Below are 144,179 nucleotides of genomic sequence, written 5' to 3'. Positions count from 1 at the left end.
AGCAAATAGGTGAAATGATCTCCTCTACTCTAAACAGTACCTCCATGAATTTGTTTAAAATGCAGGTGGCCTTGTCAAATTCCAAATCTCAGCTAAATATGGAAAATATTTCATCCCAATCAAAGGACAACAAAATCAAGTCTTTGGAACACTTAGTAGTGATAATTGGATATGATCCTTCATATGTAAAAGTAACAGAAGGAATAATTAATAAAAAAAGAGATGGATATAGCAACTTTGAATAAGCAACTCAAAATACCTACAACACATGATCCCTTGACCAAAGAGATAGAGGAAACAAAAAGTCAGAAGGATGAACTGATGAAATTAATAATGGAGCAGTCACTCCAAATAAAACAAATGGAAGAAGAGATGGAGAAGATGGTACAAGAGAAGGAAAAGGCAGCAATGTAGGCCAGCACTACTATGGAGGCTCTTCCTCTTGCAATTATTCCTATAGCCACTCGAGCAACAACTTCTATAAGGATAGGAAGTAGTATATAACATCTAGCCAGGTCCATGGAAATGATGAATCTTTAGACTGAGGAGATCAAGAGACTAGAAACCCAAGTCAGTGTTTTGCGAGACCAAATCAAAAGATCTGAAAGTACGCACTCAGTGGAGATGTAGATGGCACGGACCTTAATTGAAAAGTTGTAGAAATATGAAAAGGAATCATCCATTGATAGCACTCTAGGAAGGGTGAAAGAGATCATCTAGCACAACATCATCAATGGCATGAATGAAATATAGCCCAACATCCAAATTATATTTGAATAGAAGGAGTTAGTGGAAAAAGATAAAGAAGCTATTTCATCTACTAATCTAGAGCTGGGAGACATGCTAGCAACAACCAACAAAATTATTAAATTTTCCAATTCAAGGAATAGGTATGAGCTAGAAGAGCTGGGAGTAGCAGACAGGATAGAAACTATTCTACAGGTGAAAAATGTATTGACTAAGAAGAACCTAAATGTATAGCTTCAGGAAAAATACCAAATTTTGGAGCTTACAATGAATAGGTTTTTCAACAGAATTGAGCCTTTAACACTTAAAGGTCTCCTTTCTCTGTTTGTCATTAATGACAAACTCATGGCCATGGAATATTATGTCAAGAGGCTCCAAGGCATAGCTCGAGATGTTTTGAATCTCTCCAACATTAAAGGCAACATTACAAGAGAAACATTGTTGGAAGCTATCAGCAATCTAATCTATATCGAGCATGAACTAAAGCACGTTTTTACAATCAAACCCACTTTTGCACGGTACACTGAAGCTGGTGAAATATATCGTAGGTTAATTAAGGTCAAGATTCCAGATGAAGAAGCATCGAGTGACTTGTGCGATTACCAAGAGGAACATGACAAAGACGATTGAAGGAACAGCACAGAGATGAGTCTCCACCCAGCCAATCTAGCAAAGCCACTACAACAAAATTAATTACTCAACAACATCCCGAAAAGTGGTGACCAGATGTTCAAGTTATCTCATCATGGCCACTTCGTGCTTACACTGGTCAAAATTTCTTTCGTTGTAATTAATAACAAATTTCCAAGTGTACAAGGCAATAATTATAAGTTTTTGTTAAATACTTCATGCATTGGAAGTATTAGGGATTTGACTCGTGTTATTTGAACGATATTTCTTTTGGAGCACTGCAATTTTTGAGTTGGAGCATCAATAATAAAAGACCATTTGAAAGATACTTGAGTTGTTTTTAACCTGGTGATGTCTTCCTTCTGTGTCAAATATATTCTTGTTTTATTCATTATGCATCATTAAATCTTATTGTAAAATAGAAATTCTAGATTAACATATGTTGTTGGAGCACCTTACTTTTATCTGTGTTTACAATCTAAATGTTTTCCTCTGATGTATGGTTAAGAAATACTTAATTGTTTTTTAATCATTACGGATTTCATTGTTTTTCCATCTCATTCATTCTTCTTTTAGATCCAGTAAAGATATTTAGCTTGCCTTGCAAATGCTCTGGAAAAATTGATGTTACTACTGAGCCTTTGACTCCATAGGCCAATGGAAAAGATTGAAATCTGACCTGCCCCAACCAAACAAACAAACAACCAAGCAATCAAGTGATAAAACCATTTCATGATTATAGCTAGCCTAACACTTTGAAACACTATAACTAAAGTTAAAATCTTAAATATACAGAGAGAGCCCTCTTTGAGTCTAGGAGGGCTAGATCCTAGACTCCTAAGTTGTTTGATGTATCCTTTATGAGTTTTTCTTTCCAATCTTCAAAATCATAGAGCGATAACACAACTACTTGTAATCAATGCATAATATGAGAGTACCAAATTTCTTGTTAACAAACAATAACAATGTTCCCCATGGCGATACACTTGACCTAATGTATCCCTTTTCCAACATTTCCTTCAACTGTAACTTCAACTCAACCAACTCAGGTGTGCTCATCCTGTAAGGTGATTTTGATGATTGAGCTTCCCTTGGCACTAACTCAATAGGAATGTATACCTCCCTATGAGGTGTAAAATTTGTAATGTCCTCAGGAAATACATCCTTGAACTGCTATAAAACTGGGTACCTTCTCAAAACATTTGCATCCCCAATTTCCTTACCCTTGTCACTAGAAATGTGCACTACAAATAACAAACACCCTTTTTTGTGACTACATTTTTCTTGCATAGTTGTCACCATCCTAACTAATGTGGGTTTATTATTAACCTGTAAGACTCTTGGTTCCCCATTGTCATCCAAGAAATTAATAGCTTTGTCATAACAATCTACCTTTGTTCTATGAAGATAAAACCAATCCATGCCCAACAGCATATTGTATGATCCCAACATGTTGGGTGTGGAGCCTGATTATCTTCTTTATTCATATATCTTTCCTTCATCGAGATTTATACCCTAGGAAGACTATAGACCCCTCCACGTAGGGGGGACTTGTCCCTGCCACAAGGTTCGAGGAGCCAGTGAGCCCCTGACGGGGATTCGGGGGAAGCGCACTGCAAGCTAAAAAATAGATGTAAAATTTCCTTGTAAAATGTTGTAATTTTGTCATCAGTATGAGCTTTCATTAGGCGGCTGATCTGACAATAGAATTTATGTTTAATTTATGGTTTTTTTCCTAGAAGGCAAACCCTCACTATATATGAGGCAATTGTATTGCGGCTGAGTATATGTGTATTCTGAGTGACAAAGAGAGAGGATATTGTGTGAGAGTGAACAAGAAATTACAACGGATTTGTTGTAGGTTGTATCTCTTGATTTTGTTGGATAATATAAAAGGAAGGACTGGTTGTTTCTCTGTGGCCATAGCCCAAATTGAGTGAACCATGTATATTTGTGCCTCTCTTGTTTTATGCATTTGCTATGTTTGTGTTTCTGTAATATTTTATGTGTTCCATTGCTTTGTAATATATAATGTTCTAACACAATGGTAATACATTCAAATGTGTTGCGGTACGCATACCATTCAAATCAAATGCACAGGCTCTTACCCAACGATGAACTCGCTTCTTTGTACCTATAGCCAATTGCACTAACCAAGATTATGCATGCAATTCCTTACTCAAACCACACTTATCCACCAAGTCAAGACTAGCATAGCTATACATAGATCCAAGGTCCATCAAAATAAAAATAACTTGATCACAAAGCTTACCATCCATCTTAATTATAGATGTATGATGGTCTTCCTTTTTGTTATCCAATGTTGCATATATATGAGGAACACTCTGACCAACATCCCCAATATTTTTTGCATCATGCGCACTATATATCTAAGGCCTACCACCACGATTCTGGGGAAAATCTCTCTTGCTATGATCTTTTTCACAAGTACAACACTCTATAAGATTCCATCCTACATCCTTATTATGCTCCTCGTATTGATTTCCCTATCCTTTGTATGATGCATTGAACTTCTTAGATGGTGTTGCATTCTCTTTATTACATGTAACCTAAGGTCTTGCTCACTTTCTGTCCCATTTCCCTTTTTTCTTTGCATTACCTTTCTAGTCTAGCTTAGTCTCATTTATGTGCTTTGATTGTTTATAGCAATGCCTTAACTTTTGGATGGCCTCCTCCAATGATCTACGCTCATCGAATTCAATCACATCTTTGAATGCAACTGGTAATGCAGTAATGAACCTCTGAATCTTGGCCTTATCCTCCGTGAGGTAAGGGATATACCTTAGTAGCTCCAAGAACCTCCTAGTGTACTCATTTGTCATCAACCCCATCTTTAACTCATAAAATTATTTTTCTTTGTCTTCAAAGTATCTATCTATAGATACTTCTTCTTGAATAACAACTCAAACTCACTCCATGTCAAGTCTTCCTCATGAATACATATGGCATTCTTCACATCTTCCTACCAAATTTATGCTTTACTTTTGAGACTGAATTTCGTTATTCTAGCTTTCATGTTCTTTGAATAGTCATGCAACCTAAAGAACTTCCTCATGTAAAGAAACCATGCCTCTACATCCTATGGTTTCTTGATCTCTTCATCAAAATTAGGTGGTTTTTCTTTCTTAAACTCGTCTAGAAAGTATTTTCTATCATTCCTCCTGTAAGTATGACAATGATGATGATCATAGTGCCTATTTGAATCAGAACTAGAATAATACTTGTGTCTATCCCTTCTCTTACCCAGAGTGTCCAACAATTTGCCATCTCTAATTGTGCCATCTCTATCTGACCTGTGACCACAATGCGACCTACTTCCATATGCACCATTAGTTTTTTCCTCATGCTCATAACTAATCCAACGTGGTCCATGTCACTGCAAGTATGACAAACTCTGAAGTATCATTGCTTTTACTTTTCCTTGTTTCTCCTGTTCCTGGATGATTCTGTCATTATCTGCCTTACAAATCCTTATTTCTTCCTTTAATCTTCAAAATGTATCTACCAAATTGGAGGAATTTCCAGCACCATATTTCTCATTTGATTCAGAGGGGGAGTCTTTGTAGTCTACCAACTTGCTAGCCATTTGATATTTATTCCTACAAGGTATATCATGCCAACTAAACCAAATCACAATAAACCAACGTACCTTAGTATAGCTCGGGGAGGATACCTTTTCTGCAAGATCAACAATTCAATGTGATACATGTATAACATAATCATGACAACATATAGAAACATAACATATAATCATATAACCATGCACCCATAATTCTAGATAGGGTCCAGTCATCCATGCATGACGTTAATAACAATGCATACCACGACCTCATGCATGCCAACCATCATTACATCACTATACACTTGACCACATGCAAACATGAGAATGCATAATCAATGCATAACCAACCACACACATTCATAAACACATATGATCAAGCATAAACGAACAACACTTGTAACTGAACCTACAAGAATGATACATGAAACCAAGCATACAAGAATACAACGAAACATAAAAGGATGTAACCAAGCATATAATAATGATACATGTAAGTGACATAATTGGCATGTAACTAGTCATACACTCATGACAATGTATTTCAAAATAACAACATCAAGTTCCAAATGATGACATCAAGACAACCATGATCAACATCATGAAAATGGAAAAAGCACATGGAATGCAAGTGTAATAGACACACCTGCAACTGAAATGCATTCATGACCAAAACACAACCCATCCAGTCCGACAAGTGAACCATGCTTTGATACCACAACTCTGTAAGACCCTCCTCCCACACCTACCAAAGAAACGAACCAGCCTGGGTAGACATGCGACGAGAGGCCACTATGATATGATTTCAACTTCTAGGTCACATTAAGGAAGTAGAACCGATGGGAAGACACCATACAAACATTCAACATCAGCATTAGGACCTTTAAGAACCAATTGAACCTTTCAGCAAACCAGCCCCTCGGTCCCACTGAGCTTTCGGACCACTTGACATCTTGACCCTCTCATGATATGGGCATGCCAGTGCCCAAGGACCTCTGGATGCTCTCATAGGCCTACAAGCTAGTGTCCAGGGATGTTTTTGCACAATGTTGTGCCAACGTCCCTAAGATTTGAGCCACTTTTTCAACCTAAAACCCAATTCACTGCCCAGAATTGAATCAAATCTTTAGAACAGTAAAATAACAAGGAAATGGCAGTATAAATGTAATCACTTGAATGAGACCTTGACTGGACCACTACTAGCCATAATAGGAATTTCGTCAAACATATCACAAATATGTAATCAATAGGTGTAAATAACATATCTGAGCATAGGGGTCTCATACTTAGCTGAAAATGATAAAAAACATTTATGCCTCAACACATCCACTGCCATTTCATCCATTAGATCATAGATACATTTTTCATTCATTTACCATTAAAAACATGATGAGATGCATACATACCTATTGTCATAAAACATATATATAATCAACATAATAGCAACAAAAATACAAATGAAATCACAACCATATGATCCACATATGAACTACTATAATAATCATATGACTACAAGGAGAAATAACCTCATATTGATGATGAAAATTCCAAACCCGGGATGGGACTACCATGGTCCACATGATCGTAGAACGGGTGAGCCAAATCTCTCTTCAACCATTAACTCTCGTGCCATATTCCAAGCATGATTGTGGGATATAATAGAACACATCAATATAAAACCATCCAGGGCTTCCAAAGGCCATCCACCTCAACCCATAAAATGGTGATTCCACCCCATGGTTGGACATCATAAAACCATCTTAAGCTTGGTCTCCATCCAAGCCTTCAAGGGCTTCTAAAGCGTTTGTTCCAATCAAGGCTTCCAAGAATAATAATTCAACTCATGACTGTTGTTGGGCTTTGAGAGCGTTTGTCCAACCGAGGCTTCCAGGACCAATAACTCAATCCACAAAGGGCTTACAGAGCGTTTTTCCAACCAAGGCTTCGAGGACTATTAACTCAACCCAAGTTGTTACAGGGCTTCTAGAGCATTTATCCAACCAGGGCTTCAAGGAACTAATAACTCAACTCAATCTAAGGAAATATGAGAACCAACCAAAATAGAACAAGGAAATAAATACACAATCTCCATGGCTATCGAGGAAATGGAAAGGCTAGGAAATCCACTATCAATCTAGGCAATTCTCCATGCCAATGATAGATCATGACCAATAGACCACATGCATATACCATGCATGCCAAAACTAGAGAGGAAAATGTATATACAACTTGGTATTTGCAAGAAAATCCAGTTGTAGTTGTTGATCTTGATGTCCTCTTACACTTTCCTGCTCTTCCTTTTCCTTCTTGCTCCAAAATTGAAGTATGCCACACCTACCAAGAGTGCTTTGAGAAAGAATCTGAGTATCTAAGAGTATAAGAGAGAGAGAGAGTATAATGAGAGAGCTCCAACCCTGAACTAACAAAAGGTTACCAAATGATCCTCATTAGCCTTTTTATGGACGGGGTCTCTATATTCTTCATTTTCCTCCTCACATGAAACGTGTGACCTTTCGCCTCCCTTTCCTCCTAATTTCCATTATTTTCATAAACAAATCTGCCAAAAATGTCATTTTTCCTTTCCAAAGCCTTAGCTGCTTCCTTTGCCAATTTCCTTCACCATTAATAACCAAACGGACACCCACACTATGATGGCTTTCCCAACATTCATATTGGAATAAGTGTCCCATCAACCGTGGTTATTATTTTTCCTTTATTAAACTTTATTACATGGAATTTTCACCAAGGCTGTTACAATAAGACGTTCTCTAATTTTTTTTTTAATTTAAAGAACCTACTGTGAAAGACACTGGCAGGAAATTAAAGGCTCTCAGGAGCAATAACGGTGGAGAATATGTGTCTAATGAATTCAAGAAATTATGTGCATGAGATGACATTTAATAGGAATTATTAGAACCCCATAATCCACAACATAATGGGGTGGCTAAAAGGAAGAACATAAGTATTTTGGGGGCTTCAAGGGAAATGTTACATGATCAGGGCCTACCATTGTAATTGTGGGTTGAAGCATGCAACAAAGATGTATATGTGTAGAACAAGAGTCCTCATCGGATTTGCGGGATGAGTAGACCAGAAAAATATTTTTTAGGTAAGAAACCAACTATGGCATACTTCAGGATCTTTGGTTCAACAATTTACTGTCATGTTACCAAGGATGCAAGGAAAAATCTAGAGCCAACGACTAGGTTGGGAATATTTGTGGGGTAGACTGATACATCTCACAACTATCAAGTGTACCTTCCATCTCACAGGACGACAGTGATTCATAGATATGTGAAGTTCGATCAATAGAAGGCCATGAGATATTCCCTTGAGAGGGAACTTTAGTTACATGCAGATGAAGAGTTTTTAACTGCAAAGGAAGAACCTCGGGATGATGTGGAGAAACCACATGCATAAGAGAAGAAAGTGGAAGTTCCCACTGATGCAGAGACTTCCAGAGATGGAAGGAGCTGCACCAAAGAGGCTGACAGATTGACACATGATACTTAAGAGAATGTGGGAGCAAGTACATCATAGCATAGGAAGAGGAGGTCAGCAAATCGATAGAATGGCTACATGGCTCTGATGAGCGAGAGTGTAGATATTGAGCCATCGTCATTCGAGGAATCAGTGAACAATTAGTAAGGGTTGACACCATGGTATAGGAGTATGACTCCATTATCATAAATAGTGTCTGGGAAGTGGTCCCATGACTACCAGCCAAGTTAGTGGTGAGTTCCAAATGGATTTACAAGGTAAAGAAAGTGGTAGATAGGAGTGTCGAGAAACATAAGGCCATATTTGTGGTAAAAGGGTTCTCTTAGGTGGATGGAATTGATTACAAGGAGACCTTTTCTCCAGTAGCAAGGTACTCTTCAATTAGATCTATTCTATCACTTTTAGCGCAGATGGGAAGGAAGATACATAAGATGGTTGTGAAGACATCCTTCCTCAATGGAGTGATTGAGGAAGAGGTGTACATTAATAATCTAGAAGGATTTGAGACCTTCAACAGAGATTCACATGTGTGCAGACTCAATCGAGTATTGTATGGATTGAAACAAGCACCTCATGCTTGGTACACTAGGATTGACAGTTATTTTACTAGATGGGCTTCACCAAAAGTGAAGAAGATGAAAACATTTACCATATTGTTGTTGAAGGTAAATTGTTTATTATAGTATTATATGTTGATATTTAATTCTAACCAGTGATGAGAAGTTGGCAAAATATTGCAAAGAGGATCCTGCAAGAGAATTCGAGATGAAAGACCTAGGCCTCATGCATTGTTTCCTTGGTATAGAAGTATGGAAAGGAGATGAGGAACTATTTGCCTCTCAAGGCAAGTATTCTAATGAGATACCAAAGAAGTTCCACATGCAAATAAGTAAACCAATGGAGACTCCTCTAACAGGGAATTAGAGGAATGAAGATGCTACTTTAGGTGAAGTAATGGAGGCTACTATTTATAGGCAGCTTGTGGGTTCACTTATGTGTTTGGTGAACACACAATCGGGCATATGCTTTTTGGTTAGCCAACTTAGTTAAGAAATGGTTAAGCAAACCAAAATCTATTGGAAGGCAACTAAACATGTGTTGAGATACCTTAGGGGCACCACTCAGTTTGGTATTTGGTACAAACAGACATAAGGAGCGAAGTTGCAAGGCTTCACTTATGCAGATTCGGCAGGGAGTCCATCTAAAATGAAGATCACATCAGAGGGAATCTTTAGTATTCGGTCACCATCAATTTCTTCATACATCAGGAAGCAGATATTAGTTTCACTCAGTTCAGTAGAAGCAGAGTACATGGATGTTATTGAAGAATCTTGTGAGGCTATCTAGATCAGGAAGATCCTTGTTGGGTTACTTTTTCATCACATGGATCTAACAATGATTTACTATGACAATAATAGTGGTATCAAATTCTTAGAGAATCCAGTTTTTCATGATCGGTCCAAGCATATCAACATATGGTATCACAATCTATGAGATTGTGTGCAGAGGAGAATCATGTTGGTGGAGTACACTCCTACAGAAGATAAGGATGCAGATATCTTGACTAAGCCACCGTTAAGAGGTAAATTCGAGTTCCATAGAGGCAGGATTGGGGTATCTCATAATACCTTTCTTGTTGATATGGAGTGTTGAAAATGAAACAAGAAAATCCTAATTTAATTTTGTCCTTGAATTAAATTAGGAATAAAATTGTAACTCCACATCAGAAGACAACTTGTACAAGTTAACTAACTTAAATTGACTTAGTTGGCTTAGTTAATTTGAGTTGAGGGTCTAACTAGAGTCATGTAGAGTGTCTCCTACCTTATAGGAGGCCTGGTTGATTTTATTTTTAGTTGTAATTAATTAATTTAGTTTAACTGAGTTAAATTCAGTTAAACTAGTTCCTACTAATGGAGGAACTAGTAGGAGGTTACATAGTGGGGTATTGCCTCAAGTGTTCAACCAATTAACTGATGATTCACTCATAATAACTCATACATGTCACATATGAGAGTTACCTAGTTGAGATTGGAGTTCAGGGATAGTGTACTATGAATTGTATAATCATCTGAATTGTATAGGTGGTGCATGCAATCAGAGGAAGGCCTGTGAGGATTTCGCAGTTCCTATTAAGGACTTTCCCTAATTAATAGGGGATAATTCCCAAGGAAACAACGCAAGGAAATAGGATCTTGGGCAAGCCAAAATTTGATTAAGTATTGGCCTAGGCTTGTCTAGGAAGGAGTGACATAGATAGAAGTAGTGCAGAGGTTGTTCGAGCTTGAGAAAAACATTGTAATCTTCTCATATTCTCTTACTAAAGCAATATACAGATAGCAAGGGTTTTTAGTTGTGGCTTTCCCTAGGAAATCATTATGTAATGTGTTGTTTGAATTATTTCTCTTGCATTCTTTGTGATTTAGCAATCATTTAATTGTTTCCACTAATGAGTAGAGTAGATTCAAGTCTATTGCTTTAGTAAATTATTGTTAGCAGTTTGAATCTACAAGGAATATTTACAAAGGTATTAATAAAGTTAAGGAATTAATAATATTATAAACCAAAGGTATTTATATAATAAATCTAAGGGATTAACAAATACAAGGGATTAATATTATCAACCCAAGTGATTAATGAACTGAACACATTATTAATATTATAAACCCAATCGATTAATAACATAAATGCAATAGATTAATAAATCCAACATATTAATATTATAAATACAAGGAATTAATAAATCCAAGGGATTAATACTATAAACCCAAGAGATTAATAAACCTTAATTTTGTAATGTTGAGAGGCAACATTGAATAAATTGCAATGAAATATAACATTGTGACAATGAGTATTAGATCAATTCTCATCTTGGGACAATGTTTCTCACAATACAACGTTGGATTGATTTTTTCACCATGCAAATGTAACAATATAAATACCTATTGCAGTGTCACAATTTGACATTGAAAACATGCAATGCAATGTAAGGTTCCAACAATGATTGTCATATTAGTTGTCACATTGTGAGAATGTTTGTCACAGTGCGACATTGGATAGATTTCTACACGATTTAAGCTTCACAACTTTAAATCCAAATATCACACTAGATATTATAAACCCTAGCAATAGAAAATCAATATTATAAACCCTAAAATTAAACCCAATATTAAACCCATAATATTAAAACCAATATTATAAACCCTAATATTTAATCCAACATTTTAAACCCTAATATAATAAAATCTTTTGAATTGTATATTTCTCTAATGTTAATGTTAAAATAGATTTAAAACTTTAAATCTATTGAATCTATTGAATTTGTTAAAACAAATGAAACCATATATATTTGAGTTTTAAAGGTATTAATTCCCTATTGCGTTTACAAATGAAAATTTATAAATAGAAAAGAGAAAAATAATTTATAAATAAAAAATATAAGTCATCATTGACATTGATTATCATGATTCCTTTTTTTCCACAGGAAAAAAGCGGTAACCTTCTATTAAAAAATGAAAAGTTACACAAAGCATATGCATTGAAGCATTTCCATAAGATGCCCATTGGGCTTGAGTGCTTCCGCACACAATGCAACGTAGCGAAGATACCGTGCATTTAGAAAGAATGAAAGAAAAGAAAAGAGAAAGGAGCAAAGGACAGAAAAACTGGTTCCCGGTAGTGAGTATGAGGACTCACACCTCAAGTTTTCCTCCCCTTCTTCTTTTCGACCTTGCGCCACTCTCCTTGAGTGGGCTCGATTGAAGCTAGGACTATCTGTGTTTCTGCTTTCTGTGGAGCTGTGTCCTTGTCTGAATCTGAGGTATCTGAGGGGTGATGCCATTTGATCCCTCCCATACTCAGATCCTCGCTTGTCTTCTCTGCCTGATTTGAATGGAGCTGTGAAACCTTATTGGCTGCTATGTTTTCCTTTTGGGTCTCCTTTCCTTGGGGAGGCTCAGAATTCTCTGTGGGGATAACTTCCTCCTCTGGTTCTAATTCGTCGTCCTCTAATTCAGGAGGGGGAAATTGCCATCATTTCCTCCGCTTCTTCTTGCTGTTTGCTTTCTTGGCTTCCAGGCATGTACTTTGCAAGTGGCCTGTCAGCCTACAGATCCTGCATCTGAAAGCAGTGTTTTCGTAATCTAGTCCTTGCAGCCAGTTTTGTTGTTTGTATACCAGCCTTATGCTTTCCGGCAGTCCTTTACTTAGATCTACTTCCACAAAAATCCGTGCGAAGGTGAAGATCCTCTCATCAGTCCTTTCCAGATCTGTTTTGATATATTTCCCTATGCTGTTCCCAATTCCTTCCAGGACTCATTCACTCCAAAAGTGAAGGGGAAGGTTATATAGGTAGACCCAGACCGGCATTTTGGAGACAGTCATTTTGTTTGGATCAAAATCTGGGAACCATGGGGTCATAAATAGACCCGATGTTCCCCAAAACCAAGGCCCAACTCTGATGATTTTATCTCTGACTTCCATGGATGCGAATCTAACAATGAAAAACCCCTTGGAGCGTAAATGTATATCGCATTCCATGGTCCAATTGGCGAAGATCCAGTGAAATAGATCCATTGCCTTTGGCCAAAAACTGTTGAATCGGCAGATTAAGGCTTGTGTTTCATATGACTGAACAAAATCTTCAAGTCCTGTAGAATCAAATTTGAGGGCTGGGGTTTGCCCTAGCTGATCTACTATGTATGGCCTGGGTGTATATCCACCTTGATCTGGAGGGGACCCTGGATCTCAGTTACCCTGTAAAATGTTTTTGTAAGAGGAGCCTCCCTTGGATTGATGCTGAGATTCTGTCTTTTTCCCCTTCTCACCTCCTGAGGAGCTTGGATTTCCCTGGGGCAGAGCCCCTCCTCTCAACCTAAGGTTTAAAGCAATGGTTGTTTCTGAGCTAATATCATAGCTTTTCAGGGTTCTGTTATCCTGAAGGGACCACCTACCACTAACCAAATGTTGGATCTGAACAGGGTATCCCATCAAAGCCCATATTTGTTGTTTCAACTGCATTATGGTGCTTTCTGCATGTACCCACACTAGACTGGTTTTCCCCACACGGGTTTTAATCAAAATCTAAAAACGAGTTGATGTTACCTGTTGCCTGGGTTCTGGCTGTGGCCAATAGCGCAGATCTTTTCTTCTTGTAAGCCCTCTCTTCGCAGGAACGATGCCTTGAAGTCTGCGTGCTCTGGCCTCGTCAGTGGTCAAGTTTCCCCCCTGCCACACGACCGCTGCAGAGATCTGGAAACTCAGATCTGGGCTGATCTCCTTAACGGCTGCCGTCCGGTTCATGCAGCTGACAGAATCGGTTTGGCGGGGGTCGATAGGGAAGGCTGAATCAGCTAAGCCACTACCAACCGATCTACCAATCCCTTTTCCGTCACGGCTTCCAGCTATCATAAGACCATATCCATTGCTAGGTCGCTTGGCCGCAGAGGCAAGGGCCGCAACTGCGGATCTGTTCCTGTAGGTTTCGTGGCCTACGAAATCGAAAAACGAAGAAACGTCGGCCCACGCAGTCTGATCGCCAGCCAGAAATGAGGTTAAGCAGCTGGCTTCTTGCTCGGCCATGGCTTTACCGGTCGCTAAGTGCAGGTTCTCCAGAGCCTCCAAAATCCAATTCCACGATGTTGTCCTGCTCTTCGAGCTGACTTGACACTTCTGATTATCATGATTTCTATCTACAATTTAAAAATTATTATATAAAACCAATTTAGAAATTATTATATAAAACTTATATAAATTAAAAATTATTATATAAAACTTATATAAAATTGGTTTTAATTAATTTAATTCATTTAAAACAAAATCTTACTTTTGAATCTATTAAATCTACAAATTAAAAAATCAAAACCAATTACAATGAGAGATAAAAACAATTAAATCAAATAAGATCAATTAAATTTATAAATCCATTAAGTTGAAAACCTACAAAGAAAAATGAATGAATGAGACCGTTTATAAATGAAAAAAAGTTTGTCAAATTGAAATGTATAAAATCCATTAATTTATTAAATCGATAGAATTGAATAAAATCAATTGAATCTATTAAACCAATTAAATAATATCAATCTAATCTACTTAATCTACTTAATAAAATCTATTGAATCTATAAAATTCAATCTTTAATAGATTCATTTGATTTACATAGATTCAATATATTTAATACATCAAATAGAGTTTATTTAATTTAATAAAATCAATAGAATCAATCTATTTAATTTAATGAAATCAATAGAATCAATTAAATTGAATAAAATCTATTGAATCAATTTAATTTATTAAATCTATTCAATTTATTAAAATCTATTCAATGTTGAATAAATTGTGTTTAATTTATTTTATTTTATTGAATAAATATATTTTATTTTATTGAATCTACTAAATTTATTATTAAATTAAATAAAATGATTCAATAAATTGCATTTAATTATTCTATTTTATTATTCTATTTTGTTCTATAAATTGTATTTTATTGATTTAAATCATTTTAATACATTAAATAGATTTAATTTACATATAAATTAAATAAAATCCAATAAATTTATTTCAATTGAATAAAAAAGATTTAATTCAAATGAATAAAAACAATAGAATAATTTAAATTAAATCAAATCCAATTAATTAATTTAATATATTATTCTATTCAATTTATTGAATAAATTTATTATTTTATTATTGAAACTATTCTATCTTTTGTTTAGAAATTTTTTTGGCGAAATCACATAATTGATCATTTGTCGACGCGTTTCGAACCAACTAGTGTGGTTCAACTTGTCCTGACGATGAACCACACTAGTTGGTTCGAAACGCGTCGACAAATGATCAATTATGTGATTTCGCCAAAGATTTTTCTAAACAAACGTTATGGATCACAGAAGTCTAAATTCCTTGACTATTCTATCTATTTATCGAATCTATTCTATTATTCTAATATTTAATTTATTTAATCTATTTTATTATATTCAATAAATTTATTATGTTATTTTGTTATTCTATTTTATTCTATTAATCGATTTTATTCTGTTTTATTTTATTTAATTTATTTAATCTATTTTATTATATTCAATAAATTTATTATGTTATTTTCTTATTCTATTTTATTTTATTTTATTAATCAATTTTATTCTATTTTATTTTATTGATTTTAATAGATTACATTAAATAAATTAATTAGATTTAATTCAATTTAATAAAATCAATAAAATCAATTAAATTAAATTAAATTTATTAAATTTATTATTCTATTATTAAATCTATTTAATGTATTTTATCTATCTAATTAATCTATTCTATTATTCTGTCCCCTAGGTAGCTCAATAGCCCTGGGTGACAAAATAATAGAATAGGAGAGAAGGCCGTAGACTCAAAGGCTAGTGAAGTGTCAAGTTAGGTTCTATTATTCTGTCCCCTAGGTAGCTCAATAGCCCTGGGTGACAAAATAATAGAATAGGAGAGAAGGCCGTAGACTCAAAGGCTAGTGAAGTGTCAAGTTAGGTTCCTAGGGGATAGGAAAAAAAATATTCATTTTATTATTCCGTTATTTAATATATTCTATTCTATTCTATTTAATTAACTATTTTTTATTTATTTAAATAGATTTAATACATCAAATATATTTAATTCATTTTAATCAAATCAATTTGATCAATTAATTTGAATAAAATCTATTGAATTTATTATTCAATTTAAGATATTGAATAAATCTATATTTCATTATTGAATTATTTTATTATTAAATTTATTTAATTTTGTTCATTCTATCTATCTAATATTTCTTTTATTCTATCCCTCTATTATTCTAGTTTATATATTGTTCATGCTATTTTTTATTCTAATCTATCTATTAATCTATTTATCTATATAACATATTTTGTTAGTTAATCTATTTAATATGGAATACATAGTATAATATTGTAACAAACCTCTTCAGCTTACCTTTAAAAAATTAGCCCGTAGGCACCCTAGTTCTAACATTTCTTCATTTTCAGATAAGTTTTAGGGGTTTTCCTTGTCTATTAAACCAATTATTACTTGCACGGTGATCAACCCAGCTACTATATTCAAAATCTTAACTTAAAGTCATCATGAAGGAAATGAACCCTTTACACAAACTCATTGGATCAATCCTCATGCTTAACCCACAACTTCTTCATGGCCTAAATGTACTTGTTATCTTGTATCCATTCCTACTAGCCTTGTCATGCTACCAACAGGCTATAAGCACAGTCCAAAAGATATTAATTACATAATCCTTATGTAACATGTTGAGATGGCTAAGCTAGCCTCATTAGTTACACTTCTTAAGATGCATTCACATGAGTATATACCCGGAATCACAACTACATAACTAGAAGCACTATATCCTAATTGTTACACATGCACCAGGGTTACCACCAGATGTTAGTTTCAATAACTATCTCAGCATTATTAAATTTCCAATTTCAAATAATGACTTTACGGAAATCCTTAACACTAACACCCTGTAGTTATCATTTTCCAATTCCTTTAGTATAGTCGAAGGAATACCGACATGCAATCATTCCATAATGTAAATACATAGCATATATATATTCTGAACCTTAGGCTATAAAGTGTCAAGCATTAGAACATAATTATTTATCTATACTTCCTCATGCATAGTGATTCATTATCAAAATAGCACATAAGTGGCAACATATACATTAATGCATCCATTCACATTTTACGTTCCTCTACTAATTTATCTCAGACTACCATAAAGATCCATACTATTACCTGTGTTCATATAAGAGATATCATAAAATCCAATAACACAAACAATTTTTCTCATGTATATCAGTCACATGTAAATCTACAATCATTCTCATAGCTAAGAAATTCATGCAATTTATTTTATAAGCTAAATGAATTTGGAACAGAGAGGGAATAAAACATCGTACAACACATTCCACGTATATGCAACCAACTAATTCATCACTTTGAGAGCAGAGCGCCGCCACCCAACAATGAATCACCTATAATTCCCCCTAAGCTGAGGTTCTTTCCATGGATCAACTACCTCCAATTCATCTATGAAATGAGTATTTAATACCCTCTTTAATGATTTAGTTTCCTTTAGAGGCATCCTGCTTTTATGGATTTTTCCATTTGGCTAGGTCTTTTTCTGGAAAAGTTCACTTTTGTCTCCCACAAGGATTTTCCTCATAAAAGCTTGCCTTTATCTCCCGCAAAGCTTTTATGTTATTTCCTTTATGGATGTTTATCTCCAATCCATCTAATGGATATTTATCTCCAATCCATCCAAGCTTATCTAGAATCACATCTAGAAGCTTTATCATGAAAGATTTATCTCTATCCCATTCCTCAATGGGATTTGGCAAGAATCTCATCTCTTGGTGTCTCACTTTTCCAAGTGATTTATTTATTAATTTATTTAATAACATATTTGTTTTCCAATATTACATATCACACCTAGCTTTTCTCAACTTAGGTTTACATAATCTAACACACAAGGGAGGGGTGTTACATACTCCCCCCCTTAAACTTTACATCGTCCTCGGTGTATCACTGCATCATGTCCTCATTCATAGGTAGTTGGTTTCTGAATCCACAGCTCTCATGGCCTTGCCATCTGATGCAAGTCTTTCGATGTATATTGGTTACAAGGAGTGCTCCCAGCATATCTCCAATCATGGCTACCTGTAACATTGTTTTCAAACAATTGAGAGAAATTATAGATGCAGAAATTTAACTATGATCAATATCATGATTTGTTACTCAATACTACTAAAGAATCTATTGCTCATTATTCATTTTATCTGAAGAATTCATGTTCTCTCCCTGTATTCTTCCAAGCCTTTGTGCTCTTGTCGAACACTTTCTTTCTACAACTCCTCTTCATACAACAAATCAACTGGCATATTTGCATAACATATCATAATCATGTTAGTTTATATATAATCATAACCACATATACTCATCATAATCATATGTATGTCATACTAGAATTAACCCATTGTTCCTTATCCTGGAACTACTTCTTAAATTCCTTCCTTTTTGCAACCTCCAAATCAGTTTCCCTACCATACACCTACCCGATGTCTTCATGCATATCTGCAAACAAGTTGTATTATACACACCGCTATACATATCATGTTTTAATCATGTAACACATATAGTCATACGGGTATCGTATGTACTGCTTGTACATAGTACCATCTGTGCTACAGCCCATCATACCATCCTCATGGAATCACCTGCATGAAATAAGCTTTCCACATGGTTTTCCACTATGTTAGTATCATTGCAAAAATTTCTTTATCTATTTCTGGTAAATAGAAGAACTATGCTTAGTTTATAAGAAATTTTCATGAGCATCGTTCATTTTTGTAACCAAAGAAAATTTTATGTCAAGTGCAATTCATTTTCTGATTTCATGTGGTTCTATCACAATATCAATAACATAGTATTGTTTTCATGCATATTTTCATCTTAATAATACCTTCTTCTAATGTACTAAAGAAGATTATTAACTCATAGATTTTTGAAGTTTAGTAATCATCAGATCAATACTTCATTATTAAATAATTCATTTCGTGTGATTTACTATTACCCTTTTTATGCCTCAGCAACTTGTTAGCCATGCATAATTTAGTGTAGATATAATCTTATTTCCCCTACATGATTTATACATGAAAGTTTTACTACTTTCAATCATACACCCTTTTTGTTGTAGGTACTTATGACCTCGGGGTACTTATGACCTCGGGGTACTTACATGTAACCAATACCATTTGTAACCAATTTTATGAACTCCTGCATGGGTTGTGTAACATCTCTGATGTTGTATTATTCAACCTAGATACATTATCAATGCAATCTAACAACAGAGCCTCCCAAAATTTCTTGGTACAAAATATGCATTTCAATTAGTATGATATCAGCCTATACCATTTAATTGATCCATTGGTTCATAACACACAATTTGTGCTTCTTATTAATTACCATGGTTTTTATATTGTTGTACTCAAGGATACTTATAGGTCCCACTATGCATATCCAATGAAAGATGCATATGTCATGGTATTTAATAATCTGTTAAAGTTAGGTTCCCCTTAATCACACTTTCTTCCAACAGAAGAACAAATCACATTCCATGTGCATTGTATATCGATGCATTAATCAAAGGATTAAATTGAAAGACAATTTGTACAATTACATAGTCTTATACTATAACATGTTCTCACAATCTTAACACTATTTCATGGAAACCTTTACCATGGTATAATACTTAGGGTGGAACCCACTTATTTAACCCCCAACCTCTCATGAGGTATATAATTTCCCTTTGGATTTTTACTTATGAACTAGTTACCTTACTAAGGTTTAACATTTCCTTCTTTATATAATCATCCCCTCAAGTATTAGGTGGGATTTTTATTTAGCCATGTCCTTTCATAGAAATTATACCATTTATAATTTGTTTTTATAACATGATGACCATAGTTTAATCTTTGACACAAATCAATTACCACATATTCTCTAATAAGCATGGTAAATTTCCTTTCTGGTTTTATCATAGTCTAGTTTTATGACAATTGTGATTCTTTCACTCATCAAAGCAACATATGTAAGTGTGTCACTCAAGTAATCGTCATTTTTAAGTCACTTATTCATTATGGTGCATTGCTTGCAATAACAACTTGTTATAAGATTTTTCTCATGACAGTAAGGATTAATATCCTTCAGTTTCCTTATCCAGCCCAACTCTTAATTCTAACACATAACCATAAGTTGTTCATGCATACTTTTCCTGCTTATCATTGGCACATAACAGCCCATGCATATATGCTAAAAATATAATCCCAATTATAGTTCAAGCAACTCAAATCCCATACATGGATGAAAAGGTCAATCTTTACATGATATCCATATTTGTAAGCATCACCACTCAAAACTTAATTTTTTCATAGCAATTTGTGCAAGGAAGGTTATTAATACAAGTCCCAATTTTAATTTTACACATTTTTAGTGGATTCAGAGATACCATATTAGTCTCAGATTGCAATTCACGCATGCTAAGGACTTACATTGATTTCCTATCAGGAATATCACTCGAATGAGGGGAAATATGATACCCATTTATCCCATGTCAGTCCACATCACTACTATCAGTCATAAGCAAAACAATGTGATACATTGTACTATCTAGTGAGTCAACCCGAGTTTCATGACTTAATATTTGAGCATTATTCTTACTGTGAGAAGAAAGGGACATTAAACATATACAATTAGTTTTAATGTCTCATAATGGTGGTACAAACCTCTCTCCTCCCATATATTTCTTACCTGTTGATGCAGGAGCATTCAGCTCAAGAAAAATCATTGTATTTTAGTAGACATAGGGAGTCTTGTGTTTCAATGAAGTTGGTTTCCTAAGTATTGAATTAATGTAATTATTAGGAGTTTTGAGTGATTTTAATGAGAGAAGCAAGAATAGGATTTAATTGAATATAGTGAGGAATATTTGTAAATATTCTCGAATGTAGGAGAATATGAGAGATTTAGGATAGTTGAGAGAACTGAGGGATTTTAGAATTGATTTTAAAATCCAAATTAGGAATTAGTTCATGATTTTGTGGATTTGAGAGAATCCTTAAGGATGAGAATGAGATTTTAGGATTTCGTTGAGAAGCTTATGGATCTAAACCAGGAATTGGTTTTAGAATCCCTTTTGTATAAATGTAAGCCAAAAAGGCATAGATAGGTGTGGGAGAGAGAGTTAGAGAGTTAGATAATTAGATAGATTGGTGTGTTTGTAAGCCTACGGGCAGATGATGATCAGAGGCCATTAATTAGAAGATCAAGCTGAGGAGAGACAGAGAGTCTCATTATGTAACTGTTTGTTGATATATATATGCACAGAGATTCAATTTCCATTTGTATAAGTGTGTTGTTAAGCATCAATGGCGAATGATGAGTGAGTTAGTGTATTCTGCATATCATAGTTGCAGGCGAAGTGCGGCGATTACCCCGAGAGGAAGCATGATGAGGAGGATCATAATGGATCGTTGAATCCACTAGAAGGATCAAAGTCAAGCTCAGGAGGGAGTGCACAGTGAACCAGCCGAAGGACCAAAACCTGAAGAAAACCCAAGTCCATAGAAATGCTGAAGAAATAGCATAAAACATAAGCAAAGATAAGAGGAAGGAGGTGGGGTTAATGCACAACAACTGTTGGATCTAGAAGATCAACGATTAGGATTAAATCGCAAGGGTGAAACAATCGGGATCGCATCACAATACATCAAAGGGAGGAATTAGTATTGAATGAAGTGCGATTGCGATAGGCGATATGTAGTTGGACCCGAAACTTATCAAATGTAACCTATAACCCCATCAAGTCCATAAGTCACGTCGGATCGAAACTTTCAAGAGGAAGAGGTCAGGTGCGAAGGATGGTGTGATAGTCAATAGCAATAAGTGCTGGTCGGAGATCGGAGGAGGCATAGTGCAGCGAGAAAGGTTTGGAGTCAACGAACCCGACGATATTTATATATGTAGGTCTATAATATTTGAAGTCCGATTATGTGTTTCGGGGTGTGTATTTCCCGTGTATTTCCTGTATTATGTTAAAGTGTTGTGCCTGAGCTTTAAGGCCTAAGTGAAAAGTAAAACGCTTCTGATAGTCGCATATCGGATGCAGATGGGTGATATGTGGTGTGACCAAGGCAGACTGTGATGAGTGATTGCGATAAAGGCATTCATTGAGAAATGTGCAAAGGCTGAGGAAAAGCGGAAAAAGGTATGTTTTACGTGTATTTCTATTATAAAGGATTTATAATAGAAATACCTGCCGATAAATGGAATTGTGGTTTAAGTCCAATTATGAACCAAAATTAAAGAATGGGGGTTGATAGGCGTGCGATTTAAGGTTAATAAATCATTGATCAAAGGTTTTGTAATTAAGTTCCAATGGAAGGTTTTAATGAAGGTTTAGGCTATATGGTCGGCTTAATAAATGTTTCCACATGAGTTCTAATTAAGGGGACCTTAAACCATTATTCATTAAGTAATGAACATTTTGATCGGAAGGTCATATTAATTCCTCGGGGAAAATGGTTTATTGCATAGGTTTATGCATATTGTGGGTAAAGCAGCGGTAACCCTGCATCAGAGTGGTATCAGAGCTGGTTATATCAGGGCATCAGGTTAATTAACCCCACCTTCACAGAAGGTGATATTGGAGTTAAGTTATACCAAAATTATGTTGTGTCATGAAGCACGTTGTATCATGATGCAAGTGGTATCATATCAGAATGCTTGATTGAAAAAGCAATCTATATGCTTGTTTCACTTGAAAGGCGTTCAAATAGTAGCAAGGATTTTGTTGTTTGATTGTTTGTAAACTAACTATTGTTTGATTTTGCAGAGGTGAAGGGAAAGCTACTTATAGCAAATTCCAGGAGAGGAAAAGAAGGAAGAAGAGTTGAAGGCATTCTCCTTATCCCGAAGGACCTCAAGAAAATCATTGAAGCACAAGAGGTTTATTGCAAAATGATGTTTGTCTTTTGATTTATTGCATTTCTTTGCTAATGAGATGCAAGTTGCAAGATGGAAAAGTTGAGTAGGCAGACTCACTTTATTGTTGCAAACATTATGTTCATTTGAACTTCAAAAGTACAATGCACTTAAGCAAAAGTTGAAGGATGAAAAATTATATTTCATTTCAGCTTCGAAAGTACAGCATACTTAAGCGAAAGTTGAAGGATGAAATGCATGGATGAGAATGATGTGCATGAACACAGGGATGTTGATGATTTCCTTGTATTTGAACATGTATGTGTGATTAACTTGAAGGGTTGATTGCTTTGTTTTTAAACATGCATGTAATATCGGGCTTGTTATCTAGTCCATCATTTGTATGCAGATGTAAAGACATGGAGGTGTTCATAAGATGTGAAATATGTTTCTTTTGTTGAAGCCGAATTTTAGGCCATCCAGTTGTTGTCTGTAATTTTGTTGTTGTTAATAGTTGTTGTTGACAATATGTCAAACAGCTACAAATGTAAATTTTTGTGAAGAAGATGTAAATTCACATTTGTTTGAGCCACCGTGGATCAATGACCAAGGAAGACAAGTTCAAACTACTTTTTGTAACCTTCTCAGTAGGAGTTCTGCATGAAGACAAGGAGAAAGATAGTTCTTAACCGAGGACAAGCACATCTAGGAAGGAAAGTGTTTAAAGGCTTTGGTTCAGAGGCATTAGCTATGCAAGGCAAGTGCATGAAGGCTGAAAGAAGAGGGTGATGATACTCTCATCTACTGTGCAGATCAGTATATCAGTCTTTTGGGGTCCAAAAGATTCCCAGTGGGGAGGCGTGATCAGAAAATGATCCTCAAGGACTTTCTAAATTCTCAAAAATTAAAGTCAAAGGATGCTCTTGAAATTAGTCTCATTGCATAGATCTCTTCATTCTGAATCTAACGCAATTTGAATGGGTGAAAGGGGACTTTGAATGTAGTAGATATTGTAAAAAGAAATTTTCCCATTATCCTTTGAAAAGGAGGCAATTTCTTATTAAATGGGACTTAAGGGAAAATATGTGTGTTCCTTTAAGAAATAACATCACAACCTTTCATCGCATTGCAAGCATCCAAATGGAGGACTTAAGCCAATGGCATGAAGGTTTAGCGATAAGCGATGAATACTTTATCGCATCTCACATAACCAAAGGTGATGGACCATGGTTCGTGGCATTGTGAAGGACCAATGAGCAATATGCGATAAGTGTCGATCGACGATCGGGCGATTGGAGGAACAGAGCACCCAAACCCCTGTGCCAATGCACATGCAATGGAGCCGATAGCGATACACTGATGCGATTGGCGATCGAAGATTGGATCGCAACAAAGCAAGAGCAGAGTACCCTGACCCATGCGACATGCGATATGTGATGGGCCGATCGGCGATCAAAGATCAGGAATCCCAAATACAAATGGACCATGACCTTTGGGCAGTGCAATATGCAATATACGATAAGAGCACGGACCCGATAAGGTTTTGGAACAATTCACATTCCATGTGCCAATGAAAAATATCCTACAAGTACATCCACCCTCATGCAATAGCTATATCGTTCTCAATATAGTAATATGATGATTCCATGGACCATAGAACAGATTTAGTTTCACCATCACTTCGAAATCCAAATCCAGCATCTGGTTTTCTTTAAGTAAGTGAGCTACTAAAGACACACCCCCCACAACATGTGCTCAAGTTCTTCTCCTCTCCAACATCCTAGATTGGGTTTGTGCTAAAATTGCGAGAATAAGTGAAACGGTCCTCTTTCTCCAGCCACACTATCATATATATGGGAAATATACTCCTAACTATATTAACAGTCCCATAGAAAATATACTGGTATATATACCTTACCAGTAATCATATACATGATTCAAACATAGTATATATTTCTTTAGTAGTATATACTATAATGGTACTTCGAGTATAAAAGAGTATATGAGTCTATACTACATATTATCCTTCTTACCTTAATTATTTAGAGATTTGTCCAATTTCGCCACCCAAATTGGAGATTTGGACAACAGTCAAACCACCGATAACTTCATTGTGCCTCCACCATGGACAAGGCCGAGCTCAACGCACCACATGAGAGTCTTTCTCTGGTGCTTTCCACTAGTTATAATAACATGAATCGTCGTTCTCCACAAAATTTTGTTGAATATCGCAGCTATTCAAATGTATTTTTCTGCCTCGTTGACGATGATTCAATGAACATCCTCCTTCTTCTTACATGAGAGAGAAATGAGTGGGCAGATGGGTAATGAAGTCATGACTCGTAGGATTCACGATCGGCATGCCCCGCGCGGAGCTAGGATAATTGCATGGTTGTCAATGTGAAGCAATCAAGCAAATATGGAGATCTCAATTTCCATGGTCAAGCGCTAATATAGTAACCAACCACATCATATACCCAGGTTCGAATCACAGGTAGTGCAATTGTCATGATGGAAAAATGTAATAATTTAACGTTGCAGAGAATAAGATCCCAATTCAACAATTTTGCAAATAAACTATAAAAATGCAACCTAGAAGATTGCTAACAATATAGATAAGGCATGAACAGGAGGATTGAATCCTTCACCAACAGAGCCCATATGATTTCCCTCCAGTATGTCCAATATATTTTTCCTCATGTTGTTGATTCTAATTTTGTAAATTGAAAGTTCAACAGCAAATTACCAGGATTTCTTTTACCGCAATGGCTCTTCAAGAGTTTGGAATACGGATGGACCTCTCACATAAGGTCCCATGCAACATTTGTATGAAATGGATTACTCTAGTTGATTCTTTTTTTGAAAAAACCCACAGTGCTCGGGGTTCTTAGTAAGCTTAAAGTTCTATGGCATTTCACACTACAATTTTCCTTTCAATAAATAAAATTAGATTTTTATTGGGAGCGCACCAAACATAATACAAGTGACAAGTGGAGGCGAAGAGAGACTTATGAGTCCCATATTCTCACCATACTGTTGGATTCAATCTGCACTCTACCTTCTGGGATCCCTTTTGAGTCAACTCTTCCAACGGGAAACATATTTGTATATATGAACTCAGGAGTGCAAAATTAGGGAGTACAGAATTATGGAGGCAACACTGACACATCTACTCCTCTTCATGCATACACAGATAATGATACACCGATCATGGGTTCTCAACGAGAGTGGTTTTGTGGAAGGGAACCACCGTTGAATTTTCAGAAACAACCATCTAGATCTTTTTAAGAGTGGTAATGTCTTTAAAGAAACCCGAAATATTGAGATACTTCTAAACACTAAAAAGTGAGCTTTTACACCAGCGTTTTCCTTAATTCAATTAGTTTCCATGACCAGGAAGCATGCGGCTTGCTTTGCTTTTTTCCGAAAATACAATTGAAAGTCGTCGCTCCAAATTGGCAAGGCTTATCCTTTTAGATAGTGCATATCCTTAATACGTTTGATTTCTCCGATTATATTTGCTTTTCCCAATGTGTTAGTGGATAAATCCATATATCCATAACCTAGCAAACGCCTCCGTATTCATTTGATGAGGTCGAACTCTCCTAGATGTTTCCCAAATCGCGAATATGATTGAACCTATCCCGATTCCATATGGAAAATAAACATCTTCCATCCTCGCTTTTTTTGGGAGCTAACAGATACCCATTATCCATTAATAGCCTTACAAAAATCTTACGGATTACCATTTTCAACCTCAGCAGCGATATGTCTGGATGTTGGGTGCAAGCTTTTGCTGTCTTCGTATGCCTGACACAATTATTGTACACCCAGTGTTTAACGTCAATCATATGTGTTGTGAACAATTGATATAGGGATAAGAACAATATCTCTTTTGTGGATTCATGGATCTATCCTGAGCCACGGAGGATGGTTCGAAATGGTGATTCTAATAATTTGTATGCGATGACTCCGGAAAGCAAAACTACACATAATACACATCACAGAAGCCTCAAATCAATAGTTATTAACATTTTAAATTTTTTAAGGCTGTAGGTATTTGTTTTCCATTTGACTAGCGCACAACCAATAACTTCATCTCTAGATGGGAAGTGGAAACGCATCCTTGGCTGATATTAGAATTTTTTAAATATTTAAGAATTTCAAAGACTGTGCTACCTATTGTGTACACAGTAGCATTACATTATGAACATATTCGTTCCATCCTATTTTTAAGGTACTATAATTATGTACTATTTATAACATACAAGTTTGCACTTCTTTGAGAAAATCAAATGATCTTTAACATAAATTAAATGTGTTTAGGTTCTAGCACAGGTATCCTTATTTAAATATGGCTATGGAACCAGAAGGTGAGGGAGCTTCGGCCTATACAACTCAATAGAATAAAGGTTTGGTCCAAAAGAGCGAACTTATTTATCTCTTGATGTAATAAATTAAAACATTTATGAAAACAAAACCCTCCTTGAATACACAGGTTATAGATATATATTGATCCTTCAACAACCATAATTATGCTTGGATTCTCCTTTGAAGAATCTTAATTTCCCTTGATGGAGAGAAATTATTATGAATTTCATATGCTTAAATTTCCAAATAAATTGTGTAGGGGCTCTGATACCATTTGTAACGAACCTCTTCAACCTACCTTTATAATATTAGCCCATAGGCACCCTAATTTTAATATTTCTTCATTTATGGATAAGTTTCAAGGGTTTTCCCAGTCTATTAAACCAAATATTCGTTGCACGCTAATCATCCTGGCTACTATACTCACAGTCTTAACTTAAAGTACATAATGAAGGCAATGAACCCTTTACACAAACTCATTAGATTAGTCCTCAGGCTTAACCCACAACTTCTTCATGGTCTAAATGCACTTGTTATCTTGAATCCATTCTTGCTAGCGTGGTCACACTATCGGCAGCTATAGGCATAGTCCAAAAGATATTACTAACATAATTCTTGTGTAACATGCTTATATGGCTAAGCTAGCCTCATTAGTTACATTTCTTAAGATGCATTCACATGAGTATATACCCGGAATCATAACTACATAACTAGAAGCACTGTATCCTAATTGTTACACATGCACCAGGGTTACCACCAAATGTTAGTTTCAATTACTATCCCATCATTATTAAATGTCCAATTTAGAATAATGAATTTACAGAAATCCTTAACACTAACACCCTAACACCCTGTAGCTATCATTCTCCAATTCCTTTAGTATAGTCAAAGGAATATAGACATGCAATCCTTCCATAATGTAATTACATAGCATATATATATTCTAAACCTTAGGCTATAAAGCGTCAAGCATTAGAACATAATTATTCATCTATACTTCCTCATTCATAGTGATTCATTATCAAAATAGCGCACATAAGTGGTAGCATATACATTAATGCATCCATTCACGTTTTCCGTTCCTCTACTAATTTATCTTGAACTACCGTAAAGAGATATACTATCACCTCCGTTCATATAAAAGATATCATAAAATCCAATAACACAGAAAATTATGCTCATGTTTATTAGTCACATGTAAATATACAAGCATTCTCATAGCTAAGAAATTCATGCAATTTATTTTATAAGCTAAATGAGGAACATAGAGGGAAGAAAACATTGTACAACACATTCTACGCATATGCAACCAACTAAAACATCACTTGGAGAGCGGAGCACCACCACCCAACCATGAATCATCTCTAGTTCCCCCGAGCCGAGGTTCTTGCCATGGATCAACTACCTCCAATTGATCTATGCAATGGGTATTTAATACCCTCTTTCATGATTTAGTTTCTGTTACTGGCATGCTGCTTTTATGGATTTTTCCATTTGCCTAGGTCTTTTTCTGAAAAAGCTCGCCTTTATCTCCCACGAGGCTTTTCCTCATAAAATCTTGCCTTTATTTCCTACAAAGATTTTATGTTTTTTCCTTTATGGATGTTTATCTCCAATCCATCTGATGGATATTTATCTCCAATCCATCCAAGCTTATTTAGAATCACTTCTAGAAGCTTTATCATGAAAGATTTATCTCTATCCCATTCCTCAATGGGATTTGGCAAGAATCTCATCTCTTGGTGTCTCACTTTTCCAAGTGATTTATTTATAAATTTATTTAATAACATACTTATTTTCCATTAGATATCACACCTAGCTTTTCTCAGCTTAGGTTTACATAATCTAACACACAAGGGAGGGGTTTTACAAATATAGTATTTTTTAATTAATTCCACCGATTTTTACACCGATAAGTGTTCCTCTGCGAGCTTGGCCTAGGCAGATCCAGCCAATCAAAGACTTTGATTTTTGTCCTCCTCCTACCAATGTGAATGTGAATTTGACACATGTCGCTCCTCTAATTTTTACATCATTTTTGTTAACTCCTGTTACTTTGTTTTTGTTAACCCCGGTTCTAGTTTTAACATTGTTTTCATTAATCATGTCCGTATGTTTTTTGTTAAGCCAATTCCAGAAATGGCATTTAACCTCTTCCAATTATATTTTTTACGTTGTTTCTGTTAACCCTAGTTCCAGAAATATAATTTATCCTCTTCTGAATCTAATTTTCACGTTGTTTCTATTAATCCTATTCGTACGTGTTTTTTTTTAACACAGTTCCATAAATGGTATTTATTTTTTGGAGCTCTGCATGCAAAGTGTTTATGTGCATGTGAAATAGTATTTAGTGGAAGTTCTTGGAAATTTCCTCGTCAATGCATTTCTGAATAAGCCACAATATTATTGCCTACATGTTTTTGAATTTGGGAAGTTTCATCAACTTCCAACATGTTATAAAGTGTTCTAGATCGACATATACCCAAATGTCCTCAAACAAAATCCTTCCCCTTGGCATGAAGCTCATCAGCATCCAAACCTTGAGCAAAGGATCTGGGCTGCTGTTTTATAAGCTCCTTAATGCATTTATGAATAGTTGTATTCTATTGGTTACCTGTTTATGGAATTTTGGCAATTTCCTAATCAATGCATTTATGAATAGTCGCTACCAAATGTTACTGGGAAAGACAACACTTTGAGTGGAACAAATCTAGACCTTTCATGGAAGTTGGAAGTGCATAATTTTTGTTTCATTATGATGGCCAAAAAAGCATTTCTATGATAGGCAACATGACTTCTGAATACTGTTGAAATCAACAAATTTAATGTTGAGGTGTGAAAGAGTGGTGAGAATATGGGATTGATATATAAGCGACATCATATAATGACCGCAACATAAGCTAGGCAAGCATAGGCTGTGAAATATTCTTCTAGTTGTGTAAGTAGTGAAAATGTCTTTGGTGGTGCTATTATTAGCCAAGGGGTTGAGGAGCTGAGCCCTTGGGGCTGAAAGAAGTTTGCATATCATCCTATTTATGGATTAATTTACTTTAGCCTTTTGATAATTTGAACATGTTAGGACCGATGAATTTCCTTCTCAAATTGAAAATCAAATGAATTCTTGGTTGATCTCCGTTTTTAATTCAAGGATTCCCTTGATTACTATTTCAAGTGCTTATGCGCAAGTTTCCTTTTTACAATCCATTAACCATGATATAATTCATACCTTCCATCCTCTCAAACTATAAAGAATGTATGCGGGTTATTACATTTCTCTTGCACTCTTATTTTGAACAGGAAATGATGCACCAAGGTGCTAGAAATAGATGAGAAAATGAGTCTCATCAAATTTATAATCTGAGAACTTTCTTTTTCGTTGTAGATAAGACCTTGCAACCATGCTGAGATCTCTTTTTTCCCCTGAGAAAATTTCTTTAAATTAAAATAACATCAAAGCTACCATATGCCAATAGTTCTTTTATCTCATAGACAATGAAATTGTTTCCTTGTGATTTCTCATGGGGAAAGCTAAGACAAGTTGTTTTTCAATGAAATATCCCTTACTTGGTTTTGGCTTCCTATGGAGATTTTCTATTTACAGTTCTTGTATCAAGAGTTTCTCAATAATAGGCTTACCAGAGCTCTTTAGTTGCTCTCAAATTCCATTATCATCGCTCCCAAATGTTATTGGGAAAGACAATATTGCTACGAGACTCATCAAATTTAAAATCTAAAAGCTTTCTTAATTACCATTGTAGATAAGACCTTGCAACTATGCTAGGAGCTATGCTTTTCCCAAGCCAAGACAAGTTGTTTTTCAATGAAATATCCCTTAGTTGCTTTTGGCTTCCTATAGAGATTTTCAGTGCAAAGTTATTGTATGAAACTTTTCTCAATAATAGGCTTACCAGAGATCTTCAATTGTTCTCAAATGTAATTTCTCTAAACGAAACCCAAGAAACAAATATTACAAACTATACATTTTAATATTTTATCCATTCATGGACTGCATTGTCTGGAACTTGGATGGTTTGAGTGGTCCCATTTCATATTCATTTTGCATGAACATCACTTGCAATCTGAGATAATTGATCTCTCCTCCCAATTGTATGAACAAAATGATCCTATCTTGAGAACATTTTCTCTGAAATAAAACTCGGTCATGTGGAGGAAAAAGACAGATCTGAAATGTGGCAAGGGTTTGTTTTTATTTTTCATTTGGTTTTTTAGTGGCTGTTGGGACTTGTTCTCCTCAACACGAAAAGTAAAGGATATCTAGGGCACTTACGTCTGAATAACACACAAAATAAAGATCACTTGCAATCTGAGATATTTTTGGCCTATGAAGCAAAGCTACATCTTGAGGAGATCCGAATTTTTTAAGATCACTTGCAATCTGAGATATTTTTGGCCTATGGAGCGAAGCAACATCTTGAGGAGATGCGAATTTTTCTAGCATCTGATCTAAGCTCTCTAAGAACTTTTGGTTAAGGGTTTCATTGCTGCGAAATAAGGATTTTCGTCATTTTTTGAAAGGATTGTTCAGAAGGAAACTTCAGTCAGATCAAAAGGACTTCGTTCCATACATCTTGACGTTTGTTCTTACAGGGCTTGATCTGGACTACGTCATGAAGTTTTTGTTCTGGAGTAACCAAACTTTTGAGGCATGGTATTGGTATAACCAGTAGCATCGTTCTGGAATCAAATCCATAAAGAACTCGGTCTTCATCAAGCTAAGAATAATTTTAATGGCTTGTTTTAATATCTTTGCGGTCCTGTAGCAACATGTGGATCATCTCTTAAAAGGATGAGTTGCTTAGGGAACAGACTCTGTGCATGAAGATTTACTACCAGAAAAAGGAGTTACCATTGTTTGTTTTAGGCCCGTATCATATGATTATGTGGTCCAACATTGGCTTTTCCTTCAACGCTATATTGTCTAACCTGTTTATGTCCCTCAGTTCCAATTTCTCCAACATTGGAAAATCCCCACAAGCAGGCTCACTGCCAATTTCAAAGGTTGAAAACTCATCTAGTTCCTTCCAACTCTTCAAGTGAAAGGTCTTAAAATTTTGAAGCTGACAAATACAATTTGGTAGACTTACCCCTGGCTAATGGAATAATTCAAGACTCTACAACGTTTTCCTACTTTGTAGGTGTTGGGGTAGAATAGTAAGTGCCGCCTCAACCTCAATTGGTGCCTCACTTCTTCGTTGATGCCTAATTTTAGGCACCTTGGATTATGACCTTTGCTAAAGTTGGAAACTAAATTGATTCTTTAAAAAAATATATCTCATACACGCTACATGTGGGAGGAAACAAAGTAGCAGTTGTGACAAGACACTGTTATTGACTAAATGTTTCAACTTAAATCAACTGTTGTTTATTTTTCCGATTGTAAACCTATTTACTATATTTGAAATAGGATTGAAGCAGTGCGTGTGACATTTCAATCATTCTTATTTTGGTTTGTTTACTGACCAAACTCTTCTGGTAAGTAGGGACATTTATTTTGTCTAATTTTTGCGTTATTAAAATATCTTGCAGTGTGGGCAACATCTATTTCTCTCTCGATCTCTCTCTTTATTTGGATTTATTTAAATAAGTATTCTTCATTATCCATGCTTAGTCTTCATTTGTATCTTTCTAAGTCTCAAAAAACCTCTTCCTTGTTGCAATGGTTAGTTCTAATTTCCTATGTAACAATTTGTTTCTTTTGCAAAAGATAATTTGCAAAGATTAGGTTTTAATGTTTCTTTGCCGACTGTCTCTGTTGTGATTACCTTCACTGATTCCGTTTTGACTTCTTAAAAAAAATTCACCTGATTGAAGCGTGCTATACAAGAAAAGTACTTTTGTGGAAACAATCAAGAGCGGAGAACCATAAACTTAATAACTCATCTTTGACCAGGTACTCATTGAACGTTCTTTAATGTTTGGCTTTACTCAAACTGTAATGAATGTATGCAAGTTATTACATTTCTCATTTACTCTTCTTTTTAAAAGTAAACGATGCTCCAAGGTGTTAGAAATAGATGAGAAAACCAATCTCATCAAATTTAAAATCTGAGAACTTTCTTTTCCATGGTAGATAAGACCTTGCAACTATGCTTAGAGCTATGTTTTTCCAAAAAAAATCTAGAAATTAAAATAACATCAAAGCTACCATAAGCCAAAAATCCTCTATGTCATAGATAATGAAATTCTTTCCTAGGTCAAAATTGTGATTGCTCATGGGAAAAGCTAAGACAAGTTGTTTTTCAATGAAATATCCCTTAGTTGGTTTTAGCCTCTATTGAAAATAACAACAAGAAATGTTTAAAATAACATTAAGAAAAAATCCTTATTTAATTTGTCCTTGAATTAATTGAGAATAAAATTGTAGCTCCACATCTCATGACAAATTATAATAGTTAACCAAGTTAGTTTGACTAAGTTGGCCCATTTAATTCTAGTTGAGGGTCTAACTAGAGTCATGTAGAGTGTCTTTTACAATTAGGAGCACTAGTTGAGTTTATTCTCAGTTGTAATTATTAAGTTTAATTTAACTAAGTTAAAACCAGTTAAACTAGTTCCAACTGATGGAGGAATTAGTGGGAGATCCAGTAGTGGGGTGTAACCTGTAGTAGTGGGGTTCTTCCTAGAGTAGTGCGATGCTCCCTATTGAACAATGGGGTGTTGTTTACAATGATTAACTAGTAAGATGAAAATTCAGTCATAATTAACTCATGCATGTCAGATCAGAGAAAGACCCAATTGAGATTGGAGTTCATGGGAAATGTACTATTAGTTGTAAGATAATCTAAATCAAACTGATGGTGCATGCAATAAGAAGAATTCCTAAAATAAATCATTCCTTAATTAGAAAACACACTGATTTTAACCATTCGAATTGCCTTTAAAAGGAGGAATGAAGGTACAAGTTTAATCATTAGTTTGGTGAACATGATTTGATGGTACCAAGAAATAGGAAGCACAAGTTTGTGTGTGGAGCTTGTGAGGGCAAGGAATTAGAAGCTTGGAGGCTTGGAAATTTGGCTAATTATTGGCCAAAAGTAGTCAATCAAACAAAGGATAGGAAATACTTATGCAAGTTGAGCTCAAGCGTTAGCAGAGAATATTGCATTCATCCATATTCTTTGACTAATGCAATATACATATAGCAGGGGTTTTTAGCTGTGGATTTCCCTAGAAAATCATTGTGTTATGTGTGATTGAATCTTTTTCCCTTATATGCTTCATGATTTTGTCGATTGTTTAATTGTTTCTATTGATGAGTAGAGTAGATTCAAGTCTATTGTTTTATCATATTACAATTTAATTGTTTCTATTGATGAGTAGAGTAGATTCAAGTTTATTGTTTTATCATATTACAATTTAAAGTTTGAATCTACAAGGGATTTCTACATGGTATGAGAGCTAGATTTGTAGAAATTTCTGCATGGTATGAGATATAGATTTGTATAAATTTCTATTTGGTATCGAAGCTATATTTGTAGAAATATCTACATGGTGGCAGATCTAGATTTGTAGAAATTTCTACATAGTATCGGAGCTATATTTGTAGAAATATCTACATCATATCAGAGCTAGATTTATAGAAATTTCTACATGGTATCAGAGCTAGATTTATGGAAATCTCTATATGGTATCACATTTGAAATCACTATAGAAGAGAAAAAAATTGAATTGCAGATTGATTGAGCTCTAGTTCAAAGAAGATCTAGAAGACCCTATGTACAGACTTCTTAATGCATCTAGAAGGCTACTAGTGGGATATCAATGAGCGAATATTTAGTGACACAAAAAGAGGTGTGGTCATTAACATTAGTAAATGGAGGAGAAGAGAGATTTCCCAAAGGGAGATCGAGACCTAGAGGGAGTCTAGTTTCAGAGGGAGCAACCCTATGGAAGCTAATACTTCAGGATATGGGGAGATCAGACTCATTATTGCAGTGATTGCAGAAGCAATGCGAAAAGAATAACAGAGTAGTAGCAACAACAATATGAGTAGATCATATTTATCTCATGCATTCAAAGCCTTCAGTAGCAAGGAAGATATTGGAGACTTGGTGGTTGAGAGGGAGCATGAATTACCTCTCAACATACAACGTCAGAATCAACCTCAAAAAGTTCTGGAGAAGCCACAATCAGAGAAGCAGAGAGGAGACAAGGTCCAACCAACCACTCAAGAAAAGACCTCAAGTAGGGTGGAAGTTTAAGCCAAGTGGGCAGAGGGAGCATGTGTAGCCATACCTCTAGGTGATAGGTGGGGAAATGTGAAGCAATTGTCCCAAGAGTTCGGATATTTGGGCAAGATCCATTGAAGTTTTGTTCATCTAATGGGTCATTACCTTGCTATGGGGTGGCTACGGGGGGGCCACAAAATTCAGTAGCAGGAGGATCAGTGTTAGTCAAAGACTAAGGAGTGCAGAGAAGAGTTGGCAATAGAGAGAGACTTAGTAGTAGAGTCAGTAGCAACACAGTTTTTCCCAGTAGACAGTTGAGACACAATTGATTCAATTTATTTTGTTTGGATGTTCTTTTTGGGTTGCAAATGTTGCAGTAGCAGCAACAAGAATGACAAGTTTTGCATGCATATCATTCCAAAGCTAATAGATTGGGGTATATTTGAACTCCTTTCTTGTTGAGAAGGAATGTTGAAAATAACAAGAAGAAATGTTAAAAATAACATTAAGAAAAATCCTAATTTAATTTGTCCTTGAATTAAATTGAAAATAAAATTATAACTCCACATCTTATGACAAATTGTAATAGTTAACTAAGTTAATTTGACTTAGTTGGCTCAGTTAATTCAAGATGAGGGTCTAACTAGATTCATGTAGAGTATCTCCTACAATTAAGAGAGCTAGTTGAGTTTATTTTGAGTTGTAATTATTTAAATCAGTCTAATTGAGTTAAAGTTAGTTAAACTAGTTCCAACTGATGGAGGAATTAGTTGGAGGTCCAGTAGTGGGGTGTAATCTGCATTAGTGGGGTGTAACCTGTAACAATGGGTGAAACCTACACTAGTGGGGTGTAACTTGTAGTAGTGGGGTGTAGCCTGCAGTAGTGGAGTGTAACTAGTAATGGTGGCATGCAGCTTGCATTAGTGGGGTGTTTCCTGCAGTAGTTGGGCGATCCCTGTCGAACAGTGGGGTGCTCCCCGTGGAACAGTGGGGTGTTTACAACAGTGATTAACCAGTAAACAGAAGATTCACTCATAATCAACTCATGCATGTCAAATCAGAGAAAAACCTAGTTGAGATTTGAGTTCATAGACAATGTACTATCAATTGTAAAATCATCTAAATTAAGCCGATGGTGTATGCAGTCGGAAAAAGGCCTAAAATAAATACTTCTTAATTAGAAAACTCACTAATTTTAACCATTTGAATTACCTTTAAAAGGAGACAAGTTTAATGATTGTTTTGGTGAGCATGAGTTGGTGAAACCAATAAATAGGAAGCACAAGTTTGTGTGTGGATCTTGTGAGGGCAAGGAATTGGGAGCTTAGAGGCTTGAAAATTTGGCTAAGTATCGACTAAAGGATGTCAATCAGGCAGAGGATAGAAAATACTTGTGTAGGTTGAGCTCAAGGTTGAACAGAGCATTTGTAATCATCCAGATTCTTTGACTAATGTAATATAGAGATAGCAAGGGGTTTTAGCTGTGCCTTTCCCCAGAAAATTATTATGTTATGTGTGATTGAATTCTTTCTCTCATATGATTCGTGATTTCATCAATCATTTAATTTTTTCCACTGATGAGTAAAGTATATTCAAGTCTATTGTTTTAGCATATTACAATCTGTAGTTTGAATCTATAAAGAATTTCTACATGGTATCATAGATAGATTTGTAGAAATTTCTACATAGTATGAAAGCTAGATCTGTAGAAATTTCTACATGGTATCAAAGCTAGATTTGTAGAAATCTCTACAGCTTCCTATGGAGATTTTCTATGTATGGTTCTTGCATTAAAAGTTTCTCAATAATAGGCTTACCATAGCTCTTTAGTTGCTCTCAAATTCCATTGTTATCACTCCCAAAGGTTACTAGGACAAACAACAATGCTAGGAACAATGTAAACTTTGAAACAGGAACTATAAACTCAAAACGGGAACTTTGGCCAAAAAAGGCCAAAAAAACATCAAAAACAGTGCTAAAAAAGAAAAGTGTGTATACCGGAATGATGGTTTTTTTTTAGGGACAATTTTGAACATGTTTTAAAAATGGCAGTGAAAACAAAATTTTCGTGCAAAATACAACTTGAAAACGAAAAAGTGATTATATTGGAACGATGATTTTCTTTTAGGGTCAATCTTCAAAATTTAAAAAAAATGCTAGTAAAATGATCCAACAACATAAAAATGACTCATAAGTTCTCATTTAACACCATATGGAAATCAAAAATTTTATTTCAAGATACGACGCATACATGTGGCAAAAAAGGCAAATGAACCTCAACCACCATTACATGGGATGTTTGGAAAGACATACATTGGGAGATTCGCAAACATCAAAGATCCATTAGAAGACGAAAATGAGCAAAATGAAGCAGAAAATATTGTGGAAGAAGACAATGATGAAACTCTAGAGGACGAAGAGTTTGGATTACGTGACATTGTTGATTAAATTTAAGTTATGCTTGGAAATCAAGCTCATTTTTTGTAACTATTAAGTACTTATACTTGCAATGTTTTGACTTTGACATTTTATGAGAAGAATATACACTCAATTAAGGTTGTTATGCGTTCAATATTTGTAATATGTGATTTTCACATTAATTTTTAAGTTAATCATTATTTTTTGAAAAAAAAATGATTATTATTACTTTTTTGACATGAAATTCTTAAAAAAAAAAAAAAAAAAAAAAAAAAAAACCTATTATTTAACTATTTTTAGTTAAAATTTTCATATAAAAATTGTGATTTTTGCATGTCAATTGTAGCAAAAAATTATCAAAACATGTAGTTTTTTAATTATATTTATGTTAAAAATGGCTATTTTTATGTCAATTTTTAAAAAATATTGTTTTTTAGAAACAATTATTTCATGTGGATTGAAAAATTAATTAACGATGTATAAATATATAGAATATCGAAAATTCAAAATATCGACCTTCTTCTTTAAATATGCGAAACAATAAAAACCTTACTATAAAAAAATAAAATTAAAATAAAAACAAGAAAATATGAAGAAAAAGACCACTTCAAAAATTATTAAATTTACAAAATAATTATTTACATTTCATATAGTAGAAAATTAAAAAATAAAAAACCTTTTAAAAAAAAGGGCCTGGTGTAGAATTACGACGTTTTTAAATCAGCATAAAAAACACTACCATTATAAAACGCAATGTACATAAAAAAATGTATAGTGCCAAAAACTAAGCTCTAAAAAACACGTGTGTTCTGCATCACCCCTTTTCAAAATTGGGTCACTTTTTTGCTATCTCAAAAAAACAGGGAACAGTGTGGGTTCCCGTTTCAAAGTTTACATTGTTTAGGAGTCTCATCAAATTTAAAATCTAAAAACTTTAGTTGCCATTGTAGATGATACCTTGCAACTATGTTGAGAGCGCTACTTTTCCCAAGCCAAGACAAGTTGTTTTTCAATGAAATATCCCTTAGTTATTTTTGGATTCCTATGGATATTTTTTGTGTAAAGTTCTTGTATCAATAGTTTATCAATAATAGGCTTACCAGAGATCTTTAGTTGCTCTCAAATGCCATTTCTCTAAAGGAAACCCAAGAAACCAGTATTAGAAACTATATGTTTTATCCATTCATGGAATTCATTGTCTGGAACTTGGATGGTTTGAGTGGCCCCATTTCATTTACATTTTTTCAGTCTCTCATTACATGTAATGTAGAGAGCTTCCCTTGCCCATAGACTACTACAAGAGTCTATTTTTGGTACCTATAATAATGTTGTGGCTTTGAACATAACTTCTGATCCATGCTTGTCGAATCCTCTTATTATTGTTGAAAATAAATCCCAACTGCGTCTTATATTCCCCATTTCAATCAAATATGATAATCTTTCAATTCAGGAAACATATTTTAGTATCGATTTGTCTTACATCATCTCTTTAGAGTTATCCACTGAAACAATCTATTTTTGGTTTGTTCCTTGTAAAATTTTTGGGTTGTTAAGTCATAAATGGAAAATAAGGTAAACATATTATTGTTTAGGAAACAAAGTAGTCATTGGGAGTGGTTATTAAAATATGCATACAGATATTCTTATTAGTTTTTAGTGCGAGAAGAAAGAAATTTTGCATTGTTGATTTGTGTCCTTGTTCAAAGGGTTACAAATATTTTCCCTTTGAATGAATATATTGCTTCCAAATATTAGAATAGGTTTCTCACTTGGCACTACAGGGCATATTTTTACAAATCCATCTTTTCTAATAGGAAAACTCATGTTTTTTTATTTGTCTTGTCACCTTTTCATGTGCCCCTCAACATAATATCTTCTTCCAACAAAATTGGTTGAGTCAACATTATAGATATTTCAATAATGAATCAAAATTTCTCCCCATTCATAGTATGTAATGTAATATCCAAGCCATGGAAAGGTATTTCTTTACTTACTTGGGTTTTAGCCTCATCTCAACATAATAGCGCAAAGTGAAGATTCGCATGTCCACTATCCTTGGTTGCCCAATTTTTCTATTGATCCACTCCATCACATTGTCCTTAGCGCCAACTTCTCCACTGCTTCTTCCTAGAAACTAAGTGAGTTTGGAATTTTTAGCATGGACTACTTTTAAATATGTCCTATAGATAGTCACAATATGTTACATGCCAAATATTGCGACCTTCAAGCCAACATTAGTGGTCACTATATAAGTGGATGGTATCTTTGGCATCTTATAGGATGAAGGACCTACTTGGACCTCATCTCATAAGCATGTCCATTGTCCTTGATTTCTTGATTTGGCTACCGATCCACTCTATCACATTGTCCTTAGTGTTGAATTCTCCAGTGCTATCATATTTCCATGACCAACAATTTATACTCTGTGATTTCTGTGAATGAATCTCCTTATTATTTTTTTTTGAAGGTAATACCTGCATCTCCTTACTCCAGTCATTTCCCTCTCCTGATGGGTCTATCTTCGGCCAATGATCATCAACTTCCAACATGTTATGAAGTCTTTTAGATCCACAGATACCCAAATTCCCTGAAACAATTTCCTTTCCCTTGGCATGAAGTTCATCAGCATCTAAACCTTGAGTAGAGGATTCAAGCTACTCTTTTCTAGGCTCCTTAATGTATTTCTGAATAGTCTTAGTCTATTGTTTACATGTTTATGGAATTTGGGCAATTTCCTAGTCAAGGCATTTCTAAATAGTAAATGTCTACAGGTTAGATATTTTGGATTTGGAGATATTTTTTTCTTGAATTTGTCAACAATTGGTAGAAATTCTTATAATCACAAATTTGAATGATGAATTGTCTATAATCTTAGTATTTTGAATCAATGCATTTTCGATTCTTTCCACTACCAGGTATGACACATTGATTAGACCAAGTATTGGATCATGAAGTGCAAGGATGTATGTCTTTCAATTTCACATATTAATTATATTGATAAGAATTTTTTAATTATAAGAGTAAAATTCAAATATAACTATGATGTTGATGGAAAAGTGTATATATGTGTAGGGAAATTTATTAATTGATGGGAAAGTGTATATATCTCATGCTCATATGTTGCCAGATTTATTATTCAAATGGTAATATTAGAGAAGAATAACTATCTGCACAATGTTTTTAAGTTATGTGATCTTTAGAGATTGCACATCTTTTCATATTCAAGAGTTATTGGTATTTTCCTTGCAAACGTGACATGGATTTTTCCTGACATAGATTTATCAATTCTTTGTTTACTTTACAAATGGGACAAATAAACCAATAATGCAACGAAATCATACAAACTTCATGTTTTAAAATCGATTGCATATCATCTGCAATTCATTTCATGACATTTTTGTCAACCCTCTGTGGAACGCATTACTCCATTGTTGTCCCAAGTAATCATTTTTACATTTCCTGACATTCACATGGACATATTAATTGACTCTACTACATAATTCATATAGGATTTTTATTTCATTTTTTAGTATTCAACCATTCTATTTAGATAAAATATCAAATCTAAATGTGCAATTAGAAACAAAATAAACCAAATTAAAACTTTTTCCAACTTAACTAACCTATCAACGTACTTTTGCACCATTTTGGAGTAATTGCTAGTAATATAATTCTTAGCTCTTTGAAAATAAAAGACATTTCATTCCATAAAAAAGTTACTTAGATCTAATGACTAAGTTTCATTACACATTACATTTTTCTTTAGAAAAAGGTGAACCCACAAATTCTCATCATTTGGTTCTTTCCAATTATCCAAACAAATGTAGAATCATGGTTTTGTTCTCAGTCATTATCTGAAGAAGTGCTGAAATAGAGCTAGAATTTGAAGATATATTCATATGAGAATTTTGTCCATTATCATGAAAGTAATTTGTTGTGAAATATATGATGTTATTATAATCATCATTTGTAATTAGTAATAGTCTTTTCACATTTTGTTTTTATAAGAAAAGTAAAACCACAGATCCTCATGATTTCTTTCTTTGATATTACTTAAAAAATGCAGAAGCATGGTTTGTTCTCAATCATTATCTGAAGAAGCACAGAAACACTACTCAAATTTTTTATTTCTTCATTATGAGGATTTTGTGCATTATCCTGAAAGTAATTTGTTGCTAAAAAAGTTATGTTATTATAATCATCATTTGTAGTTAGTAATCAGCTTTTCAAATTCCAAATTATATAATAAAATAATCTAAAATTAAAATATTTTTAATAAATATTTTTGTGCATCAGGATGAGAAAAATTATTGGCCAAAAAAATGTTATTAAACAACACTACAACACAAAGGGTGGTTTTAAAACAATATTTGAGAGAATTTTTGGGTAAATTGTCTTAATTTGAGACAAAATAAAACTTGTGTATTTTCTTTATGAGGTTGTCTCAAAATTATTGTCTTAAAATATTGTCTCTATAGAGACAATATATAACACAAGTATTTTCTCTCTCCAGAGACAATTTCATTTTTGTCTCTCTAGAGACAATAATTGGGATTAAAGAAATATTATCTTTAAAGAGACAATGTGTTTAATCATGTTGGCTTAAGGGGGCCTGACCCATGTTCAGTGTTAGTTAGCCAAATAAATCCCTACACTACTGACCCTTTCGGCATTAGCCCGCAGAGGGCGGGCTGAAGTCTCACTCGAAGCAGTATCGGGCGATGCTGGAGCCACGTTTCCGCACCATTGAGATGGTTGTGATCTCGATTTATTCTGGCTAAACCTACCTTTGTGCAGGTTGCTTAGCCCTTTGTTCCACCCCTCAGTACCTTCGCGAAAGGATACAATTGGCTTTCGTGCAGCCCTAATCTGCAGCTCAGGGACTTTCACGCTGCTAAGGTAGTGAACTGCGATATTTCCCAAACTAGGATAAGTGTCTTACTTATCTTATTAACCGATCTTAGTTAGCTTCGCGTAAATAGATATTCGTACTTGCGTTCACTTAACCAACATATTTATATACATTCACGCATCATATAAGTATTATAAGAGAAAGTCATACCCAACATAACCAGATGTATAAATAGGAAATAAAGACGAAGAAATTGTAGAATACTTATCTTTATTGATAATTCCAAATAATTACAGACCTGACCCGCCCTACGCACTCAACTGCAGGGGTCTGCACACTCAGCTGCAGACTTCTAGGCCTCTGCACACTTAGCTGCAGAGCCTCTACCTATGCTACGACCCAAACTTAGACTTATGTTCTAAAGCTATGACTCTCTTCATCGTCTTCTCTTCAAACTACCTAGATCTTATCTATTTTTATACAATCCCATTATCCGCGGACCATGGGTAGATATTTTACAGTCGACATTACATTTCCAAAATAAGGTCGGACAACCCTATGACTCTTTAACACCTACGTGCTCCGCTACCACAAAATGCAGAGTCTTTACACTTGAATTACAAAGTTTGACCAAAATATGGACTTTTAGCCCCAAAATTATCCTTGGGGAATCTTGTGCCTAACAAATCTTAACTATTTTCTCTCTAAAGGCAATTAAAAAAATACATTCAAAGATAATACAACATCACTTTTGTCTATTTAGAGACAACATAAAATAAAGAATCTAGAAAAATATTTCACCATCAAAATAAACCAATATTAAAAGTATTTAATTAAAAATTAACTACAATATCATTGATTAATTCATATTAGGACACAATGGAATCGAACCATTAACATCCTTCTTATAAATAATGTGCTCTTCCATTGAGCTAGAACACTTTAAAGAATTATGTGAGAGTTATGGTAGTCCTTGAAATTTCAACACATAATGGTGTAATGTTTGTAAAATACAAAATCATGCATCACCTATTTTTATCTTGATAAAAATAAATCAATGGATTTTTCTCAATGTCACACCCCTGTAGCATGACTCGCACAACAAGCTAATAATACACAATAATCTACAAACTATTTAATCTAGTCATACAAAAAAAGTAACTAGAATTATCACAAGTCATTAATATCTTGCCACGATTATTGAATGGTTTCTGTTTAGGATGTTTCCTCTTCATATATTCCAGCAATATGAAGTTTCCAAGGAATTATTCACATCAACTAAAAATAAGGTAAAAAGAAATTGGCATAGCCATCCTCCTATCTATCCATAAACCTTTTGCGGCAAGTTAGATAATCCAACACAATTATCATTACCTATTAGTAACGATAAAAAATGAGAGTCAACAATGTCCTCATATTTAACGTGCACCCTACAAGAGAAGGTTAGTGCACAACCATCATCTTCTTGGCCATTCAATGTAACCAATGCTAATAGCCTGCTATGCAATTACACTTCTAAAGAGATAATGTGTAGCTTTCAAAGCTCGATTTAATCCTACTGCATGGCAGTGAGAAGAGTATGGTATATTTTTTTTTACCACATATCCAAATTACACCCCAAAACCACAAAGGTTGAAGTCTTAATTAAAAATAAAAGTGATCAAGTTGCCTTGAATTCATCTTTAGGAGTTGCAGTAGGGTCTAGCTCACACCAATTTTGGGGTAAATTTGGTGATTCTTCACCCAAAAGTCTCTTTGTTGGAACCTAATGAGAAAATCTAAGAAGCTTCTTCCTGGGAACCAAGTTAACCTCCTGCTTGTTCTGGTACATAGACTTGAAACCATCAATCCTAATAAGAGGAACCACACTCACTCCAACCTCTTCCACAAGTATTTTGCAATTTCTACCATTTCATACTTCCATTTAAGTTGTGAAGGAGTGTTTTCATTCCAAGCATAATTCCACTTTTTTTACAGGGCCCAAACATAACCCTTTTAGCACATTTTTGTTGGAAGGTTTTCCATGCTTAAAATTCCCACAACCCTGGTAAAATCCATCATCCAGCTAGCTAGTGACAATTTTTTCTTCATTGGTGATGGCCTAAAGCCAAATAATCTTCATCTTGAACTTGCTTTGTTAAATAAATATCTTAATACGAGCATAAAAGTGCATCATTCCATCATCATCATTGTTGGGCCTCAAAATAGTCCTTATTCTCACTCCATTATTCACCAATACCTTCACATTACTTCCATATTACATTCATGTCACCTCCTTTCCACCTCCACATCATTACATTTACCTCATCATTGGCTTATATCTATGCTTTTCCAAAATTTTATTAATTCTTAACATTTTAAAGTGGATTTATGGTTAAACTTTAGAAAATAATATTCTTTTACTTATACCTAACAATTAGAATGAGTTTGTTGACATGTGTAGGTACAAAGGAAGCTTCCAAGGCATCCTTATGTGGCACTCTATGTTCAAATTCGAATTTGAGAAGATCATGAACCTCATGGAGAAGATCATGGACCTCATGGAGGAGATCATGGAGGATAGGGTTATGTGTCACCATTGGTTGAGAAATATGTGGGTCAAAGGAGGGAATAGTGGGTCTACATTTATGAGGTTGTTATCATAGTTTTTGTATAAATAGGAGTACCTCCTCCATTCCAAAGGGAGGACTCTTGGAGCATGTGTCCAACTTATGATGGAATAGAATAAAGCTTCATTTTACATAAATTTCCATTCCATAGCTTTAAATATAGATTTTCTTAATGTAGTATATGGAATAATTTGTCACTTTGTTCTTAAGAGAATTGAGCTCACTCTAAAAGGATCAAAGAAACATTTTATTTCATAATAGATCTTATTTCATTTAATTGCTTAGATGTTTGAGGGTTTGTTTGTGATTGATGAATGAGTTTTAAATTAAAATCTTATCAGCATATGAGAGGACAACCAAGGGTCTAAGTTAGGCTCTCTCTCTCTATTTGATTTGCATGATAGTTGAAATTCATTCTTTTACTTTTAAGTTTCAAGTTATTTCATTTCTTATGTTTATGAATGAATATTAGTTTAGTTTGGATCAATATATGAGGGAAAAATCAAGGGACTAAGTTAGTCTCTCTCTCTACTTGAATCTGAACAACAATTAAATTCATTCTCTTGTCTTTATTTCAAGTTTCTAGTTTTATGCAATTAATGATTTCGTTTCAATCTATAATACTATAGGGAAGGACGACTAGGACCTCCTCAATCAGGAGCCTCTTCCTTGCATATTATATTGAATCGGAAATCATTTAGTTAGTCATAGAGTTAGTTGCCTACTCCTGCATATATTTTGCTAGCATCATCACAAGCTTACGAGTTTCCCTGGTTGATAATTTAATGAAAGAAATTTAAACAATTAAATTCCCTATTTATTTCATGATCATACATAGCTTAAGCATGATCTGCTTCAAAATTATCCTCATTTCAAACCTTTAAAGTCATGAAAATCAGCATCAAGTACATTGATATCCTGGGTTGATTCTTCTTCCTCAGTATTTACCATATCAATTTTATGTGATTTCTTGCTTCTGGAACTTTCCATGGAATCATTTTTTTAATATTTGGCCTCTTCTTCCTCGACCGCTCATTTTATGCCTCAAAATCCTACCCCTTGTTGTCTGATGCACCCTTACCCGTAATTTTTACAACTTCAAAGTCATCTTCATTGTAGCCTACCTCGTTTCCATCATTAGAATCACTATCCTTCGCTTTTATTCACCTCTTCTTCTCATCGATGTATTCGCTACCATTGCTGTGAGCATCTGTACTACGAGCTTATTCATTATTTGGGTTGATTTTGATTTTCCTTGGGAGTAACTTAATTTTTCTTAAAAAGCTCAGTTTTAGCCTTCACATCACTTGAATCATTGGAAGTCGAGTTGGAACCCTTGGTAATGGCATTGTGAGAAAATTAATTAACATTTGGATATGGCACACCTTTATACATACCTGGAAAATATCCTCCGGATAACATATGGGAAAACGTAGCTACTACTCCCATGGGAAAATGTAGCTACTACTCCCATGAGAAGATAATGCCTCATAAAGCTCAATTCTAGAGAATGTAAGTAGGGCAGAAAATCTAAGATCGTTAGACATTGTATAGTTGTTCCCATATCTTGGTACTATACAAATAAGCATATTATATTAGCAGGATATATATTTAAAAAAATTACATATGTAAGCATAGTAGTTTGGTATAGAAATCAATCTATTTATTGAATTTACACATATTTCTAGAGTGAAAAGTAATTATGCATAAGCATCCCATAAAAGCAGTTAACAAGCGAATTTCTCCACTTAAAACCTGTATTACAATATTCAGACTTAGGAAAAACTTTGCAAGGATTTTCAACAATGGGAATAAGAAAACTCGGGAAAGTATTTGCTGAAGATAAGAAAATCTCATCAAGTGAAACCTTGTACCTAATGAACTTGCAAAAAATTGAAAAACTAGTTTGAGGGTCTTGTAACACTACTTAAAAAAAGAAAAATAGTTATTGCATAAAAACCAATGTTGTTAAACTTGACCAAGACATGTTGATGTTTTCCAAGTCCATCCTCAGCAACAAGTGAAAACTAATCTTGAAATTTAATTGGAAATGAAACTAAAAAACAATCGTTGCATATCTAGGACACATGGAGAGACTCCCCAAGTTTCAGGGGATGTCGGGTCCTTTGACATAGGGACCATGCCCCAAATATTTAAATAGAAAATACATTTAAAAAAAAATCATAACAAATTATAAATATAAAGAAACTAATATTTTGTATGCATAATCGACCACACATTCATACAATTGAGCAGCAACATCCATGATCCAACTCGCAATTACACAATTTGAAAATTGGTATACAAAATAGGTGAATCACTATCTAAATAATATACATATAATTTCATCCGTTGTTATTTAAATAGTAATAATTCCTTTGCCTCTATGTGTTGTAGGAAAATATGAACATCATTTATGGGAATATGAAGACATCTAGCATCTAGTATATAGTTTCCAATCAAGTTGTTGCTCTAACCTTTCCAACTAAACAATGAAAAATGAAAGATGCTTCTCCAAGTTTTAACTAAGAAAAGTTTGTTGAACCTGAAATGCAATCGAAATATGTTATAAAATCCATATTGTCTACACTTTTCTTCCTTTGAAAGCTTCTTGTTTAAAAATCCAACTACAGCCTCATGTACTCAAACTAGCATCTTATTAGGTGGAACAAAAAAAGTTATGGTTTGGGAGAGTTATATAGAGAAGAAAAGGCAAGGTGAGGATGAGAGTTCTAAGACCCTCCCTTTTCTTTAATGAAAAAAGAACATATGTTCTCTGTTGTTTTTAATTTATGTCCTTTAATGAGAGCCCCATGGTAGATTTTATTAAGACATCATTTGGAAATGACCCATGTGGATGGCATTAATGGTTTTTTAGGCTTGGTAATGTGATTTAAAGGGCTCTTCCCACTAGATGTATTGTTTCCAGCATTATCAAGAAGATTTGGAAAGCATTGTAGACAATTTCCCCTAATATCAAATAGATGGTATTATGTGGCTATGTTTTATGGACCTTCCAAACATCAACATGCTAGGTAGGTCTATCCCCAAGTTGTTCAGTAAGCATCTTTCAAAGAGGGGATTCCACATTTTTAGGGATCTGTGGGGTCGCAACACTTTCTTGGTTGGATTGGAGAAGATTTAATAAGCCCCATATTCACCATCTCAAGACAAGAATGTGTTTTCAAAAAGATACCAGAAATTTCAAGGCCCATTTGGAAGCACTAGAGATGTAGTCATTCAGTGTTACATGGGTACACGTTCCCCATCCTCCCAGGACTTGGGTACTCCAAAGGGGATTTTTTACCCACATCCCCTTTTGGGGAAGATGCAAGGGGACACAACATGGAACGCCGACCTAAAAAAATAGATGCCCCCATGCTCTCTTTTGACCAAAGTCATTGTTTTGAGGAAAAAAGACCAAAGAAAAGAAAACTAAAAAATCAAATTAATGTAAACCTATTGCATTGTTAGATGAGGAGGCGCCTTGGTTGGTGTGTCATTGTTGAGTATTCTTGAGAATTCAAATGATTTTGCTTCAAATAGTGACATTCTGTGTTATATGGAAACTCATATAATAGGGTTTGCTCATCTATATTCTTAGGCATTTTAGATTGTTATCATGTGGAGAATTCAACATGTTCTAATCTGGATACACATTAATTTAGCAGTATTATCATACATCAAATGAAAAAGAGATGTGGAAGGTGTGAATAATATCAAAAGCAACAATATGGGGAAGGATATTTTGTTACTCTCCTTGATGTCTCCTACAAAATCCTAGCCAAAGCATCGGTCAATATCCTAGGTTGTTGGTTTCCATGATAATTAGAAAGGAGTAAATTGAAATTCTTAAAGGAATATTAATTCCATATGATATTATAACTGAATTGGCTCATGTGACTAGCCAAATTTCTCTTCTACTGAAAATTGATTTTGAAAAGGATTGTGATGGGATTGAATGGAACTTCATACTTAACACGTGGTATGGCTCATTCTATCAAAGATTAGTGGAAAAAAAATTGTGAGCCTCAAGAATAATAAGTATGAATGTCATACTTTAAAACCCTATTCTTCCACAACAACATTTATAAAAACTAGGAGATCATACAATATTTGGGCATTCCCTTTGATATGAAGCTCTTTATTACTAGTCAATAGAAGAGGATAATGGTCAAGCTTGAAAGAAAATCTCAAGCATGGAGTAATACTTATCTTTCGCTTGCCAGGAGTAATTCTCATAGCAAGGCACACTTATTACTCTTGTCTCTTCTCCTCTCAACTGTGGTTGTTAGTAACAATATGGTAAAAAAAGATTTTATATTGGAGTTCTTTGCATAACCATGAACACCAACAATGGCATACTTGGCATGATCTTAACCAAGTTCAAGAGTCAAAAGTCCTTCCTAACTTGTCGTTTTAATGATCGAACTCCATGTGTTATGTCCTATCTAGAGGAACTGGATGTGGAGTAGTGGGAAGGAGCTCTATAACCTTCAAGTTTTTTCCATTCTTGAACAATAGAGAGGTGTGAAAGATATTGAAGCACAAAGGCCAAGGAGTTTCCAATCTATTTGTAAATATCAATATTTTCTGAAGAAAAATGTGTTGGGTGGGTCTAATAAGGCTTAGTTTTTCATAATAGGCTCATAGAGTAGATGAACAAATTACGCACTCACACTTTCTGACAAGAATTAAATGGTTGAGCATGTCTTTTGGAGGTGCCAATCTATTTGGAAATCTTAATTCTTTTCAAGAAAATGATGTTGGCATGACTCCAACAACACTTGTTTGTCAAGACTACACTTCACAGAGTTGGTGTTATGAATGATGCATGCATGTTTTCTAGTACGAATGAAAAAATTGAGTGTGTATTTTGGAGGTGCATTCTTGCTAGGACATTTTAAGAATCGTCTTAGTCTTAATTTAACTACATTTTTACTTCCCACTTATTTGGAAAGGTCCTCTCACACTTGGACGGTAAGGGACAACTACAAATTTTTATGGCACATGATTTGGTTGTCCACTATTGGATCGATGTGGAAATACAAGTGTAATGCTACTTTCAATGAGGAACTGTCCCCTTTCAATGAGGAAGCAAATTTTGTAGGTGAGTATACAAGAAATTATAATCCAAATGGAAATCATCAATCATGAGTAATTTTCTTTCATAGGGAACATGTCCCAGTAACTAACACAATCAAATAAATACCATGTGGCATTAATACCAATAAATAGAAACTAGTAAAAGACTAACAATTTCTTCAGGGATTAGTTTTCCTTAGCCTAGTTTTACATGAAATTCCATAATTATCTGTATTAACAGAAATATAGAATCATATCTAATTGTTAACATGCAATCCATTACCATTCATTTTTCAACGAATAGAGATATGTAATTATTCATTATTTACAACTTAGATTCAACACCAGCTATTTCACCACAATAATGTCACACTCCTAAAGAATACCTTTTGTCAGTAGCCAGAGAAAAGGGTCATGGAATAGTGCATTTTTACTTACAGTTCCAATGTTGACATGCCCATGAAGTGAACCCTTTGAAGAAGGTGATTTGATTTCAACATTGTCATCTTGTGCTTCATTTCCTTTCTTTAAAATTAGAAATGTACCCTTGCTACTTTGTGTTGTACTCTTTATTCTTGGATATGTGCCCTGATTCTCCACTCTTGAGAATGTACCCTTGCTACTTTGTGTTGTACTCTTTGTTCTTGGATATGTGCCTTGATGCTGCACTCTTGAGTTTATGATACGAGGAAATGCATTTCCACTACTCGTGTCATTTTTGGGTGGCTTAGGTTGCTTGAAATGATGGTTAGGTGAGATTCTATTTTGTTGCAATAAGGGAGAGGAACACAGATTCAATGTCATTGTAACTTTCATGAGACTAACAGTTTGTAAGAGAATGTCAAGTAATATAAGTGAACATGTATAGACTATATAGTATAAGAACACAAAAACTACCTTGTTGGCAATTGAATTCTCTCCATTTTCCGGGTTGGATTCATACTTCCCTTCAGCTATCACTTCAGACTTTTGTTGCTCATCCTATGATTCCTCATTGTTGTTGTTGTTGGATTCACCCATTGGTGTTTCGTTAACAGTTTTTCTCTTTGTAGTCCTGTCATATTCAAACTCTTCCAACATATCCACTTTTGTAATGCTTGTTCCTATATTTGCATCACAAAGTTTCATTTCCAAGCTTCCCTAAGTTAGAAGAGATCTGAGAGGTTGAATCATCATATAAAGAGTTATTTTCATGATATTCATTCCCATACTAAACCATTTCATTTTCCGTTTTGTGACCTACACCTTCTCCATTCATAATTCTCTTAGAAAATTCTTCAGTGCTTACAACTTCTTGAACAGATCCTAATTCAATCATCTTTGGAGAAATGAATTCATAAATTCAATTCACTTGTTCCAAGAGCTTCCTGCAACATACAAGGCCACACAATCAATTCCAGAATTTGTTTAGCCTCTGCCAAAATTTTATTAGTAAAGGTTTTGAAGATAATTTACCACACATTGAATAATATAATTTTCGGCAAGTAACAACATAATCATGTACAATGTTTCATTGAAGTTTTTCACATTCATACAACGATTAGAAAAACATTGAACAGTCAACTTGATCATTAGTGATGAAAATTGAAATTGAAATCAATATTCCTTGAATCTCATGTCTTAAAAAGTTTATAAAGTGGCAAGTACATATGTCATACTACTTTCAAAATTGACTAATGTCTTTCGATCACTAAAGGAAGTAGTCCATTTCACTTCAATATCTATTTTTGTACACAAAATTTTCAGCAAGAAAAGAGCACCAAAATCCCTTCACTGCTGGCTTGTTTTCTCCTTCACAGTAAATCAAAAGATATTTATTGTTTTGAGTGCATGAAGGTGTCAGGTAAGTGAAGGATTATAGTTTTGTAGGAGGGTTTTATCCTTACATTTTTCGTCCTTTTTAAAATGAAAACATATTTTTTGGGGGGTGAAGGATGCAACCTAAGGGTACTCAAATGCACCTGTAAGTAGGTTTCGGGTACCTTTCTTGGTCTACCATCCCCACTCACGTACTGGGAAGATCCCGATTCATTTCAGTTCATGAGATGAAGTCCCCATCCCAAATCCAGTATGGGAGACAGGAATTTGGATATGTTTGGGAACCCCTTGACCTGGGTGTAAATAACCATCTAACATAGAAAATTGTAGAAGAAAATTGAGGAATAATCAATAGGTACTGACATACAAAATATTTAGAGACATCACTTGCAAGTTGTTTAGTTTTCCTATGCCATAGAAGCATCAAGATTCAAAACATACTTAAAATTGGAAAGCCCGGTTTCCCACCATTTTGGAAGAAGGAAGGCCTCTTGAAATCTTCCAGATCTTTCATTCAGTAGTAATAAATTATAATTAATTAAATATCAATGTAAATTTATTATGGTCCAAGAAATGTAAAGAAGGACAATCCCACTAATCACATACAACTTCCAACAACAATCTAGATCCTATACAATTGGGAATGAGATTACGATATAACCACAACTGAGGAAAAAAGAGCTGCAAAATACTAGGTGAGAGCCATTCAAATTGTGGAAATTTTTGGTTTGACAGTAAACTTTAAAATTAACCACTCATAACGAATTTGACTTGTGCAAGTCCATGGAATTTTGAGTATATAATTTTTGGCTTCTTAATTCTCAAGAGAAATTAGAAATGGTGGTATGAAGTAGCACATTCTGCCAAGTAAAGGGGACACTCGTGCGTTCAACTCTTGCTAGATGCAAGGGAAATGCACATATCCATTATTTATGGAATGAGAAGTATGAAGAATAACAACAAACATTTGAAGAATACCAAACCTTTCATTTTATTGAAAGGTTTGGTATTCTTCAATTAAGCAATACACGATAACAATCTGTCAAAGTATTATCCATAATACATCCTAGCAAGATCTGTGGTCTTTGAATGACATGGGAGTTAGATGCCACTGGGAGAGGTAAAACACTTGAAAACGAATGAGCCTACATTCCAATGCTACACACCAACTCAATGAATTATTGGACAAGATATACAATATGGATTGTCTCAATGTACTTATGGTGTTACAAACTTGAGAAAGCATTCGTTGACATTAGATATCTCAAAGAATATTTTTGATTCCCAAAAAAAGGTTGGGGTACATCCAAATCAATTAACTTGGGATCACGTGTATGCATCTTTATGAACTGCATGACTTGATGACCTGCATAAGAGAAAGGAGAACCTCCTATGAGGAAAAAATAAGAAACATAAATTTTTGTAGGCTAATTCTAGCCCCTAGTTGGATAAAATCACTATGGCTCATCCCTACTACTTTGAACTTGCAGGTGACATGTGAAATCTAATTAACCAAAAAATATCACTCTACTTATTTTTAGTTTCTAAAGTCTTGTTGAGCATTTCTTCTCATTGCAAAGCAACTACACCTGCTACGGGAAAAAATACAAGACCATAGGTACTGTCAAAGCTCCATAAGTCCCTAACAGAAGGGGGTAGAAATTCTAAAAGCTTGTCCTTTAAGCAGCATATGTGATACCATCCTTAGCTTACTTTATAATGTAGCATATATGGAAGGGATTGGTAATAGCATCCGACTCAAAAAGTTCATGTAGATGAAACAAGATGTCTAGTGGGAAGAGCCCTTTCAATCACATTACCAAGTCTAAAAAACCAAACCCTCGTAAATCTCCAATACAACTCATTTACCTACAAATAATGATCCTTATGAGCATAGATCAGTGTGCAAAGCTACAAACACCACACACTCATAGAGATAGGCCCCTTTTTCCCCATGATTTCCCAAAGAAAGCTTTGTTCTAAAAGAGAATTCCATCTGTAAGGAGTCTATTTATAATTATCGAGGAGTAGAAGAGATGTCCATCTGTACATAGTTTAGAAGAAGTTCAATTGTGAAAAGCCTACCCATAATGGTAAGGTCTCAACAACTCCACTTTTGAAGCCTACGGTGAAGCCTGAGTTATTTTTTTAAACCATGGTGAATCAGTAATTCATTGAAGTAATATGGGCAAGGCTCACGATAAAACCTTCTAGATGTCATTATAACACCAAGAGTATATCCAACAGCATGTATCCCGAATATACCAGGAATATATGAATTGTAAAGAACCGAAATCTCTGGTATTGAATACGGACAAAGTGACTCCCTGAGGCTCTCTATTCCTCTACCCTCATCATAACAGGATTAACATGTCATTTTGGGGAATCAAACTAGGGTGGCAAGGGATTTAACATCCCATCTTAACCACTCATCCTACCCTTACTTGACTAAGTTACTAGGATATTAATATTAATATAGATATGAATGTAGGGACCCATTTTAAAGAAAATTGTGTATACAATACCACTAAACACAACATATATAGAATGACACACCAAAATAAGTCTGATACTAATTCTAATCAGATTCCATGGAGAGACATAGTGTCAAAATAATCCTACATGATAAAATAATATTTAAACATGAAGTTATTAGTTGTTATGCACATGCATTATGAAAACGTTTACACAAGGGGAGATAATAGTTGGGCTTGTCACATATCCAGTCTAATAACATAGTTTTTGTTGTTTAGCTATTGAAATTGCTAGGAATGCTGATTTATGTTATTTTTTATGGGGATTTATCTCAGATTAATTCAGAAAAATCCCATATATATCTCCTATAAATCCATGATTTATCCCTTTTGGGTATGGATCGATGAAGGATCCATATTCGGTATGTATTAAGAATATAATGGGATGATGAGAGAAGTATTTAGTAACATAGCTTCAATATTACATATTATCTATGTCTATATCTCAATAAGGAAGGGGATTTATTAATGCTTAATAATTTGTCTTGGTTGAGTAATTTTCCATTACGAGATGCCTTTGGAAATAGTTTCCCTATCCAACATAATAGCTTCTTTATTTCCTCATTTACAAAATATTTTTCTACAACAACATAGGTGTTAAGGAACTACAAAGGTTTCTCCATTGATTTACAAAATCTTTTGCTACAACAACATTGGTGTTAAGGCACTACAAAATTTTCTCCATTGATCTCTGAGTTACTTCAGTGTTAGGTTGAGTTCCCTACAATATGGATGTAACCAGCCACCAAACCACTAGGAAACATAATATTCTTAATCTAGGGTCTTGAATACAATCTGCTTTCAAAAAATTAGAGCACCTGTAGTTATATCCTAAAACTGAGGTTTCAAGGGATAGCCTTGTTTAAGTGGACTTTTGGATAGGAGAAGTTTAAACGATCTTTATATTAACTCTTACCCTAGCTAAGGTATTAAGATACTAATTGTATTTTAGAAAAAAATGTGAAGAACAAGCTTCTTTAGCATGTCTAATGAAGCCTCAAACAACCCTCTCATAGGCCTAAGTCTTTCTATAAAGCTCAATAAGGGAAATATTTACACTGAAGGGGATTATTTGTCTTGGTTGAGTAACTTTCCATTTTTTGGGATGCCTCTGGAATAGTTTTCCTATCCAATATAATAGTTTTTATGTTTTCCTCGTTTATAATATTTTTCAGTACAACAACATGGGTGTTTAGGACCTAGGTACTAAAAAGTTTTATCCATTGATCCCTCAGTAAACTTTACTATCAGGTTGGGTTATTTATAAGGTGGACATAAGGCCACCAGACCACTAGGAAGCACAATAGCCTTAATTTGGGGCCTTCAATACAATCTTCATTTAACAAATAAGAGCACCTGCACTACAAAGTTTCCTCCATTGATCCCTTGGTTAGTGTTAGTGTTAGATTGAGTGATTTACAAGGTGGACATAAGTTACTGGCCTCCAGACTACTAGGAAGAAGAATATCCTTAATCTAAGGCCTTCAATATAGTTTTCCTTTATCAATAAGAGAGCCTGCAGTTATATCCTAAAAGTGAGATGTCAAGGGATAACCTTGTTTAGGTATAACTTTGGATAGGAATGGTTTAAATTAGATTTTTGTTAACTCTTACCCAAAGCTGAGGTATTGCAAAAAAAATACTAATTGAATGAGAACCAACTACTTTAGCATGTGTAATAAAGCTTCAATCAACCTTGTCATAGGCCTTAACGAGAGCCTTCTAGCTTTACTCCTTGGTCCAATCAATACATTCATGGGCAGTAATAGGAATGTCGAAGATAACCTCACCTTGATGAACCTAGCTTTCTCTCGTCTTATGATCCTAGAGGCCAGCAACTTAATTCAATTTCATAAAAATTCCAGGATCTTGAAAGGGACATCAAAGAGAGAAAACCTCTAATTAGCCCTCTACTTTGATGTTGATGAACCCCACATTAGTGTGACAGGAAAAGTAAAATAAAGAGGAAGAAAGTGAAAATTCAATTGGAGCTACCAAAGAATACCAATTCTAGAGGATTTCATGATGGATAAATACTAATTAGCCAATATATAGCATCTGATATAAAACATTTGTATGTAGGCCTGCCCTTAAACAAATATGAGAAGCATCTTGATTGTCATAATAATTTGAAGATAAATCCTTCTTTCTAAGATTTGTAATCCAGGAAATGTTTAGTTGATAAGTTACAGACCTCATCCATGCCAATTTGTGATTGTTGAAATTCATAATGTGTTGATCAACAATAACCAGATCCACAAGAATGTGGGCATAAGTTCCATTGATTAATCCTAACATAAAACCAGTATATCTAGCCATGACCCAATGTATAGAAGAATGAGCGAGCATAGTACAATATAGATTATTTGTAGCATTTTCTAGCACATCCCTGACCATATAAGTTGGGTCAACATATTTCACTGTAAATAGCTTATTGGGGTGATCTTTCTTCCATCACTATTTCATCTCACTCCAAATCCAAGGGCCAGCATCCAAAAACACGGGATTACTAGATTCATCCCTCTTCTCCTTTTCATTAAGGCTCTAAGGGATCAACTCTTGTACAACTCTCGCTGTAATTATACGGAAACAATTCCCATTCTCTACCAATCGTTTCTCCACAAACTTAAACAATTACCCTTCACCCTCCAGATAAAATGAGATATCAGGTATAAGACAACAATCTACATCTCTACTACTCAACGTCACATGGAGTGCAATATCACTTGCATTGTGGCGCATCAACTTAACCATCCCCACTGCATGGGTTTCTCCCTTAACCTCCACATGGGATGTATTGACAGTATTACGTGAAGCCTCAACTACTTTCTGGAAGCTAAAGGACCGATCAATGATTCCAAAATCATTATCCACAGTCTTTAGAACCCCAATAATGTAGACCCTAAGCTTCATCCTCTTGACCTAGAGGGCCTGTCAATGGTTTTATCTTTGCTGGAATCAAAGGCATGGAAGAGATCGTTAACTAAGCTATCATATGCCCTCAATAGAAGAATGATTTCACTAAAAAAAGAGAATTTAAGTGTACCACTAGTGGCAATCTAGGCAATGTCCTTAGGGGTGCTCCAATTCAGCTTAAGAAACACAAACCCTCCTAGGTTTGGAATGGATTCCTTCACCTCCTCCAATTATGGAAACCATGGCTGAGCCTGAGCCTCATCATCTTTGTCTTCCTCCTCCATTGATGGTAATATTCTGCTTGGATTCGGGCATGTTATTCGAACTCTGGTGGGAGATGTGTCTTTTCCATCGTCAAAGGAGGTTTTGAGGAGGAATCAAACTCTGTCATCTAGCAGAATGGTTATGATGGAAACCCTGTGGAAACATGGGTATCGTTCATATATCTAGCATCAAATTATGTCTTCCTCTTTCATTGTTATTCTTTGTTACACTCGACTTCCAAGAAATTAGTTTACAATCCCTCACTGCTACCAATGACAGTAATAAGTATACCATAACATTGGTATGCGACAAAAAAAAAAAAACCTTTTAAATTGGCTCATTGGATTGCAGCGGGAAAGAGAATGTAATAAAAGGTTTTACTTTCTGATTTGATTCAAGGCAAGTTGCATTCTTATTATCAACCCTATAATTTGTTTTTTTTTTAAACTATATATTTCATAGATATAGTGTATTGTTTATGATATTACATTTCATAGAATTGTGATGTTTATGGTAATGGTCAAGTAATAAATAAAGTGTAATGCTTATAGTATTTTGATGAGTAATTCAGCTAGTCAAATATCATATATTCGATGAAAATTAGACTTTTATCGGATATCTAATGAACATTCAACTATCATCGTATATATAACTAAAGTATCATTGGATATCTGATGATAAGATATTTTTTAAAATAAAATACAAAAACTCCAAGTAAAATTTAACATGACAGTCGAATTTTTGGGGTACGAAGCCAAATTTTCCAACTATATGTATTTGAAAATATCCATCAATATCAGATTTTCTAGTGTCAGATATAAATCTATGGCTTGAAATTCAATCACCCATATACATATGTAGTCAACGTTAAGTAAAATCACCCTCCGATGCCTATGCATCACTACCTACAACTCCACATACAACTATGTAGGTTGAACTTTTCCTAGTAATGTGGGTGCATGTGGATGCATTTCTGAATGCCCTAGTCTAGCATTTTGCTTAAGGGCTCATATCCAAAAGTTATTGGTATTAAGTTCTTATTTAATTTAAGAATTCACATAAATGCTAATGGGACCTTGGTTCACTAGTGGGATAGACAGAGTATTAATACAAAGTTGTAATTTACATCATCTAACATATACTAAATATGCTTCACATGTATGATGTGATATTCTAATATGTGAAATATATAATGTTTTGGAAATATCAAAATTCCCATTGGATTCAAAACGACTTGTTCCTAAGCCAAATATTTGAGTATAGGTCGTTCATACAATAAATAAATTTGTAATTAGGTTGACATTTTCTATAACTGTGAAGCTGAAAAAAAAAAAACCTCTTTGAAACTATCAGATGAAGTGGTGGAAGCAAATTTTCGAACAAAAAAAATTATATATGTAACTCATAATATGTTACAAAAATATACAGGAAAGTATACATATCTAAATCTACTAAATCCAAACCAAAATGAAATATCTATTAGCCATCAGAAAGAGGGTTTAAGGAAGATTTAGAAAAATTCAAAGTCACCATAGGGTTTCTAAAAATTACCTGGGAATGTCGGAAAGTTCCAAAAACTTTAAGTTTTCGAACCATAATAAGAGGTTAGTACATAACTAGCCATGGAAAAACCTACCACATATAGACCTTTGAGATAAGAAAATCAGAAATGCATAATAAGCTTCAATAAATAAGTTTTGGTCAATGCATTTGAAAACTAGGTCACAACGAAGTATAAGGCCAAGGAAGTGTCAACCATAGTCAAGTCTAGTTAAAAATGTAAATTTCTGTGACTTCAAACTTTATGAAACTTTCAAGAGTATTGTTATGGTTCAATTGTTGGCATTATGATTCTGGTATGGCTCTATGATTCATGTGTTGTACTTGATGGCAACTCATTCAGGTGGCAAAACTCTGATCAAGCTCTCAAAATGATAAAAATTAAGAGGTCCGCATGTGCTCAGTGAAAAGCATGCGTACCCGCAGGTACATCGTGCAGAAGTTGCGGCCATACACGCAGGTCACCCGTTCAGTAGGTGCGGACCCCCAGTTCACTTACTTCAAGGCAGAAAAACGCGCTCACGTGGGGTTTCTTATTTTTGGCCCGTGGTATTTAGCCCGCTGTTCTTGATTCTATGGTTTTGGCCCGTGGTATAGGATCTAATTTAGCCCCGGTATGGATCCCTTGTTTTGGTTAATTGATGGTTTTGTCCCATGGTGTGAATGAGGGCTTGACTATAAATAGGGAAGGAGATCACTTGGCCAAAGTATCTTTTGCAAATTGAATATCTTAAGATCTAAAATATTGGGTTATCAGTTTAAAAGCTTGATCTATATAAAAGTGAAGTTGAAAGTGAATCTATGAAGTGTGATCTCTCGGGCGCATGATCAGATCTGGGCATCTGACTATCTGTGGCACACTGGTGGACTGCCAATTTGGCCCTAATCAGAGGTTCGCAGGCGATTAACGGTGCAACTGCGTGGGTACGCATCCCAGAAGAAGGATCAGTGCGTGGGTACGCAGACCAGAAGAAGGAGCAGTGTGTGGGTACCCAGAGAAGAAGAAGGCACAGTGCGTGGGTACGCAGCATGATAGAAGGTTCAAGTGCGGAGGCACAGTAAAGATACGCGGCGCGACAGAAGCCGCAGGTGCGTAGCTACAGTAGAGGTACGCGGCGCGATAGAAGCCGCAGGTGCGGAGCTACCGTATATGTACGCGGCGCGACAGAAGGTGCAGGTGTGTAGATACGCAGTGCAGCAGAAGGCTCTCTGCGGGTATACGCAGAGGAGCAGAAGATGAAGTGCGGAGCCATGCAGGCCAGATAAAGAAAAACTGCGGATCTGTCTTAAGACTTTTTTTGGCTGAATTTTTCTGTTGATAAGGTGTTCTGGGTTTAGTTTACTGTTATTGTTGATCTGGTTACTGCAGTTGACTGTGTGATTTACATGTACTTGATGATCATTTGATGTTCATGGATCCAGTTTGAAAAGTGGTCCTTGAAAGAAAAGAAGTAGGGGGTTGTAGCTCCCTTCCAGGAGAGACTGGAAAACGAGAGAGAGTTGTAGCTCTCTACAGGTTGCAGCTTTCGTACTGGTAAAGGACTGTACCAATACAAAACCATTGTAAAAAGAGTTTCTAATTTGAAAGAAGATAGAGACATATTGCAGCAGGTGGTTTTCACCCACATTGGGTTTCCACCTTATATCTGGTGTTCTTTGGTGTGACTATCTGTTTTTCTTGTTCATGCTCATTATTTTATGGTACTGACATGCAAAAATAATTCAAAGTATAAATAAGGAAGATTATTAAAAGAACTTGATAATACTGATTCACCCCCCCTCTCAGTATTATTTCCAACAATTGGTATCAGAGCAGGTCCTTCAGAGAAGCTTGATCGCTTGAAGGAAGATCATTCATCATGAGCAACTACGAGAGGGAAGCATCAATCAGGCCACCAATTTTTGATGGGACAAACTTCAATTATTAGAAGGTAAGAGTTACTACCTATCTTCAATCTCTTGGTACAGAAGTTTGGGATATCATAGATACAGGCTACACTTTTCCTTCAGCTACTCCTACAGATTCGGCCAAGAAGAAGAAATATGAAACAAATTCTAAAGCAGTCAATACTCTGCTGGGATGCTTATCTCAAACAGAATTCGTGAAGGTTATGCAATATAAATCCGCAAAGGAAATATGGGACAAGATTGTCTTGAGCTACGAAGGAGATGAACAGGTAAAGCGTGCTAAACTTCAAACCCTCAGGATTCAGTATGAGAATCTCAGAATGTATAATGATGAAAGTGTGGCTAACTATTTCCTTCGGGTAGACGAGATTGTTAATTGCATGAAAAACTTGGGTGAAGAAATAAAAGAGGCTATTGTGGTTGAAAAAGTTTTAAGATCACTGTCCCCCAAGTTTGAATCTAAAGTGTCTGTAATAGAAGAAAAGGAAAATCTACGAACTCTTACTATGTCTCAGCTACAGGGAATTCTAACTTCTTATGAAATGAGAAAAGGAGGTCCATCAGACAGGAGAGAAGTTGCTTTCAAGGCTTCAGGCAAAGGAGACTACTATGAAGCAAGTCACACGCCAGAAGAAGAAGAAGAATCAAATTTTGTCAGAAATCTTCAACGGGGTACTGGAAGGTTCAGAGGTAAGTTACCTTTTAAATGTTTTGCTTGTGGAAGAGTAGGTCATTATGCTGCGAAATGTCCTCATAAGGATAAGGTTGACAAAGGAAAGGAACCTGCTAGATGGAGCAAGAAACAAAATGCAAATAAGAAAAGCTACTACACTCATGAAGATAGTGATGGTCTATCAAATAGTGATGAAGATGAACGAGGTAATGACTATAAACTGTTAATGACATTTGAAGATGATGATTACATGGATGCTATAGATGTGGATAGCTTTCATGAAGAAATTTCTAGACTCAAGACATGTATAGAAGAAAAGAATATGATCATTGATACTCTACAATTTCAAATTGATGAAAAGGAAAATTATCTTGAAAAGTTAGAAGGTGAAATTGTTGGTCTTAGGAAAGAGATTGAGAAAACAAAGGCTATTAATCTTAAGTTTGTCAAAGGATCTGAAACTCTGGATGAGATCATCAATGTACAACGTTCTCCACTAAACAAGACAAGTCTGGGGTATAATGGAGAAACTTCTCAAGCATCCACCTCAAAGAGTTATCTTGATGTAGCAAGAAGGAATGAGCAAAAGCACAATGGATATCACCAGGTAAAGCAGGGACGAATTACATCAAGAACAAACAAAGACTATCAGGTTAACCAGGGGCAATCCGTCTTAAGGATGAACAAAAGCTACAACCAGCCACAGGTAAAATCCTCTCAATTTGCTTCAAGAATGGATGACAATAGAAATTACAATCATTTGGCCGGTAGATTTGATAACTGCAGAAGTTTCTTCAATGGACAATGTTTCTCTTGCCATAACTTTGGTCACAAAGCAGCTCAATGTGTTGCATATAAAACAATCATGACTAGAGAAGCTCAAAAACAAAGAAGTATGACCGGGATTACAAAAAGGACCTATAACAACTTTTCGGCTCTTGAAAATGAAGTTGAATGCTCTATTTGCAATAACTTTAGTCATGAAGATTCTGAATGCAGGAGCAAGTTTCAGCAGACAAAGGAACAAGCCTCAAGCACCAAAACATGGAGAATAAAGGAACCACAAACAGAAAGATGTGGGATAGCATTTTATGCAGAGGGACAGGAAAATCTATGGTACATTGAAAGTGGATGTTCGAAGCATATGATAGGTGATAAAGAAAAACTTGAATCATATTCTGCTTTAGAAAAGGGAAAGAAAGCTTCTTTTGGAAATGATACTCCTGCAGCTATAAAAGGAAAAGGCACTGCCCAGTTAAAAGAAAAGGTCAAAGCTGGAAATGTTTTGTATGTTGATGGATTGAAGCATAATCTTCTGAGTGTGAGCCAGATGTGTGATCAAGGAACCGAGGTGATATTTAGATCAAATGGATGTCTTGTTCGTCATCTTGATACAGGTAAAACAGTGATCAAAGGTGAAAGAACTCCAAATAATCTATACATATTTGAAGAAGGACAACAACAATGCTATCTAAGCAAGGATGATGAACACTGGTTATGGCACCGGAGGTTGGGGCATCTAAGCTTTTCACAAATAAGGAAAGCATGCAAATATCAGGCAGTTTGCGGTCTTCCAGATATCAAAATTCCAGACAACACCATATGCAAATCATGTCAGTTTGGAAAGCAAACCAGAACTAACTTTCCGGAGAAGGAAGGATCAGCTAGCATGCCTCTTGAGCTAGTACATATAGATGTATGTGGTCCATTCAGGAAAAGGACACCTTGAGGAGAAGAATACTTGATATTATTCATTGACGATTTCTCCAGGTTTGTCTGGTTAGGACTTATGAAGCACAAAGATGAAGCATTCGAAAAATTCAAATCCTTTAAAGCCTTGGTTGAAAATGAATCAGGATACAAAATTAAGTGCCTCAGATCCGACAGAGGTGGGGAGTTTACCTCAAATGAATTTTTCGATTTCTGTGAAGAACATGGGATAAGAAGAGAATTCTCTACAGCTAGAACTCCTCAGCAAAATGGAGTGGTGGAAAGAATGAATAGAACAGTCCAACAAATGGCTCGTGCTATGCTTGATGAGTCTGGAACTCCCGCAACTTTATGGGGTGAAGCAGCATATGCTACGGTTATTATTCTCAACAAAACAAATGTCCGGGTGAACAGCACTCAAACCCCTCATGAGCTCTGGTATGGTGAGACTCCTTCGGTAAAGCACTTCAAAATCTTTGGGAGCAAATGCTATATTAAGAATACTGATGAGCAACTTGCAAACTTGAACCTAGAGCAGATGAAGGCATTCTTCTTGGTTATTATCCACACAGCAAAGCATACAAGTGTTACAATAAAAGACTTGGAAGAATTGTTGACAACATTGATGTAGTGGTTGATGAGAAGGGATACATTCCTAGGCAAGTAAATCATGAAGATATCGAAGAAGATGAAGACTACCCTCAAAGACAGAATGATGAAGAAGAAGAACCTCAAGAAGAACCAGAGGAGCAGATAAGGATAGAAGAGAAGACTCCATCCAGATATGTTCATAAGAATCATCCAGAATCTCAGATTTTGGGGCAGAAAGAAGCAGGTGTACAAACAAGAAGAACAATTGCAGAAGCTTCAAGCTATTTGTCATTACTCTCTTCTACTGAACCACAAAATGTGAAAGAGGCATGCAAAGATGAATGTTGGGTCAAAGCAATGGATGAAGAACTTGAGCAGATCGAAAAGAACAACACTTGGGAGTTGGTTCCTAGACCAAAGGATAAGAATGTTATAGGGACAAAATGGGTCTTCAAAAATAAATTGAATGAAAATGGAGAAGTAATTAGAAACAAGGCCAGACTTGTTTGTAAAGGGTATGCGCAGCAAGAAGGAATAGATTTTGAAGAAAATTTTGCTCTTGTTGCAATACTTGAGGCCATCCGAATGTTCCTTGCTCTCTCAAGCTTTCAAAACTTCAAAGTATTTCAAATGGACGTGAAATCAGCCTTTCTGAATGGAGACTTGGAAGAAGAAGTATACATTGAGCAACCAGATGGTTTCATTCTTGGAAATGATCCAAATCTTGTATGCAGATTGAAAAAGGCTCTCTATGGTCTCAAACAAGCTCCAAGGGCTTGGTACTATCGTTTGGAAAAATATCTTCATCAACAAGGCTTTTCAAAAGGATCAGCAGATAGCAATCTTTATATAAAAGTTGAAAATGACAAATTGCTAATACTTGTTGTGTATGTAGATGACATTATCTTTGGCAGCAATGAAGAAGCTATGAGTCAAAGCTTTGCCTTGGTGATGCAGAAAGAATTCGAAATGTCCTTGCTGGGAGAACTGACATATTTTCTTGGTTTGCAAATCCAACAAAAAGAAGGAGGGATCTTTTTGTCTCAAACCAAGTATCTCAAGCAGATCTTGAAAAAATATGGCATGGAAGAGGCAAAACCAGTATGTACACCCATGGTCACAGGATGTAGCCTGAGTGCAAATGATGAATCAGCAGCAGTGCATCAACCAACCTACAGATCTATGATTGGAAGTCTACTTTATTTGACAGGTACCCGACCAGACATCATGCATGTAGTGGGAATAGTTGGAAGATTTCAGGCAAATCCAAAGGAAACTCATCTTCAGGCAGTGAAGAGAATCTTCAAATATCTTCAGGGAACTCAAAACTATGGCTTATGGTATCCTAGAGATACATATCTCACACTTCATGCTTATACAGATGCAGATTGGGCCGGAAGCGTGGATGACAGGAAGAGCACAAGTGATGGTGCATTCTTTATGGGTTCCAGATTAGTATCTTGGTTCAGCAAGAAACAGAGTTCGATTGCCTTGTCTACAGCTGAAGCGGAATATGTTGCTGCTGCATCTTGCTGCACTCAACTCCTTTGGATGATGCAGACCTTGCAGGATTTTCAAATCACTTGTATACCACCCATCTCCATCTTATGTGATAATACAAGTGCAATCAACATTTCAAAGAACCCAGTCATGCATTCAAAGACCAAGCACATACCGATCAAGTATCATTTTCTCTGGGAACAAGTACTTGAACAAAAGGTCAAGTTGGAGTATGTTCCTTCTAAGGAACAAGTTGCTGATATACTCACCAAACCATTGCCCAAGGAGACCTTTGAATACCTCAGGCAAAAGTTTGGGGTTGTTGATGCATCATCTTGTTGTTGAATCCCTTCTGATGGTTGGTTGTACGCAAGGCTCATCTGGGGTATATGCGTACATGTGTTGGGTTGCGGATTGATCGAAGATCGAATAGCACAGGTTCAGGGGGGAGCATATAATGCATTGTTGGCATTATGGAGGAGGTACAGAAGGAGATCATGGATGCTGCTCTGAATATTGCTGCAATATGTCTCTATCTCTTTCATGGTCATTTATGGTGTTTTGGTGGATTATGGTTCTTCTTTGCAGATCTGGTTTATAGTCAGGGGGAGCATACTCTTAGGGGGAGCATAACCCTTTGCCCTTGATGTCAAAGGGGGAGAATGACGTTGAAGATCTTAAGGTTGCCATCAAGTCAAAAGGGGGAGATTGTTGGCATTATGATTCTGGTATGGCTCTATGATTCATGTGTTGTACTTGATGGCAACTCATTCAGGTGGCAAAACTCTGATCAGGCTCTCAAAATGATAAAAATTAAGAGGTCTGCATGTGCTCAGTTAAAAGCGTGCGTACCCGCAGGTACGCCGTGCAGAAGCTGCGGCCATACACGCAGGTCACCCGTTCAGTTGGTGCGGACCCCCAGTTCACTTACTTCAAGGTAGAAAAAAGCGCTCACGTGGGGTTTCTTATTTTTGGCCCGTGGTATTTAGCCCGTCGTTCTTGATTCTATGGTTTTGGCCCGTGGTATAGGATCTAATTTAGCCCCGGTATGGATCCCTTGTTTTGGTTAATTGATGGTTTTGTCCCATGGTGTGAATGAGGGCTTGACTATAAATAGGGAAGGAGATCACTTGGCCAAAGTATCTTTTTCAAATTGAATATCTTAAGATCTGAAATATTGGGTTATCAGTTTAAAAGCATGATCTATATAAAAGTGAAGTTGAAAGTGAATATATGAAGTGTGATCTCTCGGGCGCATGATCAGATCTGGGCATCTGACTATCTGTGGCACACTGGTGGACTGCCAATTTGGCCCTAATCAGAGGTTCGCAGATGATTAACGGTGCAAGTGCGTGGGTACGCATCCCAGAAGAAGGAGCAGTGCGTGGGTACGCAGACCAGAAGAAGGAGCAGTGTGTGGGTACGCAGAGCAGAAGAAGGCGCAGTGCGTGGGTACGCAGCAAGATAGAAGGTTCAGGTGCGGAGGCACAGTAAAGATACGCGGCGCGACAGAAGCCGCAGGTGCGTAGCTACAGTAGAGGTACGCGGTGCGATAGAAGCCGCAGGTGCAGAGCTACCGTATATGTACGCGGCGCGACAGAAGGTGCAGGTGCGTAGATACGCAGTGCAGCAGAAGGCTCTCTGCGGGTATACGCAGAGGAGCAGAAGATGAAGTGCGGAGCCACACAGGCCAGATAAAGAAAAACCGCAGATCTGTCTTAAGACTTTTGTTGGCTGAATTTTTCTGTTGATAAGGTGTTCTGGGTTTAGTTTACTGTTATTGTTGATCTGGTTACTGCAGTTGACTGTGTGATTTACATGTACTTGATGATCATTTGATGTTCATGGATCCAGTTTGAAAAGTGGTCCTTGAAAGAAAAGAAGTAGGGGGTTGTAGCTCCCTTCCAGGAGAGACTGGAAAACGAGAGAGAGTTGTAGCTCTCTACAGGTTGCAGCCTGCGTACTGGTAAAGGACTGCACCAATACAAAACCATTGTAAAAGGAGTTTCTAATTTGAAAGAAGATAGAGACATATTGCAGCAGGTGGTTTTCACCCACATTGGGTTTCCACCTTATATCTGGTGTTCTTTGGTGTGACTATCTGTTTTTCTTGTTCATGCTCATTATTTTATGGTACTGACATGCAAAAATAATTCAAAGTATAAATAAGGAAGATTTATTAAAAGAACTTGATAATACTGATTCACCCCCTTCTTAGTATTATTTCCAACATCAATACCAATGTTAGGAAGTCCAATAACATTGAATGCACTATACAAGAATAAAACTTCACATTGCTAATAGAGTTCCATAAGACTAAATTAAGAATAATCTTCAATTAGGAAAAAACCATAATGTGAAACGGGAGGTGTGACACATTAGTAGTAATTCCAACAAGCAACTCGCATTCCCTTCAACCTTCACAACCCACGATTATTAAGGCCTAAAGACCATAAGGGAGAGGAAGGATTTCTTTCCCATGGAATCAATCTTTATAGATGCAAAGTTCATTCCTTTTCAATTTTGCAATGGTTATAATTTTGTATTCTAAGAAACATGAAAAAGTTTAGTTAGGATAATTTTGCCTCAATTGTTGTTTGGGTGGGAGTTTGTTGTTTTAAGTGCAGTAGGGAAATTAGGAGAGATTGCTACTAGGTGAAATAATTTTTTAGAGACATGGAATTTTGTTAGAATTATGAGTATAATCTTCATGCCTCAACACACTTATATCAATCATTAATGTATTTGTCATCATGGCTAAGGCCATCCTTTGATCATTTATTATCATTTGTTGTAATACTAGGGAGATGATAAAGCCAACCTAATCAAATTTGTACATGTAAGCTCATTAACCCCTGGGTAGATCTCATTTGTATTCCATCATCTTGTGATATTCTTGATCTCCCTTATAGAGTGTTTTATGCCAAAGGGCACATATCTTTGTGCATCTCTTGTGTAGCACACTTGTGCTTGGGCCTCTGTAGCACACTAGGTGTTGCCTAGGTAAATCCTCTCTACAGATAGAGATGATCCCTCTAGCCCAAAGAGTGGGACTAGAAACCTACGTAACAATCTACTAGACACTTTCCTAAGTTACAATTGAAAATAGAGACGAAGAAGATGGCCTACCTCATTCTGATGTTATCAAGTCATCCTTCATTGAAGATCTTGAATCACTTGTGTCACAGGATTGTTCCTACTGCTCACAACATTTATGCACATTCACAAGATATCAAGACACAACAAGGCATGCAAATACAAATAACATATTCAAAAGAAACCTACTTAACTGATCAAGGAATGTTAAGATAGATGATACATGAGCATACACATCAATGGAAAATGAACCAATAGTTGTATATTAATAGAAAATGAGGGGAAGCATACAACCAAGCCTTGATGTTGATATCCTCTCCTTGAATGAATGTCCAAGTCCAAGATAAGCTCTCCAAGCACTCCTTCTCCAAGACAAATGAGTAGCATATAGGCACAATCTTAGCATAAGGGTGCAAATAAACATAGACCAACCATTTGGGAATGGGAGAGGATGAATATATAGGCTGGGAAATGGAGTTAGGATCTCCCCAAAGATAGGATTAGGCCCTCATCTCAAGGAGGTAGCTCATAGGGATAAGACCAGGAGGCTAAGTTGGGAGAACTCAACCTCATCTATGTCAAACAACCTCCAGCTTGCTGCTCTGGAAGATTCTAGATCACGAAGCTTCTCATCCTCTTTGGGAAAATTTCCTTTTTGGGGTCATCATGGGTATACAAGTAAACCGAGTGATGACATCATGGGTCGAGCATAATACAACAGGTGACCATCACCGTTTTTAGTCTCATAAGGGAGATGATTCTCAAATTAGGGTTTAAGATCTATATCCTTCACAGGAAGCTCAAGGCATTTTCCAATCAATGTCTTAGGAAGGATCTAAGCTACATATATGAATGAGTACATTGCATAATGGTCATGTTTTGGGAACTTAGGGGTATGTCACAGGGAAGTGTAGGAGTTGTGACAAAATACTAGGTAACAGATGCCCCGTAAATCATGAAGGCATAATGGGGAGTGATCGGTGAGATGATTTATGAGCTTTTGCAAGGACAAGGAAAAACGCTGTCAGGAGACCTGCAAATCAAGGACACATATACATATACATATACATATCTGATGTCAAAATGAATCCACAGTATGGATGTAGCCATCCAAATGATAAGGACTATATGAAAGGATCCATGGTATGGGCACATCCATCCAAATGAGAAGGATCATTTGTAAATCTAAGATCTGAGGTATGGGCAAAGCCATCCGTATAACAGAAACATGTGTACAATCATGAATACCACATAACTCCACGCAACCTAAGTCATATCATACAAGGCTCAGGGTCTGGTGCTCTATCCCACCCTGATCAAAGTATGAATTCTAACATGCGAAGGTATGTGTCGAAGTCTAACATGATAGAAAACCACCTGATTACCGGCCAATGATGTGGATTGTTAACAGGCACGAGAGAAACCACCAATAATGACAATGGTTCTAAAAGTACGACAATACAATCTGTGAATGTGAAAATGAATCTGAAGTAAAACACTTTTGGAATCATCCTATCGAAGGCCAATGATGAAAACCTATTGTCAAATGCGAAGAACTTGCCATTAAGGCATGCAAGCTCTAAGGTGTTGAAAGGTAGTTTCTAAATCATCTTCCTAGATAATGAGCTAAAATTGATAGGAAGTCACCCTTCAAAAGAGGGTAATGGTGAATCCCCCATCATCAAACGAAACAAGGAATGAAGTGGAATGAAATTAATAAGATCCAAGACTGTAACAATGGGTCATACAATGTATAATTAAATAATTGTACATAGGACTTCTCTTGAACATTGGTGACATGACTTTGGAGTGCGGTAACATTTGACTCAACATAGGACTAAAGGTCATGATCACAACTATAGTAGTCAAATGAGACAGAAAAATCGATCACCCAAACCTGAGATGAAAAGTGATTGAGTGAGGATATCCCAAACCCAACACGAAATAAGAAGAGTGTCATGTTCAAGAGTGATATGCTGCCTATACAAAGGATTCCATTTTCATTTAAATTGCTCATTATTTCTAGCAAGTACCCCAATTTTTTTTATCACAAGCTTGAAGGGGATAACATATGCTCGTCATGTAAGTTGATTCTTCCAATGAATCCATCCTAGTAAGTTTTACGAGTCCCAAGAAGGAGAAACTCGGTCTCATCATGGTGATGAGTCTTTCGTCATAAAAGTTTAACGAGTCTGATGTAAGAATAAATCGACATCTTTTTCACACTTAGAGAGTTTGAAAAAGAGACAAAAAAGAAAACTCCATCATGTCCCTTTTCGTAATTTGTCTCTCGAACCTAAAAAGGTAGAAAATAATATTCGAGAGAACCTCTTGACCATGTCAACCAAAGTGTACCTTTTTAGTAAATAGTCGATCGCAGCTCGAAAAAGGGGTAAACATATACTAATATGATTTCAATTCATTGAATTTAACGAGTTCGAAATGACAAGTACTCGATGATCTTTTCATGTTTCGAGAGTCAGAAAATATCTTAAAGATGACTTCAAGAGGGTTCCTTTTTTGTTTACTTTTAACGAGTCTGAAAAAGACATGAAACAAAAACTCGTCTTAAATCAGTCAATAATAATCACATGTTCTCCAGGAAGTACCTGTAACTACACAAGGAAATTCACCCAACACTGATATCGAGAAATAATAATAAAATATTGACAAAATTGAACTCAGAAGTTATAAACAGGCTATAACTAAAAACATTTTTACCATTTCACCAAAGTAAGGTTTGAGAGTGTATTTGTGCCCTAATTTGCTTGATTTTCCAATGACCAGTGCGGGAAATCTAGTGCATCATTTCTTGAACCTTCTTCAGCAAGTAAGAGCTCTGCCTGTACTCTAGTAATTCATTGTATTTTTGTGCTTTTTCATTCATCATTTTCTTGTCAGTAGGAGGATTTTTGTTTTTAAATCGTGCAGGAGATTATCATGGGTTTTCTCATCATACCCGTGATGATCGCTCTTGAGCCAAAAGGCCCTAGCGATGGCATCTCTTTGTTAATAAAAACGAGCATGATGGTTCCAAGGTGGAATTTTTTGAAGGAAAAGCCCTCTTTAAAGCAAAAATTCTAAGTTTTGATCCATGAAAATGTTTCTAACTTGTGTTTAATGATGCTTTGCAGGATATTTATGCCACCATGGCTCTAGAATGCAAAGAACAGGGCCATGAGGTAGAATACCATGAGGAAGCTAAAGATCCTAAATGTATCAATGCTTTGAGGAACTATGGATTGCTTAAGTTATTCAGAACTACGAGACTAAGAGCTCAAATGGAGTTGTTGTTGTATTTGATCAGCTTATGGGATGTTGATCAGGAACTCTTGATAATAAAATACCAGGAGCTAGTGTTGGAGGAAACAAACATTTATTTCATCACCAAATTGTCTAGGAGGGGAGAGAGAGTCCAACTCTTTGGATCTCGTCCAAGAGGTGAGAATACAAGTAGTCTAGTCAAGAGACATTGCCCAAGTTATGAGATGACTAGAGGAAGGAAAGGGAAGATAGAAGCAGTCACTAATATTCCCCTGAAAACTATCTTGTTCACCATAGCTTGTTTATCTGGCACGCAAGCTCTTCACAAGCCTCACATTCACAATTTCGATATGAAATAGAATGTCTGACTCCCACAGCCTTCAAAAGGTGTGGAGGACTAATGGACAATATGAAGGGACAACTAGCCAAGGGTAAACAAGGGAACCTAAAACAGTTTGGTTTCAATTCAATACTAGTTACTTTCTTCCCAGAGCGGGTGCCCTTGTTTTGGAACTAGTTTGCATAGGTACCAAATCCTACCTCCCAGGATCTGAGGCTAGTGTGGTGGAGTGAGCTCGTGCCCCGAAGAAGAGGGGGCCAATAGATACATTTCCCTCCACAAGTTTTTGGTTGGTTACATCACCAATTACGTTTTGAGGATGATTATGCTTATGCCAGCACGAATTTCATATGGGATCCAGATCTACCTCTGCCACCGGGAGAAGAATGGACTGATCCCGGTAAAACTTGTTTTTTGATTTTTTCAAGTTTTATGAATTTTTTCTAAAAGTGTAACTAAGATTTAACTTGTGATAAATGTGCAGATGTTGGACCAGAAAGGCCACATGGCATGTTATCAATAGCATGGATAGCATCCCATCAGATAGTAGGTGTTGATTATGAGGAAGGGGCCGACCCCTTGGTAGAGATGGAGTGCAACCTAGACGTGATTACCTGGGGGATACTAGAGTATGCCACTATAGATGAGGTTCCACTGTGATGGTAGAGACACACCGTAGGAGTATCAGCGAGATTGCATCAACTGTTAGGCTGAGAGATCAGAGAATTCTCATGCTACCATGACCATTGTGTGCGCTGATATCTTTCTAGTTTCTTTTACACATTTTGTATGCCTTAAAAGGCAAGTGTCCTGGAACACTCTATTTTTTGATATTTTGATGTAAACAATCTAACATACATTATATGTGTGTGTGTGTGTGTGTGTTTTATTTTCTACTTATGTGTTCATGTATCATGATGATGTGATTGGTTTTATAAATTACACAAATGTCTATCAAGAACATAGTTTGCTAATGCATCCGTTAATGCATTCAAATTGTGTGGATTATGTTGATATGTGATAAAATCAAAATTTATTTCCAGTAATCAAACACGTAGATACATGCACAATTTTGTGGATTTATTACTGAATAATGATTGTTTAACTGTAACACAATGAGTTGTGAATCTAACTTGACAACTAAATTTCTAATGCCAAGAGCAACTGCTTCTGACAATAGTTCAATGACTACACTGTATTCAACAATATTTTTAGTTGTTCGACCGAGGAATATACCTTGTAAGTCAATCAACTCGGCATTAGGGGCAAAGAGTGCCCAAGATGTGGAAGACAAATTCCATGTGCTATGACAAGCACCATCAGCAAAACCGACATAATGACTTGACAACATCTACAAACCGAGTGGAACACAAGGTAAGGAGAAAACACATGTCTACAAAGCAAAGAAACACACCAAAAATAAAAAATCACACACCAATTAATCCACACACTAATGTCTAAAAAGTAATTACATGAATTTCAGGCATAATACTCTTTCAAATACAACCCATTTCGGGGTTGTGACAATGCATTTCCTTTGTAATGAACTAGCTCATAGGCACCTTTTTGCATGACACGTTTGATGATATATGGTCCATGCCACATAGGTTCGAACTTTCCAGCGCATAACTTATTGTTAGCTTGATCATAAAGGAGGACCAAGTCGCCTTTAGAAAAAGTGCGAGGAGAAACGGTTTAATCAAAATGAGCTTTAACACATTTCTTTTGGGCTTCGATTACCATTACAGTAATGCGACAGGTCTTGTCGAGCTTCTCAAGGTAGAGTAATTTCTCCTCTTCAGGCGAGGTATTAGGAATAACTTCAACAACTAATTTAAGTGAAAGGATTTCGCATTCAATCGGGAGAGTTGCCTCTAAACCATAACCAACTAGAATCTAGTGGTCATCTTAGCGAAAGTTCTGTAAGCCCAGAGAGCTGAGAATAGCATAAGATTCCATTCCTTTTTTTTCTTCCCAATGGTGCGTTGAAGCATAGTAATCAAAACTTTTTTAATTTCTTCGACTTGGCCATTGGCCTATGGATAGTAAGGATTTGAGCTATCATGACAAAGGCCCAACTGAGCAGTCAACTCTGCCATCACGTACTGATGAAAATGTTATCCATGGTCAATTACAATGGCTTGAGGAACGCTAAAATGAGCTATGACGTGGTTGAAGAGGAATTGAGCAGTAGTGATACCATTAGCATTATATGTGGGCATCACCTCGGCCCACTTAGTGAAGTAGTCAACAGCGACGATAATATAGTCATCGCCTCATCCCATTTAGTGAAGTAGTTGACAACGATGATAATATATCCATGCCCCTTGGTTGAGTAAGGGTTACATGTCATGAAGTCTATACCCAACGGTAACTATTGGGTGTAAGGGTGCTAGAGGGGTGCACTATTTGTGGTTAAAAATATGACATTCATGGAATTTATGAACAACCAAAATACAATCTTTAAATATGGAAGGCCAGAAATAACTGACACGAAGGATTTTCTGAGTAGTGGTGTAGCCTGACATATGACCACCACATGCCCCAAAGTGGCAATCATTCAAGACCCATTCATCCTCTTCAAGTGTTAGACATCTGCGAAGAACAGAGTCAACACTGACTCGGTACAATGTATCACCAAGAATCTAATAGGGTTGGGACTGATGTCAGATGCGGCATTGATTAGATCGAGACAACTCAAATTAGAAGGTTTGGGTTTGAAGATAAATGATAATATCTCCATACCACGGGTCAAGAGTGCTGATGAGAAACAAAGTTTCATCAAGAATCTTCTCAGTAAAATCAGTAGAAGTGCTTGTAGACGGAAGGGCACATATCAACTCGACAAAAAAAAGTGATTTATTTGATTTGGCAGCAGTAAACTCCAAATCAAACTCCTGTAGGATAACAATCCATTTGGAGTATTTTCCCCCAAGTAATTGACGATTCAAAATATAGGTCATGGGGTTACAATCGGAAATCACCATGGTTTTTCATAAAAGGATATAATGATGAAATATTTGGAGAACATGGACTGCTGCCAAGGCAAGTTTCGCGACATGAGCATATTGAGGTTCAATGTCAAGGAGATTTCAGCTTAAATAATAAGCCACATTTTTGTTTCCATTATCATCATCTTGAACCAATGCCATAGTAATGGTACTATCAGTTGCATCCAAGTATAGGAAATAACCACGTCAATAATTAGGGGGATGCAATAAAGGAGCACTGATAAACGTGTTTTTCAAAGCATCGAAGGATTTATGGGAAAATTCATCCCAAATGAAAGGGATCCCTTTTTTAAGAAAGCGATTGGAACTGTTGGCGAGTTTAGTGTAGTTAGGAAAGAATCGACAAAGAAAGTTCGCCTTTCCTTGAAAGCTTTGCAATTGAAGTAATGAGGTAGGGGGGGGTAAGTTTACAATAGCCTCAACTTTCAATGGATCTTTCGCATACCTTCGTGGGACACAACAAAACCCAAGAGTCTACTAAATTCAACAAAAAAAACAAACTTGTGCGGATTGAGACAGATGTTATAGTGTTGACATCACATAAAAATGGATCTTAAGTAGTATGGATGGTTATGAAGCTTAGCAGAATGGGCTGGTAAGTCGTTGAAGTAAGGTTGAAAAATGTTTTAGATATCATAAAACGCATAAGACATTCTCTATGGAAGGTAGCGCCAACTTTTTTTAAACCAAAAGGAAGATTTTTATTGGAAAAAGTGCCCCATGGACAAATAAAGGTCGCCTTATGTTGATCAACAGGTGAGATGTTGATCTGGTTGTAACCAAAAAATCCATCCATAAGCAAGAAAATCTCACTCCCAACACACTTTTTGATGATTTGATCAATAAATGGAGTGGGATAGTTGTCTTTTAGACATGCATGATTGATATCATAGTAATCAGAACAGACGCAGATCGTGCCCTACTTTTTAGCAACAGGGACAATGTTAGACACCCAATCTATTAATGGGATTGAATAGATAAATCGAGCTTTCAAATGTTTCTCAACTTTTGCCTTAATAGCAACAGCCTTCCAAGGATGCATGGGACGAAGTCGTTGGCGAACAAGATTTGCACTACGATAGGTATGTATTTCATGCACCACAATTGTTGGATCAATACCATGCATTTCCTCATATGACCACACAAAGACATCTCGAAATTCTCTGAAAATTTCAGTGTAAACCCTTATCTCACCAGGAGAATAGGAAACCCCAATATGGACGTTCTCAACAATTCCAGGTTTAATTGAAATTTCAAGAGGCATGGCAGACAAGACTTCGTGCACCATGCGTTGGGCTATGACACGAAGGCATCTCACTAAGGCTGGGAAGAAATGAAGAATGATGATGGAGATAGTTCCAAGGAGTTTCGTCCAGAGACATAACCTCAATGATACTCTCGTCGGTGGGCAATGTCTCGTTCAAAGTATCCAGAGAATCCCATGAACCAAGCCAACAAGATGGCACATAAGTATCCAGGTTCATACTGAAAACAACATGACTTTCTAAAGTAGTTGTTGAAGCCAAGACAACTTCTTGATAAGCTTGTTCTACTGGACTTAACAGAATATAATCACCAAATGAATCAATTTGATCTGGAGTAGGAATAATACAAGGATTTGTAGAACTAGAGATCATATTAATCGAAGTGACATTCGAAGGTGGAAGAGTAAAAGTACCCATTAAAGCAGAATATTTGAAAAAACGTGCCCCCACACTCTCATAAGGAATTTCAGGATTTACCACATACGAGACATTGTCATTCGATGTACTGGAAGAGAAAAAAGACAGTTGGTCGATGGTGACAATTTTTCGTTCATGAGGCAAACGAAGCACTCGGAACAAAGAAGAAACCACAAAAAACATAGTGTGGGCCCAAATTCGCCCGAGGAGAAGGCTGTAATTGAGATTTGCATCTACAACTTCCACTTCTAGCTCAATGGTCTTTCCTTCCAACATGATAGGAAAATTTGGGAGAATACCATATGGACGGGAGCCTCTTCCATCAAAGGCCTCCAAAGTGTTAGGGGACTAATTAAGGGGAGGAGAGCCAATGGCGTTCCAACATGAAATAGACATGATGTAGGTGGAAGCACCTTCATCAATAACAATCCAATGGGTCGTCTTTCCATTAATGATAACTTGAATCAGAAAAGCAATATGATGAGGAAGACAAGGAACATAGTTTTCAAGATCAAAGGTAATTACACTGGAATCGGTAGGATCAATGGAGCCTATAGCAGACAACAATGATTTGCGTTGCATTGCACATGTTTGGAGAACTTCCAAAGAAGACATTGACGAATGTGCTTCAGCTAAATATTCAACAATATTATAATGTTGTGCAGCTCTAGCATTCAGATTATAAGATGATTTCTGAAGTACACCTTTAGGAGGTTGTTGGATTACGGATTCATTATTAGGACACTCAATATGAGTGGACCAGAACTAGATGGACTGGAAGTAGAAGGTATATCAGTAACCTCTTTTTCCACCATCTTCTTTTGCGGGCGTTGATATTCCTTTGTTCGAGTAGCGATCGGAATAGGCGATGAACCTTGCATCATGAAAACTTGTGAACCAGAGGAGACAAAGGATTGCAGTTGGTCTACCAACTGCGTCTGCTGAGATGGAAATGGTTCTTTCAAAATAGTCAGAGTCCCTATCAATAAATTATTAACTTTAGCACATCTGGGACCATCCTTGGTATAATGGTCTTCCTCACAGATGAGGCAAGTATATTTCGACTTTCGCTTGGAAGGATCATCACCAGATGATTTGGGTGGATCCTTTTTCGAGGTATCAATTTTTGCTTTAGCTTTACCCTTTTTCTTACCTTTTGAGGCCTTATCTGCTACGATAGACTGAACAACATGTTCCTCAGAGGTTTTACTGGGATTTGTTGAAGGATTAGTGGAACCAGTGTTTGAAACAATTTTTTTCTTCGAAGAAGTCTTAGTGGAAGCTTGAGATACGGAACTAATTACACCATAAATAGGTGGTACAACAAGAGACTTTGAGGCTTCCGGATCCGAAGATGGTCTTATAGCATCAAGCAACATCTCGTATAATGTGCCAGATTGGGAATAGACTAAGTCGAGACACTGAGCATGGGCAATAGCTTGGTCCTCGATAACACATCCACCTATTCCTATATTTGAAGCAATTTTTTTTATGAATGATTTTGCTAATCATTTAGTTAACAAATCATTAGTAATCTTGAATTTGATGAGGCGACGCCAACATCTCCATTCATGGATATGATAAAAAATGTGGGTCACAATATCTTGCTTCAGCGATGTGAGAAAATGAGTGCTAGTTTCATATCGAACCAACAATTGGAAGTGGGTGAGGAAGGCCATAGATAAAGAGTTAAAGTCAGCATAGGTAGCTCGAGGCAACTTGATATACCATTTTCCAGCGGCATCTGTTAAGGTTATCTAAAAGAGGCGGAGACCCATAGAATTGTCAACATATGAATTTGAAGAGCACCATAAGTGATATGTCATCACATGGGCTTGCAGGTCCCATTTAGACTTTCCTTCAATATTCTAGGTTCGATCCCTAATGGATTCACCATTTTGTTGTCTAGGTAAATCCTCTCTGCAAATAAAGATGATCCCTCTAGCCCAATGAGTGAGACTAGCAACCTATGTGACAATATACTAGGTACTTTCCTAAGTCACAATTGAAAAGAGAGACAAAGAAGATGGCCTACCTTGTTCTGCTACTATCAATTCATCCTTTTTTGAAGATATTGAATCACTTGCATCACGGGCTCATTCCTACTGCTCACAGCATTTATGCACTTGCACAGGAGATCATGACACAACAAGGCATCCAAATACAAATAGAATATTCAAAAGTAGCCTACTTAACTGATCAAGCAATGTTAAGATAGATGATACATGAGCATACACATCAATGTAAAATGAGGGAAAGCATACAAACAAGCCTTGATGTTGATAGGCTTTCCTTGAATGAATGTCCGATTCCAAGCTAATCTCTCCAAGCACTCCTTCTCCAAGCCAAATGAGTAGCATATATGCACAATCTTAGCATAAGGGTACAAATAAACATGGACCAACCATTTGGGAATGGGAGAGGATGAATATATAGGTTGGGAAAGAGAGTTAGTATCTCTCCAAAGATAGGATTATGCCCCCATCTCAAGGAGGTATCTCATAGGGATAAGACCAAGAGGCCAAGTTAGGATAAATCGACCTCATCTATGCCGAACAATTGCCAGCTCATCGCTCTAGAAGCTTCTAGATCACGAAGGTTCTCATCCTCTTTGGGAAAGATTCCTTTTTTGGATCATCGTGGGTATACAAGTAAATAGAGTGATTCCATTATGGGTTGAGTATAATACAACAAGTGACCATCGCAATTTTTAGTCTCATAAGGGTGATGATTCTCAAATTGGGGTTTAAGAGGTATATCCTACAGGGGAAGCTCAAGGCCTTTTCCAATCAATGTCTTAGGAAGGACTTGAGCTGCACATATGAATGATTACACTGCATAATGGTCATGTTTCTAGAACTTCGGGGTATGTCATAGGGAAGTGCAAGAGGTGTCATAAAATATTGTGTAACACTAGTGTTATCTCTCTCTAACACACTTGTCCAAGTTCATCATAATTTTTAAAGACTTGAGGACGTGGCTAGAAGTTATGGCCAAATTATTTCGACACACTCTTACTATGTTGGCCTTTAAATGGTTTCTAAACCTTCCCAATAACTCTATAGAGACTTTTATAAACCATGTGATAAGGTTTTGGGAATGTATGCTCTTAAATCAAACGGTGTATTTGAAGTAGTTAGTCTTATATGATTAAAGAAAGGAAAGTGGGAATTTATGACCTCTTTCATCCATAAATTCTATTTTTCCTTGGCTAGATGTGAGACCAAGTTCTCTCTAGATGAGCTTAGGAAAATCTTCGTAGAAGCTATAAGTCAATATTTGCAAGTAGAATGTACTAATAATAAATAGATTGCCTATTAATATGTTATCAATAAGGTGTTGGACATATAAATTGTAAACATTAGACATCACCTAAGAACTTATTATCCTCCTATTATATCTAGTGAAGTATCTTACCTCTTAGGTGACCCACAATCAAGAGTGACTAAGCCAAAAGGAAACAAAAAGGACAGAAATGTTCTAGGGGATGGTCTTACTAATTTAGTATGTGAAGTTGTTGCTGCTACTTCTTTCACTCATGCTAATCCACCCATAAAGATACTTTTGAACATTGGAAGCAAAAATAGGTACAAAAGTAAGTGTAAAACATAGTGCAAATTATGGCACAATAAAAGTGGATGTAATGATAGATGAAAAAAAAAAGGAATAAAAATTTGATGCAAACGAAGATGCAAAAAGGGATGCAAAAATGGACATAAAATGGGTGCAACAATGGATGAAAAATTGGATGCAACGGAAGTCGATGCAAAAGTAGATACAAAACGAGACACAAAAGCTAATGCAAATCCTAACGCAAAAGTTGATATAAAATGCATGAAAAAATAGATGTAAAATTTGATGAAAACCTAGATGCAAATGAGGATGCAAGTGTGGATGCAAAATTAGAAGCAAAAGTGGGTGCAAAGGGAGGTGCCAAATTAGGCACAAACAATGGCACAATAAAATTGGATGCAATAGTGGACACAATAATAGATGCAAAAGAGGATGTAAATATGGATCCAAAACAAGATGCAAAAGTGGATGCAACAAAATTAGATGCAGAACTAGACAAAAACATCAATGCAAAACTTAGCGCAAAGAGGATGAAAAAATGGATGCAAAAAATGATTTAAAAATGGATGAAAAAGAAGATGCAAAAGTTGATGCAAGTATAAGCACAAAACTGTGGATGCAAAAGTATGTGAAACAAAATTAGGTGTCAAACTTGATGCAAAACCTTGGACAAAACCTGGTGCAAAGGATGGCACAAAACATGGCATAAGACCAGGTGCAAAACCTATTGAAATACCTGGTCCTGAAATTGGTGTAAGACTTGGTGCAAAACTCGGTGCCAATTTTGCATCAAGATTTGCACCATATTTGATAAATTGACACAAATAGCACCAAAAATGGGCTCTAGACACAAAAAAGGAAGCAAAAACGGATGCTAATCACAAGGTTTTGTTGTAATGAGAAAAGTTTTAAAGGAAAGACCATGTAAACAACTATCTAGTGCATCTCAGATAGACTACTTGTATCGGCTACAACCACCCTCCAAAATTTTTCCTTAGCTTCATTTTGGAGCCTCCCTTTCAACCTTCATAGCAGCTTATCTTGCTTCATCAGGTTCACAAGCTTCAGTGTTTTGATTTCACAAAGGAAACTTATTGATCATAGCTTGGTGCATTCCCCTCACAGGTTGTTCAAGCTAGACTTGGTCCAGCTACAGGCTGAGCAGCTTCCCCAAGAAAATTACACATTTCTGGAGGGCAATCAACCTTCCCTCCATAAATTGCGTAATCTTGTCTGGCAACCTCATGGGCTACAAGATTGCGCAATTCTGCCAGTCAACACTCCCAGCAGAAACTGCACAATTTTCCCCAGTAGGGCTACTCAACCAAAAATTTATGCAAATCTAGGTAGCAGTCAGCTACTCTGCCCAAAAATTCTGCAAATCTCCTAGGCAGCCAGCCTAGCTCCCAACCAGAAATGCGCATTTTCTCCCAGTAGTCGAGCAATCTCTTGCATGTGCAGCTGAGTTGGTTGGTTCCCTCTGAGACTGAGAAAACCTGGCTTGCATGCATGGGTTGCTTCTCCCAAGGCAGCATAAAGAGGCATCCCTTGTTTCAGGAATATTTTTCTAGCAGTTGGAGGTTACATGCAAGGATATTTTCAAAAACCTCCCAGCAAGTGTCTCTTTCACTATATTTGTGGCATGCGTGTCACAACCTTGATGTTATCAAAACTCATCAACCAGATGCTACAAAGCTCATTCCTCACATCAATCTTGCAACTCTAACATCCCACATCACATCTAGGAGCTGTCGGCACATTCAGCTCAGCTTTTTTTGGGTAAGCCTGCTTCCCATGCCTTGTGTTGCATTTTTGTCACTTTTTTTGTTTTCGCTTGTATGAGTATTGTTCGCTTGATTCTTTGAGCGTTTGCTATCATTTACATGCATATTATCTTGTCCTAGCACCATTTCAGTTTTTATCAACATCTCACTGGTGTCGCAGGCATGAAACTATTTTTCGTGAACGATTGTCGATTTAGCGACTTGCCTCACTCACATGCATGTTGTTCCATCTTCTGAATATTTCATTCATCATTTGCATGCATGATCATTCACTTATGCTTACAATCAGTATCACCATGCATTCACACTCAGATTCTCTTTCAGTTGCCCGACGACAAGTCTGGATAGCTTTGGCCCGAACTCTGCCTCACCAAGACAGCGTTGCACAATCTTTAGAGGGAAGGATCTGCCTTCCTCTCAAAAAAAAAATTATTTCTTCCCAACAATTATTCCCAGGCCTGCTTTGTGCAATCTTGAGGGATAGTGACAGCTAGCAGATAAAATTGTTCAATGCAGCCACTGAGCATACAGCCATTGACAACTAAGATTGTGCAATTCCAACAGTTAGCGGCCAGACTAGATTATTCATTGTGCAGTTCCAGCAGTCAGTTACTCTCCCAGTAGCCCAGATATGCCTTACGTATTATTGGCAGTCAGTCTCCTGACCTCCCAGCCGAAATTGCACAACCTTCATGATCAGTCACACATGTATGTTGCAAGTCAGTTCTCAAGTTCATTTTGGTTTTCGACTGACAAATTTCTTGCCATGAGTGTTGCCATGTCTCTAGGTATTGTAGGTGGTCATCTGCCTCTCAGCAGTGCAGGTACAATGGTTTCCAAGAGACAAGAGTCAAAGACACCATTCAAAGCACACCTAGAGATGTAGTTGATCAAATTTCTATGAACTTTCCTACTCATGAAGATATCAAGTTGTTCATAGACAAGAACATCAATATATCATAGCAAATAGCATCATTAACATCAGCTGAAGGCATCATACCGAAGGCAGTGAATGAAGTGAACACAACAAATGTAGAAAATGTAGCGAATGAAGTGAACATAGCAAATGCAGAAAATGCAATGAATGCAAGAGGAAGGTTGTTGATAACAAAGAGTCAGAACAAGGTTGCAAGATCAAGCAGATCCACCGATAATGAAAGAAACTTTGGAGATTCAGGCTATGAGGTGATGACGTGACATGAGAATGGAACAAATAAAGAGTTGCACATGCTGAAGCAGCAACTCAAGAAGAACATGAAGCTGCATAGAAAGACGAATGAGTTGCAGCAGGAACAGGAACAACAATGGGCACAATATGCACTCACAGATGAAACTGTGCCCATACAAGTTATAGATCCATCCCAGCAGCTGACATGGAGTAGTAATGGTGAGGAGTGTTGTTGATTGCATTCAAGGGATTCAACATCATGCATGTCATTGTGTGCACGCATGTAGTCCAACCCATTCAACACACTTACCAAGGCAAAGACAAGAAGCAAGTCCAACTGGAGCTGAACATGTACTTCGGCAAGTTCATGCACATGAACACTAGGACACACTTGAAGATCAACACGAACACTATGCATCAATGTTTTGATGGTTAAGCTGCACCCAACAAGATCATGTGCATGTTAGCAAACGACTTGGATGAAGGAGTCCAACCACTGCACCGATTGCAACGGAGGAAAGAGTTTGCTTCAGCATTATGTCACCATGAGGTGCATGCACACCATCACAGACGACCAAGCTTTGCATCAACTCACTACCTTCACCATTACAAGCATGTCCAAGAGTTAGTATCATCACATCGGACTGAGTGTCAATGATGTCTTGCATGGCTTGCTCAAGCCATGTTGTCTCACATGAGTACATGTGCATTGTAATGTTGAGTCATGTCAAGTGTAAGTCAAGTGTCAATAGTTGGATGTAAAATTCATAGAGTAGGTGAAGAGTCATGAGGGTAGTTGAATGGTCACAAAGGAGAATGTCAAGGGTCACCCCACCCTTTGCTATAAATAGTCCCTCATAAATCATTGTATGGGCTTTTTGTCAGCCAAGCTTCTGATAAGACTATCTTGGAGAAATCTTGGATAATATTGTAACGCGCCTTGGCTTCTCCAATACACAGAGCTAGTACATCTCTTTGGAGGAGCAGGCAGATGTCACTATAACGTTCCACTGTTGGGGCTAGCATTTTTACATGGATATATTGTATGGTTTGAAATTACACTTCTTTATATAATATGATCCAACACATTTTCACACATGTATTGTATCTGTTGTAAGACTAATCTTTAGCAATTGTAATGCATGTTGCTTTAACCCCTATTCTACATATGAACTGTTTCATTTGTTGTAATGCATAAACTATGAATGGAAATGTGTTGTATATGTTTTTAATGTTGTCTCGCTTGTGTTGACTGCTCTGCTGGACATCAGACATACCTATCATATGAAGATCACTGTAACAACCATTGCACTCGTTCGAACTGATCCATGATTATTGTACGTCCTATCTTACCTTGTATGTTGTGACTGTCACATCCGTGTGGACTAATTTGCTGGAAGCTGTGTATGTCCTGTGCGTTGTGTGTTCCTAGCTAAGTTGGGACTGATCCATTTCAACCTAGAACTCACCTTCACCCTCATCTCAACCCATCTATTTTATAACATCTCATACACCTTCCTTGACTCACTACAACAGTCACACCCTTGCTACTGACAGAGCTATCTTACTTGCTTGTGTGTGGCATCGTGGTCAAGGAATTACCATACAACCCACTACTGGGACTCCTACACCAAAGGGTCTGAGGTTTTATTGAGACTTCTTATTGAGGAGATCCCCTTACATGTTGGTGGGTCCAACACCATCAAGATTTTGGTGTTAGAAGGAGGGCTAGATGACAAGATGTGTCCTCACATATGTTTTGAATATCTACATATCTATCATGAATAACTACCAAATTTCTCTTCCTGAATGTATGTCTTATGGAAATGATTTCATCGTCCTGAGGAAGCTCTCGGATAACTTGTCCCATAAAAAATTTGATGGTGGAGGCTACGTAGCCTTGGTAAGGCATGTGGTTGGCATCGTAGGCTCATGAAAATGACATGGATTCTTTGAAGAATACATGAGTTGCACGTTGCTCATCTACACGCTTCGAGGGCACCCAATGGATTGGTATGCCATACATTCCAAAAATCCATTCATTCTCTTGCTCATTTGGTTGCAGAGATAGACCACACTTTCAATCACTTCAACTGTTAAGCACTCAACAAAGAAATTCTAAAATTGTGAAAAGCACCCACTGAATCCGTTGAATAGTTTTACATGCACTTTTGTAATCTTGCATACCGATTCTGGGAAGATGATATTGATTGGGAATTTCTTGATGGCATATTTGAGTATCTTCTTCGCATATCCGAACCCCACTCAGCACACTTTGGTGATGGAGTTGCGCTTTAACAGGCAGGCACAGTTGTTGTCACAAGTGACTGTCCACCTTCACCTCATCAAATAGCTCCACCACCGCGGGGGATGTGGGAGATCATGCACATGCCTCTGTTGAACTGTCACACTCTCCCACCTCACTTGGTCTTGAGATTTGGTAGATTTGGCTTGCAAGACTATTAATTGACATGTGGGCTTTTTCTGTCCACCTCTGTTCTCACATTTTTTTTATCCTTCGGATTGTACTGCCTTATGTTCTTCCATTCAACAGTCCTCACCTATTATGAACAAGGATCAAGCTATCGATGAAGTTGGTGTTATGCATCCAACCTGCACCCTCATTCATGATGAGTGCACGAGGGAATCTAAAGAAGAGCCCGTGGTGAACGGTGACTCCCTTCCAGCCGCGCCTCATCTACTTCATCTTGACATCCCTTGCGATTTTTCCACTACTGATTTTCCCTGTGAAAAATCATTTCCAGGTGCTTCTACTTCTGATCATTCACACGACACCTTGGATGTTAGTCTGTCATTACAATGCGGAGATGACATATCTTCCTCAGAAAATCCATCAAATCTTGCATTTATCTTAGTTGAAAACACAGAGGATGAACATCTTTGCTTCTCATCTACCCCTCTTCCCGATTCATCGAATTTTCTGGTCTTGGTTGTCGTGATCTATTCACTTCCTCATCCGATCACGATGCTGATTCAACCATTGTTAATCTGTCCAAGTCACTGGTCTATGATGATCTATCTGTCCATGAGGTCAAAACCCCCCAGACTGTCAAGGCACTTTAGCCCGAGCTGATGGTTATGTCAGGCCCTCGTTGTCCTAAGGTTGGTCTCACTTCTGGTCAAGAAATTGTTGAAACACTCAAGGCTCCACATCATTCTCTGCTTTGTGCTCAAGATCAGCCAAACACACATATTTCACTTCCTCCACTCGAACTACACGATCCCATCGCTCATGCATTGGAGGAATCTTACATAGCAGGCACACATGCACAACATAAGTGGTCTACCTTTCTCACATTTGCTTGCATGTCACAGTTAAGAGAATGCGTACACTCAACATCTGCATGCAGTGTAGCAAAACATCATGGAAGCACCATAGAATTCATGCCCTGCACTATCACTCATCTTTGTTCTGTGGTCACTTGTAATCTCGGAGTGTGTTTGTCTTCATTGTTACATCTTTCTTGTTTGCTGGTTCGCACAGTTGTCTTGTTCATGAACCTTGCCTTCACCGACATGGGTGAACCAATGTGTCGATGGTTGCATTGGAATTATCGCTTCACGTTAGATGACCCATGCACTGTTAGCTTAGGAGTAGGAGTAGTGTTTGCTATTAAGTTGTTTGCTTGCATGCTTGTTTGCTTACATTCTTTGTTTTTTTGTTTGTCTTCTTTCTTGTTTGCTTACTTCCTTTTCTTTCACTTTTTCTTCCACTCTTGCTTAGCTTTGTTGTTTGTTAGTTCTCTTGTTTCGTTTCGTAGGATAGTTTCGCATGAAACCATGTATGACTCTTGAAGCAAGCTAGATTAAGTTCAAGAGGTTGTGTTCTACTATCACTACTTGGTTATCTGTCATCCTCCCTCTATATGAAGAATTTGTTACTTTCAGTCCATGATACATTGATCGAAAATACGTACTGGTCGAAGTGCACCTTGGTGAAAACACAATGCTTGTGCGCTAACTAATGTCACCTTCTATAGTCGGTTGTTTTTGGGCTAACCTTTGTCAGCTTAGTCAAGTAGAGTAAGGTGAGGAGGAAAACCTTAATAGGCACGTCAAAGGTATAATAAAATACTTCTCTGTAGGAGCAACCTATTTTTCTCTCAATAATTTGGGATCCCTCTTCCACCTCTAAAATGAATAAGTGTTATGCACATTTATGAAGATGAAAATGGAAAAAAAATGAAAATGAATAAGGTGAAAGGAGAGAAAGGCTTCCTATGTAGACAGGTGATGCAAGTAATTCCGCCTAGGTACTGATCAGGCTCGCTAGAAACAGAGCCATGCTTGTGTTCCTATGTGACTCCGTCGGGGTACTGTCCAGGCTTGCTGGCAGTGGAGCAACACCAGAGATGAAACCAAGACACTAATGACTATATTGCTTGTGAATCAATATACCCCTTTGCCCCAATCGAAACAATTGTGTTGACTTGGCTTGGAATGTGTGGCAATCGACCAAGAATTTGGCAGATGCTACATCTTACAATCAAGCTAGTGTGAAACCAAGAGGAGTTGAGAACTGAGAAATACCTCCGGAGGTGTTAGACTAGATTTTCACGAACAAGGTCCATTCAGAGAGCTGGAATTCTACTAGTGTGTTGCCAAGTGTTGTAGCAGCTACAACCACCCTCCAAAATTGTTCCTTAGCTTCATTCTGGAGCCTCCCTTCCAACCTTCACAGCAGCTTGTCTTGCCTCATCAGGTTCACAAGCTTCAGTGGTTTTCTTGGACAAAGGCAGCCTGTCCATCATAGCTTGGTGCATTCCCCTCACTGGTTGTTCACCCAAACTTAGTCCAGCTGCAGGCTGAGAAGATTCCCCAAGAAAATTGTACATATCTGGAGGGAAACAAGCCTTCCCTCCATAATTTGCAATCCTGTCTGGCAGCCTGTTGGGCTCCAAGGTTGTGCAATTCTGCCAGTCAACACTCCAAGTAGGAATTGTGCAATTTTCCCCAGCAGGGTTGCTCAGCCCAAAATTTGCACAAATCTGTGCAGCAGTCAATTGCTCTAACCAAAAATTGCATAAATCTCCTGCGAAGCCAACCCATATCCAAGCCAAAAATGCGCATTTTCTCCCAGCAGTCGAGTAATCTCTTACATGTGCAGCTATGTTGACCGGTTCCCTCTGGGATCGAGAAAAACTGGCCTTCATGCATGGCTTCTTCTCCCAAGGCAACATGCAAAGGCATCCCTTATTTCAAGGATCCTTTTCTAGTAGTTGGAGGTTACATGCAAGGATCATTTAAGAAACCTCCCACCAAGTGTCACTTTCCCTAAATTTGTGGCATGTGCATCACAACCTCAATGTTATCAAAACTCATCAACTGGATCCTGCATAGATCACTGCTCACATCAACCTTGCAGCTTTGACATCCCACATCACATCTAGGAGTTGTCGGCACATTCAACTCAGTGGCTTTGGGGTAATCCCGCTTCCCATGCCTTGTGTTTCATTTCTGTCACTCTTTGTGTTTTCACTTGTATGAGTAATGTTCACTTGATTTATTTGAGTGCCTACTGCCTTTTACATTTATATTAGCTTTTCCTAGCATTGTTTCAGTTTTAATCAACATCTCGCTGTTGTCGCATGCATGAAACTGCTTTTCGTGAACAATCGTCAATTTGGAAACTCACCTCACTCACATGCATGTTGTTCCATCTTTTGAATCTGTCATTCACCATTTCCATGCATGATCCTTCACTTATGCTTACAATCAATATCACCATGCATTCGCACTCACATTCGCTTTCAGTTGCCCATCGGCAAGTCTAGATAGCCTTGGCATAGGCTCTTCCTCTCCAAGAGCATCGCCAAGACAGCATTGCGCAATCCTGAGAGGGAAGGCTCTGTTTTCCTCTCTATAAATGTGAATTTCTACCCAACAGCGTTTCCTTAGGCCTAATTTTCGCAATCCTAAGGGACAATGGCTGTTGGCCTAGAAAATTTCATAATGAAGTCACTAAGCTTACAAAGATTGTGCACTGCGCAATTCCAACAGTCAGCAGCTAGACTAGACTGTGCATTGCACAGTTCCAGTAGTCATTCAGTCTCCCAGTAGCCCAGACTATGGCTTGCATAGTATTAGTAGTCTATTTCCCAACCTCTGAGCCTAAATTACACAACCTTCATGATTAGTCACACAGGTATGTTGTAAGTCAGTTCTCAAGTTCATTTTGGTTTACGATTGATAGATTGCTTGCCATGAGTGTTTCCATTTCTCCAGGTATTGCAGGTGTTCATCTACCTCTCAGTAGTGCAGGTACAATGGTTTCCAATAGATCAGAGTCGAAGACACCATTCAGAGCAGACCTAGAGATGCAGTCGATCAAAAGTCTATGATCTTGCCTACTCACGAAGATATCAAGTTGTTCGTAGACAAGAACATCCAGAGATCATAGCAAGCAACATCATGAACAACAACTGAAGGCAGCATCCCGAACACAGTGAATACAATGAACACAACGAATGCAATGAATGCATCAAATACAATGAATGCAACAGAAAGTTTGTTGACAACACAGAGGTGAAACAAAGTTGCAAGATCTAGCAGATCCACCGATAATGAAAGAAACTTTGGAGACTCAAGATATGAGGTAACGGTGTGACATGAATATTTCACGAAGATAGAGAATGGAACAGAGAAGGAGTTGCATGTGCTGAAGCAATAACTCAGGAAGAACACAAAGCTACACAGGTAGATGAATGAGTTGCAGCAGGAACAAGAACAATAGTAGGCGCAGCATGCACTCATTGATGAAAATGCACCCATACAAGTTAAATATCCATCCTAGCAGTTGACACGAAGAATTCATGGTGAGCAGTGTTGTTGAACACATGAAAGGGATTCAAAAACATTCATGTCATTTTTCACACCCATGAAATCCAACCCATTCAACACACTCACCAAGGCAAAGAAAAGAAGCAAGTCCAACTGGAGCTGAACATGTACTTCGGCAAGTTGATGTGCATGACCACCAGCACACACTTGAAGATCAGCATGAACACTATGCATCAGTGTGCTGTCAGTTCATTCACACTCAAGAAGATCGTGCACATGTTAGCAGACGAGTTGGATGAAGGGGCCGAACCAATGCACCGGTTGCAATGGAGGCAAGAGTTGGCTTCAGCAAGATGTCACCACGAGGTGCATGCACACCATCACGAACAACCAAGCTTGGCATTAGCTCACCACCTTCACCATCACAAGCATGTCAAAGAGTTTGTCCCATCACAGCTGACCGAGTGTCAGTGATGTCTTGCATGGCTTGCTCAAGCCATGTTGTCTCACATGAGTACATGTGCATTGTAATGTTGAGTCAGGTCAAGTGTAGGTCAAGTGTCAATAGTTGGACGTAACAGTCATAGAGTAGGTGAAGAGTCATGAGGGAAGTTGAATGGTTATCAAGGGGAATTTCAAGGGTCACCCCACCCTTTGCTATAAATAGTCCCTCATAACTCATTGTAGGGGATTTTGGTCACCCAAGCTTCTGATAAGACTATCTTGGAGAAAGCTTGGACATTATTGTAACGCACCTTGGCTTCTCCACTGCACGAATCTAGTACATCTCTTTGGAGGAGCAGGCGAATGTGGCTAGATGTTCCACTGTTGGGGTTAGAAGGTTTACATGGATGTATTGTATGATTGGAACTTACACTTCTTTATATAATAAGAGCCAACATGTCTTCACACATGTATTGTATCTATTGTGAGACTGATATTTAACACTTGTAATGCATGTTGTTTTAACCTGGGTTCTACATCTGAACTATTTCATTTGTTGTAATGCATAATCTATTAATGGAAATGTGTTGTATATGTTGTTAATGTTGTCCCATCCATGTCGACTGTTCTGTCGAACATCAGACAAACCTTCCATATGAAATCCGTCATAACAACCATTTCACTCGTTCGGAATGATCCGTGAGTGTTGTATGTGTTATCTTACCTTGTATGTTGTCACTGCCACATCTGTGTGGACGGCTCTACCAAAAGTTGTGTATGTCCTATGTGTTGTGTGTTCCTAGCCGAGTTAGGACTGATCCCTTTCAACCTGGAACTCACCTTCACCCTCATCTCAACCCACCTATGTTATAACCTCTCATACACCTTCCTTGACTCACTAGAGCAGCCACACCCTTGCTACTAATAGAGTTATCTTACTGCCCTCTATGCGACATTGCGGTCAAGGCATTACCATACGACCCACTATCATTCCCGACATTCCCTTCCCAGAGGGGTCCCTTCCTTCCCTTTACTCCTTGAACAGATCCATGATAGAGGGGAAGGAATGAAAGAACCCTCGGGAGGGAAGGAAATGACTGTGTGGCTTGATATTTGGTATGAAGTGGTGAATTAGATTCTACAAACAGACAGTGAGGGGAGATAGATAAGGATCCCCACAATGGCTATCCACACCAGTAAATAGATAGGAGCTACTCTTTTCCAACCAAGCGCCGGACTCCTACACCAAATGGTCTGAGGTCTGATTGGGAATTCTTACTGGGGAGATCCCCTTACATGTTGGCGGGTCCAACACTGTCAACAAGACCATAGAGTAGACCAACAACTAGACTAGAAATCAAATTGTTATTAGTGTAACTTGAAACAAAACAAAAAAAAACAAGTAGATATCCTTGATATCACCTAGAATCTGGGTAAAAACTAAATCTAGCTTAGATAATTATGGTTAGGCATACTTCACCCAATAACTCCAACAATTTCACTAGAGAAGGCTACATTTAATACGTATACCTCCAAACATGCAACCAAAATTACTGCCCTTGTGAATTTTATGACTAATGCTTCCACAATCCAATCTTTTATCCTCAGCATCTACTTCTCACAAAAGTTGTTGTAGATATTTTGAAGTAGGAATATTGTCTACCAATGGATATTCTGTAAGTTTCATCTACCATCCTTGTAGAAATTATGGTGTATATTTGAAAGTACTAATGATTTTTTAATTAAAATCACAAGACACAAACCTACTCTACTACTCTGCGAAAGTTAATTCACAATTTAGAACAAACATTTTAGACATGCAATAAGAAATAACACACATGCACACAATATTTTTCTTGTGGAAAGCAATACGGTAAAAACCCCAATGCCTTCATGCATTAATATGATGAATGGAGATGTATTACAATTGCTTTTCTCAACTGAGAACAACCTCCAAGTGAATAATCTATCTCTCTACTCACTGAGAAGCTCTGACCCAAACTTAGTCAATATGCCTTTGCTTGAGAAAATATTTCCTTGTGCAATTCCTTGATAAATTAGGCCCTAATTATTTAGGAATTTATACAAAATAGATTTTGCAATTCTCAAGGTTGATCATGTCACTACATGCAACACTTGTACACTAAATAATAGTCTACAATTGATGTTACATTGCCTTGGAATATCCACCACAACTAGGGAACTTGAATTCTATGCATGCACTAGATATTTTAGTCTGATCGATGAGTTAATGAGATGATCACTAAGTTTGAATGAATTCCAACTACACAATTCATCTTCCACTAGTTCATCTAATAGTTGGAACTAGTTTAACTAAAAACAACTTGAGATAACTAACTTTGATTGCTACAAATTAGCAATCACACATGCTTAACTGAACTCTAACTCCTCCAACTTGTATTTGCTGATTAAATTGGGTGACACAAGCCATGTCACACAAGTTAACTGCATCCAAGTTGTTTGTTGACGTCAAAATTCAACTTTTCTCAATTTAATCAAAGCAAAATCAAATAGAGAATTTCTTGTTGCAATTTTCAATACTCCCTCTCAGCAAGAAATAGATTATCAACCACTCCTATATTGCACATGTGGAACTCTAACATCCCTCTTGAAAAAGCTTTTGTCAAAATTTGAGCATCTTGTTCCTCTGTTGGAATGTAGTGTAGCCTTACATTATCCGCCTCTACACACAGTCTTGTAAATGGTAATATCGGATATCTATATGCTTGGATTGATCGTGAAATACAAGATTCTCAAATAGCTTGATACAACTATGATTGTCATGGTATATCACAGTTGGATCCTATTATAAAATGTAACTAATTTCGGTCTTCAATAATGTACTTGAGTCATTATGTAATGAACTTGTCAAAAGAATAAAGAAAATAATTTTTATTATTGTAACAATGACTTATTAAAGCATGGGTTTCATGCTTGGGTCATCATTATATTAGTCAAAGTCCCCATTATGGACTCCTAGGATTAATATTGAGTTTATAGAGTCATTGTATATTCGAAGTGACCCTTCTTGGGCTTTTGAACCATGTAAAATGGTTTTGTATCAAGTCAAATATGAATTATGTACCCTCCACATCATGTCATCCAAAGGGAGATCAAGTCACCCTAAGGACCCCCATTTGACTCACAAGAAGTTTATATATTGAAGAAGGTCGAAATCATTTGCATCACTCACTCTGAAGCAAGTTTGATATCACAAGAAGAGCTAAAGAAGTGTGAAGTCTGTTGTCGAGAGGACGAAAGAAGTATCAGTTTGGGGAAATCTTTAGAGAAGAAGAAAATCAAACTTTTGGTGCCTCTCTCTCTCTATTTCATGGTTTGGGTTGAAAGATCGAAGTCTCCCAAGATTTCACTGTTGCCGGACGCTGCACATTGTCAGAATTTGTTGCCAAGTCGAAGTTACTAGAAGGGGTCAAAGATCTAGGAGGCTAACATGGTGTGGAGGGAAAGTATGGTCTTGGTTTAGGGTAAAGAGTCTCAAAAATACTATTGAAAGGAAGAATTATATTGATTGGGTTTTCCCCTCGAGGGGGGTTTTTCCCTAGCATGCGCCTACACCTTGTGTCTCTTGTTTTGTGATCTTCATACATGTATAATTTCTTGATGAAAGATAAGAAAATAAAGAAGTAAAAGAAACCAACACACTCACAAGTAATTATCAATAAAGGAGAATCAAACCCTAATATAATATCTTTGATTTCCCAACATGGTTTCAGATTTAAGGCGAAGAGAAGTCGAAGATCACTTTATTGGCATGGATTCTCCCTCTATGGTGAACTACATAATGTTGGGTTACAACATTGTTGGAAGATGGATCAAGAACATCATCTATTCCTTATTCAACAAAGTCAACAGTCAATGATTCTTGGTTTCCCTTACAGGTTCTCTTACTGATGACAATGCATGGATCATTGATAGTGGAGCATCGATACACATGACAGGTGAAAGCAAGAAACTTCACACACTATCAAAGGATTCATCCTCTCATGCAGTGGAATTGGGTGACAACAAAAGATATGTTTTTAGAGGCTTGGGATCTATGTCATTAAAGTGGGATAATGGATCGAAGCTGCATCTCAACAACATTCTTTATGTTCCAAGTTTGAAAAGGAATTTACTTTCTATTTCTTGTTTAGAAGATAAAGGAGAAAGGATTGATTTTTTTGATGGAGAAGTATTCGTTTGGGGAAAGAACTCTATTATTGAAAGCAGCTACAGTTATTGGAGTTTGTGAAGTAAGTATTTACCAGGTTATCACTCTATCTCCTCAAGATTTGGTCCATATGTAAATAAGTCCCATTGAACTATGGCATCGTAGGTATGGTAATCCTCATTATAGGGTCATCCCTACTCTTAGTCAACTGGTTAATGGTATTCCTGATATGAAATTAGATCATGAAGGTGTGTGAAAGGGATGCTCTTTGGGGAAGCATACTAGAAAGCCATTTCATAATAGTGAAATTAGGTCTAAATAAATATTATACCTCATCCATTCTACTGTATATGGGCCCAAGTCTGATAAATCACTTATAGGTCATGTCTACTATGTAACATTCATTAATGACCATTCAAGGAATACATGGCTCTACCTAACGAAAAATAAATATGAAGTATTTGGTAAGTTCAAGGAGCTCAGGGTTGAAGTGGAAACCCTTAACTAAGAGAAATATAAAGACTGTAAGTTCTCAGAATGATGGGGAATACACTTCTAAAGAGTGAATTTCATATTGTAAGGACGCAAGCATTAAGAGGGAGCTCATTGTTCCCTACTATCACAAACAAAATGGATTGGCTGAAAAGAAGAATAGGTCAATTGAAGAAGGCATTTGAACTATGATCCTTTATCAGGATCTACCGAAGTTCTTATGGGGTGAAGCAGCGATGATTGTCGTGTACATTCAAAATAGAAGTCATCATAAGAGTCTTTATAATACTACACCCGAAGAAGCATTCATAGGGAAGAAGCCCAGAGTAGATCATCTCTATATATTTGGAACTCTAGCCTATATCCATGTTCTGAAAGACAAGCGAAAGAAGTTGGACTCAACAAGCATCAAGGGAATATTCATTGGTTATAGTCTTTCCTCAAAAGCATATAGAATTTACATAAATGAAGAAAAACAAATTGAAGGAAGTACAAATGTTATATTCGATGAGAATCAAGCTTATAATAAATCAAAGGATATTCCTGTTGATTCAGATGATGAAGACATTTTCATATTTTAAGAAGAATAAGTTCATCATGGTAACTCTACTACAAATGATGAAGAAGAAGGACAGAGTGAGCCTATTCAATCGGTGGATATCCCAACCACAAGGAAGATGCCAAATTTGTTGAAATCTAAATTAGAAGATGCTGAAGGACATGAAGCCATGAAAGGGTCTGCCAAGGAAAGTAAGTAATCGAAAAGGTATTATGGTTATGCTTCATCTATAACAAATTTTATTAAAGTCGAACCATTTACATTCCAGGAAGATGAGCATGAAGAGGTTTGGAAGAAAGCTATGCAGGAAGAATATCAATCCATCATGAAGAATGGGGTTCAGGAAATCATTCCTAGACCTAGTGACAAATTGTTTGTCACATCAAAGTGGATCTATAAGATCAAACATGTTGTTGATGGAAGTATAGACAAGTACAAAGCAAGGTTCGTCGCAAGGGGTTTCTCTCAAAAGGAAGGAATTGACTATGAAGAAACATTTTCACCTACAACAAGGTGCACTAGCATTAGATCATTGGTTTCATTGGCTGCTACAATGGGGTGGAATATCCATCAAATGGATGTTAAGACCGCATTTCTACATGGAACCATTGACGTGGAACTGTACATCAACCAACCTAAAGGGTTTAAAGTGAATAGCACATACTCTGATGTTTTCAATCTCAAGATTACCCTATATGGATTGAGGAAAGCATTGAGGGCATGGTATGCAAGAATGGATGCAAATCTTCTCAGAATTGGGTTCATGAAGAGTATTTCTGACCTGAATCTATATATCAAGGTCGGGAATAATGAGCCCATAATTATTCTACTATATGTGGATGATCTATTCATCATGAGTGTAGAACGAATAATTAAAGAATGAAAGAAGATGTTGGAAAATGAATTTGAGATGAAGGATCTAGGATTGATGCATTACTACCTAGGTCTAGAAGTATGGGTAAAACCTCAGGAGATATATTTGGGGCAAGGAAAATACATCATCAAGTTATTGCAGAAATTTGGGATGATGGACTCCAAGTCGATGATTACACCTATGGTCACCCACCTCCAGAATTTGAGGAACTCCAACTCTAGTCTCATAGATTCAGCCTCATATCAATAATTGGTAGGTTCCTTGATGTATCTGATAAATACTAGTCTAGATATATCTTTTGTAGTAAACATTCTTAGTTAGTTTCGGTTGGAGCCTTATCATGATCACTAGATAGCTACCAAACATATATTGAGGTATCTTTGTGGCACTATACATCTCCTCCTAAATTATGATAGTAAGGAATTCAAGATAATTGACTTCACAAACTCTGATTTTGGTGGTAGTGAGACTTATTGAAGGAGCACTACTGGAGGATGCTTTGGCCTGCGAGTTGCTATGATCTCATGGATGAGTAGGAAGAAAGATCCCATTTCATTGATTAGCGTCGAGGAAGTATATGTGGTTGCATGTGAACTAGGAAAAGAGGTTGTACGATTAAGGAAGCTTAGGTTGTTTGGTTAAGGAAGCTTCTGACAGATTTGTTTGATAATTCTTTTGGTCCTATTGTGATTAATTGTGACAATAAAAGTTGCATCAAGATTTATGGAGATCCCATGTTTCATTCGAGGACGAAACATATCAATAACAAGTTCCACTTTATTAGGAACTTGCTGCATGATGGGATCATGAATTTAGAGTATGTTCCGACAGAAGAACAAGTAGCAGATATACTGGCAAAGGCTCTTCCTAATAAGAAGTTTGAATATCTAAGGAACCTGCTCGGTTTGGTAGATATTGGTGATTGTATTTGTGATAAGGAAATGGAAGATATTTGTTGAGGCTTTGTGCATGAAGCATTTCCTGGGGAGACATCAGGCTGACACTCTGTGTTGATGTCTCGAATCCCAGAATTGAAAAGGTGGTGTTGGTTATTGAGCTATTTTTTGGATACACACCTGTATGTTTGGGTTGGTGGTTCGAAAGTAAGCCTGATGGTACCTAGAGGGTTGAAAGCTTAAGTCTACCTTAGTCCCACTTGTATATATTTCCATGGTTAGGAATCTAGTCCATGGCATTGCGATGCCTAAATTGTTGAGTGACTAGTTGGATAAATTTCCATGGTCAGGAATCTAGTCCATGGCATTTTAATGTCTAAAAGTTCTTCATGTTTTCATGTAGTTTGAAATATTCCTTTCTATATGTACATTATGAATACCTCCCTAGTTAAGAGGGAATGTTAGAAAATGTAGCTATGTTCAATCTCCAATAATCTAATTGAGTCATTATGTAATGTACTTCTCAAAAGAATGAAGAATTTTTTTTTATTATTTTAGCAATGACTTATTAAAGCATGCATTTCATGCTTGGGTCATCATTAAATTTGTCAAAGTACCCATTGTGGACTCTTAGGATTAATATTGAGTTTATAGATTCATTGTATATTCGAAGAGGCACTTGTTGGGCTTTCGAACCATCTAAAGAGGTTTTGTAGTAAGTCAAATATGAATTATGTACCCTCCACATCATGTCGGCCTAAGGGAGATCAAATCAGCCTAAGTACCCCCATTTGACCCACAATAAGCATATATCTTGAAGGAGGTCGAAGTCATTTGCATCACTCACTCTCAAGAAATTTTGATATCTCAAGAAGAGGTGGAGAAGTGCGAATTCTATTTCCGAGAGGATGAAAGAAGTGTGAGTTTTGGGAAGTCTTTAGAGAAGAATAAAATCAAATGTTTGGTATCTCTCTCTCTCTCTCTCTCTCTCTCTCTCTCTCTCTCTCTCTCTGTTTCATGGTTTGGGTTGGGAGATCGAAGTATCCTAAGATTTCGTTGTTGTTGGAAGCTGCATATTGTTGGAAGTTACTTCCTCATCGAAGTAGCTGGAAGGGGTCAAAGATATGGGAGGCTGCCATGATGTGGAGGGAAAGTTTGGTCTTAGTATAGGGTAAACAGTCTCAAAGAATACTATTGCAAGAAAGAATTATCTTTACTGGGTTTTCACCTCAAGGGGAGCTTTACCCTGGCATGTGCCTATATCTTGTGTCTCTTTTTTAATGATATACATACATGTATAATTGCTTGATGAAATATAAAAGAATAAAGAAGTGAAAGAAGCCAACACACTCACAAGTAATTATCAAGAAAGGAGAATCAAACCCTAATATAATATCTTTGATTTTCCAACAGATCCATCATCTAACCAAACAGTCCAACAAGTATCTTTCTCACCCATATTGCCTCACATGTTACTTGAGTTGTAGCCATGTATTATGCTTCTGCTGAGTTGAGTACCACAAATATTTTTTTCCTCTTGTACTAAGAAATAAATGTGGACCCAGCACTAAAACTTCCACCTAATGTAATCTTTCGATCTAATGGACTTCGTGCCCAATCTACAAATGTAAAGCCACCCAGATTCACTCCCTCTACCTGTTTGTACCATAGTCCAAACTGGGCAGTGCCTTTGAGGTATCGTAAAACATGATTGCCTTCCTTCCAAAATAATTTGGTTGGACTAACCATAGGTTGACTTATATGGTTAACTACATAGCACATATTTGGTCATGTGTTCACAAAATACATGAGTGAACCCACTAGCTTCCGATAAATGGTAGAATCCACTTCTTCACCTAAAGTGGCATCCTCCTTCCTCCAGTTGGTCGCTAGAGTTGTCTCCATGGGTTTACAACTCTCCATGTAGAATCTTTGTAGTATCTCATTTGTATACTTTCCTTTAGAGACAAATATTTCCCCATCTCCTTACCATACTTCCAATCCGAGGAAGTAGTGCATGAGACCCATGTCCTTCATTTCAAATTCCTTTGTAAGGTCCTCCATGCAAGATCTTATCAGCTTCTCATCACTACTTAAAATTAAATCATCAACATATATGACAATAATAAGAAATTTACCTTCTACCAAGATGTGATAGATATTTTCATTCACTTCACTTTTAGTGAAGCCCAAACCAGTGAGATAGATATCGATCTTGGTTTACTAAGCATGGGGTGCTTGTTTGAGACTGTACAATGCTCGCTTGAGTCTGCACACATGAGACTCCTGATAAAATCTCTCAAAACCTTCTAGTTTCTCGATGTACACCTCCTCCTCAATAACCTCATTGAATAATGTTGTTTTTACATCCATCTAGTGGATCTTCCACCCCATCTGGATAGCCATAAAAAGAATTGATCTAATGGATGAGTACCTTACTACAGGAGAAAATTTCTCCTCATTGTCAATTCCCTCAACTTGAGAGTACCCCTTAGCCACAAGTATGGCCTTATACTTCTCTATGCTTTCATCTTCTTCCTGCTTCACCTTGAAGATCCATATCAAACTCACTATTGATTTATCTGATGGTCTTGGGACCACTTCCTAAACACTATTATTTACAATGGATTCATATTCATCCATCATTGCATCAACCCATATATGTTTCTGTAATGCTTCCTCGAAAGAGGATGGCTCAGTATCTCTAAGCTCAATCATTAGAGCCATGTAGCCATTGTACCTCAAGGGTGACCTCCTCTGCCTACGCAAATTCGAAGGAGCTCCCACATTCTCCCCCGCATCCTACTCAAATCTATCAACATCCGTGGTTCTTTTTATGCCTTCTTTGGATGGTTATGCTTGAGTGAATTTCTCCACTCTCTGCTCAATTTATGGCTACTCCACAACTTCCTGAGGCTCCTCCTTTGGAGCTAAAAGCTCTTCTTTTGGTGGGATCTAAATCTCCCTCTCAAGAGAGCACCACATCACTTTCTCCTCATTAATATTTACATTCCTTCACACAACTATCATTCTGAGGGATCAAAAGTATACATGGTAGTCGTGTGACACAACTGACTTTCTCCCCAAGAAAGCCTCCTCTAGTGTAATCATGCCATGAATCTGATGAGGAATCTGGTTCTGTAAATATATTTTTGTGTTGCATGCCTCAACCCATAAATGCAGAGGTAGGCCTTGGTCATGCAATTTCACCCTCACTGCTCCCATAATGCTACGGTTCTTTCTCTCATCTACCCCATTGTCCTGTGGGTTTTCGGGTGTTGTCAACTCTCATTGAATGCCTTCTTTCACACATAAATTTTTAAATTCATTCGACATGTAGTCATCTCCCGATTATCACTCATGACAACCTTCACCTTCTTGTTTGTTTCCTCTTAAACCAATGCCTTCAATTCTATGAACTTGGTGAATGTATCATCTTTCTTCTACATGAATAAGATCCAACAGTTTTGTGAGAAGTCATCAATAAAAATGACAAAATATTTGTGTCCGATAGTTGAGGCTATCGAGAAAGATCCACAGACATCATAGTGGATCATTTCTAGAACTGCATGTGCTTTGCTATCCCGATCATGGAATGTGTATTTTATGTACCTCCCTAACATACATCCTTTACATGCACCCTACTACTTAAGTGCTCCTTTCAGGAGGGCAGTGGTTATTTGTTGTATAATATTTGAGGTCTTGTCATGCAAATGGCTTGGTATTTTGTGCCAAATTTCACCGACATAACAACCTACACTTTATCCACCTTAGTTCTTAGTGCAGCACAATCTTCCACATCTAGATTATACATGTTCTTCACATGAACTCTGATCTGCTTAACCTATCCCATGCCTATGTGTCTGAGGAATGCTTTTCCTTTGCTGAAGATCACATCATAACTATGGTCATCTAAAACTACAACAAATATGAGATTTTTCTTTAACCCTAGAACAAACATGGCATCCTTAAGCCTGAGAGGGGAGCCTGACTCCTTCTGAAAGGTGACAGTACCAATACCAGTTGCATTGTACCTTTTATCATCCCCTAGCTTTATGTGCACCTGGATATCTTTCTACTCAAAATTATTGAAAACTATTTACATATTGTCATGTGGAATGATACATCTTGTCCAAGTACCACACGCTTCCCATCACTGTGTTGGACATGCATGCGAAAAGGGTAAAGTCAAGCTCAAACTGTGAAGCCATTGCTTGACCTGTTTCTCCTCCTAAGGTTTTCCTGCTTGCCTTTTTGTGTGGAAACTTCATGGCATAGTACCCATATTCATGACAATGGAAGCATTTAATTTTTTATAGATCTTTCTTCTTTCCCCCTTTGCTCTATTCTGGTCTGGTTTAAGATTTATTCCCTTCTCCCTTCTTTCACTTTCCAACCATTGTAATTTTTTCTTCATCCTCGCCCTTGGATGAGGTTCCATCTCTGGTATTTCGCCTTATTTCCTCCCATACCAAATCAGACCATAAGTGTTCCCAATTCATTAGTTTCTCCCTCTTGTTCATTGAATCTTGATAGCTATGCCAACTCTTAGGAAGGCCCATAAGGGCTAGGCTTACAAAGTCATCCTCTGAAATAGTAACACCAACTCCTGCAAGCTCATCACAAACTTGTGTGAACCTGCTTAGATACTGCGGGATAGTGTCATTCTTTTGCATCTTGATATTTCAAAGTTTATACTTGAGCGCTAGCTTCCTACAGTCACTAATATTCCGGAATAGATCTATCATTACCTACCACATTGCATAAGGATTTTCTTTTCCATGGAGATTGCTGACAATGTGGTCTTGTACTCCCTCTAAGGTCCCATACTCGCTCCAATATTATTCTCCTTTCCTTGGCTACATCTTTCTCTCACTGAGTAAGGTTATAGGCATCAGATTATGCTGGTTTTGCAACATCTCTCGTGATGTATTCTAGCAATCCATTTTCATTGAATATTGCCTCCATTCAATGAAATTAGAGCTTCCTTCCAAGGCATACTCAAGCCTCAACCCATTGAAGTTCATCTTCTCAACTCAGAAGACATTCTGCTACACTGAACTGCAAATTCAAACCTTGTGAGGAACAACCTCAAAATTCCTTCTCTAATGTGAATCCTACTATGATACCATGTAGAAATTATGGTGTATATTTGCAACTGCTCATGAAGTTTCATTCAAAATCACAAGACAAAAAATGACTCTACTACTCTGTGGAATTCAATTCAAAATTCAAAACATCAATCACAAACATGCAATGAAAAATAAAACACACACACACAATATTTTTTGTGGGGAAAACAATATGCTAAAAACCCCAATGCATGCTTGCCTTAATTTGATGAACAGAGATGCATTACAATTACTTTGCTCAACTGAACACAACCTGCAAGTGAATAAACTATCTCTCTACTCACTGAGAAGCGCTGGCCGAGACTTAGTCAATTTCTGCCTCCACTTGAGCCCTTATTTCCTTTCACAATTCCTTGAGAAATTAGGCCCCTATTATTTATGATTTTTTCCAAAATGGATTGTGTAATTCCCAAGGTTGATCATCTGACTATATGCAACACCTCTACACTCAAGCCTAGTCTACAATTAATGTTACACTGCCTTGAAATCTCTACCACAACTGGGGAACTCAAATTATTTTCATGGACTAGCTATTTTGGGATGATTGATCAGTTAACTGGATGATCACTGAGTTTGAGTGAAGTCCCACTGCACAACTGACCTTCCACTAGTTCCTCCAACAATTAGAATTAGTTTAACTGAATACAACTTGAGATAACTGACTTTGATTTCTACAAATTAGCAATCACAAATGCTTAACTAAACTCTAACTCCTCCAACTCAAATTTACTGAGTAAACTGGGTGACACAAGCCATGTCACACAAGTTAATTACATCCAAGTTGTCTGCTAATGTGGAAATTCAAATTTTCTCAATTTAATGAAGCAAACTCAAATTGAGAATTTCTTGCTACATATTTTAACAATCCTTAAGGTAAATCTAATCAATGTTGTGGATCACAATCCAGAGTTCCAACAGAAGAATGTGTTAATAATAGCAACCAACGGATAGAAATAGCAAGTAAAATAAATGAAACAATAAAAAGTACATATTAAATCACAATTGATGGAGACCCTTAAAAGTACTCCAATTATGTTACTGCCTATCCACGTTCAGCGAAAGTGCCTCCATCGCTCCTCTCACGAAGCACACCTCCGTTTTCGGCCTTCATCGCCCTAAATCCCATCAGTGGTTGTCGACCTCCATCGCTCCACTTCCTAAAGAACCCATTCAATAACATAAAGACAAGGCCCTAATCCATTACCTTTACCTTTTTTACTAATGCCTCATATTGAAAATTTTTAGACAAAATTAAATTTTAAAACAAAAGATTTCTTTTGTCTTAAAAGCCCCTTTCGTGTAGTAGTGCGAATGCAATGACAGACAAGTTGTCTCTAATCGTGTTGCCTCTAATCGTATCAACAGAGATCGAAGAGACATAAGAGGATTTGACATCCGAGAAATCTAGCTAGGAAAAATTGTCAGGTTCAGTTGTCGGGTTCTTTAGAGTCGGATACCCCCACAAAACGAAGAGCCCAACAAATCAGTGTCTTTATATAAGTAATTGTATTGCCTCTAATCGTATCAACAGAGATTGAAGAGACATAAGAGGAATTGATGTCCTAGAAATCTTGCTAGGAAAAGTTTTCGGGTTCAATTGTCGGGTTCTTTAGAGTCGACAAAACAAAGAGCCCAACAAATCGGTGTCTTTATATAAGATAATGTGAATGGTAAGTGAAATAGCATCCTCGATACACTAGTAACATTAGTAGTTGCAGAGCAGAGGCAATTTTGAAGTTGTTAGATAATATTATCTTAAATTGATATGTTTTTATCTTAATTGCTAATTGTTTTAAATAGATTTTCTTAAATGACCATCGTCTTAAATATAAAATTTTACCTTAAAATATTTTTGTCTCAAACTATTTATCTTAAAATAATTTTACCAATATAAAAAGATATATATATTTTATCAAAATAAAATATCTTAAAATTATGTTTGGTGTAGTATTGTGAATCCTATTGAATTAGTAAAATGCTTGTGAAAATCCAACAAAAAATAATATACAACTAAATATATTTAATAAATATTTTAACTGTGATAATTTTTTGAAAAATACATACTACTATCGAGAAACCAATCAACCATTTGCACCGGATTGGAATTGGAATTAACCGAGTTAACAAGAAGTCACCGCCAAATTTCCGACGTCAGTTTCAGTTTTTCATAATAATGGTTTCCCAATCAACGCATAATCAAAGTACATTGAACCGGTATAATAAAAGTACAATGGGCACATTGGGCTTCTTTTCAATGTTAACGCGAGAGAATGGAAGCGATTCAGTTATAGACCGACGCTTCAATTACTATTTCATAAATTAAAAAATAATTCTTATACATGGTAACGCAATTCTTTTACATGGTAATGCACGAGAGACAACCCTTCAGGAAATCATAGCCGCCCATCAGGTTATAAGACGAAGAATATTTGCCTATCATTTATAATTTTGTACGTTTATACGTAAAAGAATTTAAAATTCCCCAAACACACATCCAGAATCTGGAATGTACTCCCATAATTATAATATATTTAAAGAGTACATTACTTAAAAACAATAATTCTTATCTTAATGGTAGATTTTGGAATATTGTTATTTTAATTGTAAATTTTGGAGATTTTTTATACAAAAAGCAGTGATTTCTAAAATATTCTAGAATCTGTTGTTAGGTAAACTTGACTTGAGATAGAGTTAAAGTTGAGGTTAAACAGTGATGGTTTTGGGGTACATGGTATTGTGCACCTATTCTGCCCGTGGTATTATATGTAATGGAGCTTATAAAAGGATGGAAGGACTTTATTGTAATGCAAGCCTTGTAGGTGAGTGGTGAAGGCTCACTTGGTCAGACTGGCCACGGTTTTGGCCAATGCTAATGATATCTTATTAAGTTGGATTTTTCTGAGGATTTGGGGTTTTCCGGGATAAACATTTGTGTTTATGGTTGTAGCTAGTTATTTTTATATTTATTCTTCTCAGTAATTATTTATGTTATGCAGTAAATTTCTTATCATCTGCTGCAGCTTAAGTACACTGTTAATTCCACTTTTATTTATGTTTGAAAGTTATAAAACACTTCTTTAGTTGCATATGGAAAATTTTGGAAATTGAATGAAAGAAAAATGAATAATCAAACAATTAACTTCCTTCTGTTCATTAAATTTTTCATATAAATCTTACTTTTAAAAATATTGATAAATATATATCATCTTATCATTCATAATTTACCATTTTTTGATTTTGATGATGGACCCTCTTTAAGATTGGAAACGTGGACATAATAAATATAATGCTATGGATAATCAATATTATACTACACAATTTAATATAATGCTAATGCTAGTGAAAACGAATATATGATATACCTACGTATAATACCTACCATGCGAATATTACTTCCCAGGTTGGTTAATTAGTTTTAGTTGTAGAGTACAGAAGGATAATCCTTAATCCAATTGTAAATTCTATAAAATCCAAAAATCCAAAGTTTTAAATACAATTAACTGGGCTTTCCCATTTTACCCAAATTTACAATCTAAATAAGCAGGAAAAAGTAACCATAGCTACATGTTGCCAACAACGGAATGCAATTTCACAATGCTTTGCTCTTCGTCTGCGGTAAATTCTCCATGTTTGAGATTTGGGCGAAGATAGTTCGTCAGCCTGATCAGCCTGCAGCTTTTGCCACATCTCTGCAAATCTGACCACACGAATTGAATTTTTAGAATGTAAATCTCAGCTTAAATACACGATTTCAATCTATAACTGCGTAGATATGACTAATAAGCTAAGGGTAAGGGTAATCCTAGATAGTAGATTTTGAAAATATTTGATAAATAGTATTTAGGTTTAAATTGATTTTATTATGTAAAAATAGAAGTTTAGGTTGGAATTTCAAAATAGATTTACTAATTAAAGTCATAAGCTAAAGGTAATCTTAGATAGTAGATTTTGAAAATATTTCAAATTTTGATGAGTAGTATTTAGGTTTAAATTGATTTTACTATGTAAAAATAGAAGTTTAGGGTTGGAATTTCAAAACAAATTTACTAATTAAATTGGACCGTTTTCACACTTTCTTGACTTGCTTTCACAGTTTCAAGGAAAGACCTTGACACTTCCTCGACTTGCCTTCACAGTTTCAAGGAAAGTTATTTAATGGACAAATCAACCCATGAGAGGTCATCAAATTCAGAAAACTAGTTATCCTACTAGTAAAAGCCATCAACATTTCTAAAACTATAACTCCATTAATGCATTGATATACCCCATTCTTAAATTTTATACTGGCCTAAATCCAACAGTTAACATATATACATTATACTCCACTCTTAAATTTTATACTTGCTCAAAAGTTAACATATATACCGAATAATACATTAATAAAGATATAGCTCCAGAAATTGGTAAGGCTAATCAGCCTGGCCCAGTTGGCATTTATCACAGAAGTGGTTCTCCAAACACTTGCCCAATCTTCTTTTTATTTGGTCAGACCGAACACACGCAACGTACGCGGTCTTTGTCTCACATGCCATACACCGCACGCATAGGTAGACAAGACCATAACCACTTCAATCGCATGACCCTAATGTATTAACTTGACCAGAGAAGCATGCATGAGCGCAAACCGTTGGAACAGCCATATTGTGCGCGTCAAAGCCTTTGTCACCGAAGACAGTGAACCCGGTCAACGCCCTTTCATCCATCACAAGCCCTGTATCTATTATTTCAACTACCTGGATCAGTCGCCCTCCATTGCGCTGCACACTAACATCTATTGTTTCAATGAATTGGATCAGTCGCGTCACTGTTATGAGGTGACGAAGGTAAGGAAGTATCGAGACGCCATATAAGATGTCACCAGTACCTCATCTTTAGTCATACGTATTTTTATACATAAAAGCATTGTGAACGTAATCTCAATTAATCATTGAATACGCCTCGGAGGACGAACGAAGTTTACTTGATATATCATTTCATTCTCTTCACTGGAATTTGATGGAATAATTTTTAGTAAGCTTTTGGGTTTTTTGGGTTGGTATTGTGCTTTAATTTTTAAAGTATTTACGAAGGATTTGTGGGAATTATAAATTTGAATGGTAAATTTTTCACGTTTCAAATGTCTCGGATATTTTTCAAACAATTGAATCTTTATATACAACTAACAACTTTTAAAAAACAAAAATTTAGATATGGTAAAATAATTCACAAGACCAAATACTACAAAATGTTGAACCAGAGTCACTATTTTCAAAGTAATATTTTAAATGTAATCAATTATTTAAATTTACTATTTTAGTAATTTTTACCAATATTTTTAACAAAATTTATTAAACATGTATTAAGAAAAAGTAAAAACATAGAACGATCAAATTTCAATAATTAAATAGGAGATAAAAGTAATAGTAAAATTTGGTTGGCATTAATCCATAATATATATCAAGATATAGTACATCTCACATTACCAAATTTAAAAATAAATTAAATTACCATAGTCTAATTATTATGTTTTTTTGCCTTGAAATTTATGGAAATTCTGGTCATATTCTGAAAAAATCCGGAAGGGATTTTTGTAAATCCAACTAAAAGCTGTTAAAATTCATAATTTTAGGTGCCCTGTAAGTTTTTGATGGTGCTGAACCCATTTCCACCATCAAAAACATGATTCAAACATTGCCTCTACAAGAAATTTTGAAATTTTTTTGCTCGAATTCCAACCACTTTTGGTTATCCCAACAATTCTTCAGCCTCAATAAATGACTCCAATTAAATTATATTATTATTATTATTTTGTGCATTTCATTTTATGGCTCACTTTGTTTATAAAATCCAAAATTTATCTTTAATATGCTAACACTTAAGAGACTACCTAAAAATTGTCAAAAGGTTCACTTAAACCCATTACATTCATATTCAAGTATGAATAAATCAAATGCATTCATTCATGAAAACTACACATTTGAGAACCATGAAATATATCACTTTTCTAATCAAATTAATAAATATATTTCTTTTATAGCCACTATGATTTATCATCATAAAAAATGGTCAAAATGAACATAAAAATCTTTATTTCACGCAAATAAACAAGAAAATTCAATTATATTATTATATAATTGTTTATGGTAGGTTATATTGTAATCATTTTTATAGTTAAAATATTATCGGTTTTTAATTAGTTTTGAAAATTTTAAATATATTTTAAAGTGTTTATTAAAGTTTTGAAAAACATAATTATTAAACTGAATATTTTGAAAATAAAAAATAATTTTTGAAAATTGAATTTTTATTTTATTGGCTAATATAGATATCAAATCTCAATATTTATAAAACTTTCATTATTTATGAAAAATAAAAATCCGAAAAAATATATATATGCCACCAAGTGGCATAATAATACACACTTCAAATCTTAATATCTATGAAAATTTCATTATTTATGTGTGTCAAATTCATGTTTGACTTTTAATTAATGTGTAACTCTTGAAAATAATTTACAAAGTTTGCTCAAGTTTTTGAAAAAATTTAACAATCACATTTTATTTTATGATATAATTTTAATTAATGTGTAACATTTGAAAATAATTTACGAAGTTTACTCAAATTTTTGAAAGATTTTAACATTTTATGATATTCTCTTTTGATGGATTAATATTTATATATATGATATTTTAAATGTGAAATTATTTTATATATAGATTCACTTTTATATATAATACTAACATATATAACCTACTTAATATAAGAAAAACATCTAAAATTGTTATATCACTACTTAATTAAAATAATCCTAAGTTTTAATGAGAAATCTTTAACATCATCTATTTTAAGCCTTATTGCTAAGACTTCAATACTATTGCAACAACTACAAAAAAATCCAACAAACACATTTGTGATTTTCTATCACTTCTTATATCAATATAAATATATATTTTAACTATTGCAACAACTACAAAAAAATCCAACAAACACATTTGTGATTTTCTATCACTTCTTATATCAATATAAATATATATTTTTAAATGTAATCTAAGTTCTTCCTTTAACTCTTGCTGCATTTGAGCCTTTTTCTACATTAATACAACTTCTTTACATAGATGATCAATATTTGAGTTGAATTTTATATATATATATATATATATATATATATATATATATATATATATATATATATATATATATATATATATATATATATATATCTCGAAATTGTTTTCTAGTTTCATAAATTGATTTTTAATTGGAACTAATATTATAGTCTTAGTTTTACATTTATTTCCTATCTAATCTATTAATAGCATAAAGTCTACCAATACTTATAAATAATTTTCTATTGTTTTTTCATAAAAATATAAAATGTGTAAAACTTAACGATTCCTTTACTAACAACATATTTCAAAATAATTACACTAAGGTGTCTTTTTCATGTCCATTTGGCACTGTCTACCTTTTTCATCTTTATTTGACATTTGTCCATGTGTTGTTTTGACATCTGTTTTGTCTTTTTATCCTTTTAATTAAATTAATTAATTAAAAAAATATTATGTGAACAAGTGCCATATGAAATGAGTTATGGTTTTTTGGGCATGTAGTATTGATAAGCGATAGTAATAGCCCATGATAGTATAACAAAGTCTATTTACAAATCAAGAATCTCCATGACAAAGTAGGGATAAATATTTAATTAATTTTTAATATCTAAATTAAAATTAAGTTTGTTATTTATTTATTTTTAATTTTTTGAAAAAGATGATAATATTAATATTAATTTAATTTTAAGATTATGGTTGAATTAGATATTAAAATTATAACTGAGATTTTTCATTTAAAGTTTATAAAGGTATATATATTTTAATTCTCTTTGAATTTCAACCTATAAGATTTTACACCAAAGGTATCCCTTTTTGAAATTGGTGATGCGTATTGTCTGACTTTTACATCTGCATTTGACATTTGTATTGTCTTTTTTATATTTTTAATTCAAAAAACATATTATACGAACAAGTGTTATATGAAATGAGTTATGGCTTGTTGGGCATGTAGTATTGATAAGCCATAGTAATGGCCCATGATATTATAACAAAGTCTATTTACAAATTAAGAATCTCCATGACAAAGTAAGTATAAATATTTAATTAATTTTTAATATCCAAATTAAAATTAAGTTTTTTATTTATTTATTTTTAATATTTTGAAAAAGAATATTAATAATAATGATAATTTACTTTTAATATTATGGCTAAATTAGATATTAAATTGATATATAAGATTTTCTCATTTAAAATTTATAAAAATATATATATTTTAATCCTCTTTGAATTTGAACCTATAACACTTCACCAAAGAAACACATACTCTCATATATATATATATATATATATATATCAAATTTCTCTTATTTACATTTATACTTTTGAGATCTATAATTTCTCAATTCCACATACAAAACAAATATATGTAATAAAAATAATTCAATAATGTGAAATTTTTTCAAACTATAAATGCATGTCATATACTTAGTAGGTACTCCTTCAAATCTAGAGTGATGAGTGTTTTCTTATTGTTCAAAATAAAAAAAATGAGGAAAATGTTTACTCAAGATAAGTAAAACATAATAACAAAATTATTAGCAATGTTAAAATTCAAGCAATGAAAAAATTATCACATCAATTAAATAAGTGACATTCATTTAAATTAAATATGTCCATTTAAAAAATATATTATAATTCTTTTATATTTTAAATATAATTACTTTTTGTATATCATCAACAAAAACTAAATATATTCAATTTTAGGATGTGGTTATGGAGCTTCATGGTCAAAATCCATGATATCCATGATCTAGTGGGGAACAAACACCTTAAATTAAATTTGATTCAAAGTCATTTTAGGAATTTTTAACTATTCTTGATACTAGCATATTAATAAATATGATGATTTACATTACATTATCTACTTTTAAATATTTATTTTAGGTGTTTAAGGGATTTTTATGGTAGAATGATATAAGTTATTTAATTGAAAAATTAAATTGGCCTAATTTTTATTTTTTTCAACCAATTTACAACTAGATCATAAATTAACCAATTTTTTTTATATAATAGAAAATATCTTAATTTTTGGTCAAGTTAATATGGCTTTGGGGATTCTTAAGATATTCAACATAAGACCTTATTAGGTATTTTTTTCTTTAAGAATGGTCATCATTGACATAAATACATCTTAACTAAGTTAACTTACATGGTCACTCATTATTGTGGGACTCGAAGGAGCTCTGCAAAGACAACCATAATTACTTTTGGAAAGATGAGAAAGAAAAAAAGAAAAATTTAGATTGTGTAAACTACACCACATAAATTTGAAATTCCAATAAATCTTTGCTATACAAAATTTAAATTTAAATTTAAAACTGGAATCAATGGCTCCACGAAAATGGCTTGAAATTAATTTAAAATTTTGAAAATAAAATAGCTAAAATTCTAAAAAAAACCCCTTCTTTATGTTCATTGTAGAACATCACGGAATCTAAAGGTCACTCTAGTGAAATATGATATTTATTTAATCTCATTATCAACGCACATTGACTTTAGTCATTTCCTCTGTGTAATTACATTTTTGTGAGCCAGTGCCCACCAGGACCTATGATAGTGTTTCTCCTCATTACCTTTCATGTCATAGCTTGGATATAATACTTATATAAGATTTTGACATAGTGGCATGATTGGAAAAAAATGATTTAGCAAGGTGGTTTGAGCAACATGTGTACAAGCATCGACACAAGTGTGAGACTATTGCAAGCCTGAATACATTTCCTCTCTTCCATTCTCTACCCTTTAGGTTTTTATCTCCTCTCCTCCATCCTCCACTCTTTAGGTTTTTATCTTTCTTTTTTGCAGTAACATCATAGGAATGTTCAATTCCTTAGGTGTATCTTTGCACCTTTAGGGGAAATTGCTAATATAATGTATTGATAAGAAAAAATAATGCCCCCTCAACTATAGATATTTATAGCTCTTTGGTATGACCCTAAATCAACATGCATTTTCATAATTAATTATCTGTTCTCTTAATATTATATAATATTTTTATTTCAAATATTTTTACCTATTTTAATAGCTAGCTTTACTTTATGGGCAACTTGTGTCAAATAAAGCAAGGTAAAGACTTATAAACATTTGTAGATGCATTAATTATTTAAAAATATAAACAAGAAACAAAAGCCATTTGATGTCTTTTGTTGTGTATATATTTATTATAAACAATTTTAATGTAAAATAAAATATTCCTTGTATTAACTAAACACTTACTTAATCTGAACTTTGTGAATTCAACTATAAAAATATCCCTATATAATAACAATTTTATTTATTTTAATATTCTAAAATAAAAACTTGAATTCAAAATTTTACGAATTATATACTTTAATAATTAAAAAAAATTAAAATCCTTATGCACACGGATAAAAGAATATTGAACAAAAATAAAAAAAACCTTCAATTTGATTGGTATATCACCATCAACCTCTAACTTTAAGCTTCAACGTTTTAACTTTAAAATAAAATTAAGCTTGTGCACATTGTAAGATTGTATGAGCGGAGACAAAAAGAGCCTTTTCTAAAATGTTTAAAGACTTACTAAAGATGAGTCAAATTGAATCTCGAGCTGTATACATTACACTTCATTATTCAAGCTTACTTTCTTAAGAATTCTTTCCTTAACCCTAAATATACATGGTGCAGGATTGAATGAATGGAAATGGAGGCGAATGTTAGAAGTCAAAAATCCACGTCTTGTGCGCATCTTGAAATCTAAGCACTATGCAAATATTCTATACTTGTAATGAAGTCTCACATTATGATCTTAATAGTGTAAAAGTAATCTAATACTTTATTAAATATTTTTAATAATATACAGATTTTGAAATGATCAATATCTAAAAATTGAATTAAACAAATACCAATAAAGACCTGTGAAATTTAACCTTACTCTGCATTTTTCTTATCTTACATGACTGAAAATACTTTTATATTATTGAAAAAGTACAGTCCAACTCAATATTAATCTTGCGCTTTGATATTCCACTTGATAAATGCAAGTAAACTTAGCTACTACCTTCGCCCTTTCACGACCAGTGACGCGTGGACACCGAGGAGGCCAAATAAAAACATAAAACCCACTGGTAATACAATCGAAAAAAGACGCTACGTGATAGGATTCACGAGGTCATCAGACAAATCCCACAGCACACGGTCAGAGTTGAACAATTCAACGTCCTTTACGCTACCACGACCACCATCAGAGGCCGCCTCTTCTTCCTCCTCTTCCTCGCGTCTTCTTCCTTTATTTGATGAGGAGGAAACGCATGGCGATCGTCTCCGGTGCAGGTGATTCCACTGCACACACTCTGACTCCATAGAGACCCCTCTTCATCGTTATTGCATTCCACTTGCACCTTCCAAAGGGCCATGCTGCTGCCACCACTTTCTACACCTTGTTGCCGCTTTTCAGCGCTGGACTTGAATGGCGGCGAAGACGTTAAGAAGGAGGTCCTGTCCAAATTCTCTTCATGACCAGGATATTCGATTGCCCATGTACTCGTACTTGCCATTTGTTCATCCCCCTTGCAAACAATGATGATGAATAATGATGTATTGGCCCAGGGTGCTGTAAAAAAGATGAATAGGTGGTTGTAGGGAGCTCATGTGACCAAACGCTTATGTCCCAGATCCACTGAATTTCTTATTTTTTATGATAACAATTGAATCTGATTTTATTATCATTGTATTCAAAGTTGGTACAATAGCCTTAATCATTCAGTCGTCCCATATAGATCATTGGTCATCCTTCATCTTGATCTCCACATATCCCAATCCAACAATACTGCGAAAATGATTATTCCCCAAATGCACTCTACCATAATCTCATAAAACTATCTTTGCATGGGATTATACTGTGAGATGCCCAAAAGATTCATTAAAAGCTACTACTAGATGTATATAAACATGCATCTCTACATAAACATTAAATAACACATCACCATTTGTGACTACAATAGTAGTCTCACCTTCATTTGTGTTGGATGACTTGTGATTTGTAGATGCCGGTTTTTGATCTTTTTGTCCTTTCTTTGAGACTACATTTTTTTTCAAGTGCACAAGTTTGCCAAAATGAAAATAGATGAGATGAGTCTGCCCTCTTGTTGATTTCAATTGACCTCTCAATCTTGAATTCCTTGTTCCTCTAGATCAATTCTCCTACCACGATCAACTAGAGCTAGAGCTTCTCCTCACTAGTTTTCTGCAATTGACTTGCATCATAACCCTTCATTTATTAAATTATTGATGGCATCATCAAACTTCAGGTTCCAGGTGTTGAAGTGCTCATAGCTACAATTAAATTTTCTCAATTGTCTAGTGTAGAACACATTAACAAAATAGCTCTAATTTCATCACCTAGAATGACTTTTATAGAGGCAAGCTCACTAGTAATAAGATTGAATTTATTCAAGTGCTCAGCAACTAAAGTACCTTCTTTCATCTTGAGATTAAAAAGTCTCTTGATCAAAAAAAACTTTGTTTGATGTCGTGTTCTTCTCATATAGATCATGGAGCTTCTTCCATAATTTTTTTGCACATTGAAATACAGAGTCTTTGCTAGATATTGGGGGATTGTTGCAATCGTCTTTCTCTCTAGCTTATTTCATTCTTCATATGTCATCGATGAAGGTTTCCTTACCACACCCTCAATTGACAAATATTAATCTTTTAAGATCAGTATATCCTCCATCTATGATTTCCCTAGGGAAAAATTAGCCCCACTTAACTTCTCCATATCAGTAACTATTGTCTCCATTCTCAATTAAATTTACACCTTGTAATATCCCTTCCCTTAATAATAAATAATAAATAATAAATAATAAATAATATAAATAATAAATAATAATAAATAATACAAATAATAAATAATACAAATAAATAATAATAATATAAATAATAAATAATAAATCACTTAATAATAAATAATAAAAATAATAAATCATAAATAATAAATGATATTCAAAATATACAAGAAAATAAATAAAAATAATAAAAATAAAAATAGTAATAACTATACTAAAACTCTAAATCAGAATAAATAGAAATAAAACAAGAAAACTATAAAAAAGAAGGAAATAAAACAAGAAAGCTAAAAAATCAAAAGAAAAGTAAAGAAATAAAACAAGAAAGCTAAAAATCAAAAGAAAGTTGCATGTAGACACATGGAGTGTGTGCATGTGGTTCCCCTTCCAATGTTGTTCTATTTAATAGATGGTGAGGAAGATGAGAGGCATTCCTGCATTCCATCATTGTGAGATTCTATCTTTCATTCTCTTGGGAGAATGTTGTTCTAAGACTTAGGAGTCACTGGCAGTAGTACGTTGATTGAGGGCTCGGGGGTGGCTAGTTGTAGCAGAATCCTTGCACAATTCAGCCTATGGTTGGGTGGAGAGTCGTCCCCAAAACCTTGTTGCGGTAAGCCTGCTTCTTCGACAGGTAAGAACTATTCTTAGTTGAATTTAATGTTAATTAGAAAAGTTAATTAGATATTTGTTTTTGGACTATTACATATGGTATCAGAGCTTTGGCTCAACCCTTAGGGCCTATGGGCATCTTAGAAAAAAAAAATTATTTGTTTGGATTTTTAACTTGACTTGTTATTGAAAGTTACAGGATGCTTACTTTCCTACGAGTAATTTCCACGGCAACTGAACTTTGGAATTGGGGTTTCTAGATTTCCGCATTTTGATTTGTTTTCATTAATTTATTAGCCATTTTTGACAATTGTTTGCAGGCTCTACAATAACATAAACCGAGTGGTGTGTGTTTTATGATAGGCATCAGATAAAACTCGTTTATCATAAATTTATTTATATTGTGGTTCTGAAAGATAATTTGTTTCTGCAATCATTTTTGTCTAAATTTTTTTAGTTTGGTTATTTAATTTTGGTAATCGACATGCACTTCCCACATCTGTAAACTCCATTATTGACATTCGGATAGATAATGTCGTTCCACCTCTGTATTTGGTCTCTCAAAAAAAATAGGGGGCAAGAGATCCAATTGGAGATATTTTATATTATTAGTTTATGTTAAAATGGAATTGTTGAAGGAACAATTACCTACCTTGGATGAGGAAAAGGTACTATTGATTGTGTAAATGGTACTATTGATTTTATAGTGTGCGCAGATTTCTCGACAGTGTTATCGAAAGGAACAATGGAATTTGCAGGAACGGGAATAGCCATGGCCGCAAGCTTACAAACCTATGTCTTATGTCTTATGCAGGCAATTTTATGTCTTATCCGGGAAATTCTATGGCTAAATGCATTGTAATTTAAGGGATTCAAAATGGTGTTGCCTTCGTAGGTGCGCTTGCAGGTAGACCATATAACTAATAAAATGATTTTTTTTTGGGGGGGGAGGAATAACCTTCCCAGTCATTCAATCTAGTTCTGGGTCGGGTGGCAGTGTCTTTTCTTTATGGTGTGGAATATTTTGATTCATGAATTTTCTTACATGTATTTTAAAACAATCCATTTATTTTTCTACATAAGTAATGATTGCATAAAAAAATACTTAAAGTCATGAATTTGCAGAATTAATATTAGCATGACATATAATGCTTTACTCATTCGAATTTTGTTTTATTTTACATGGATCCAATTCTCTAAGTCTTATGGCTTATACTACAAAATTGTGATTATTGATGAACTCATAAACTCCATGGTTTTTTATATACTTCAAAATTTATTTTCACATCATTATGACCTTCTAACTCATGTTTTCCATGATTTTATACTACAAAATTGTGATTGTTGGTAATTTATGGTTTAAGTATTGTGATTATTGATCATTTATGATAAAGACATATCTTATTAAACTCATAACTCTGATAATAAGGACAAATTATTAACCTTATTAGACTTTGATAATAATTATTATTGAGTATATTGGTTCTTATTTTATGATGAATCTTGAGTTACAGTAGTGTTTTTTTATTTCTCTTACAAGGTCTTTAGATCAACCTTCTTTTCTTTTACAGTTCATCAAATTCAAAATGTGATATTAAATAAGACCTGATATTAAATTAAGTGTAAGTTAAAGTTTGTGCACTCATTAGTTCCTCATTGGTTTTCTCATACATCATTATATACAACTGGTTATTTGGTATGGATACCCGTCCTTTCCTTTTGGGTTCTCTGCTCCCATTACCTGGTAAAACCACTATCTCATTTTCTTGAGTTGTTGTGTTTGCATAGCTCTAGCAAAAATCTAAATGAGTCACATAATTAAAGATATAGTTTTATTATGACTCATTGATTCATTAAAAAAATATATAATCTTGTAATATTGGATGGTGAACATCAATTGAAGTTGAAATTTGTCACCAATTAAAGTGCTTTAAAATAGTGAAATATGTTCCAATTCACAATTGATAAACTGTGATATCTTATTACCTTTAGATAATCATTGTTCAATAGCATCTGTTCATTACTTTTGTTCAATCTGATCTAAAAACACAGAGATAACATTCCTTGAATGTTGATCATACTATTCACTAATTATTTGGGTTGGATTGTTGTTCTCATTGTCCTTTAGCAATAGCAATTGCTTGGCATTTCTTGGGTATATCATTGCAAGAACACAACTCTCTCAATATGATCTTCTAATAAAATTTAATTTTTCATTGCAATTGACATTCAGATTACATGTATCTGCTCATTTACTAAACATCATCAAGCTACCATTGAAGTTCCCTTCATTCTTGAGTGAATCAGTTGGGTTTTGCAGTATATATATATAAACCACAGGAGGGTATCTTTTAGTCTCAGTGGCAAATCGTATAAATTTGGATTAAAGTTCAGAAGTTGAGTATAATGTTACATGAGGTTAGTGATTCAAGGTTAATTGCATATAATGGTCAAAGTTGTCTAAGGAGAAATGGAAAGGAGAAACTTGCAAATTTTTGGGATGATAACTAATGATAATTCATGTGATTATGGCCAACTTGGATCGTAGAGAAGAAGTATCACAATAGGGGTAAGAAATCAATAAGAAGAAACAACCGATTTTAGAACATAATGGAAGAGTTGGTATAATCATGACTTGGTACTCTAAAGGTATCACTATAAGGTCTATCTAAGGATGATGCTCATAAAGAAGAAAATATTGGCAATCAACTAATGAACTTGAAAAATCAAGGTGATAATGAAGGTTACTTTAAGGAACCTGTAAGGTATGCTAAATAGAAGGATTGGAGAAGATAAGTGTGTGCATAACAACATATATAACAATGGGAGAGCTACATTGTAAAGTTTTTCATAGGTGACTAACTATATGAATAACAAGACGTATGATAAGGCGATTTTATTATGTTGATGTCTTAAAACAGAAGTGGATGGTAGCTATCTTAATGAATTTATTTATCAGGTCTTACCCAAGTTGGAAATAGTAACAACATTTCCAAGGTATATCAGTGCTATAGGAGAGGAGGAAAAACCACAATGATTGGAGGTGAGAAATTCAAGTCAATGAAGTGAAGAAACTTCCATTTTTGAAGCCAATAGACATGGAATAGTAGGAAATCAAGACAGGGAGAAAAAGAAAAATATATCTATAAATATCGGGTAGGAGGAAATGAAGGGATGTTCTATCAAGAAGAAAGTTCTTTTAAAGGTATTGATGAGTAGAGCTAGAAACATGATTGGTAATGGTCATAATGATGATCTACATATTTAAAAAAAAAGTGAAGGTGAAGTTGCATGATGACCAAATGATAATAAACAGGAATGTTGCTAAAAATTTTAGACGGATACCTTGAGAAGGATTGTGTACATAGTGACAAAGGAAGTAAAAGTCAATTAATAGAGATTGTACTTGACTCATTATTTCACATTAAAAGAGGTGGTTTCCACATAACACCTCACATATAAGTTTCCCATGGATAAAGATGGTAGTAGTGTTTCCAACTGTTTCAAAATCTAAATGGAAACTGAAGTTATGATAAAGAAATCAAGTGGTATGGAGATACGAACTTTACGAACTCGATGAGATAAGAAGATATTTTGGTGGATGAAGTGCTAACTGTTAAATAAGTCAACATGGATCAACAAATCCTCATGATATAAAGATTAAATCATGATGAAATAGTGTTTATATGCAATTCCATATAGCGATATTGGAATCAATAAGCCAAAGGGTAAATGGATGTAAAATCAAGGGATTTTGATTTAAATAATGATGGTATCACTAGTAATATCTTAAACAATGAAATTCACCAGAATTTCCTTGGGGAAGGAAGAATACATGACGAGAGATTAACACTCAAGATGATGAGGCTCATGTGAAATTTAATGATATACCGTTGGTGTAAATGATCAACTACCTAGTAGAAAGAAGTCGAAATGATTATTGAAAAATAATTGACAACTTGATGAAAACATATTGACGATGTTTCATGGTAGGAAGATAATGATTTACATATGGTTCTTATAGTGATAATGTATCCATATGATAATAGCGATATGCATAGGTATTATGACGTTATGTCAAGGTATATTGACACATTCATTTACTAAGTGATGATAGGTATTTAATGTTCAATACTCATGATGGATATGATATGCATGACGTGGCATAGGAATTATGATGCTATAATATGAGGATTATTGACATGTGGTTCATTTATGAGAAGTCATGATATGTCTTTAATATAATTATGTTGATGGTATAAATGAATCATGCGATAGTTCCGTACAAATCTATGACATGCATGAGCATGCAGTTCCTTATTATTCATAATGTTCCGATTAACAAAGATGAACGTTCTTATGATGACATGCAAGTGTTGGCATGTGGACTAGTTCCTATGATACTATGATGGTATGGTTAATGCATTGGATGCATGTTGAGATGTGATGATTCACAGGACTCCACAAATGGGCCGAGAGGGCCGGTTTATTTGATGATCTCGTGCGAGCCCATACACATGAGGGAGAATAAGTAACACCATATGGGCTGGGGACAAAACTCAATCAACACTACATATGCCAGTGGTTCCTTTGTCTTGTGTATAGCTCTTGATGGATAGCTCTAGAAGAGCTATGGGACCATCTTGAGGAGGCCAAGTGCCTGATGTTCTAGGCTTGGTGCCTGTTATTGGATTGGGATGCCGAAGTCTGGAAGGGTTGTATAGGACTTCGATGCCTGGGGCTGTGCACCTTAGTAGTTGTGGAGGGAGTGGGCCAGCCTTGCCAGATGCCCGGGGTCATTGAGTACCGGACCGGATGCCTGCCTTGGGGCAGATGAGGTCTGAGTCAGGCGCGAGCCTTGGGGCCAGCCTTGGACTAGGATACAGACCGAGTCAGGCTTAGCCTGGTGCCGAAAGTGGGAAAAAGGACAGAGATTCCTTGAGATTTCCCGAGGTGTTGGGGACTTTCGATGCCTGCTGGTTATACTAGTTCAGCAGAGGGTGTTGGCAACAGGAAGTAAATAAAATAATAAATAATAAATAATAAAAATAATACATAATACATAATTCAACATAACTTCGGGACGAAGTTCCTTAAAGGGGGAGAGTATGTAATATCCCTTCCCTTAATAATAAATAATAAATAATAAATAATAATATAATAATAAATAATAAATCACTTAATAATAAATAATAAAAATAATAAATAATAAATAATAAATGATATTCAAAATATACAAGAAAATAAATAAAAATAATAAAAATAAAAATAGTAATAACTATACTAAAACTCTAAATCAGAATAAATAGAAATAAAACAAGAAAACTATCAAAAAGAATGAAATAAAACAAGAAAGCTAAAAAATCAAAAGAAAAGTAAAGAAATAAAACAAGAAAGCTAAAAATCAAAAGAAAGTTGCATGTAGACACATGGAGTGTGTGCATGTGGTTCCCCTTCCAATGTTGTTCTATTTAATAGATGGTGAGGAAGATGAGAGGCATTCCTGCATTCCATCATTCCGAGATTCTATCTTTCATTCTCTTGGGAGAATGGTGTTCTAAGACTTAGGAGTCACTGGCAGTAGTACGTTGATTGAGGGCTTGGGGGTGGCTAGTTGTAGCAGAATCCTTGCACAATTCAGCCTACGGTTGGGTGGAGAGTCGTCCCCAAAACCTTGTTGCGGTAAGACTACTTCTTCGACAGGTAAGAACTATTCTTAGTTGAATTTAATGTTAATTAAAAAAGTTAATTAGATATTTATTTTTTGACTATTACACACCTCCCAAAAATAAAACTTCTCTTACAAAATAAGACTTCAAAAATTAATGACCAATAATTGATCTCCTTTTAATAAAAAAAATTATTTAACAAATTATTACCTTCTTCTTCTTTTTTGTTATTAATAAAAATACATATAAATATATAGTAAATGATGTTTAGGCAATACAAGTCATCACGACTTCCATATAATACCACATATGGCCAATGTTTCAATTATTCAACTCCATTCATCTATGTTAATACCTCATATCACCAATGCTTAAATGACATCATTCACCTCAAATTTAGTTGTGTTACTTACTTTCTCGGATCCGGCTCTAACAATATAAATCAATAGATGGTTTTTATGACCTGCTCATAATTTGTTAATCTAAAGAGAAGCTTGGCCATTCCCTGGGCCAACGTCCCATGCAAGTTGGTGCACACATAATCCTTGGCCACGGGAGTCACTACGTCCACAACTTCCAAGTTCTTGGACCACACCGTATTATGTAATTGTCATCGCTGCAAATCTCAGTGCAGTTGAATTTTGGGCTGCTTCCAAATTAATATCAACATTTATCCCTAATACTAATTGATAGAGTATAGTGTAGTAGAACGCTAATGAGAATCAACATAAAGCAAGACAACGGGCTTATAGAGAAGAAAAATTAAGAATTCAGAGACAGCGCAATTTCAGCGGAGAGACATATATGAGAAACACAAATATATTAATAATGGATAATAGAAATCACATTTCTATTACAGACAGACCTTGGCCTTCCTTGGATTTTCAGGCTGAAGAAAATAAAAATTTATAGATAAAGGAAGATTTAGAATTTATTGCATGTGATTTAGATGATTGCATAGTGAAATCTAGAAGTCAAATGACTCTTCGAAAAATTTAGAGGGGCAAAGGAGAGGAGTTTCACTCAGAATTCGGTTGCGGAAAGGTAAGTCTTATGAGAATTCAGTTGTGTCGAGGTAAGTGTTATGTTGGGGCATGGAAATCGCAACTACACAAAGGCTTAACAAAACACAAGAAATAACTCACAGCAAAACAGAGTAAAAGCAAAAAAGCTTGCAGTAAATTTACTCATGAATGTTTAAAACCACATCGAAACATAACATACTCTTGATTATAATATAAAACATAGAAAAATACATTCGTGTGATAAATGGAGGCTACAGCTCTAAGTGAAAATACAAAAGACTTACTACGATTTACGCATCACTCGAGTTGCAGAGTAAATGTCTGTGAAACTGATTTTCATGCGCCCACCAATATTTCCTCCACGATTTTCTCCTCTAACTTGACCAACATTACAAATTACTTTTACATCCATCTTAATCTCAACATACAAATTTGACATTAATACATGACAGAGCAAATAATTAATACGCAACATGGGTGATTTTACATAGTAAATGGTTTTCTGAACTTGCAGTTGTTGTAGAGTGTGGGCAACAGCTGAGAAGTAAATGTTTGCCCATATCTATTTACCAAAAATTATTAAATTCCTTAAACTCTTTGTTGTGTTGTGGAATGGTCAGGGTTGTACTTTTGTTCTAACTTCAATCCTTCCGTTTGCAAACCAAAATTGCAACCGTGCAGTATTTGACTGGGCAAGCATGGTGTTTGTCAGTATGTTTAACACAGTGATTGAGATTATTATTTCCAACACTCTCCCTTAATCACAACTACTGCCATTGACAATTCCCAAACAATCTCTAAGATAAACAAAATTTTCACGGGCCAATGGCTTTGTGAAAATATCAACAAACTGTTGTTGTGACCTGCAATGCTGCAACACAATTTCATCATTGTTAATCAACTCTCTGATAAAATGATATTTAGCATCAATATGCTTGGTCCTCTTATGAAAAACATAATTCTTTGACAATGCAATTGCGGATGTGTTATCGCAAAAAATAGTTGTCGTTCCCTCTTGGTTGTGGCGAAGATCCCTCAACATCCATTTCATTCAAACTTCCTGACACACTGCTACTATTGCAGTGACATATTCAACGTTTGTTGTTGACAATGAAACTATCGGTTGCTTCTTGGAAGCCCATGAAACAACTCCAAAACCCAAATGAAAAACATATTCTAGCATGTTCTTTCTGTCATCGACACTTCATGCCCAATCATTGTCAGTGTAACCAACCAGCCTGAAATCATCTATTACAGTGTACAAAACGCCATATTGTTTTGTCCCATTGGCATACCTTAGAATCCTTTTTGCTACTTGCCAATGCGTCTTTTTGGGTGTCTCCATGAACCACGACACCAAACTCATTGCATACATTATATCCGGCCTAGTGGCAGTCAAATACATCAAACTTCCTATCATACTTTTGTATAATGTTGAATTGACATTGCTACTGCAATCTTCTTTACTCAACTTCAACCCCATGACAGTTGGAGTTAGTGCGGGCTTGTTGTTCTGCATCTAAAACCTGTCAAAAATATATGCTACATACTTTGCTTGAGAAATAAAAATACCAGTTTTTGTTTGCGTCACTTTTATGCCCAAAAAATACCTTAACAACCCCAAGTCAGTCATTTCAAATTCATTCTTCATGACTTGTTTGAAATCATTGATGAGGAGATCATCACCGCCTGTAAAACTCAAATCATCTACATATAAGACGAAAATAAGAATCTTAACATCACTCTCTTTGATGTAGAGGGTAGGCTCTCCATCACATTTGTCAAAACCATTGTCCAACAAGTAAGCATCAATCTTGTAGTACCATGCACGCGGTGCTTGCTTCATCCCATAAAGAGCTTTCCTCAACTCATACACTTTGACTTCTTTGCCTTCTACCTCATAACCAGATGATTGCGCAACATATACTTCCTCTTTCAGCACTCCATTCAAGAATGGTGATTTTACATACATTTGAAACATTTTCCATTTATTTTTCATGGCAATCGCCACAATTGTATAGACTGTCTCTATCCTTGCGACTCGCGTGAACGTCTCCGCATAATCTCTTCCATGTTGTTGCTTGTAACCTTTGACAACTAGCCTTGCTTTGTGCCTTTCAATATTACTGTCGACATTGCTCTTGGTCTTATAGACCCACTTCACTCTAATGACTTATTTTCCTTACAAAAGGTTCACTAACTCCCATGTGTCATTCTTTTCTATTGTTTCTATTTCCTCCTCCATTGTCGCAAACCATTTTTCTTCTTTGACTACATCTTCAAAATGGATTGGGTCATCTACATGAAAAAATAATGCAAACAAGGAATTTAGACCCGTGTTGCTATCAACCTCATCTTGCTCATAAATTTCATTTAGATTTCTAAATTTTGGTTTTCTTGTGCTTGGTGAAGATGGACTTGACATGTCAGTTGGTTTTGCACTTTGTGGCATGCTTGGAGAAGCACTTATTTCACTACGTAACACTCTCCTATTATTTTTTGATGGTGTTACTTGTTGCCTTCTTTGTTGCACTTGAATATCAATAGAGAGATTCACTATTGAGGAATTGTTTGATGTTGTCAATTCCTCTTTGTCCTCATGTGGTATACATGCTTTCACATTTACTGTCTTTTCCAAACTTCCATCCCATGCTTCCTCTTCTATAACATGCACATCTTTGTTGATTATGACCTTCTTGGTTGATGGATTGTAGAGCTTGGATGCTTTGGATTTATCACTATATCCAACAAATATACATTTCTCTCTCGTGTTTTCCAACTTCTTCCTCAGCTCATCCAAGACATGTGCATATGCCACACATCCAAACACTCTCATGTGAGTGACACTATTCTTTCTTCCACTCCATGCTTATTCAAAAACTATGTTCTGGACACTTTTGGTTGGACATATATTCAATATTTGTGTTGCACAAGCGCAACTTCAGCCCAATAATCACTTGGAAAATGCTTTGCCTTCAACATACTCCTTGCCATCTCCATAATGGTCTTATTCTTCCTTTCTGCTACACCATTTTGTTGAGGTGTATACCTTGTTGTAAATTGCTTGTGAATTCCATGTTTCCTACAAAAATGTAGGAAATCATCTGGGATATATTCACCACCTCTATCAGTCCTGAGGACTTTGATGTAGTGTCCGCTTTGCTTCTCAATAAGAGCTTTATATTGGCGAAAATACTCAAACACTTCACTTTTCTGTTTTAGGAGATAGACCCATCTCTTCCTTGTGTAGTCATCTATGAAGGTCAATAGAGAATGGCTGCCACCAATTTATGGTGTCTGCATTGGTCCACATAAATTTGAGTGGACAATCTGCAAAGGTGCCTTTGCCCTTACTGACTTTCCTGCTGGAAATTTCTCTCTATGTTGCTTTCCCAAGATGCATCCTTCACATAGGTTGTTCATTTTTTCTATGAGTGGCAAACCCTTCACCATACCTTTACTATGCAGCAAATTCGAACCTCCAAAGTTGAGATGTCCAAATCTCAAATGCCATAACCAGTTTTCATCTTTGACCTCTGCTTGATAGTTCACTTGTGTGACAACTGCCTCTTTTCTTCCATTCTCCTGTGAGTTCATTGATAGTTGTGCTTATGCACCTTCTTCCTTCAAATCTGATCTTATCTTTAGGGGAAACATTATATTGTTTTTCATCTGAACCTTTGCAATCGGTTGTCTGCTTGGAGGCCTATCCAAAATTGTGCACTCATCATTTTTTAAGAATACATTGTAGCCCTTTTGCATGAGTTGTCCAATGCTTATGAGATTATGCTTTAGACTAGGGAAAAAGTAAACATCTGAGATGTACTTCTTCTCCCCCTTCTTTTTTAGGATATTAACTCTTCCTTTTCTCATGACAGAGACTTTGCTATTAGTCCTAATGTCACTTCAGATTTCACACTTTCATCTAGATTGGAAAACATTTCTATGTTCCCTCACATGTGGTTGCTACATCCTGAATCTAGATACCATATATCACTTTGTTTTTCTTGTGCTACATTACAAGCTAAAAACATGCTATCATGGTTCTAATTTTCTTTTGTGAAACTTACACTTTCTTTGTTACTAATGTCATATTGCTTCTTTCTACATTCATTTGCATAATGACCATACTTCTTACAGTGATGACATTGAACTTGAGATTTATCATACCTCTGACCTTGTGCTTGATTTTGGCTTGGGTTGTGACTTGTATTTTGATTTCTGCCCCTTCCACTTGAGCTTGAAGGGCTGCTTCTTCCACCTTTGTGTGGGCTTCTTCCTCTTCCTCTAGCATATGATCTTCCTCTGCCTCAAGCTTGACCAAAGGAAACTTGTGTCTTGAAGGCATGCTCCAATGATAACAATGTAAACTTTGAAACTGGAATTATAAACTCAAAATGAGAACTCTAGCAAAAAAACCCCGTGAAAACATCAGAAATAGTGCTAAAAGCGAGAACTGTTGATGCAGGAATAATACATTTTTTTTGTAAGGTAAATTTTCAACATGTTTTAAAAATAGCGGTAAAAACCAATTTTTTGTTCAAAAATTATCCAAAAAACACCCTCAAAACAAAGTGTTGATGTTCGAATAACAATTTGCAAAAAACACCTTCAAAACGAGAAGTGTTGATGTTCGAATAACACTTTTTTTTTTCAATGGTAAATTTTGTGCAAAAAAAACCCTCAAAACGAAAAGTGTCAATGCTGGAATAACACTTTTTTTTTCGAGAGAAAATTTTTAACATTTCAAAATAATGGCATAAAATATTTTATCATGATTCCGAAAAACATTAAAATTTCAAAAAAAATAATAAAAACAATAAAAAATAAATAAATAAGTAAAAATAAAACAATGAAAAAATACAAAACAGAAAAGGTTAAAAAAAAATAATCAAACGTAAATTAAAATATATATTACAAACAAAACATAAAATTAAAATAAAATAAAATAAAATCAATCAAATATATAAAAAAAACACAAAAGAAAAAAAAAATAACATACCAAAAAAAAAATAACAAAAAAAAAAAGAATCATAAAACTATTGAAAAAAAACACAAAATTAACCTATAAAATATAAGAATTAAAAAACAAATAATTTGTAAGAAAAGCATATTAAAAAAAATGTAAAAAAAAAAAAACATTAACAAAAAACTTTAAAAAAATGAAAATTGAAAACAAACTAGACTTAAAAAAAAAAAAAAAAAAAATTAACAAAAAAAGATAGAAAAAAATTACTAAAATTATGGTTAAAAATATTTAAAAAAAAACCAAAAAAACAAAAATATACTTAAAAAATAAAAACATTTAAATTTTTTATTGAAAAAAAAAAAAAAAAAAAAAAACCATTTTAAAAACAAATATTTGTTATTTAAAACAAAATAAAAAATTATTAACTATTTTTTTATAAATAATTTTTTTTTTTAAACAATTTTTTTATTTAAAAAAAAATGTATTCTCCCGGCCGCCCACGGTGGCACAGTCGTGGGCGGTGGGGCTGCATGCAGCCTCCTCCTCCCAAGGTTGCACCACCACGGGAGGTCGGGGAACGACAGGGCGATTCTGAGAATTGACCCACCGCCACCCGACTACCTTTGGTGGCGCGGACGTGGGCAGAGAGGTTGCATGCAGCCCCCTCCACCCAGGGCCGTGCCACCACGGGCGGTGAGATGGCGAAGGGGCTGCATGCAGCCTCCTCCGCCCAGGATCGCACCACCGTGGGTTACCAAGCGATAGAGGGGTGATTCCCAGAATCGCCTCGCCACCACTCGTGATGGTGTGGTCGTGGGCGAAGGGGCTGCATGCATTCTCCTCCGCCCGGGGTCGTGCCGCCACAGGGGGCATGGCGACAGCGAGTCGATTCTGGGAATCGACCCGCTGTCCCACGACCGCCCGTTGTGGCGCAGTCGTCTGCAGAGGCTGCATGTAGCCCCCTCTGCCCAGGGTCGCACCACCACGGGCGGCCGGATGGCGAAGGGGCTGCATGTAACCTCCTCCGCCCATGGTCGCACCACCATGGGTAGTGGAGGGGCGATTCCCAGAATCACCCTGCTGCTGCCCGGCCTCCCGTTGTCGTGCGACTGTGGGTGGAGGGGTTGCATGTAGCCTCCTCCGCCCATGGCTGCGCCACCACAGGAAAACAGGCAACAGTAGGGCGATTCCTAGAATAGCCCTGCCGCCGCCTGGCCGCCCGTGGTGGTGTGACCCTAGGCGGAGGAGGCTGCATGCAGCCCCTCCGCCCATGACCGTGCCACCACGGGCGGCCAGGCAGCACCGAGTCAATTCCTAGAATTAACCTGCCACAGTCTGGCCGCCTGTGGTGGCGCGGCCCTAGGCGGAGGAGGATGCATGCAACCCGTCTGCCCAAGGCAACGCGAACACAAGCAGCCACACGGTGACGGGGTGATTCTCAGAATTGCCCCACCACCGTTGGTGGCATGACCCTGGGTGGAGGAGGCTACATGCAGCCCCTACACCCATGGTCGTGCCACCACGGGCGGCCAGACAGAGGCTAGGCGATTCCGCGGAGGAGGTTGCATGCAGACCCCCTGCCCAGGGTCGTCCCACCACGGGTAGTTGGGTAGCGGAGGTGTTGCATGTAGCATCCTCCGCCAAGGGTTGTGCCACCACCGGCGACCGAGAGGTAGAGGTGTGATTCCTTGAATCGCTCCGCCACCTCCGAGACGCCTGTTGTAAGGACCTGCAGTCCTTGACACGAATTCACGGTTGGTGCGACGTCTTGTTGGTGAAACGAGCGACTTGGAAAATATGTGAAGTGGAGCTCAAACTTAAAGTGCGATGGAGGCAAGTAAAAATGCGCATGAATGAAGGAGAGGGACATGTTTTATAGCGTGGGGAGCATGAGTGCTCAACCCACGGTCGACTTACACTTAGCAAAAGCCGACCTCATACATTGTGGTGAAAAGGTGTGGTAGTGTTGGCTGACCAACACTTGGACGAGAGTTTGAACAATGCATGAGGGCGTGGGTAGGTCGGCTGGGTAGCCAAGACCTCGCCCAACGCACAGTAAAGGTAAACAATGCGTGGAGCTCATTTGGAGCATCGCACTTCAACCTTCAAACAAGAAGAAGGCGCAGTCACACGGAGATACGAAGTGCGAGGTGAGGTGTAGCCGAATCCGCCCAAGACTTGGGCGAGGCCGCACGAAGATTGCATAGAGGTATCAGGTGGAGGGTGTAGGGCGAGGAGCACCCACGAGTCGAAGGAAGGTCTGCACAGGTGAAGGCGTGGGCACCAGTCGAACAAGGGCTTGCATGGGTGAAGGCGTGGGCACCCGGTTGTGCAAAGACTTGACACGGGTATCACGGGTAGCTCGGGTGAGTGCTCGCCCGTCGTGCAAGGGTAAATGGTGGAGACTTGTTGGAGTCACGTGCTGGTGCGAAGTGGTGAACGGTGAAGCCCGTTGTGCGAAGGGGGTGTCTTGGTGACTTGGTGGAGTCACCCGCCCGTCGTGCACGAAAACAAGGTTCGATTGTGAAGTGCGGAAATGCAACTCGTGTGAGGGCATGCCCATCCGAATTGGGCAAGGAAATCTTGGTTATCACACGAAGGTGTGAGATATTGTAAAATTGGCTAAGTATGAAACTTGGGGTTTCCAAGTATACTTGTAAAGCTTTGTAACATTGAAGATTATATAATATATTGATTCGGGCAGACTCATATTGCAGGGAGTTGCCCCTCCCTTTATACTGTTGTGCATTTCTCTTGTATAATGTTGTTTATGTGAATGTTATGGGCTTTCACTTGTATAAAGGATAAAAATAATACTTGGTAACAAAAAATAAACTAAGTATGGAATGTTAGGCGTAGTCTACAATCGTAAGTATTGGTGAAAAGAAAATGATTGGTAGTGTTGCACCTCGCTATAAGTGGTTGAAAGACTACCGTAGGTGTAGGGGCGTGACATGTGGTATCAGAGCTAGTCTGAAGACTTGGAGAAGTCTTGCAGGAAGCTGGGTGAAGCAAGTGTGTAAGCACTTGACAGATGATGACAGTGGAAGTGGGTACTTGCAGGCGAAGGAAGCTGGTTTCACATACAAGTGGAACAAGAGCTGGTTCATGATTGCAGGGAACTTGGTGAATGGTGAAACAAGTTTAGCAGAGGTGAAGCATTGTGCTTGGACCAAGCTAAATGACAAGACATGGCATGTTTGGAAGAATGCGAAAGGAAGCTCTTGCTTACCTTATACAGGTTGAAGCGGATGAAAGAAGAGAACCCCCGGATTCGAGAGAAGCTTGAAGTCTTGGAAAAGAATGTTGAAGATGAACTTCTTCAACTTGGTTGGACAATGGAGCGGGATGAAGTTACAGATTGTGCTAACAAGGAAGAGGAAGCCGTGATGATTGAAGATGTTGCAGATGTGACCACGATGGAGGATAAACTTGAGATTGATCAAGTTGGACCAGGATCATGCGGTTTGCAGACATGGATGGATGAGGATACTCACATGGAGGAACCTCATGATAATCATGTAAGTACTTGTGTTTCATCTGAGCTTTTGGGAGATGAACCATATGCAGGGAAGGGCAAAATCAATTTGCCAATGCAGGGGAGCATCTTACCATGGATGTCTATGATGAGACTTTGTATGGAGAAGCAAGGATTGTTGACTGTTGCAGGACTTGTTGCAGTTGTTTGTGATGTTATGGTAGAAGGTACAAAGGCCCATGACAAGGGAGGAACATGATGATCATTGTGGATGATTGGGTCATGCTTTAGCCACATGGATAATTGGCTAAGTGCCCAGCATGACTCATGGACAGATTGGCGAAGGGCACACACTTGAGGTATGATGATACTTTGGTGGACTTCTCATGGCCGAGACCAAGAGCAAGTCTTGGTGGAACCTCTAGTGGGGGAGCTATGATGGAGAGACTCATGTGATGTTGATATGGTTGGGTGACCGAGTTCACTAGACCGAAGATTGCAGACTTGGATGAGGATGACCGATTTTTGTGATGGGTCTACTTGGCTAGACTACATGGGTAACTTAGTCATAGACATCAGGCTGGAGACATGGAGCATGGCAGTCTTATGCAGGGACATGATGCAGGAGCACTTGAAAAGGTGTCACTATGGGCATCCAATGAGGAACACCAAGGCAGGGATGTTGTGCAGGTGGATTTGTTGATGTGACATGGAGATACTTTACATATGAGCCGATGGAGAGGTTGTGCACTTATGTACAACAAGGCCATGGACTTGGATGGAGTTGTGAGCAAACTATGGAGCATTCCTACTACATGGAGAGCTGAGGCATCTTGCAGAGACCTTTGGGCCAAGACTTGTATGCTTGCTAGAGTGTTGGTTTGGGATGGCTTATGGAGCTCATTATGACATGAGGTTGTGACTTTTGGGGACATCGTATATGGTGGACTTAGAGGATCTGATGCATTGAGGAGTTGAGGTCAGTGACTTTGATGCAGAATGGGATGCATACTTTCAAGTACATGTATGGGTGTGGCTTGGAAGAGTGATTTGATGTGGAGGATCGATATGAGACACTTTGAAGTGATGGAGTTACAACGATGATGATGCCTTGGTGGCAACACTTGGGCATGGGTTGAGCCGAGACTCGACTACCTTTGACACATGGGAGCTAATTGATCTATGATCATGGGCAGCACATGGATAGATAAGACAGGTGTATACTTGTTTCTATGGCAGACTTGAGGGACGGCACATACAGATATGATGGAGGTTGCTTCGTGGACCTAGATGTGGCACATTGAGAGTCAGATTTTGATGAGATTATCTCTTCATATTGAGGAGATACACATATGGATGATGATGTTGGGATAGATGCGGCTGATTTCATGCAGCACATTAGTACCAAACATCATGGATAGCATGTTGCAGATGAGATGAGGACTACTTCATGGACCTGAGCATGGCTTATACATGTATGGAGATGGATTCTTGATCGAGTTGAGGATGTGATGGGATGTTCAAATAAACAATTGATGGTGGCATGAGAATGTGCATTCTCATGGTTTGAGCATGACAGTTGGATTAACTACCCAACTGGTTCAGACATGGGTGACATCAGTGTATAGAGATGTGTTAGCATTATGTTGGAGTGTCATGGCAGCAGTTCACACGATGACAACACATGATGGGGTCGCCACGATATGTTGCAGTGGGCATGTAGCTTGAGATGGAGGGGCCAGCCTTCCATGATGGGGAGCATCATGTGGAGATTGTGACAGGGTGATTGATGATCATGGATTGAGATGATTTCCGATGTATGACATACCGATGGGGTGTATACCTTGGTATGGTGATCTTGGTGACAAATGGTTATTGGGATAAGACATGATGAAGATGGTAGTTCTACATATGTTGTAGGGATGTTTGCATTATGCAGAGGAGTTGACATCATGGATGAGACAGTTGTTGATGTAATCTTGGTGCATGGCTACCAGGATGGTATGTTGTCGAGGACAACAACGATTTTAAGTGGGGGAGGATGTAAGGACCTGCAGTCCTTGACACAAACTCACGGTTGGTGCGACGACTTGTTGGTGAAACAAGCAACTTGGAAAATATGCGAAGTGGAGCTCAGACTTAAATTGCGATGGAGGTAAGTAAAAATGTGCATGAATGAAGGAGAGCGACATGTTTTATAGCGTGGGGAGCATGAGCACTCAACCCACGACTAACTTACACTTAGCAAAAGGCGACCTCATACATTGTGGTGAAAAGGCATGGTAGTGTTGGCCGACCAACACTTGGACGAGAGTTTGAACAATGCGTGAGGGCGTGGGCAGGTCGGCTAGGTAGCCAAGACCTCGCCCAACGCACGGTATAAGTAAACAATGCATGGAGCTCATTTGGAGCATCGCACTTCGACCTTCAAACAAGAAGAAGACGCAGTCACATGGAGATACAAATTGCGAGGTGAGGTGTAGCCAGATGCGCCCAAGACTTGGGCGAGGCCGCACAAAGATTGTATAGAGGTATCGTGTGGAAGGCGTAGGGCAAGGAGCGCCCGCCGATCAAAGGAAGGCGTGGGCGCCAGTCGAACAAGGGCGTGCACTGGTGAAGGCGTGGGCGCCCGGTTGTACGAAGACTTGACACGGGTATCTCGGGTAGCTCAAGTGAGCACCCACCCATCGTGCAAGGGTAAACGGTGGAGACTTGGTGGAGTCGCCTGCTGGTGCGAAGTGGTGAACGATGAAGCTGGTTGTGTGAAGGGGGTGTCTTGGTGACTTGGTGGAGTCACCAGTCCATCGTGCACGAAAATAAGGTTCGATTGTGAAGTGCAGAATGGCAGCTCATGTGAGGGCGTGCCCGCCCGACTTGGGCAAGGAAATATTGGTTATCACATGAAGGTGTGAGATATTGTAAAATTGGCTAAGTATGATACTTGGGATTTCCAAGTATACTTTTAAAGCTTTGTAACATTGAATATTGTATAATATATTGATTTGGGCAGATTCATATTGCAGGGAGTTACCCCTCCCTTTATATTGTTGTGCATTTCTCTTGTATAATGTTGTTTATGTGAATGTTATGGGCTTTCACTTGTATAAAGGATAAAAATAATACTTGGTAGCGAAAAATAAACTAAGTATGGAATGTTAGGCGTAGCCTACAATCGTAAGTATTGGTGAAAAGAAAAAGATTGGTAGTGCCGCACCTCACTATAAGTGGTTGAAAAACTACCGCAAGTGTAGGGGTGTGACACTCATGGTGGCGCAGCCCCGAGAGGAGGAGGCTGCATGTAGCCCCTCCATTTCCCAGCTGCCCGTGGGCGGAGGAGGTTGCGGGTGGCGGCAGGGCGATTCCATGAAGGAGCCTGCATGCATCCCCTCCAGCCAGGGTCGCGCCACCACAGGTGGTCGGGCGACGAGTGGCCTGCATGCAGCCTCCTTTGCCTAGGGTCACGCAACCATGAGCAACCGAGTGGAGAAGGGGCGATTCTCGGAATCACCTCTCCACCGCCCGGTCGCCTGTGGTTACGCGGACATCGGTGGAGGGGCTTCATGCAGCCTCCTCCGCCCAAGTTCGCGTCACCATGGGCGGCCAGGTGGCAGAGGGCTTCATGCAACCTCCTCCGCACAGGGTCGTGCCACAACAGGCGACTGCACTGTGGACGGGTGATTCCTGGAATTTCTCCGTCGCTGCTCATGAGCATAGGGGCTGCTTGTAGCCTCCTCCACCCAGGGTCGTGCCACCACAGGTGGTAAGGCAATTTTGTGAATCGCCCCGCTGCCGCCCGACCGCTTGTGGTGGCACTGTCGTGGGCGGAGGGGCTGCATGCAGCCTCCTCCACCCAAGGTCACGCTACCACGAGTGGTCGGGCGGCGGCGGGGCGATTTCTGCAGCCCCTACGCCCACGAGTGCACCACCACAGGCAGCCGTGCAACAACAGGGTGATTCTCAAAATCACTCAGCCACCCATGGTGGCGTGGCCATGAATGGAGGGGCTACATGCAGCCCCCTCCGCCCAAGGTCGCACACCCATGGGTAGCCAGGCGGTGGAGGGGCTACATGCAGGCTCCTCTACTTAGGGTCGCGCCACCACAGGGGGCGGGGCGATTCCTGGAATCACCCCGCCGCCATCCGACCACCCATTGTGATGCAGCCGTGGGCAGAGGGGCTAGATGCAGTGCCCTTCGCCCAGTGTCGTGACACAAAATCGCCCCGCCGCCGTCCAACCGCCCATTGTGGCGCGGCCATGGGCGGAGGGGCTGCATGCAGCGTCCTCCGCCCAGGGTCGCGACACCACGGGCAGTCGAGCAGTGACAGGTCAATTCCCAAAATTGACCCACCACCGCCAGGCTGATCGTGGTGGCGCGGTCGTGGGCGGAGGAGGCTGCATGCGACCACTCCACCCATGGTCGTGCCACCACAGGCGACCGGGCATGAATCAATTTTCTTTTAATTAAAAAATATTTGTTAATTTTCTTAAAAAATTTATTAAATTTTAAAATTTTAATTTGGTTAAAAATAATTTGTTTAGAATTTTTTTAAGTTAATTTGTTAAAAAAGAAATTAAAGTTTATTTAAAAAAATAAAATAAAAATGCTTATAAATTAATTAAAATTTATTTTTTTTCTTTTAAAATAAATAAATACTATTTAAAAAAACAAAAACTAAATGTTTGTTATTGAAAAAAATAAAAAATATGCGCATATTTTTTTTAAATAAAAAACATTTATTTATTAAAAAAAATTAAATGTTTATTTTTTTTTAAATCAAACATATATATTAATTTAGATTTTTTTTGTTTTTAAATATAAAATATAGGGTTTAAGAAAAATTTTAAAAGGCTTTTTTTTTTAATAAAAATAGATATTTCTTTTTAACTTTATTTTTTTTTTGAATTTCTTTTTTAATATATATATATATATATATATATATAGAGAGAGAGAGAGAGAGAGAGAATTTTCATATTTTTGTGGTTTTTTGGTTCATAATTTGTTTTTTTTTTTAATCATAATTTTAGTAGTTTTTTTTTTTTTTGAAAATTTAAAGTGTCAAAAGTATGCTCCGAAAAAAAGAAGTGTATTCTGCATCACCACTTTTCAAAATTGGGTCACTTTTTTGCTACCTCTACGAAACGGGTAATCGTATCGGTTATTTAAAGTGTCAAAAACTATTCTCTAAAAAAAATATCTGTGTTATGCATCGCCCCTTTTCAAAATCGGGTCACTTTTTTGCTACCTCTATGAAACAGGTAACAATATCAATCCTTGTTTCAAATTTTACGTTGTTTGAGGATCTTGTTGCTCTATTTAGTCTATGTTCATGAGAGATTAGTGATGCATGAATCCCGTCCACTGGGAACTTTGAGAGATCCTTTGGGTCTTCTATGGCCACAACAATGGCATCAAACCTTGCTGGCATGCTTCTCAAAACTCTCTCAACTATTCTCCTTTTCTCAAGTGTCTCCCCATGAGACCTAATTTTAGTAACCAACCCAATTACATGTGTAAAAAATGAGTCTACATTCTCAAACCCTTTCATACAAAGTGTTTCAAAATCTCTTCTCAACATTTGCAGTTTTGTTGTCTTGACTTTTGCCATGCCTTGGTAGGTTGTATGGAGGATGTTGGAAATAATATTGATACGGGGGTGAATCAGTATTATCAGATCAATAATTTTATTTCCCAAACAGATTTATATACGCTATTTCAGTGAAGTGAATTAGCATGTACATGCAACTGTGATTAGAGAAACCAGTGTATATCCAGAGAACTTGTGATTTAGGCAATTTATCATATGTTGATCTAAAACTAGTACATCAATAACTTATTAGACAGTGCAGTAAAAACAGAATAAAGCATCACACATAAGCAAAACACATGAACACCAAGATTTAAGGTGGGAACCCAATTGTGGTGAAAACCACCTACTGTTGTCGTCTCTGTCTTCTTTTAATAAGAAGAAAATATGTTTGCAATCTTGTACCGGTGTAGACTCATACCAGTATGCAGGCACCCACCTGCAGAAGGCTATAACCTTCTCTCATTTTCCAAATTCTAATGGAAGGGAGCTACAACCCACTAGCTCTTGTAGTAGCCAATTTGTTTACTAGTACGTAGGCATTGACCTACAGAAGGCTACCACCTTCTTTCTTCCTCCAGGGACCATGTTTCATGAATTTTCAGACCGGATACTCCTGGATCACAACACCACAATCTGAAGGCAACGTTTCATCCAATTTTCATACTGGACCCATAAAAACCTTTTAAACTTAAATTGCATCAACCAACATTCAGTTAATATGAAAATTCAAATCATTGACATTAGAAGACTATGCTGAAACTAGAAACCTACATCATCATTCAAAGCGAGTTGTAACCTCAAAAACCATACATCAGAATGTATACACTACTTGGCTGAACCTAAACTGAGTTTATACGCTACTTCCATTAATCAAACCTACGTATACCTGCAAAACTATTGTAAACATAAACTTTTGAATCAAGTCTGAACCACCCAGCAATATACTGAACATCTATTGTCAACTTACAGAGCTTTACACAGGCAATAACAAAGATCACTTCTTCTCACTAATACAATCAATCAATCAAATACCAACCTCCTTATACATTCATATCTAAGAAGACTTCATTGACAGATAACAATAAACAACAGAATTTGATCAGATAGATTAGTCAAATCTGGAAAAAAAAAAAAAATACAAAAAATACAAAAAAAAACACAAACAAACAAACAAACGAAACACAAAAAACAAACAAACAAACAAACAAACAAACAAACAAACAAACAAAAACAAAAACAAAAACAAAAAACAAAAAACGAAAAAAAAAAAAAAAAAAACAAATAAACAAAACAAAAAACAAAACAAAACAAAAAACAAAACAGAACAAAACAAAACAAAAACAAAAACAAAATTAAAAAAAAAAACACAAAAACAAAGCAAAAAAAAACAAAAAAAAAAAAACACAAAAACAAAAAACAAAAACAAAAACACAAAAACAAAAACAAAAAAACAAAAAAAAAAAAAAAAAAACAAAACAAAAAAAAAAAAAAAAAAAAACAAAACAAAATCAAAACAAAACAAAACAAACAACAAAAAAAAAACAAAAAAAACAAAAAACAAAAAACAAAAAACAAAAACAAAAAACAAAAAAACAAAAAACAAAAAACAAAACAAAAAACAAAAAAAAAAACAAAAAACAAAAAAAAGCAAAACAAAACAAAACAAACTTAACGCTTTTCTTTTGTATATGTTATTTTTAAGAGTATAACTTGCGTGTACATGTGCTTTTGAAGAGATGAACCAGCATACAAAGCTGCAAATATCAATTCATAACTTTGATGCACTTTTGAACTTCAGACAAATCTAGATCACAACATTTAAAGAGTAAAGCAGGTGTACATAGTCAAATCTAGCCCAACCAATATCAGATCATCCAATATAAGTCATTTCAGGTGTCATGATCCTAATACAACATTGAATTCAAGGTGCACAAAGTATTTTAGATCAATCACAAACATAGCCCCTGCAACATAAAATATACTTCAGATAAAAGTATTCCTTAGAAACCCATACACTTGCACATAACACTTCATAAGATATTCATTCCTTCTATGTTTAGCCCTTGATCTTCTCCTCTTTATATACTTAGATGCTTTATCAATACCTTGGACCAAAACCACTTAGGACCAATACCTCGGACCAAATACCTAGGGTCAATACCACAAACCAAATACCTCAGACCAAATACCTTGGACCAAAACCTTGGTTTTTCAACATGTACACACTTTTCTTCATGTGGGATTGCGTGTATACATATACACTCTTTTTGTTTTGTGGACCAGCGTGTATACATTGTTTTGACTAAGTGGACCTGCGTATACTTCTTAAATCGCTTTTCATCAACCTTTTCCTTTACCTTCTTTATTCTGATCAGTAGACCTTAGTTACATCTTCTTGTTCTTCTATACCACTGCCCTGTTACCTCTGAATATACGTGTTGTACTGTGAGTTTCCTTTTTCAAAATTGAATTGACATGTGAGTGAGTTTCCATCAAGGACAACACTTGTATCATAATGCCAACAATATCCCCCTTTAGACTTGATGGCAACCATGATGGTGTTGATTACTACAAGTTGTAGAATCTGTTAGAGATAACATGCAAGACCAAAATACTAACACCAAAATACTCTCCCCCTTTGACATTAAGGGCAAAGGGTGGACCAAGTAACTTTCCTCCTTGGATATAAACTATGTTGTTCATGCTACCCCTGAGTACATGCTGAGTCTTCATAGATATGATTCAAAAGAATAACATGACTCTATAACTCAACTATGTGAGTTTGACCTTCCTATCACCAATGACTCATCCATACATCAATTTCCAAATCAAATAGGGATATAACAAATTTGACTCATCTACCCAACCAAGTGGGGATATAAAAATTGTTTATACATGATAGAAATACGATAAATATTACATCATCCATCCAATTAAAAGTAGAGATACAAATTACATAATTTGTCCACTAGGACTCATTCAAATGTATGAGAAGTCATATCACACCCTAGACTTTTACATGACTTAAGCAACAAATGGTATAAATATCTGAAGCCATAGCTAGAATTAGCAACCATAATGCCAACAATGCATAATGCGTGTGAAGGTTAATGCTCCCCCTGAACCTATGGTACCCATGCATTGTTAACAAGTCATTTATCAAGGCATCTTGGTCATTCAGATAAAAATTAATGAACAAAGCATATCGTCAAACTGTAATCATCAACATCAGACAGAGCACCCATATCAAAGTCTGACCACTGTTTTTCTTGTCAGAAAAACATATATGCTTCTTCAGCCACAGAAACCCACGTGTATATGCGACTATACTTCATGAAACCCATGTATAATAACCTTCCTTTGAAAAAACTGGATTTAACAGCAGGATGATGCAACAACTACTCCTAGCTTTTCTCTGAGATATTCAAATGTTTCTCTGGGCAGTGGTTTAGTGAATATATCAGCAACCTGTTCTTTGGAGGGAACATACTCCAATTTGACCTTTTGTTCAAGCACTTGTTCTCATAGAAAATGGTACTTGATGGGTATGTGCTTGGTCTTTGAGTGCATGACTGGATTTTTTGAAATATTGATGCCACTTGTATTATCACATAGAATGAAAATGGGTGGAGTATATGTGATATGAATTTCTTGCAAAGTTTTCATCATCCAAAGTAGTTGTGTGCAGCAAGATGCAACAACCACATATTTTTCTTCAGCTCTAGATAAAGCAATCGAACTTTGTTTCTTGCTAAACCAAGATACTAACCGGGAACCCATATAGAATGCACCACCATTAGTGCTCTTTCGATCATCAACACTTCCTACTCAATCAACATCTGTATATGCATGAATATTAAGTTCCGTATCTTTAGGATACCATAGTCCAAAGCCTTGAGTTCCTTGAAAATATTTGAAAATTATTTTAACTGCTTGGAGATGTGATTCCTTTAGATTTGTTTGGAACCTTCCAACAATTCCTACTGCATGCATGATGTCAAGTCTGGTACCTGTTAGATAAAGCAGACTTCCAATCATATATCTGTAAGTTGGTTGGTTAATTGTTGATCATTCATCATTATAGCTGAGACTACATCTTGTTACCATTGGAGTACATACTAGTTTAGAGTCTTCCATTCCATACTTTTTCAAGATCTGCTTGAGATATTTGGTTTGTGAGATAAAGACACCATCTTTTGTTTGTTGAACTTGTAGACCAAGAAAATAAGTAAGTTCACCAAGTAAGGACATTTCAAATTCTTGCTGCATTACTGAAGCAAAATTCTGACTCATGGATTCTTCATTGCTACCAAAAATGATATCATCAACATAAACAACAATAATTAGCAATTTATCATTTTCAATCTTTGTTTATAAATTTCTATCTGCAGAACGTTTTGTAAAGCCTTATTGTTGTAGATATTTGTAAGGGTTGTAATACCAAGCCCTTGGAGCCTGTTTCAGACCATAGAGATCCTTTTTGAGTCTGCATACAAGTTTTACATCATTTCCAAGAATTAATCCTTCTAGCTATTCAATATAAACTTCTTCTTCTAAATCTCCATTAAGAAAGGTTGATTTTACATCCATTTGATATACTTTGAATTTTCGAAAACTAGAAAGAGCAAGAAACATCCTTATGGCTTCAAGTCTGGCAACAGGTGCAAAAGTTTCTTCAAAATATATACCTTCTTATTGGGCATACCCTTTGCAAACAAGTCTTGCCTTGTTTCTAATAACTTCTCCATTTTCATTCAGTTTATTCTTAAATATCCATTTTGTTCCTATAATATTTTTATCATGAGGTCTAGGAACTAACTCCCAAGTATCATTCTTTTCAATTTGATCTAATTCTTCATCCATGGCCTTGACCCAACATTCATCTTTGCAGGCTTCATTTACATTCTGAGGTTCTGTGGAGGATAGTAATGCTAGATAACTTGAGGTTCCTGTAAGAGTTCTTCTTGTATGTACTCCAGACCCTTTTTCTCCTAGAATTTGAGATTCTAGATGATTCTTCTTAACATACCTAGATGGAGTCTTTTCCCTATCTGTTGTATCTTCTTCTAGTGCTTCATTGGTTTCTTCTTCAATATCATTTTGATTTGATGCGGGAAAGAAATCCCCATCTTCCTCATTGTCATATTCCTCTGTTGATTTCATCTGTTCTGGATTTCTGCATGCTTCATCAACTACAACATCAATGCTTTCAACAATTTTCCAAAGTCTTTTATTATAACATTTGTATCCTTTACTTCTAGAAGAATAACAAAGAAGAATACCTTCGTCTTCTCTGGGTTCAAACTTACCAAGTTTTTCATCAGTCCTTTTGATAAAACATTTGCTTCCAAAAACTTTAAAGTATTTTACAGTAGGAGGCTTACCATACCAAAGTTCATGTGGAGTTTGAGTGCTATTTACTTGAACATTTTCTTTGTTGAGAATAGTCACGGAAGCAAATCTGGCTTCACCCCAGAAGGTTGCAGGAGTTCCATATTCATCTAGCATAGCTCAAGCCATTTGTTGAACTGTTATGTTCATCCTTTCTACCACACCATTTTGCTGAGGAGTTCTTGTGGTGGAGAATTTCCTTTTTATTCCATGTTGCTCACAAAAGTCATAGAAGTCATCTAATATGAATTTTCCCCCTCGATTAGATATGAGACATTTGATTTTTTGATATGATTCATTTTCAACCAAAGCTTTGAAGGCTTTAAACTTTTCAAATGCTTCATATTTATGCTTTAGAAGACGTATCCAACACATTCTGGAAAAATAATCAATAAACAAAATAAAGTATTCTTCTCCACGAGGTGACATTTTCCTTGTTGGTCCACATAATTCAGTATGGATAAGTTCAAGAGGCTTACTTGCTGACCCTTCTTTTTCAATGAAGTGAACTCTGGTTTTCTTACCAATTTGACATGGTTTTCATATGGCATTTTCTAGGATGTTGATATTTGGAAGATCACAAACTGCCTTGAGTCTACATGCTTTTCTTATTTGAGAAAAGCTTATATGTCCCAATCTTCTATGCCATAGCTAGTTTTCATATTATTTGCTTAGATAGCATTGTTGTTGTCCTCCTTTGAGTATGTATAAGTTGTTTGGAGTTCTTGTACCTTTGATCATGGTCTTTCCTATATCAAGCTCTCGAACAACACATCCATTTGATCGAAACACCACTTCATTTCCTTGATCACACATTTGACTGACACTCAACAGATTATGCTTTAAACCATCTGCATACATAACATTTCCAGCTTTAACCTTTTCCTTCAAGAAAATAGAACCTTTACCTTTAATGACAGCTGGAGTGTCATTTCCAAATGAGACATCCTTTTCCTTTTCTAGAGCATTATATGAGTGAAGTTTCTCTTTATCACCTATCATGTGTTTAGAGCATCCACTATCGATGTACCACCAATTTTCTTGTCCTTCTACATACAAGGCTATACCACATCTTTCTGATTGAGATTCCTTCCTTCTCCATATCTTGGGATTTAATGGCATTTTCTCCTTTTGCAGTGTTGGCTGAAATTTTCTCCAACGTTCAGATTTTTCATGAACAAACTTGTTACAAATCGAGCATTCTATTTCATTTTCAAGAGGAGAAAAGTTATTATAGGAACTTTTCTTGATTCCTGTAACACTCCTTTGATTTCAT

The sequence above is a fragment of the Pinus tabuliformis genome, chromosome 3_2, assembly GCF_031772625.1.
Source record: "Pinus tabuliformis cultivar Carrire ecotype Pingquan chromosome 3_2, CPIR1, whole genome shotgun sequence".
Lineage (NCBI taxonomy): Eukaryota > Viridiplantae > Streptophyta > Pinopsida > Pinales > Pinaceae > Pinus > Pinus tabuliformis.
This window is presented reverse-complemented; position numbering follows the sequence as displayed.